Source organism: Rattus rattus, chromosome 6 (genome assembly GCF_011064425.1).
Source record: "Rattus rattus isolate New Zealand chromosome 6, Rrattus_CSIRO_v1, whole genome shotgun sequence".
In the NCBI taxonomy this organism is placed as follows: Eukaryota; Metazoa; Chordata; class Mammalia; order Rodentia; family Muridae; genus Rattus; species Rattus rattus.
Genome location: NC_046159.1, coordinates 98,252,907 through 98,397,085, shown reverse-complemented (window position 1 = coordinate 98,397,085; position 144,179 = coordinate 98,252,907). Strand labels below are relative to the sequence as shown.

At 40.4% G+C, this 144,179-nt stretch overlaps 4 protein-coding genes and 1 pseudogene across 4 annotated transcripts; 3 read left to right on the top strand and 2 right to left on the bottom strand.

Moving 5' to 3' along the window:
- Positions 1 to 8,425: 8,425 nt before the first annotated feature.
- Positions 8,426 to 9,379, bottom strand: LOC116902870 (olfactory receptor-like protein OLF3). Its single transcript, XM_032905200.1, has one exon. The coding sequence runs from the start codon at positions 9,377 to 9,379 to the stop codon at positions 8,426 to 8,428; it is 954 nt and encodes a 317-aa protein (XP_032761091.1).
- Positions 9,380 to 25,827: 16,448 nt separating this feature from the next.
- Positions 25,828 to 26,272, bottom strand: LOC116904394 (annotated as a pseudogene).
- Positions 26,273 to 49,403: 23,131 nt separating this feature from the next.
- On the top strand, positions 49,404 to 92,467 carry LOC116903904 (TRPM8 channel-associated factor 1). Its single transcript, XM_032906672.1, has 9 exons — positions 49,404 to 49,529; positions 74,731 to 75,364; positions 81,386 to 82,380; positions 82,633 to 82,730; positions 83,308 to 83,521; positions 83,831 to 84,070; positions 85,311 to 85,648; positions 87,137 to 87,433; positions 90,162 to 92,467. The coding sequence occupies exons 2-8, from the start codon at positions 74,745 to 74,747 to the stop codon at positions 87,392 to 87,394; spliced, it is 2,763 nt and encodes a 920-aa protein (XP_032762563.1). The 5' UTR covers positions 49,404 to 49,529; positions 74,731 to 74,744; the 3' UTR covers positions 87,395 to 87,433; positions 90,162 to 92,467.
- A 19,490-nt stretch (positions 92,468 to 111,957) lies between these two features.
- Positions 111,958 to 141,389, top strand: LOC116903903 (TRPM8 channel-associated factor 2). Its single transcript, XM_032906671.1, has 7 exons — positions 111,958 to 112,600; positions 135,750 to 136,744; positions 137,039 to 137,136; positions 138,085 to 138,298; positions 138,668 to 138,907; positions 139,742 to 140,079; positions 140,870 to 141,389. Exons 1-7 carry the CDS (start codon positions 111,978 to 111,980, stop codon positions 141,119 to 141,121), a joined length of 2,760 nt encoding a protein of 919 aa, XP_032762562.1. The 5' UTR covers positions 111,958 to 111,977; the 3' UTR covers positions 141,122 to 141,389.
- Positions 119,855 to 122,151, top strand: LOC116903901 (TRPM8 channel-associated factor 2-like). The gene is made up of 2 exons (XM_032906670.1): positions 119,855 to 119,992; positions 121,511 to 122,151. The coding sequence occupies exon 2, from the start codon at positions 121,525 to 121,527 to the stop codon at positions 122,149 to 122,151; it is 627 nt and encodes a 208-aa protein (XP_032762561.1). The 5' UTR covers positions 119,855 to 119,992; positions 121,511 to 121,524.
- Positions 141,390 to 144,179: the final 2,790 nt, after the last annotated feature.

Genomic DNA, 144,179 nt, shown 5'->3' with positions numbered 1-144,179 from the left:
ACGGTATGCTGAAAGCTTTACAAAGTTCTATCATTCTTCTTAAACGTTAGGAATAATTGTTATGTACTCTTAAAGAGTAAACTGAAAAACTATGGAAAGCCAATGAAATGGACTATTACTCAGCAATTAAATAAGAACCTCTGTGATTTGCAGTCTCAATATGCTATGTGCAAAATGCGATGTACTAGCTTAAAGCGGATTCTGAAATATGATTCCAGTCATGTTATATTTTGCAATAGACAATTGCATGAACCTGAACTGTGACTTCTGGTGAGTGTTGTTCAAAGAAGCAGGTAGCATTTAAAATATAATATGGTATGTTTGGAGGAATAAAACATCTCTATATCTTCATCGCAGTGAACATAATTGTATGCATTTTTCAAAACTTGTGAAAATGTGTAAAAACTTAAACATTACTATATATAAGGTAATACTAATAAAACCATGTCTAACAGGAGTTGTTTGTTATTACTTTCTATAATTAGAATAGTATTCTAAATAGTAAATTCATACTCAGTAAGGAATTAATAAATCTACTGAATGTAATTTAAAATATATGATAAAGTCATGATGTTTATCTATTTTTAAACAAGCTAAAATATTAATGCATTGATAATTTTTAAAAATTCTGAGTTACTAAAAGTTAATTCATTTGTGAACTGTTGAAAATCAAAGAACATCTGCTATCTGTAAATAGCACAGTGCTAGCTAGATGAACAGAGGATATTTTTAAAATGAGTATACCCAAACTATGATCTCATTACATGATCAAAGGTACACTAATTGCTGAAACAAACAATCCCAAAATAGTAATGACATTACTAGACTGTTTTTAATGTCATTGATGAAATTTTTCACGTGGATTATTTAAAGGAGGTATGACTTTTCTGAGTAGCTCTTATCCAGTCAGTGTCTTAGGACCTTGAACCCTCCATCAGCTCTCTAGATCTAAGTCCTGTGCATTTTCCCCACCTTTAAAAGAGAGAAGCACTCTCTCATTGACCATTTTGCTCTCTAGGCTTACTCAATCCAACACTCAGAAGATAAAATTCTATAGGGAGATAATAGTAACAACTACTCACATTTTAGGCCCAAGTTCAGTCGATTATAAGGGGACAGAAGTACTATAAAAGTTTATAAATGTGAGTGGCCAAAGAAGGGGATGCTTTAAGTGTGGGAGAAACACGAATAACACAATGGATATTTTTAAAAGTCATTGAGAATAATTATGAGGTTACTTTAATGCATATTTTATTATATAACAATATATTATTATTTAATATATAGCATATCAACATTGTATATTTAATGCATTAATATGTTAATATATTAACATATATCAATGTTATATTAATATTATATATTAATAAAATGTTATTATATTAGTAACATTCATTTTATTTTATTAATATATACTATTAATATAAGAAATATACTAATAAATACATATTATATATATTATCTGTATGTCTATTGTTGGTGTTTTTTTAATGGAGTGATAATCCTCTCTCTAAGGGTAATAGATAATTTAACAAAAGCCCTAGTACCAGGACTGGAAAACTCAGTTGTCGACCCGGGGTATCCAAGAGATTCCTAAAATAATATAGGCTATCACTATTATATTTGGTTATCTCTCTGAACTTGAAAGAATATTGATAAAGATACTATACATCTCAAACACAGGATATAAAAGAATAAAGCTAGAACTGACTTGGAAGCTCTTTCTGTGAAGACTAACTCTCACAATTATCTGAAGGTGTTATGCAAGCTGCTATGAATAAAACAGTCAGTAGTCCCATCTAGCTATAAATCTTATGAATTGTAACCGTATGGCCCCAGAAAGATAAATCAGATGGTGCAATAGTGATATTTTTTCTTAAGGACAAACTAAGAGCTATCTAATTTTGTAAACCCACCAGTAAGTTAGAATTTATGTTTAGTACTGTATACCCACCAACTACCATAGCTGGTAAGATCATCATAGGCCCTAGAAGAGTACTTACTACTGCCATTTTTCTAAATCAAAATAATTCTGTCCTAAATATTTATCTTTAAATACACATATATAATATATTAATAGATATATTAGTATTATTTATTTATTTAATAATACATATGGCAACATTGTATTAATACATTAATATTATATGTGTATATACACATGTGTACATATATGTATAAACATATTTATATATGTGCATATATATACATACACATATATATATATACAACTTGTAAAATGTAGAGAATAAGTGAGCTTCTTGTTCCCAAGCCCAACTGACACACTTACATGCAAACTAAGACTGAGAGAACCCCATTAAAGAGAGGGCAGAAAGATTGTAAATGCCAGAGGACCAGAGTACATGCTATGAGACAATATCTGCAGGACATGGCATGGATACTCTACCCATAAAATATTAACAATATGGCTGCCTTAACTGAAGCTCGAAGAATTTGTTCTATCTCAACAACCACAAGTTTCTTTCATTCTCTTTCTGAATAAGTGTGATACTGGCTACAGGAAGACAACAATTTCATTCCAGAAAGGAGCTTGCAATATTACATGATTTTCAAACTCAACAAATAAACAGAATTCAATGTAAATTGGTGACTGATTTTATTTTGTTTTTTCTTCTCATTGAAGAAATAGTAGTGCAAAATTAAGTTAAAATTCAAGTGGAAACTTCTTTTCTGCAGTAGGTGCTGCTCAGGATGAAAGGAAAAGCGAGAAATCACATACTTCCCTGGGGCACACAGTAAAAAATGCAGCCCTATGCACAACTAAATTTCATCCCAGTGGAATCCATTATGAACTCTGACCTTTAAAACTATGAGGCAATTACAATTATTTTATATTGCTTTAAGTCCCAAAGTACATTCTTATTGCAGCAATAAGAAACTAAAGTAAGTAGACATTCACAAAATATGAGAAATTTTGAAAACATATAATGGTAATTGTCAGGAGCCACCTAGGAGAGGTTTTTGATTTTAGCCATTCTGATTGGTGGAATCTCAGGTCGTTTTTACTTGCTTTTCCCTGATCACTAAGGGCTTTGAACATTTCCTTTAGTGTTTCTCGGCTATTCAAGATTCCTCAGTTGTGAATTCTCTGTTTATTTCTATACCCTATTTTTTTGATTGGATTGTTTGGTTTTTTTGGAGGTTAGCTTTTTGAGTTCTCTATATATTTTGGATATTAGTCCTCTATTGGATGTGGGGTTAAGTCCAAGTGGACCAAGAACCTCAACATAAAACCAGATAAACTGAATCTAATAGAAGAGAAAGTGGGAAAGAGCCTTAACTCATTGGCAAGGGGGAAATTTTCTTAAACAGAATCTCAGTGGCTCAGGCTCTAAGATCAAGAATTGATAAATGGGACCGCATGAAACTGAAAAGCTTCCGTAAGGCAAAGGTCATAGTCAATCAGATAAATCAGCAACCTACGGATTGGGGCAATTATAGTTTTTAACTTTAAATGAACCTGTGAAGTTAGTGGAGGGTAATGAGTGTTTAGTTAGATAACTAGTATTACTGGAAACATGTAAACATCTCTGTTGTTACTTTTTTATTCAATTTATGATTTGAATTTGTGTCTAAACTTGTGTGAACTCTGGAAAAGAATGCTTAGAATACTATGAGATCCATTCTCCTAAAAATGTACAAAAACTGAAAATGATGACATTAAGGAGACCAACATTGTCAGTTGGTCTAATGCTGCTTGTATTATAATCTGAATTTGGGCCCCTCAAAACTGTTTTGTCAAAGACAAGAAAGTATGAATGGAAGACACTGAGTGACCCTGTCCCTAGTTAACTGTGATTGGTGAATAATGATGCCAACAGCCAATAGTTGGACAGAAGAGAAATAGGTGTTATTGAGTTTTTAGGGGTGAGAGATGAGACCAGGAAGGGGGGAGGGAGAAGAAAAAGGAAGTCACCATGGAGGAAAAACCAGCAGGAGAGGGGGCTGCCAAGGCCTAGAGGCCAAGAGAACATGGCTCTGAGGACTTCCTGGTTGGAGTTGAAAACAGCCCAGATAGAATATAGTAAATAGTGATTGATAGCTTGTAGTTATCAATTAGAAGGTAGAGTCTAACAGCATGGAGAGTAGTAGTTGCCCAGCAATTGTGCTGCTTAAGGAATATTAAAATATAAAGGTGGTATGTGGGTGTTTCATTCAGGAACATAAATGGTCTAAGGCAGGTGGAAACTCACCTTTTATTAGTAATTATTATAGTCAGATGGAGAATTAGAAACAACAGCAGAAGGAGAATTAGAAATTAAGGGAGAAGAACAGAAGAGATGCAGTGTAGAAGCTAAACAGAAGCAATAGACACATAACTTGTTAAACATAGGTTTTTCTCTTTCTTTCTTTCTCTGAGAAATAAAGATTGGAATCACTTTTCAAAGTGTTTAGATTTTCCTGCAAGTGATTTTTTTTTAGCTGGCAAAGAGTTAAATAAACTCACGGCCTTAGGGTAGGGGGAGATGGAGAACCTGTAGAGAAAAGAACCTAAGACCTCTTTATTTAATTCTTCCCCTTCATCCAAATCCCCCGTCCCTGGCTGTTTAATAATTGAATATTAATCACATGAGATCTGTGGCTTCTGGTCTTAGAATAACTCAGACAGAGACAGGTAAAATATAGAAAGCAATCTTTATTCTTCCAGAACAAAGTACTGCCACACATCCCCACACACATACCACCAAAGCTCTATTCCCTCGGCTTCCTTCCAGGAAGAATCACCAGAGGCTTGTTCTGGTCTCCAGCAGATAATTATTGGAATATATTGATATGTATTAGACCAATTTACATGAGTAATCTCATAAAGACAATAGAAAACAGACTTCATTTGATATATCACATGATACATTTTATGGAGAAAGGAGATGGGTAAAATTTTGACTCATCATTCCCTGTACCACCTATGCAAGAGGAAGGTAAAAATAGTGCTGAGATAGTTCCTACATTTTTAGTGGACAGATTTTAAAAGGTTATGATTTCTCACCTCCTGTATTCCCTAACAAACTATTGAAACTATATCAGGAGTGCCCCTTATCCATCATTTTCACAATTTCTAGAGGGAAGGAGGTATAACTGCTATCTAGAGAAGTTAGAAATGTCCCTGAATAACCTTCAATGCACAGGTTAGCACCATTCACTAAGCATTATTTTGACCAGTATGCTGCTAGCTACTAGTTTGTGTTAGGAATCCATGAGTTACAGTGGTGTAATAGTGACACAAATATTTTTGAAATAACTAACCACTTTCCAATTGGATGTAAGACACATTTCATAAGATATAAGTCATGCCTGAAACTGTTAACTTGGTCAATAGCTCATGACTGAGTAGCTCATAGGCCCTGGATGATAGCTTACTATACTTACTCAGCAGAATGCATATAGTATTAAACTGTACACTAAGTATTTATCTTTGCAAGCATAAATTTGTCTAGCTCTTCATTGAAGAAACACCTTTCTGCAGTAGATGACTATCAACACAGAAACTCACAACTGGTACAAGTGCAGAGAATAGAAAATGGTGTATTGCTCTGGTCAAAAAAGGTCATCTATATTAATTCCCACGCCAAAGCTGAGGAGTCTTCTCATAAAAGGGACAAGAAAGATGGCAAGAGTCCAAAATAGTGGATGAATTTGGGGATACATTGACTCTGGTCATGACAGAGATGTTGTACACATGAACTTACAGGCACTCTGACTTCATGAGTAAAGCAGACCAGCAAAAGTCTCAACAAATATGAAAGGGGTACACAAAATCCCATTCCTATCTGAGAAAATATTGGCAACTGCTATAGTGTGCCCAGATAAAAAGCACTGTGTATCTCTTGTAGAAGGGTTGTTACCATCCAAGAAGTCCTACTGTGTAGGGAGTGGAGGAAGTCTTGGGTGGGCGAAATTCTGAGTGAATCCATATTATTGACAAGGACACAGTCATGTCAAGGAGATCAAGGTCTCGGACCCATGTAAATCAGCAATGACATTTCCCCACATGAGTCAGGATCAAAAGAAATGACAAAGCTGTCCTTGGCATTGGAATATGAGTGTTTATGGACAATTAATCAGTGTATATGTAAACTGACAACTACAGCTTCCTCTGATGTTTACCGTAGACACCTTCTCCTGAAAATAGCTTACCCCCACCCTGTGTCCTACCTAATAAACATGCTGTGCTTCCAGGTTTCAGGTGGTCACAGACCCCCAAGCAGCATTCCTGTACATGAATCTCTTCTATTTTCTTTTCCTTGAAGCCCCAGAGGGATGAAGGATGGGGAGTAAAAGACAAAGACAGGAGACAGAGAACAAAGGAGAAGGGGAAGGGAACAAGAGGGAAGGAAGAGGGATATTTTCCCTGAAAAAAAAAACAAAAACAAATGAATGTCTCTGGATAAAGAAGAGACAGATATGGCTCATAGAAGAATGACAGTTTATAAAGAGAAAAGGGGAAAACCCATGTTAGGATGAGTTGGTATCTTTTGATTGAACATGTCAATTAGAGTAACCAAAAGGAGGCTTTTGATTTCTGGACTTCAATACTTTGATAGCTGGATCTTAGTAGTCAGGGAAGAAGTGGCCAAATAAGGGAATAGACTTTGGTGGCTAGTGTTAGGACTGTGATCTACCAGTTTAGCAAGTAAGAGGAAATGGGGGAAGGGCAAGGCCTGCCAGAAGCATGTTTGCCGTGCTCAGGTCTACTACAGCCCTTCAGAGCCCACTAAAGCACCTCAGTATAATAGGCGACACAGAGTCTGAAGAGTGGGAAAGAGTTGTCTTCCCTCAGTCATTAAAACGTCCTGAGGGCACAGGAAATCCACCTGAAATGAGCAAGATAGTGCTACTGAAAAAGTAATTCCAGTGCTAAGAAAGGGGAATTAGGAGATATAATAATATAACTTAAAGGATTTTCAGAGACTTAGTAAGTTATTGCCCTACATTTGTCTTACTGAGATTTTTATTTGAACAATAATTTTTATGTAATTGCGATTTTTTTTAAAGAAAAACCCAGTGATAGTTTATGGTTAATAATCATTAGATAAAGTTTTATTTTGAAGTTCCTTTCAGTGCCTAACTTTTTGAAAAATTGTATGCAGTGACTTTATTAAAATACTGTTTCATCTTCTCGCTGTAGCAACAATACTTTTCCACCTTTTACTGAGAGTGTCTTTCAAACACACGTCAATTCAAGAAATATCTGAATTTGTACAAAGTTAAATCCATTGAGAAAGTATAGTCTTAAAAGCCATATAAAACAAAATGGAAAACTATATAAATCTAGCAGAATGTGTGACTATGCCAGTCTGTCACTATGTAACCATTGCCCTCACTATTTCTGCTTCCTAAGTAATAAAAGTTGAAAACATCTTTACATAAAGACTTCAGAAAAAGTGGGGGGCTGTTTAAGGGTAAACATGTCATGGAATGGAGAAACGTTACAAACATGTGTCCAAGGGAACAGTCACAGCTGGGAAGACACAGCCTCTTCCTGTGTCTTCCTCTGTGATAATGACATGTAGGTATTACAGAGGCAGCTTTCTCTTTGTGGATATTGTCATTGAGATCTTATACATCTTGTTAAAATTTTGGGACATATTTTCTTCTACAATTTAGAGAAAGGACTTGTAAATTTTTTAGCAATTAATCCAATTTGATATTTTACATAGACACCTTTTATATAAATGCTATGAAGTCTCTTTGAAATTGTTGAGGGCTGTCTATTAGTACCTCAAAGTTAAAGGTTTCTTTTACTGTATAGTAACCTAGTATACGAAAACCTTTGGTTGATCCCTATAGCGATGAAGTAAGAGTTTTATTTTACCTTTCTGCAGTTGTTTGTGTTAACAGAAAGTCATTGGTGCTACGTATAGATGGTTATACCCAGTAACGTCTTAAAGGCTTTAGCACCAGTTCCTTTCTAATGTTGACTCATTCAGCAGTAGCCTCTGATAACATAGACTATGTATTTTTTGAGTCTACAGATCTGAAAACGCATTTCCAGCCCCATGGAAACACCATAAACTTTTCTGAAAGGTACTGGAATAATACTAGTATAGGGTACTTTGTGGACAAGGTGAAAGTCAAGAGGAGGTTCATGCCATTAAACAATGCAAAAAAATTGAAAGGTTAGTAGGTTTTTTTTCTTAAATTGCCATGCTGTTTAAATCAAGATTGAGTAATGGTGTGCTGTCAGTGGCAGTACAGGTTAGCTCCGGTATACACTCTGCTGTGAAATGAAAATACACCCACACCTCACACCCCAAACCCTAGCAGAATCACTCAGCCTCCTGCATAATGTCACCAGTCACAACGTGTCAACCCCACCTTTGTCTCCATGGCAATGATTATCACATCTAAGTCGGGTGCAAAAGACAGAAGCAAAACCCTTTTCTTCAGTGATGTTCAAGATTACTCAGGTTTTTAGTTTTAATGTGAAGCCAGAGAATTTTCCGAGTAGTTTCTGCCAAGCACCCTTGACTTCCTTGTTCCTCAGACTGTAAATCATGGGGTTCAGCATGGGTGTCAAAATTGCATAGAATAGAGAAATCAACTTTTCCTGGAGGACAGAGGGGCTGGAATGGGGCTGTATGTAAGTGAAAATGGCCATGCCGTAGCACAGAGCAACCACAGTGAGGTGGGAGGCACAGGTGTGGAAGGCTTTCTTTCTTCCCTCTTTGGACTGGATTTTCAGGATGGTGGAGATGATCTGGATGTAGGATAGGAGAACCAGGCAGAAAGGGGTCATCAGGAGAATGATGCTTGATACCATGATAGCAACTTCATTGGCAGAGATATCCACACAGGCCAGCCTCACTACAGCAAGAAGTTCACAGGATATATGGTCGATGTACCTGTTTGTGCACATGGGCAGTTGGAAGGTGATAGCAGTCTGCATGACTGAGTTCATGGAGCCACTGACCCAAGATACAATAGCCATCCTACTGCATAGTCCTGTATGCATTATGGCAGAGTACCTCAGTGGATTGCACACTGCCACATAACGGTCATAGGCCATCATCGCTAATAGGACAAACTCAATTCCTCCTAAGCCCAGAGAGAAAAATAACTGGGCTGCACAGCTCAGGAATGGGATTGCTTTGTGTGGGGCAAGAAAATTAACCAGCAGCTGGGGGACTATGCTTGTGGCATAGGACACATCCACCAGGGACAGGTTGGTGAGAAAGAAATACATGGGAGTGTGGAGTCTGCTGTCCAGTCTGATCAGAAGAATGATGAGGAAGTTCCCCAATACTGTCACCAGGTACATCAGCAGGAACAGGATGAAGAGGGAGACTTGAGTGTTCCAGTCACTGGACAGGCCAAGGAGGACGAATTCATGCATCCATGTCTGGTTGTCTGTTCCCATCGACAAATGTTAATCTACACTAAAAGTGAAACAATTGATCATCAAGAAGAACAAAAATAATACTTTTAATTCATCTGTGTAACTTTCCCATCTGCCAATTAGGCATTTTGAATCATGATGGACCTAATCCTGGTGTGTTTTGTGCTTACTTTTCCTCAGAAGGACAGATGTGGATCTTCATGTGGATGTGATTTGGTATCAGGAGGATCAGCTGAAGCCTGCAGATTGTATACTACAACCATGCTAACAGCCTTACCACTTCACTAACTCATTTTCCATTCAAGGGCGAGCATAGAATGGTGCATGAGATTAGCAGATAAAATAATAAGCAAAAGAATGTAATTGGAATGGTAAGTAGGAGTCTTGAGCACATCCACTAGATTTGTCCTGTTGAAATGCATTAATCTATTATACAAGCAAAGATTTGGAAGAAGTAAGGTCTACAGAAAGCATTAGAGAACCAAGATGTGAAACAGTTTTATTGTGCAAGAGGATGACGTTGATTAAATGCTAAACACACACACACACACACACAAAGTATTAATAACATAAACCTATACAGAGACTCAAATGTGGTTAACCTAGAGTAGCAACTTTTAGCCATGAATTGAGGAACGACATAATTATGAGTGTTAGTAGCAACATGACCTCTATGTTGAAATAGCAAATATGATTTTTTTCTAAAACCCTTCCATTAATTCAGTCACAAATATCCCCGGCAGTAGTGTTCAATATATCCGAGAGCTCACATTTGGTTTCAACCTTAAGGACCTGGGAAACAGTGGGACAAATGGTCCTTTTGAAAGCCTTTGATCTCTTCAGCCTTAACTTAACTTGGGGAAGGTAGGGATTTTATTCCATCTTTTGAGTTTGTTGTTCTTAAGAACCTATCCTTTGGGGGGCTCAAGAGATGGAGCACCATTTGCTGCTCTTCCAAAGGATCAGGGTTTGGCTTCCAGTACCTACACAGTAGCTTGTAAACATCCATAATTCCTGTTCCAGGGGATGCAATGCCCTCTGACATCTGCAGGCACCAGACATGACAATTTTGTGGTGCCTATATATGCATGTTCATATACATAAACTAGCTAAATAAATCTTTTAAAAATATTAGAGGCTATACTTTGGATCTAATTTCTATGAAAACAAGAATAGAGATGTTTTGTTGATTTAAATAAAAGAAAAATATTTAAAGTCCAATCTTCATCACCCAGGACAGCATAAAGTATAAATTTTGGTGCACGTGTAGTTGGTCACTGTCTTGCTTTTGTTGGGCAAGAACCTTTTCAGCAAACCTTATATATTATAATTTGAATGCTGAAGAGAACAGGGTTTCATTTTACTTTTTAAGTCAGCTCATTCTTGCTGAATGCTTGCCTATTCACTGACATCCACTTCATCAGAACAGATATGGGAAGAACTGAGGACAGGAGAAGCTTGGTCAGAGTTAGATCTCTGAAATGGAAGGGTGACACTGTCACTGTTTTAACTCTCTTCCAGACAATGGAAAGAAGAGAGCAACCAGTTTCAGAAATGTCTGTGCTGTACATGGTTTACCCAACCACATGTTTTCAACTCCTCTCAAATGTCCTCCTCACAATGTGGCCCCTGTTTCAACAGTTCCTCCTTTACTGCTCAGTCCTGTTTCTCCCATGTGCACTTACAGTGTTGCTTTTCTAAAATCACGATAAACCTACAAAAGCATCACACTGTCATGTTAAAAAAAGACATTCAATTTAGAGTTTAAATTCTAAAAATCTACAAAACATAGTTCATTAGGAAAAATATTTCAGCAGATAAGTGATGATTATGTAGTCAGTCTGGCTTGAATGGCCATCTTCTCCATTAAGCTTACAGACTCACTTAGCACCACTCTGCCAGAAGCTGATATTTCAGGGTGAATACCACCCTCCCCATTTCAAACTGCCAGGCTAAGTGGAGGAAAGACACAGAAACAGAATGGAACACTGGCTAGTGATTGTTGCCCGCTGCACTGGCCTGCTGCCTGAGGACCGGGCAAGTGTTTGACTCATGTGCTCCTCTTGCTCACCTCCAGCTCCACTACTGTCAGGCCTCAATAGTAATGAGTCTCACATACTTTGCCCTCCTGTAACTTCTCTCTAAGACCTGAGGAAGCTACTTGGGCTGCTGGAGTGTATACACACATAGTCGAGGTGGCTGAAAGGGTCACTGGTGAAGTTAAGGTTGGGAGATGAACATGCATACCCAGAGTTCTTGGACATGAAGGTGACAGTTCTTAATTACAGTAACCCATTTTGAGCTCCTGCTCTCTGCCTCCTTTCGGAACTCTTTTTTTCTTTCTTTCTCCTTATCCTTCTCAGGTTTCTTTGTTCTGCAGTTGGCAATAACTTCACAGTTCTCTCTTATTATTAAAAATATGCATATGCAAATCTATGTTTGGGAAATGATGTTTATTGTGTATGTATTCTATAATTAGCTGCACCTCATGATTGGTTTTCACTTTCCAGATTCACTTCCTATTATTTGTTATATAAGCTGTGGAAAATTCTACTCATTAACTTACAAAAATTCAAAGCTTTTGATAACCTGAAATCATTAAGTCTAAAGACTTTTGTTCTATGTTTAGTCTTCCTTTATTCTTAAGCAAATCAGTTGTACCTAATGTTCCTCTAGTATTCAGCTTCTATTTTAATTTTCCTCTCTATTTTCTAAATTCTCTTACAAGGTTGCAATGTGCATTTCCCAAGATGGTATGCTCTGAGCTCGTAGTCTTCTATCTTCCGTTGTTTGGGGAACATTGATTTTACTATCCTTATTATCTAGTCTGTGCAGCCAAAGTTCAATTAATTCTACAGTAGTTCCCTAGACTTTTCCCTAAAGTAAATCAAACAGCTTAATGAATACTTCTTAAATCTCTTACCAATGACTGCATTCATCTCCCTACACACTAGATTCCTTCTAAACCTTTTTTTTATTTCTAATAATAATAAAAAAATAACTCCATTCCTTTGCTACATATTACACATTTCTTTAATCTCCCATATGTTATCATGGCTGTCTCATGAAGTGCATGACTCCTTGATCATCTCCTTTATGTAATCTTGACCTTGTCAAAATGATATGTATTATACTCCAAATGATTCATTCAAAAGATAAATTTATTGATATAGTTTTCATGTACTAGGAGAAGGTTTAACTGATTTTGGAATTAAGTTGATAATAGACTTCTATGCAATTCATAATATTTTCTTAAGCTATAACTTATAGTAACTTTTATCTGGCTGCACATTGTCTACAAAGAATTTTTTATTGAAATATGTTTCTAGCACCTGAATACCTTCTTGATATTTTGGATGATTATTCTTAATCTATGATGCTTCCAATTTGTTTCTAATTTTACTATAGTTTAAAAATAATTAGTATAAAAATATTTATCCGTGTGTGTGTGTGTGTGTGTGTGTGTGTGTGTGTTTGTAAAACCTGCATTTCAAAATGAAAATGGGGGAAACACATTGGCTAGATGTCTTAATACAGCTATGGTTAATAGCGCCTTCACATTACTTTGTGCTCACCTTCCATCAAAATATAGTTGAGTTTCTTCTTTATTTCACTATGAATAAATGAGGGTCCAAATACTGATTTCATGGTGTATCATTTTAGGCAGGAAGCCAGAGTTTGGTCTTTGCCGCCACAAGCAGTCTGTAGGTTCTATTCATCTCCCTAAATTTATGATTTGTCATAGGCATACAAAGGATAAAATAAAAGAAATATTTGCTCTATTTATGTGCATAAGAAAGACAAAAGGGCCTGTGAGTCAAGTATAATCCCATAGCTGATGTTAAGAACACGATGGTGTCAAACAGTGAACATTGTGTCCATGTCCATTTTACTGAGCTCTCCCTCCTACACAACTGGCCTTCATATTCTCTGTTTAGTATTTGATCAACTGCAGACATGTCACCTGGTCACTAGCATCCTTCATTCTCCTGTGATAAATAACAAAATCCCATTTTGCATTATTGAAATCATAGTTTCCACATATTCACACCACCTCAACTAATACCACTTTAAATGTCCTTTAAGGTATATCGATGTGTTTAAAACAGGTTCATCAATCAGAACATTGTGCTGAAACATGAGATATACCTGTGGCTCACTGCCTGAGACATGAGTATCATGAAGGAGGAACTTTCTTCTACTAGGTTTTATGAATTACAGTAAGGCAATATAGCTAGCGTGGTCATAATGAATAGAAAATAGTAAATATTACAGCAAGAAAAACTTTGCAACTGGGGCATAGCTTAGTAGTAAAAGCATATACTTGGGGTTGGGGATTTAGCTCAGTGGTAGAGCATTTGCTTAGCAAGCGCAAGGCCCTGGGTTCGGTCCCCAGCTCAAAAAAAAAAAAGAAAAGAAAAGAAAGAAAGAAAAAAAAAGCATATACTTACCATGTGTGGGGTCCTGGGTTTAATTCCTGGCATGAAAAAGAGAAGAAACAATGCAGGACAAAGAGAAGAGGGGAGGAAAAGGACTCTTGAAACATTTTATGAAATATTATCCCCTCTGACTTCCCTATTACACTCCTAGTCCCAGGGCTCAGGAAGCATCACAGATGATGGGAAAGAGGTTTTAATATACAGATGTTGGGAGGACTGGGACGAGACCACTGAACTCATAAATTTTCAGTAGCTATGGTTTTATAAGTCCTTTACCAGATTATACCATCCCAGCATCAGAGCTGATGGTCATTCGGGGAGGTAGAGTCAGTTTTCTTTATGAATGTGGCCATGGTAGGTAGACCATGCTCCAAGGAGTGGCCCCACAATTAAGACTACGTGGACAACACACATTTTATTTGTCAGGTAAATAAATAAGAAATAATTACCTTTGTTTGGCCCTGGTGAAAATTACCTTTATGTGCCTTTGAGAATTATCTAGTAATTACTCACTAAAGTAATTTATCAAGAATTAAATGTGTGTTCTGTGACAAAGAAACAAAGACCAAAACATAAAACAAAACAAAACAAGAAACAAAAAGCACCCAAGATCCTTTAGACAAACTTCTTCATGCCATAATGCATATAATTTCCAAACATTAGTTAGTAAGCCCTTTTGAATGAAATAAATCTACTCTAATTACATAGAAACTCTTATATTTAGATCATAATATTTTAATCTAGTTTTGAACTATAACAAATCAAATATTGTTCTTTCACTAATTCAATCTTATAATCTCACCCAGCATTTTACATGCAGTTTTTCTTACCCCCACCCCCATTTTCTGCCCCTTTATAACATCTTTACTTGGAAGTATCTGTGATCTGAAAAAAAAAGTAAGGAGTTAATTCTCACAGCCATACAAATTGATGTAAAAACCAGATAGGCATTTTTCTAGATGGTATAGGTAAAGTTTAACTTTAAGACTTTCCTGCTTTCCTTGCTCTGAGTTTGTCTTCTAACATGTCTCTAAGTCATGTAACATTATGCAATGCTCTTCATCTCTGTGCATTAAAAAGCCTTTTTATAGGACAGGGCTCCTCCAATTAATCACACTTTTCTTCCCTCTCTTTTATTCAGAGCATTAAAAAACCAGGAATTGATGTCCAGTTACACATATTTCTATGCTGAAAATGATGATTTGGTTACATTTCCTATTAACATTTGGTGTTTTAAGGTCATGAATTCAGGCATTACTTAGGCTATTGTTCAGAGGAGACTCCCATTCCCACCCATTCCCTACATTTCTACAGAAGGCTTTCTTATTCCAAATGAGAATAGAATTTCTGAAAATAAGGATAGCACACTTTCCTCATATCTGGCCTCCAGTATAAATGATACATTAAAGGAAATGTGATCAGCTGATCATCAGGTCAAACATGAGAGACATGACCCATAGAAATTCAACAAAACAGCAGAAGCTCTCACTCAACCTGTGTCATACAGTCATCACATGTGGGTGTGGGGATGCCTGTTGATGCTTCTGCTCATATTGCTTTCTAAGCACGCTTTAGTGGCATTTAGTATTCCTTAATGCTGACACTCCAGAAATGCTGGTGCACAGACAGAAGCACCCATGGCTTGGAACTTGAATATTGCTTGCCTTCTCAATAGCCACTATCATATTTTTTAACCAAACCAATGAATGCATTTTGAATTTTTTAATTTCTATCTACCTCTATAGACTAGGTGTTTCCATAAATTATGCCACCCTACCTCTCCCCTGCCCCCACATTTATTAAGAAATGTATTTGATTTAGAAAACATAAGAGCTATTCACAGTATTAAAGAATTTCTATGTGTTCCATCAATCTTAAATTTAAGAAAGTAATCCTTTTCATTATCTCTATTAATGTAAATAACAGGTTATCATTGAGAACTTTGCCTCATTTATAACTTTCTAAACTCTGTAGTACAAATAGAAGCCAGGAATGGTGAGACCTCAAAAAACCTTCTATTGTTAAATATTCTTTTATCTATCCTGTGTTTCTTGTTTTTCCATATGAAGCTGGGAACTGTCTTTTCAAGATATGTGAAAAATTGTGTTGAAACTTTTTATTTATTCTTCTGTTATGTATCACATCTCAACTACAGTTATCCCTAACTCCTCTGCTTCTAGTTCCTCCCCTATCATCCTTCTCTCCCAAATATATACTGCTGTCTTTCCCTTCATAGAAGGGCAAGCCTCCCCAAGATATAAATCAAACATGGCATGAAAAATTATGAGTAGGCACTTTATCTCACAATATCTTTTCACAAATAGAGCACTAAAAAGGATAACAGTTGGGAAACTCCAACACAGGGAGGGAAACTACACCCTAGAAAAGGCAAGAAAGCAATCTTCTTGCAACAAATCCTAAAGAAGAGAGCAACATAGAATTCCACCTCTAACAACAAAAATAACAGGAAACAACAATCACTATTCCTTAATATTTCTTAACATCAATGGACTCAATTCACCAATAAAAAAACATAGACTAACAGACTGGATATGTACAAAGGAACAGGCATTTTGGCACACATAAGAAAAGCACTTCAGAGACAAAAACAGACACTATCTCAGAGTAAATGGCTGGAAAAAAAATCCCCAGGAAATGGTCCCTAGAAACAACGGGGAGTAGCCATTATAATATCTAAGAAAATTGACTTTCAACCAAAAGTTATCAAAAAAGATAAGGATGGACACTTTATGTATCTGAAAGAAAAAAATCCACCAAGATGAACTCTCAATCCTGAATATCTATGTTCCAAATACAAGGGCACCTACATTCCTAAAAGGAACCATACTAAAGCACAAAGCACACATTGTACCTAACACAGTAATAGTGGGAGACTTCAACACCCCACTCTCATCAATGGACAGATCATGGAAACAGAAACTAAACAGTGACCCAGAGAAACTACCAGAAGTTATGAACCAAATGGATTTAACAGATATCTACAGAACATTTCATCATAAAACAAAGAATATAACTTCTTCTCATCACATCATGGGACCTTCTCCAAAATTGATCATATAATTGGTCACAAAACACGCCTCAACAGATACAAGAAGTTTGAAATAATCCTATGCATCCTATCAGATCACCATGGATGAAGGTTCGTCCTGAATAACAACAAAAACAACAGAAAGTCCATATACATATGGAAGCTCAAAACACTCTACTCAACAACTTGGTCGAGGAAGAAGTAAAGAAAGAAATTAAGGACTTTTTTGAATTTAATGAAAAGGAAGACAAAACATACCCAAACTTATGGGAAACAATGAAAGCAATACTAAGAGGAAACTCATAGCTCCAAAAAGAAACTGGCTAGAGAGCATAATAGCTTTGACAGCACACCTAAAAAACAAAAAAAAGAAGAAGAAGAAGAAGAAGAAGAAGAAGAAGAAGAAGAAGAAGAAGAAGAAGAAGAAGAAGAAGAAGAAGAAGGAGAAGAAGAAGAAGAAGAAGGAAGAAGAAGAAGAAGAAGAAGAAGAAGAAGAAGAAGAAGAGGAAACAAAGGAGAAGGAGAAGGAGAAGCAGAAGGAGAAGGAGAAGGAGAAGCAAAGGAGAAGAGGAAGGGGAGGGGAAGGGGAGGGGAAAGGAGGAGGAAGAAGGAGGAGGAGGAGAAGGAGAAGAGAAGAAGAAGAAGAAGAAGAAGAAGAAGAAGAAGAAGAAGAAGAGGAAGAGGAAGAGGAAGAGGAAGAGGAAGAGGAAGAGGAAGAGGAAGAGGAAGAAGAGGAGGAGGAGGAGGAGGAGGAGGAGGAGGAGGAAGAAAATATACACAAGAGGAGTGGAAGGCAAACTCAACCAAGTAGAAACAAAAAAAAAACCTATAAAAAGAATCAAGAAAAACCAGGATCTGATTCTTTGAGAAAATCAACAAGATAGATAAACCCTTACCAATACTAACCAGAGAGTACAGAGAGAATATCCAAATTACCAAAACCAGTAATGGAAAGGGAGACCTAACAAGAGAACCTGAGGAAATCCAAAAAAATCATGAGATCCTACTACAAAAGACTATATTCAACAAAACTGGAAAATCTGGAAGAAATGGACAGTTTTCTAGAAAGATACCAAGTACCAAAGTTAAATCAGGATCAAATAAACCATCAAAATAGTCCCACAACTCCTAAAGAAATAGAAGCAGTTATTAAATGTCTCCCAACCAGAAAAATTCCTGGCCTAGATGGCTTTAGTGGAGAATTCTATCAGACCTTCATAGAAGAATAGAAGACCTAATATCAATATTGTCCAAAATATTCCACAAAATAGAAACATAAGGAACAACAAAGAAAGAGAACTTCAGACCAATTTCCCTTATGACTATCAACTCAAAAATACTCACTAAAATTCTCACAAACTGAATCCAAGAACACATCAAAACCATCATCCAACATGATCAAATAGGCTTCATCACAGGGATGCAGGGATGGTTCAATATATGGAAATCCATCAACATAATACACTATATTAAAAAAACTCACATGATCATTTCATTAGGTGCTGTGAAAGCATTTGACAAAATTCAATACACCTTCATGCTAAAAGTCTTAGAAATAACAGGAATTCAAGACCCATACCTAAACATAGTAAAAGCACCATACACCAAACCAGTAGCTAACATCAAACTAAATGAAGAGAAATATGAAGTAATTACACTAAAATCAGGGACTAGACAGTGCTGCCACTCTTTACCTAGTTATTCAATATAGTACTCTAGTTTCTAGCCGGAGAAATCAGACAAAAATGAGGTCAAAGGGATACAAATTGGAAAGGAAGAAGTCAAAATATCACTATTGGCAGATGCACATGATGGTATAATTAAGTGACCCCCAAATTTCCACGAGAGAAATATTAACCCTGATAAACAACTTCAGCAAAGTTCTGGATATCAAATTAGCTCAAACAAATCAGTAGCCTTCCTCTACTCAGAGGATAAACAGGCTGAGAAAGAAATTAGGGAATCGACACCTATTGTGACACAATAGTCACAAATATTATAAAATATGTCTGTGTGACTCTAGCCAAGCAAGTGAAATATATGTGTGACAAGAGCTTCAAGCCTCTGAATAAAGAAATTGAAGAAGATATCAGAGGATGGAAAGACCCCCATGTGTTCAAGGTTCTTCCCCACTTTTTCTTCTATTACTTAAAGTCTATCTTGTTTTATTTGGAGGTCCTCGATCCACTTGGACTTAAGCTTTGTACAGGGTGATAAGATAAGATCGTTTTGCATTCTTCTACATGCTTAACCTTCAGTTGAACCAGCACCATTTGTTAAAAATGCTGTCTTTTTTCTTGGAGACTTGAAGTTCTTGTCATACAGATCTTTCACTTGCTTGGTTAGGGTCACACCAAGGTATCTTATATTATTTATGATTATTGTGAAGGAGGTCATTTCCCTAATTTTTTCTCAGCCTGTTTACCCTTTGAGAAGAGGAAAACTACTGGTATGTTTGAGTTAATTATATATCTAGCAACTTTGCTGAAGTTGTTTATCAGGCTTGATAGTTTTCTGTTGGAAATTTTTGGGTCACTTACACTTTTCATTATTATTATTATTATTAACTTGAGTATTTCTTATATACATTTAGTGTTATTCCTTTCGGTTTCGAGGGCAACATCCCCCTCCCCCTCCCTTCCTTATGGGTGTTCCTCCCAACCCCTCCCCCCATTGCTGCCCTCTCCCCAACAGTCTAGTTCACTGGGGGTTCAGTCTTAGCAGGACCCAGGGCTTCCCCTTCCACTGGTGCTCTTACTAGGATATTCATTGCTACCTATGAGGTCAGAGTCCAGGGTCAGTCCATGTATAGTCTTTGGGTAGTGGCTTAGTCCCTGGAAGCTCTGTTTGGTTGGCATTGCTGTACATATGGGGTCTCGAGCTCCTTCAAGCTCTTCCAGTTCTTTCTCTGATTCCTTCAACGGGGGTCCTGTTCTCAGTTCAGTGGTTTCCTGCTGGCATACACCTCTGTATTTGCTGTATTCTGGCTGTGTCTCTCATGAGCGATCGGCACTCACATTTTGATCATCGTCTTGAGTTTCATTTGTTCTAGGCATCTAGGGTAATTCAAGCATTTGGGCTAGCCACTTATCAATGAGTGCATACCATGTATGTCTTTCTGTGATTAGGTTAGCTCACTCAGGATGATATTTTCAGTTCAACCATTTGCCTACAAATTTCATAAACTCGTTGTTTTTGATAGCTGAGTAATATTCCATTGTGTAGATGTACCACATTTTCTGTATCCATTCCTCTGTTGAAGGGCATCTGGGTTCTTTCCAGCTTCTGGCTATTATAAATAAGGCTGCGATGAACATAGTGGAGCACGTGTCTTTTTTATATGTTGGGGCATTTTTGGGTATATGCCCAAGAGAGGTATAGCTGGATCCTCAGGCAGTTCAATGTCCAATTTTCTGAGGAACCTCCAGACTGATTTCCAGAATGGTTGTACCAGTCTGCAATCCCACCAACAATGGAGGAGTGTTCCTCTTTCTCCACATCCTCGCCAGCATCTGCTGTCACCTGAGTTTTTGATCTTAGCCATTCTCACTGGTGTGAGGTGAAATCTCAGGGTTGTTTTGATTTGCATTTCCCTTATGACTAACTATGTTGAACATTTCTTTAGGTGTTTTTCGGCCATTCGGCATTCCTCAGCTGTGAATTCTTTGTTTAGCTCTGAACTCCATTTTTAATAGGGTTATTTGTCTCCCCTGGTCTAACTTCTTGAGTTCTTTGTATATTTTGGATATAAGCCCTCTATCTGTTGTAGGATTGGTAAAGATCTTTTCCCAATCTGTTGGTTGCCGTTTGTCCTAACCACAGTGTCCTTTGCCTTACAGAAGCTTTGCAGTTTTATGAGATCCCATTTGTTGATTCTTGATCTTAGAGCATAAGCCATTGGTATTTTGTTCAGGAAATTTTTTCCAGTGCCCATGTGTTCCAAATGCTTCCCTAGTTTTTCTTCTATTAGTTTGAGTGTATCTGGTTTGATGTGGAGGTCCTTGATCCACTTGGACTTAAGCTTTGTACAGGGTGATAAGCAGGGATCGATCTGCATTCTTCTACATATTGACCTCCAGTTGAACCAGCACCATTTGCTGAAAAATGCTATCTTTTTCCATTGGATGGTTTTGGCTCCTTTGTCAAAAATCAAGTGCCCATAGGTGTGTGGGTTCATTTCTGGTCTTCAATTCTGTTCCATTGGTCTATCTGTCTGTCTCTGTACCAATACCATGCAGTTTTATCACTATTGCTCTGTAATACAGCTTGAGTTCTGGGATAGTGATTCCCCCTGAAGTCCTTTTATTGTTGAGGATAGTTTTAGCTATCCTGGGTTTTTTGTTATTCCAGATGAATTTGCAAATTGTTCTGTCTAACTCTTTGAAGAATTGGATTGGTATTTTGATGGGGATTGCATTGAATCTGTAGATCGCTTTTGGTAGAATGGCCATTTTTACTATATTAATCCTGCCAATCCATGAGCATGGGAGATCTTTCATCTTTGAGATCTTCTTCAATTTCTTTCTTCAGAGTCTTGAAGTTCTTATTGTACAGATCTTTCCTTGCTTGGTTAAAGTCACACGAGGTACTTTATATTATTTGGATCTATTATGAAGGGTGTCATTTCCCTAATTTCTTTCTCGGCCTGTTTCTCTTTTGTGTAGAGGAAGGCTACTGATTTATTTGAGTTAATTTTATACCCAGCCACTTTGCTGAAGTTGTTTATCATCTTTAGTAGTTCTCTGGTGGAACTTTTGGGATCACTTAAATATACTATCATATCATCTGCAAATAGTGATATTTTGACTTCTTCTTTTCCGATCTGTATCCCCTGGGTCACTTACACTTAAGTATACTCTCATGCCATCTGGCAGTAGTGATATTTTGGCTTCTTCCTTTCCAATTTATATCCCTTTGATCTCCTTTTGTTTTCTGATTTCTCTGGCTAGGTCTTCGAGTACTATATTAAATGAGTAGGGAGAGAGTGGGCAGCTTTTTCTAGTCCCTGATTTTACTGGGATTACTTCAAGTTTCTCTACATTTAGTGTGATGTTGGCTACTGGTTTGCTATATATTGCTTTTACTATGTTTAGGTATGGTCCTTGAATTCCTGATCTTTCCAAGACTTTTAATATGAAGGGGTGTTGAATTTTGTCAAATGCCTTCTCAGCATCTAATGAGATGTTCATGAGGTTTTTCCTTTGAGTTTGTTTATATAGTGTATTGTGTTGATGGATTTCAATATATTGAACTATCCCTGCATCCCTGTGATGAAGCCTACTTGATCATGATAGATGATCATTTTGATGTGTTTTTGGATTCAGTTTGTGAAAATTTTAGTGAGTACTTTTGCACTGAAATTTATAAGGGAAATTGGTCTGAAGTTCTCTTTCTTTGTTGTATCTTTGTGTGATGTAGGTATAAGGGTAATTGTGGCTTCATAGAAGGAATTGGGTAATGTTCCTTATGTTTCTATTTTGTGGAGTATTTTGGACAGTATTGGTATTAGGTCTTCTATTCTTCTATGAAGGTCTGATAGAATTCTCCACTAAAGCCATCTAGGCCTGGGCTTTTTCTGGCTGGGAGATTTTTAATAATTGCTTCTATTTCTTTAGGAGTTATGGGGCTATTTTGATGGTTTATAAGATCCTGATTTAACTTTGGTACTTGGTATCTTTCTAGAAAACTGTCCATTTCCTCCAGATTTTCCAGTTTTGTTGAATATAGTCTTTTGTAGTAGGATCTCATGATTATTTTGAATTTCCTCAGATTCTGTTGTTAGGTCTTCCTTTCCATTACTGGTTTTGTTAATTTGGCTACTCTCTCTCTGTGCCCTCTGGTTAGTCTTGGTAAGGGTTTATCTATTTTGTTGACTTTCTCAAAGAACCAGCTCCTGGTTTTGTTGATTCTTTGTATAGATTTTTTGTTTCTACTTGGTTGATTTCAGTCCTGAGTTTGATTATTTCTTGCTATCTACTGCTCTTGGGTATACCTGCTTCTTTTTTGTAGAGTTTTTAGGTGTGCTGTCAATATGCTAGTGTATGCTCTCTCCAGTTTAGGCACTCGGAGCTATGAGTCTTCCTCTTAGTACTTCTTTCATTGTGTCCTATACATTTGGGTAGGCTATGCCTCATTCTCATTAAATTCAAAAAAGTCCTTAATTTCTTTATTTCTTCCTTGACCAAGATATCATTGATTAGAACATTGTTAAACTTCCAGATTTATGTGTTCTTTCTGTTGTTTTGATCTGATAGGATGCAAGGGATTATTCCAATCTTCTTGTATTGGCTGAGGTCTCTTTTTTGACTGATTATATGATCAATTTTGGAGAAGGTATCATGAGGTACTGAGAAGATAGATTCTTTTGTTTTTGGATGAAATGTTCCATAGATATCTGTTAAATCCATTTGGTTCATATCTTCTGGTAGTTTCTCTGGGTCACTCTTTAGTTGCTGTTTCCATAATCTGTCCATTGATAAGAGTGGGGTGTTGATTATTGTGTGAGGTGCAATGTGTGCTTTGAACTTTAGTAAGGTTCCTTTTATTAATGTAGGTGCCCTTGCATTTGGAACATAGATATTCAGGATTGATAGTTCATCTTGGAGGATTTTTCCTTTCATAGACATAAAGTGTCCATCCTTATCTTTTTTGATAGTTTTGGTTAAAGGTTGTTTTTATTTAAAATTATAATGACTACTCCAACTTGCTTCTTGGAATCATTTGCTTGGAAAGTTGTTTTCCAGCCATTTACTCTGAGGTAGTGTCTGTCTTTGTCACCGAGATGTGTTTCTTGTGTGCAGCAAAATGCTGGGTCTTCTTTATATATCCAGTCTCTTAGTCTATTCCTTTTTATTGGGGAATTGAGTCCATTGATATTAAGAGATATTAAGGAATAGTGATTGTTGTTTCCTATTATTTTTGTTGTTAGAGGTGGAATTATGTTTGTGTGACTCTCTTTTGAGTTTGTTGCAAGAAGATTACTTTCCTGCCTTTTCTAGGGTGTAGTTTCCCTTCTTGTGTTGGAGTTTTCCATCTATTATACTTTATACGGCTGGATTTGTGGAAAGATATGTAAATTTGGTTTTTTCATGGCATATCTTGGTTTCTTCATCCATGTTAATAGAGAGTTTTGCTCGATATAGTTGCCTGAGCTTCCACTTGTGTTCTCTCAGAATCTTTATGACATCTGCCCAGAATTTTCTGGTTTTGTAGTCTCTTGTGATATCTGGTGTAATTCTGATAGGTTTGCCTTTATATGTTCCTGGTCTTTTTCTCTTGCTGCTTTCAAAATTAATTCTTTGTTTTGCGCATTTGGTGTTTTGACTACTGTGATAGGAGTAATTTCTTTTCCGATCCAATCTATTTGGAGTTCTGTAGGCTTCTTGTATGTTTATGGGCATCTCTTTCTTTAGGTTAGGGAAGTTTTATTCTATAATTTTGTTGAAGATATTTACTGACCCTTTAAGTTGGGAATCTTCGCTCTCTTCTATACTTATTATCCTTAGGTTTGATCTTCTCATTGTGTCCTGGACTTCCTGTATGCTTTGGGTTAGGGACTTTTTGTGTTTTACATTTTCTTTGATGGTTGTGTCAATGTTTTCTATGGTATCTACTGCCCCTAAGGTTCTCTCTTTTATCTCTTGTTTTCTGTTGGTGATACTTGTGCCTATGACTCCTGGTGTCTTTCCTAAATTTTCTATTACCAGGGTCTTCCCACTTTGTGATTTCTGTATTGTTTCTGTTTCCATTTTAGATCCTGGATGGTTTTGTTCAATTCCTTCAACTGTTTGGTTGTGTTATACTATAATTCTTTAAGAGATTTTTGTGTTTCTTCTTTAAGGGCTTCTACTTGTTTACATGTATTGTCCAGTATTTGGTTAAGGGAGTTATTTGTGTCCTTCTTAAGTACTCCATCATCATTATAAAATGTGATTTTATATCTACATCTTGCTTTTCTGGTGTGTTTGGATATCCAGTATTTTCTTCGGTGGGAGAACTGGGCTCTGATGACACCAAGTAATCTTGCTTTCTGTTATTTAGGTTCCTGTGCTTGCTTCCTGCCATCTGGTTTTCTCTGGTGTTAGCTGGTCTTGCTGTCTCTGACAGTGGCTTGAACCTCCAGTAAGTCTGTATTTCATCACTCCTGGAGACCAGCTTTCTACCCGTGGGATCTGGGTACAGAGAGCTGTGTCACAGGATCAGCTCTGGGTGCAGGCAGAAACTGGAAGGGCCCTCTTCCATACTGCTCCTGGGCTCATGTGTCCTGAGGACCCCAAGTGGGTCCCTCGGAGCAGAATTGGTGGTCTTGCCTCTGCTCTCAGGTGTGTCAGCTCTCCTGGCAACTGGCTTTTAATTCTGGCACAAGCAAGACTGGAAGGATCCACTCCTTGACTGTTCCTAGATTCCTGTGTCCAGAGGGCTCTGCGCAGGTTCCTCTTGGGTCAGAAATGTAAGCAAAAGTGTGGTCTCCCCTGAGATCTCATGATTGTCTGTACTCTGAGACTCCAGCCCTCTTCCCCATGGAATTTGGGAACAGAGTGCTGTGAGACTGGGTCAGCTCTGGGCACAGGCAGAAACTGGAAGGGCCCTGTCCTAGACTGCTTCTGGGTTCCTGTGTCCTGCTAGCTCCAGGCAGTTCCCTCAGAGCAGAAGTGATGGTCTTACCTCTGCTCTCAGATGTGTTAGCACTCTGTTTTCTTATTTTTTCCTATAGAATATATATATATATATATGTATATATATATATACATATATATATGTGTGTGTATATATATATGTATATATATGTAATTTTTTTAAAAATGGGATTCCCAAGTGTGTAAATGAATGGGTCTCTGTTTCTTATTATTGGCTCTTTTCCCTTTTTTGTTTTGTCCAATTCAGTTGTGTTAGTTTTGGTTTTATTTTATTTTATGTTTTTTCATTTATTAGAAGCCTTTTTGTTTTATAGGTTTTTTTAGAATATAAAAATTCATTATTGTGTTTTCATCATCAAAATTTGATCTTGGTCATTCTTTCTTGCCTTTCTACAGGGTCAAAAGAGACACATCATCTACTTTAACAACCTTAAATCGGACTTCAAGAATATCACCTACAGAATGACTTTTTGACCAAATCCCGCCACCAGAACTTTATTGTTTTTCTCAGTTACATTCAAGCCGGCATTATTGGGCATGAGCCTTATGATCTTTTAGCATTCTTGCTTAGTCACACCTTGACATATTTCTTGACAGCAGAATTTGGATGTTTGTCTTCAGCCCCTACTTTTCCCACTACAATTCTCTTTACATGAGAAGTAACTCCAAAAGAATTGGCCTTCAGGGATGTGCCCAAGTGGGCTTTTCTGTGTTGTTTATCATCCCACTTTTGGTCTCGTCTGTGACTGTGCAGCTTCTTGGCAGCACAGAGTCCAGAACGTGTGTCCATCTTGGTGTGCCATGAGTCCATGTACCTGTTTGTCTTCTGATGAATGGCAAGAAGAGGGTGGATCTGGATGAGAAAGGAAGTAGTGAGGAACACAAAAGACTAGAAAGAGGGTAAACTGTAATCAGGATATATTATGTGAGGGAAAAATTATTTTCTTTTTTAAATTTTTTAAAAATTTATCTTTTCTTATATAGTACATCCTGACCACAGCCTTGCTTCTCATCATTCCTCCCAGTTCTCCCATACACACCCTTTTCTCCCCCATATCTACAATCCCTTCATTTTCCTTTATAAAAGAGTAGGCCTCCCAGGGATATCAAGAAAACACAAAATAATAAGATACAATAAGACTAAGTACAAAGACCTCTTAACAAGACTGGACAAGGCAACTCAGTAGGAAGAAAAATATCCCAAGATCAGATAAGAAAGTCAGAGACACCATTACTTTCAGAGTTAGGAGTCTCACAAAAGCACCAAGCTAAGAAATCACAACATATATACAGAGAATCTAGCACAGATCCAGGCAGGCTCGGATTGCAGCTTGAATCTCTGTGAGTCTGTATGAGCTCTGCTTAGTTGATTCTGTGGGCAATGTTCTTTAGGTATCCTGGATCCTTCTGGCTGCAAAAAATCCTTCCCCTTCCTCTACCCTTGGATTCTCCAAACTCTGGCTAATGTTTGGCTGTGGGTCTCTGTTGCTAGAAGAAGCATCTCTGATGGTGATTGTTTCGGCACTGATCTATGAGCATAGCAGAATATCATTAGGAATCATTTCATTGACTCTGATTTATTTTGTTTGTTTTTTGTTTTGTCTTGTTTTGCCAGTTGCATTACAAAATATATCCCATTCAAGCTTCATATCCTACATTACTAGGAGAGTTTGCTATGTCACCCTCACATGTTCCATGAAGGTTCCAGAAATCACTAGGTATAGGTTTAGATTTTTCAAAACCTACTTTAATAAAGGGTTCTTTAATGTTTCAATCTTCCTGCTAGCCCACTGACCAAAGGTAAGAGAGAATGATAGTTAATAGGACAAGGGGGTTGTGAACATATTTAGAAATAGTTATTTGGAGCAGTTCCAATCTTTGTTTTCAGAATATTAGTGACCAGACCAAAACATTAAACACGAATCAGTAGTGGAAGTCCAGTGCAAGTGGCAAACACCAAACACAAATCAGTAGTAGTGGCTCAATGCAGAAGAAACCTCGAGGCTCTGTCAAATTGGCACAAGTCTGTGGAAGTGGCAAGAAGTAGTCAGAATACAATGAGAAGTTCTTTGGCCCATTTCCCTTTACAAAGTCATGTGAAGTGAAGATCAGTGAAGACCAGCAAAGTGTTGCAAGGCAAACCAGTACAAGAGTGTAGTCAGTGGTTCTACTTATACTCTTTCCAAATATCATATGTCCTCTCAAGTGTCTGTTACATCAAAACATCCCTTCATGTGTCAGCTTCAGCAAAAAAAAAAATCACATTTCACCACTTAGTCTCCAAAGAAACCAGAAACTTCCACTTCATTAGGTTTCCACATCAGCTTCCAAATGGCCCCAATTTCAGTGCTTTCTCCTTGTACTTTCTTCTTCCATCCCTCTCTCCTTCACTTAACCCCTTTTGTTCCCATCCCCACCAGCCCCCAGTCCATGCACATAACCTAATCTATTTTCCTTCTGCAGGGAGTTCCATGTTCTTCCATTCTTGAGATGTAAAAAATGCCCATTTTTAGAGGGATGGTTCTCAAACCTGCCTCTCTCTCTCTCTCTCTCTCTCTCTCTCTCTCTCTCTCTCTCTCTCTCACACACACACACACACACACACACACAGACACACACACACACACAGAGAGAGAGAGAGAGAGAGAGAGAGAGAATAAAAGGGAAACATAATACCCTTTTTCCACATAAGCTTACATGATAGTGTTTAAGAGTCCTTGACTCCTTGAGCTCCAGGGCTCTGAAATCACCTGAAACTTGCCTAGATTTTAAGAAAACCTTGGAGAGAAAGTTCAAAAGTGTCTTCATATTATATCACATGCAGATCTCAGGAAGTACAATAGTGACTGCATTAATAACGTGGGACTGCCAGAGTTCCCTAAGGAACTCATTAGTGTTCATTGCTGTCACCACTCCTAACCCTCAAGAGGAAGACTTCCATATTTCCTTGTCCCCTCTATCTCCCTCTGTTCTTAAATGCCATTGAAGACATTTTTTTTCTTCAAGGTTACAGAAGCTATATTCATGGAGTTTTGGGATGTTCTCTAATAGTCCAAGCCTGAATTTTAGTCCTCATGTGATAGTCTGTGAATAGTCATCCTGCTTGCTTGCTGAGGAAACAAAGCCAATTCTCATCATTATTCTAAGATGGCTTTATTTATCAGAGAGTAGGAGTATAAACTCCTATATATTCAGGCGCAGGGGAAACTGTGCCAGTGAACATCTAAGTGCACTTTCACAGTACTGTTTACATTCCAAAATCAATATTCAGTGCCCAGCAACAATTAATCTCCCCATCCGTGCTGTTAAACAACCGTCTATCATCTCAGGACTAACATGTTCCTTTTCTCTCTTGCTCATGCACCCATTGCTAAATTCTATCACCAGCAGTACAGTTTGTATACTCAGCCTTAAATTATTCCAGTAGCGAGATCAGCTTCTAGGAACCAAGGAAGAAACAAAGAAACTTGAGATAAAATCTGAATATCAAGTTTCTTGATTTTCATACCCTGTGTCCACAACTAGTTCTTTCCTCCCTCCCTCTCTCGTTCTCTTTCATTTTCCCTCTGTCTTCCGCCCTCACTATATCTACCCCTTTACTGTTTAATGCACATTATTAATTTAGTAGATTGGCTTGGTCCCACTCTTTTTTTTTTTCTTATTCTGATCATTTTCCTGCAAGCCTCTCATCAGCATATGTGCTTAGGACTCAGTTTTCTGTTTGTCCACATGGAAATCACTCTGAGCAGATCTGGCTATGCTTGTCTAACCTGCTTACCCCAGCACCATCACCACACCTCAGTTCAGATTTGTCTGCTATCTCAGTGTTGTTCCTGAAACAGCAATTTCATCCTTTTCCTGGTGATTTTCCCTCCAGCTCATCTGCCAGGGTGATATTTCAAATACTAAATTTAATCGAGCCATAGCTCTACCTCCAAACCTTCACCAGCTATCCAGTGCTCTTGAAGTGAAGTTAAATAACTGGTAACTTGGTAAAAATCTGACCCCTAGGGACTCATTTACTCCTTTCTCAATACTCACTCTACAAGTGCTTGGTCTACATATAACTTGGCTTTCGCTCTGTTTTTGATCATTGTTCTTGGACACAGGCTTTTCTTTTGCTGAGATTGCTAATATTCTAGATTCTTTGTTATCAGTTTTCTGGTTTCAACTCTGTCCCTTTCAAGATGTGTTTCATGTTTTATTTTGAGACAAACTTTTGTTATGTTGTCCAGGATGGCTTTTTATTGGTTACTTTTCTGTTGCTGTAATAAAATACCATGACTGAAGGCAACTTATAGAAGAAAGAGTGTGTTTTGAATTACAGTTACAGAATGATAGTTCATAATAGAGAGGAAGGAACGACCACAGGTACCTCCAACAGGAAGCTGGATGATGGCATTTCACTGGCACCCAGGAAGCAGAGAGAGAAAACTGGAAGTAAAGTGAAGCTATAAATTGTCAAATTTATAGATGGCATACTTCCTCTGGGAATGCTGTCCCTGCTAAAGGTTCCAAAACCACCCTAAATATTAAAACATATGAGTGTATGGGAGAGATTTCTCAGCTATACCACTCTTAGGCTTATACCCAAAAGATGCCCTACCATCCCACAGGGGCATGTGCTCCACTACGTTCACAGCAGCCTTATTTGTGTAAGACAGAAGCTGGAAACAATCCAGATGCCCCACAATGGAAGAGTAGATATAGAAAATGTGGTTCATTTACACAATGGAATACTACTCAGCTAATAAGAACAAGGACATTTTGAGTTTTGCATGCAAATGGACAGAACTGGAAAATATCATCCTGAGTGAGGTAACCCAGACACTAAAGGATATGCATGGTATGTATTCACTATTAAGTGGATATTAGCCAAAAAGAACAGAATACCCAGGATAAAATCCACAGAACTCAAGAAGCAAAAGGGCCCAGGTGAGGATGCTTCAATTTCACATGGAAGGGAGAAGAAAGCCATCACAGAGGACAGAGGGAGGGAGGAAAATGGGTAGGAGAGGGGAGAGGGAGGGGAAAGGGGGAACATAATTTGGTATTGGGGAGGGGGGCAGGAGTCAAACCCTGAGGACCAGCAGAATGAATGGAAATATGCAACACCAGGAGTGAAAGAATCTCAGGACTCACAAGGAGGGACCTTAGATGAAAATCCCAACAGTGGGTAGTAGGAACTTGTAGAATCCACCTCCAGCAGAAAGACAGAGCATCAAGTGGAGGGATGTGATTGTCATTCCAGAGTCTAAAACTCTGACCCAGAATTGTTGTGGTCTAAAAGGACTGCAGAGACAAAAACGGGGAAGAGACTGAGGGAAATGAGGTCCTGTGACAGGCCCAACTTGGGATCCAACTCAAGTGGAGGCTCCAAGGCTTGACACTATTACTGATGCTATGGTGTGCTTAGAGACAGAAGCCTAGCAGAGCTGTCCCTGGAGAGGCCCAATAAGCAACTGACTAAGACAGATGCAGATACTTATGGACTGAAGTCGGGGATGCCTGTGGTTGGATTAGGGAAAGGCTGAAAGGGGGAAGAGGGCTACCCCATAGGAAGACCAGCACTCTTAACTAATCCAGACCCCTGAGATCTCTCTGACACTGAGCCACCAACCAGGCAGCATACAAGAGCTGGTCTGAGGCCCCCAACACATATACAGTAGAGTACTACCTGGTCTGGCCTCCGTGAGAGAAGACACGCCTAACCCTCAAGAGACTTGAGGCCTCAGGGAGTGAGGAGGCCTGGTAGAGGGGACACATCCTCTTGGGGAGGAGGAATGGGGTGAGAAACTGTGGAAGGGCAGACCTGGATGGGGGTAATGACTGGACTGTTAAAAAAAAAGTAAAAAAATAAATAAATAAACAAACCACCAAAGGTCTCAATCCCACGATTCTTCTGCCCCAGACTCTCAAATTCTGGGGCTACAAGTCACATCATACTTGGTCCTTGGGTTCTTTTGAACAGGAAGATTCTTACATGAGAGGCACACTATGTAACACTTGCAACATCATTAACCCATCATTTCGTTCATCCAGCATCACTACCATGGAACCACACCCTTAGATTTTAGGAATTACTATGGAGTCTTCTAAACCATCCAGTGTGAGCAACATGCTGTAGATATTTGACTGGTATTGTAAATTCTAGTCAACCAAAACTTAGTTGGTTGGCATTGTCATCTTGTGAGATGTCTGCCTATCTTGCAAAACTTAGAATAGTATCACACTTGAGAAAAATTCAAATCAAATATCAAAGAGTCTTGAGATGACATGAACTTTAAATTGTGCACTCTGGAATTCTTTATCAAGACACTGACCATGTGCCTTTTTAGACTAACAATATTTCTAACATTATATATACTATCTAGTGTCTAAGGTAACAATATTGTTTCGCACATTTCAGAGAAAGGCTGTGAAATTTTAGGCATCAGAGACATCAGAAAGTTTTAGTATTTTTTGTTACATTTTCAGCTAATTAACAATTATTATACATATTTATAGAGTTCAATGGGCCATTTTATGAGTGTATGTGACAACTATTATATATTCAGAAAAATTCTTCTCAAACTGAATATATTATCTAAAAGACAGCCTTTGGCAATACTAGCCTCCTGTGCAAACACCCTTTGCTTTTATTCTTATCAGAGAAGTAAGATTCCCTTGACCCTTTACCATTTATCCTTTTCTGTACTTAAACAGACATGGTACATGTAAGTACTGGGAACCATAGAAAAACATTTCAATCAGCCTTGATAAAAAAATATCTCTTCATCATACAATTATTACGTGTGATTTCCACTTTTTAAAGAAGTCTTCAAAAGGGAAAATGCATTTTTTTCCATTGGAACACCAAAATTGTTTTCCATAATTGGTTTAAAAAGAAACATCCTCATCCTACATAACACTAACCAGGTCTGTGATTGCAGACAATAGGATGAATTAATTACTGTCAGTCTCAACGTGGAGACGACGTGCAGGAAGTTCTATCACAGGCATGATTAGCTCCATGTATACTCCGCTGTGACACAAAATTACACCCACACCCACACTCCCTAGCAGTCACTCAGCCTGCGCATAACATCACCAGCCATGATGTGTCAGTATCTAATCTAATCACCTGTATCACCATGGCAATGCAGAACATAGAAGCAAAGTCCTTTTATCCAGTAATGCTCATGATTTCAGTTTTGATGTGAATCCGTAGAAGTGTTCCAGTAGTTTCTGCCAAGCCCCTTCCACTTCATTATTCCTTAGACTGTAAATCAGAGGGTTCAGTGTCAGTGTCATAATTGCATAGACCGAGAAATCAACTTTCCTTGAAGGATAGAGGGACTGGAGTGATAGTAAGATGGCTATGCCATCGTACAGGGCAACCATAATGAGGTAGGAGGCACAAGTGTGGGAAGCCTTCCTCCTTCCCTCTTTGTACTGGATCTGTGGCTCAGTGCGCATCATCTCTCTTGGACTGGATACTGGAAATGGTCTGGATGTAGGACAGGACTAACAGCCAGGATTGTGCTAGAATCTGCATCATTTCAGAAAGGCTGAAGAACAACTTAGATAACATAAGACAATTTTGGGAAACTCTGCATCTTCACTGGCCAACTTTGATTTCTAAGACAGAAATTTATGCCTGGTAATGTTAGAGAAATGGTGAACAAGAGCTCAAGGTCCACTCATCTTGCATTTCGTTCTGAATGCCCCTCTCTAAAGATATGTGCAGTATAGCCTGGCTTCAAAAATGTATTTTGAAACTATAATCTTGACCCTATTTTGGACCTTTCAATCAGATCAGACAAGAGTAGAAAATGGGATTCCTTGATATGATAGAGAAATTAGTTATATGCTACTGTTTTGTATGTACATTTAATATATACATTAAACACCATATCTTCATTATTTTTTCCAAAAATAATGGCTGCTGGCTCCCTTTATTCTCATATCCATTTGACCCTGGTCTAACTCTACCACCTTCTCTCCAACTGCACACTTGTGCATTGAAAGAAACAGCGGAAGTGGAAAGAGACCATTTGCACTGGCACTGCAAGTCTTTCTTTGTCTTGGTTTTCTTTTTTCTGGGGTTAGGGTAGATCTAGAAATTGAACCTGGGAACTTGCACATGTTAGTAAGTGGTCCACCCCTGAGATAGATCCCCACCAGGACAGTTTCATGGGGCATTGTGTGGTATGATTGAAAAACAAATTCTCCAAGTCATTCCAAGATAAATCATCAGGCTGGGACACTGAGCACAGTGTCCCATATCTTCATTATTAAAATATTACTTTTATTGAATCATATTAAAAGAGGCCTTCCCTATAATTCAGTTTGTGTTCATTATGTAGAATTAAAACACAATGCTTTCTTTATATAACAGAGAAATGAAAAAAATGTTTATACTCCTAATATAAAACTTTTCACATAACTTAATATAGATATCAGAATATTTAATTTTGTTAGTTATAATTTTTTATTCACAACAAACTGTCCATGTAGTCTCAAAGTTATTTTACATTTATAGTGGGCTTATAGACAATGTTGGTTTGGAGAAGTGGAGTACTAAATACTCAAGCAGAGTACATGAAGGCAAATGTTTCTATTATGCTGGTCAAAGTAGCTGACAAGAAAAAAGCAGACATACCCAGTTTTGAAGTTGAAGACATTAACTCTAATCTTTTAGTAAGAATAAAAATTCTGAGGTAATGAAACAAACTTCACTGCCAAACAACCTGCTCCAATAGCCACTAGGAGAGTGAGCAAGTCAATAACATGGAAGTACATTTTAGCTGCACATGTAATAGAGCATTCACCCAGACAGGCTATATCCATGCTGGTCAGCCTTGACTATCAGCTGGGCTTTATCTGAATCGGCTAGAACACTGAGACATACCGGTGAGAGTGCCTATGGGGGCTTTTCCACAGAGGACTGGTTGAGAGGAAACAACCCATCCTGAGTGTGGGCACCATGATGCATTGAACTGGGGACTTGGACAGAATAAGGGCAGGCACTTCCTTGTCTCTGCTTCCTAGGAGAGGAATGATGCAAACTAATCTTCTCCACCATGTCCGCTCTGATTGCCATGCCTGACAATGATTACAGCCTCTAGCTTAATGAATAAAAAAAGAACAAATTTAAATCTGAAGGGAAAGAAATTTTACAAACATACTTTCATAACAGGAGACATTTGCAAACTGATATGATAAGAAGACTACTCTCATACTAAAAAAGAAAAACTAATGTTGCAAAAAGAAAAACTATAAGCCCAAATCCCTACTTAACACAATACAAAAGTCTTAACAAAACACCAATGAATTCAATCAGGGATTATGTGGAAAACATAATACAGCATGATGGAAAATTTAGACGAATGCTTGCAAACTGATCAGTGTGGTTCAGGTATCAACAGACTAAGGATAGACCATATGACTGGCCCAATAGAAGCAGAAAAAGCACTTTTTACATTCTACATCTAGCTATAATAAACACACCCTTAAATAATTTGAGATGGATTTCTTCAGCCTGGCAAACACCATTTATAAGAAAACCCAGAGTCTCCACATCAGGCCAGTAATAAATCAACTGCTGTGGTCTCCCCCTTCTCTCTGTTCCCATCTCCAGTGGACCATGCAGATCTGCTTCTCCAACCTTCATTCCCCTCACTCATCCCCTTATCCCAGCCCTCATCTATAACAGGCATTCCCTAGGAGCCCATTGTCCACTCCTAGCCAGGAAAGCAGGTCGGCTAACTGTGTATCTCCACTCCCCTATCTCCTTCAAATCCAATACCCAATTCTTGCTCTGAGCTTGGTAGCAGATCAGCTATTGTGGCCTCACCTTCCTCCCCAGAAGATCACACAGATCTTCTCCAATCTCCCTTTCCACCCATCCATTTTTCTCAGTCCCCAAGTCCAGGAGGCATTCCCTGGGAACTATCTGACCAAGCCTGTCAGAGAAGCAATAGGCCAGCCAACCATAAAATCTTTGCTTTCCTATTAAAAACAAAGACATCATGAATTTTGTAGGCAAGTAGAAGGAACTTAAGAATATCATCCCAAGTGATTTAACCCAGTCCCCAGATAACATGCATGATTGTACTCATTTGTTAGTGGATATCAGCTGTAAAATACAGGTACCATGTTACCATGTTACACTCCACATGCTCAAATGAGGAAGCCTGAATCTCACTTAGAAGGGGGAATAAAATAGTCATAAGAGGTATATGGAGGGAGAGAACTGGGAGGGAAGGGATATGGGGAGGGATCGGGTGTGGAGGAGGACATGAGAGATGGCTATGTGAAAATTAATAAAAACCTGCAACTGATGGGGATGAGGAGTTGGGGGACATCTCCAAGTTGAGACAGAGACACCCAAGAATTAATGGAGATGACCTTGGCTATGACTCACTACACTGGGGATATAGAATTTGAAGAGATTATCTCATTAAGCCAGGCAGGTACCCCAGGGGTGTGATAGAGATACCAACCCACTCAAAAAACTTTCAACCCAAAATTTGTCCTGTCTACAAGAAATGCAGGCACAGGGGTTAGAGATTAGAGCCAAGACTGAAGGAATGACCAACTACTAACTGGCCCAACTTGAGACCCATCCCATGGGCAATCACCAATCCCTAATACTATCAATGATACTTTTGTCATGATTGCAGACAGGAGCATGTTGTTATCTGAGTGGTGCTACTCACTAGCTGACTCAGACAGATAACAGACACCCAACAGCCAAACAGTGAATGTACTTTGGAGATGCACAGAACAGGAGAAAGGATTGCAGGCACCAAAGGGGATAGGAACTCCACAGGAAGACCAACAAAGTTAACTAACCTGGACTCTTGGGGCTCTCAGAGTATGAACAACCAACCAAAGAACATACAGGTCTAGATCTAGGCTTCCCCACACATTTGTAGCAGATGTTTAGCTTGGTCTTCATGTGGGTCCTGAACAAGTAGAAGAGGAGCTGTCCCAAAAAGCTGTCGCCTGTATGTGGGTTAAGTTCTGCCTTGTCTGAACTCAGTGGAGAGGAAGCACCTAGCTTCACAGAGACTTGAAGTGTCAAGGTAGGGGGCTACCCTTGGGGGTCCCCACATTCCCAGAGGAGAAGAGGGACATGGTGGAGAGAGGGCAACTAGGAGGAGGACAGTGAGCAGGATGTAAAGTGAATAAGTAATAAAAATGAATTTAGTTTTTTATAAAAGGATCTTGGCTTTCACTTCTTTCCTCTAAATACAATGACCCAATCTCATCCTCAGCTCTATAGCAGATTATCTGTTGTGGCCTCTTGAAGTGGAAGTTTCTGGATATGTCATGTGATACAGAGGCATGTGTTGTTTTGCTAAGACAAACTCACATTGTATTTTCCCAAGGCAAGACCTGTGGGAAGACATATGATGTTTGGAGAAAGTATAAATAGGACTCATTGGACAGTGACTGCATACCGCATATCTAGTTTTGAAATGCTTTGTTGGTCTAAGCATCTTCATCTTCGCTGATCTTCACTTCGATGAGAGAGGCAGGGCAGAGAAGGTCTCCTGTCATTCCTGCTGGTCCTGGATGCTCCTGCTGACTTGTGATGATTTGGTGGAGGCCTGGCTCTTTCTGCAAGCTCATGCCACCAATGCTGATTCATGTTTGGTATCCTAACACTACTGAACTCAACTGCTGTTATCCTAACAAACGGTGATTGGAACTACTTCTAAACAGGTCCATAACCCTTTTTCCTATTTACTATCCTTGATCCTCTACTGCTGGATGGTGGACTAGAAGGGGGATCAAATCATTTCAGAACCCTTATTAAAAGTGTGTTTTAAAAACAGAAGTCTATAGACTCTCCTCACTCTCTGCCGCCATTCCCAATGAACTAATCAGATACTTGTTGAACATTCTGCTTTCCTTCCTCCCCTGAACCCCCTCAACCACCCCTTATGCTAGTACATACATATTCCGAAGTATCAATTTCTAACACCTAGCATATTGTACCTGAGACCACAAATGACCACACCTAACAGGTTCCTCAAAGTGTTCCTGTGATAACACACAGCCACTGCACCCTCTTGAGATCCAGTAAGGGCAACAGAAACTAAGGAACACAACATTCACCCAATAAAGACAAGAGCAGATATCAGCATCTAGAATTACAATATTCCCCAAAGGCAGATGCCTAGACACTAGTGTAAAAACAGGGTCACTAGTAGCCAGGACAATATGTCCTGTAGAGGTGCACAGGCTCATCTAGTTTTTGTCACGTAAGTACTTTCATGTCAGAGTTTGGCAAAATGCCTTGCAGACACACAGGAGCAAATGTTCAGAATAAAATTTGCTGAGGTTGGCACCAAAGGTAGCAGACAACTCAGTTTCCAGATTTGGTAAACATTCAAGGTTGGAAAGTAACCAGGGTAGCAGGGGGATTCATTACATTATGAAGTTCAGACCCAGTTATTACAATGATGTCTCCACAGAATCAATGGTACCAAATCAATTCTGAACGTTTTTTCAGTATCCATCAGCTCAGAGGCTGATTTTCAGAGACTATATAGGCTTTGTAGTTCATCTTAGTAATGTAGTTTCTACTCAGTTTAGCTCATGTTTACTTCTGTGGCTAATCACCAGGGGTGGTAAGGGATAATGATGAGTGATGGAAACATGGAGAGTAAACCAGTGAGATTTTCCTTTAATTTTTTTATGTTGAAATATTATAATAAAAAGTTAAAAAGGAGAACTTTTGTTTTCTTTATTTTTTATTTGTTCATCTGAACTGTATTTACCACAAGCTATAACCACAAGGGAAAGACCTTCAAATGATGATTACAAAATCCTTGAACCTGGGCATTGGACTGAGCTATTTGCTGCTGCAGCTGCTGGTTTCCATCAACCTTGCCCTGGAGATGATGTCTCAACCCAGATAAGGTGGACAAGGCCTCCCAGGCTGTCAGCAGTGGCCTCTCTAGACAGCTTTCCAAGTCTGTCTTCTATCCCTAATATAAGCACTCAGCAACAACTTACCCAGATCCATTTAGATTTCTATTATGGCTGTCTGTATTCTTTGGGAAACTCAGTATCACTCACCTTGTTTTTCCTAAATTTCCTCACCTGATTCCCTTTGCTTCCATAGGGAAGTTTCAAAGTTTTGTAAAATATATAATTCCTTAAAACACCAAAACACATGCCCAGTTCCTTCCCAACCTAAAGGCTTGTGCTTGTCCCTCCCTCCCCACTCTCTCCCCTTCCTCTCTCTCTCTCTCTCTCTCTCTCTCTCTCTCTCTCTCTCTCTCTCTCTCTCTGTCTTTTTTTCCTTTTTAATCATAAACTCATAGATCTTGACAAGAGAGGATGGAAGAAGGATTTGTAGAAGACTGTCCAAGACCAGTGGGAGCTGGAATAGCCACTGGAGAAACTAGATATAACTCTATTGAAGCTGTTTTAGATACACAATACCTTGATTATTATAATTTATATATTCATAAAGTACAAAATTTCCTAATGTGTCATTCTTTTCCAAGTAAGTTTCCATTGTCGTAAGTCACCACAAGTCATAGGGATGTATTGTAGCCCTGTGGTGGACTATTTTATCAGGCTCAAGACCTAGGTTTCAATCTCTTGCAACCTATAAAGAGCAAAACCAAAATGAATGACAACAGCAACAAAACACACTCAAATGAAAATCACTGTCATCTTTAGTTATCTACTGGGAGCTAGTTCCCAGATTAGATCACTAGACATGAACAGGACAGCATAGCATAGATCGCATGAGGGCACCCACCCTCTGCCATGATCTTTATGTCACCTTTAGAGTCCTTACAAGATGCAATGCCCATGCTATGTAATGTCAGGGAGCAGTGGCAAGGAAGAAAGTCTGAAAATGTCTGTACAGATGTACTTTTTCCCAAATATTTTCAAGCCTCATGGGATGAGATTCATATACTTGTATACATAGAAGGATGGCTCAGAGCAAAGGATCAGAAGACAGCTCTTGAGCCACTGTGGAGAGCGGCTCAATTTTCTTTTGTGATGTTGAATAATTAGGCTAATAAGCAAGCATGCTACCTTGGCTTTACCTAACAAATCTAAAAAGAAAGATCCAAAATGATCAAAGTAATTCCCAGGAATTTAACTGCAAGCCAGAGCAAAGCTCGCAGAAATATAATAGACGTTATTATAAAAGGGACAGGATAATATGACCAATTTTATGTGGGGCGATAAAGGAGAAAATAATGAAGGTCTCAGAACTCACAGAATAGCAGTACAGGTTTTGTCATAACCTACAAGACAAGAATTGTTTTCCAAGGCAGTACATGGTTTAGCTTGTGTTCCAGAGAGCCACCACAAATTACTGTGCAGAAATAAAAAGTAACATTTAAAAAGAGCTGGTAATGGCCTGGACATAGAACGTTTTTGCTGCAGTGTTTATAAAATTTTGAACTTACATATATAGTTTCTTTGTTTTACAGCCCTAAGTAAACCATTTAATCACTGTAAACCTTTATTCGCATGAAATGCTGACAATGGTATCTTCCTTATCTGTCTGTGTGAAAAAAAAGTGGCAGCTGTGTGCATGCTCAATTCTTTACAGCCATTTTAAAAACTACTTCATCCTATGATGCCCATCACTTAACATATACTATTCACATTTTAAATGATTTATTTTCTTTTTTTTAAAGATAGCATGATATTTCTTATTTACATTTCAAATGTTATTCCCTTTACCGGTTTCCTGTCCATAAGCCCCCTAAACCCTCCCCCTCCCCTTCTTCTATAAGGGTGTTCCCCTTCTCATCCACCTCCCCTTACCGCCCCCCCAACCCGACAATCCTCTGCACTGGGGGTCCAACCATGGCTGGACCAAGGACTTTTCCTTCTATTGGTGCCTAACAAGGCCATCTTCTTCTGCTACATACGCAGCTGGAGACATGGGTCAGTCCATGTATACTCTCTGGGTGGTGGTTTAGTCCCTGGGAGCTCTGGTTAGTTGGCATTGTTATTCTTATGGGGTTGCAAGCCCATTCAGCTCTTTCAATCTTTTCTCTAGTCCTCCAATGGGGGTCCAATTTTCAGTTCAGTGGTTTGCTGCTAGCATTCGCCTCTGTATTTAACATGCTCTGGCTGTGTCTTTCAGGAGAGATCTATATCCAGTTCCTGTCGGCATGCACTTCTTAGCTTCATCAATCTTATCTAGTTTTAGTGGTTGTATATATATGGGCCACATGTGGGACAGGCTCTGGATGGCCATTCCTTCAGTTGCTGCTCTGAACTTTGCTTCCATATCCCTTCCTGTGGATATTTCTGTTACCCCTTTTAAGAAGAAGTGAAGCATCCACATTTTGGTCATCCTTCTTCTTCATGTGGTCTGTGGATTGCATCTTGAGTAATTCAAGTTTTTGGGCTAATATCAACTTATCAGTGAGTGCATACCATATGTGTTTTTCTGTGATTGGGTTACCTCATTCAAGATGATATTTTCCAGTTCCATCCATTTGCCTATGAATTTCATAAAGTCATTGTTTTTGATAGCTGAGTAATATTCCATTGTGTAGATGTAGCACATTTTCTGTATCCATTCCTCTGTTGAAGGGTATCTGGGTTCTTTCCAGCTTCTGGCTATTATAAATAAGGCTGCTATGAACATAGTGGAGCACGTGTCTTTTTTATATGTTGGGGCATCTTTTGGGTATATACCCAAGAGAGGTATAGCTGGGTCCTCAGGTAGTGCAGTGTCCAATTTTGGGAAGAACTGCCAGACTGATTTCCAGAGAGGTTGTACCAGTTTGCAATCCCACCAAAAATGGAGGAGTGTTTCTCTTTCTCCACATCCTCGCCAGCATCTGCTGTCCCCGGAGTTTTTGATCTTAGCCATTCTGACTGGTATGAGGTAGAATCTCAGGGTTGTTTTGATTTGCATTTCCCTGATGACTAAGGATGTTGAACATTTTTTAGGTGCTTCTCAGCCATTCGATATTCCTCAGCTGAGAATTCTTTGTTTAGCTCTGTACCCCATTTTTAATAGGGTTGTTTATCTCTCTGGAGTCTAACCTCTTGAGCTCTTTGTATATTTTGGATATTAGCCATCTATCAGATATAGAATTTGTAAAGATTTTCCCAATCTGTTGGTTGCCATTTTGTCCTAATGACCGTGTTCTTTGCCTTACAGAAGTTTTGCAGTTTTATGAGGTCCCATTTGTCAATTCCAGATCTTAGAGCATAAGCCATTGGTGTTTTGTTCAGGAAATTTTTCCTAGTGTCCATGTGATCGAGGCTCTTCCCCCGCATTTTTAGGTTAAGTGTATCTGGTTTGACGTGGAGGTCCTTGATCTACTTGGACTTAAACTTTGTACAGGATGATAAAAATGGATCGATTTGCATTCTTCTACCTGCTGACCTCCAGGTGAACCAGCACCATTTATTGGAAGTGCTATCTTTTTTCCAGTGGATGGTTTTAGCTCCTTTGTCAAAGATCAAGTGACCATAGGTGTGTGGGTTCATTTGTGGGCCTTTAATTCTAATCCACTCATCTATCTGCCTGTCTCTGTACCAATACTATACAGTTTTTATCACTATTGCTCTGTAATACTGCTTGATGTCAGGGATGGTAATTCTCCCAGAAGTTCTTTTATTGTTGAGGATAATTTTCGATATCCTGGGTTTTTTTTTGTTATTCCAACTGAATTTGCAAATTGCTCTTTCTATCTCTATGAAGAATTGAGTTGGAATTTTGATGTGGATTACATTGAATCTGAAGATAGCTTTTGGCAAAATGACCATTTTTACTATATTAATCGTGCCAGTCCAGGAACATGGGAATCTTTCCATCTTCTGAGATCTTCTTCAATTTCTTTCTTCAAAGACTTGAAGTTCTTGTCATAGAGAAATGATTTATTTTCTATCTACTTAGATTGAGGACTTAGTTATTAACATATTTCCAGTACCCAGAACAGTATCTGGCATACAATGTTCAGACATTGTATTTGTAAGGATGTGTGCACTATAAGGAAGTAAACAAAGGAGTCGTGATGGACCAGTTCTAAGTATTGATTGGTGTGCACACAAACTTACTCACATAATGACATAAAATGTTATAGTTATGTGTACAAAGGTGCATACTCAAAAGCAGGGAAGCTCCAATCAGCTTTGCAAAGTATGCTGACTCTGCTTCCTGTTTGTAACACATGAAGCTATGGTTCCTTTTGCAACTTCCTCTAAATTTCTATTTCAAAATTAAAAATCATGAATGTTTTTATATTACGTTTTATTTGTTGTGTGTGTGCACATACATGTGCCACAGTGTCCATTCAGAGGTCAGAGGTCAACCTGTGATTGGGTCTTCTCCTTCCACCATGTCCATCCCTGGGATTGAATCTGGTTGTCAGATTGGAGGCAAGAACATTTACCCCCGAGCCATCTTGCCAACTCTATAAATCTTGAAAAGTTCAAATTAACCAGTAAGGTTCAGCTTAGAACTGTTTTTTTAAGAAAAAAATAAAAATAAGTACTTAACAATGTTGAATAGCTTTCTTTTACAATGAAGGAGATTTATTTTATCTTTCTAATTAAATTCTTAGTGGAAAGAAATGTAAGAAGCTCTGATTTTTATTTGTCCTTTGGTATTTCCTGAACTATTCAGCCCATGTTCTTAATAGGAAGAGCACTGAGATACTCCTTGACATTTAAAGGTAGCTATTCTCCACAGCTCCAGTTCCTGAAGTCAACATCCTAATTGTCACTAAAGTCAGAGTAGCTGAGCAGCACACCAAACCTCATGCATTGTTAGGAAAACAGCCTAGAAATTTTCTGACGTAAATATCCTCTCTCAAAAGCATTGCTCATCTTCCTTCTGCTTTTCCCACAATCTTTTTGCCCAATATTTAAATCTCACTGGAAAATCATATTTGCTTATTTCTGGCTACTTTGCCAAAAGGAAATTTTCTCCTTTCCCCACCCATTTGAAGCCGAAGACAATGGTCCCTGTTATTTGATCTTAATATTCTTGCATCAACAGGGTTCATGACTAAAAGTTTACAATCAAAGAAAGCAGCTCGTCTTTTGACACTGTGTTTATTTATTTTAGTGGACAGTATCCTGCCTTTCCTTTTTTCTGTGTACTTCTTTATCTAATATCCACTTGTTGATCATTTTTGACAGCCTGACAGATGTAGAAACTTGTAAGAATGCATTAAAAAAGTACTTCCAAGCGGAAACTTTTTCAGATTCAGTGCCTCAGAGAGAACTTAATATTTTAAAACAGAATAATGTAAGTCAGTAGAATGCTAAGCACTTTTATTTTATTTTTTTTTAAAAAGGCAGAACAAACTGTGAATTCCCCTCACATTAAAAAGCTCCTTAAGAGAATAGCCTTGTTGGGGCACCAGTGGAAGGGGAAGCTCTTGGTCCTGCCAAGGTTGGACCCCCAGTGCAGGAGAATGTGGGGGGGGGCAGTAAAGGGGGATGGACGGGGGGAACACCTGTATGGGGGAGGGGAGGAGATGGGGGCTTATGGACGGGAAATGGGGAAAGGGAATAACATTTGAAATGTAAGTAAAGAAATATATCTAATAAAAAAAGAATAAAAGAAAAGAAAAGCTCCTGTAAACTTCCTGTAGTCAGACACACATCCACCCCCAATTGCAGTCCCTCCCACCTACCCCATCATGTCTCTGAAGATGCATCTCCTCATATAACTCTTGTTCTTATAATGAAGAGGAAGCCTCACTTCTAGTCTAATAAATAATGATCCTTCACTGAAGATATGTAGAATCTTCAAAAATGCCAAGGCTATCAAAGCCAAGGAAAGACTGAAGATATGAGACATTCAAATGTCACATGCCCCACAGTCATAAATGATATTTTTGGGACAACTGACTAACCTCAAACTGGATCTGAGAATTCGAAATGTAACAAATAGTAGGCATTTTGTTGGTCTGTATTACTTATGAAAAGGGATTGATACTCAGAGGGTGTTGGAACATCATTTAAACAAATTGATCTCAAATGCTCAGGTGTAAGCATTCTCTGCTCTTTAAACTGTGCTACAATGTGGGTGATTTTCAGAAGCCAATGGTGGCTTCTATCAGGAGCAATTTCACAGAATCCTTTGTCCTGCACCTCTCTAATAAAATGGAGTTGATTTTCTCTGCATTCAAAAGCATCTGTTACTAGATTGTATCTCATAATCAGTGTCTAAAGAAGCAGCTGCAGGCCATTAATTCTGTGTCTCCCTGGAACAGGTTGTCTTCAAAGTACATCACAGTGTAATGTCATGGGGAGCAAAGGTCACTGTTCTTGCCCTTGCGTGAGATTAGGCAGAAAGATTGGCCTTTATTATCTTATCTTTAGAGTTGAGTTATTCACAAAGACAATAACATGGACAAGATTTTGTTTTATTAAAATCCAATTTGGAATCTTAAATGTCCCAAAATTCTTAGAGATGTTGATCTTACAGTTGATTATAAATAACAGTTTTGTTTGAAATATATATCCAATTTCAAAATTAATACAAATTTAGAAGTGTTTGATAGCTATGGTTCTAAAGGAATAATCTAAAATGAGAGGATTGTCTTTCAGATTTTCAAAGTTATACAATATAAAGAGTCACATGTGTAGACATGTATATGGTGTGTGTGTGTGTGTGTGTGTGTGTGTGCGCGCGCGCGCACGCGTGCGTGCATGGACATATAGAAATCATTATGAAAAAAAACTGATTATAAGAAATCTATCTACTCTTATAGTTGTAAAGCCTAACCAATTCTGAGGAATTCAAGGTTTGTTGATAAGTTTGAGACCTAGAAGGCCAATGATTTGGTTCAGTTAGTACCCAAAGGTCCGAGAATCAGGGGAGCTGAAGGCCAACATGGTCTGATCCAGGAAAGCATTTTTTTCCATCCACATCCACAAGATTAAAACTAATGTCTCAGGTTGGGTATGGCAGTGTTCACCTTTGATCCCAGGATAGGGAGGCAGAGGCAAGTGATTTTCTGTGATTCTTGAGGCTAACCCAATCTACACAGCAAAACCTTGTCTCAAAAATGAAAGAAGATGGGGAAAGGCAATGTCCCACTTAGAAGGCAATTGGATAGGAAGAATCTATTAGTTGTGGGAAAGTCAACCTTTTTCTTATATTCAGACTATCATTAGGAAGAATAATCTTCCTTCATTACTCTCATAGAAACACACATAAATGTGCCCATCCAGATAAACAGGGAGTACATGTTCCAGCTAAACTGATCTATAGCATTAACCATCATAGCAATGATAGTGCAAAAAGAATCCAGTTATTGAGCTATTAAAAGCACAAAGCTCAATGACTTCCTCATCAAATGCCGCCAAGCATCATTGCTACAAATAGCTCTAAATGTAAAGTACTAGTGCCCTAGGACACATCTCATTACCACCTGCTCACTTGTCCTAGGGTGCAATGTTTGTCTGGTGACAGTCACTGGATCCTCAATGTGAGGTGGGATCCAAATGAACAATTGTACCTCCTACTCTCAGAATTGAGGACTGTGGTATGAGTGCCTGCTACCTACTACTTCTAATGTTGAAAGCCTAGGGAGTCCACCAGATGCCTAACACATGGCTTTTCTTTTGGAGACCTTCCAAGTGTTTTGCAATTCTGTGTCCCTTTCTCAACTCAAGTCGCCACATTGCTGGGACTGCCCTTTACCCACCAAGGGGGACATCATGCAGTGAACCACTAGAGATAGGATTACAAACCCAAATGCCTTCAAAGGTCAGACACTAATTTATATGGCTACCCCAGTGAGAGCTGCTGGGATCTGGTCTGTCTGTGGATCAGACTTGTGTGAGAGGAGCTGTGGAGATGGGTGTTTGCAGATTACTACCTGTTTCCAGCAGACCAGGGCTCCTTGGAGCTGAGCTGGTGCTCGCCTGCCAAGACAGTTGCATTGCTCTCTTGCCAAAGCCTCCTCTCAAAGAAGATGACCAAGAGAATGCATGTCTGTAGTCCTCTCCTCACACACATGAGGTAAGGGAACATTTTTAGTTTGGGTTGTTCCTCTGTGGACAAAGGAACTCCAAAATACAGGCGGTAAGAAAGAGTTTGTACAGATAGAAATAGAGGATAACAATGAAACTTAAGTGCTTGCATACGTGTGTATGTTGGTGTGTGTGTGTGTGTGTGTGTGTGTGTGTGTGTGTGTGTGTGTGTGTGTGTGTGTGTGTGTGTTGATGTGTGGATATAGGTGGAGGCCAAAGGGTAACTTGGGTGTACATTTTCAGGATCCATTCATCTTAACTTTGTTGTTGTAGTTGTTTTGTTTCATTTTGTTTTTAGACAGTGGCCCAAAGCTCACCACGTAGATTAGACTGGTTGTCCATTAAGCCACAGGGATTCATCTGTCCCTGCCTCTTTAGCTCTGGGATTACAAGCCTGTGCCACTACATCCAGCTTTTTACTTGGGCTCAAACTCAGCCCTTCATGCTTGTGTGGCAAACAGACTGAACTAGGTCCTCTTCTCCCTAGCCTATGATCACTGGGGAGCCACCCCTCCCTCTCTCCATTCCTTCCCCCACCCCATCTTCAGCATCTTGGGGGATGAACAGACACATTGTCAGTGCAAGGAGCTCTTCCCTGATCAGTATGGAGAAAACATAGGCTATACTTTCCTCCACTGCTGAGGTCCTTGTCACAGCCCATCCTCTCCTGGCTCTAGTGCTTCTGCTCTTCTTTGAGAGTTACATGCTCTTTTCTAAGAAGTGCTGGGCCCTGGAGAAAAGGAGGGAATGGGGGGCCTGGAATTCTAGAAGACTTTTCTTACACATTATCACAGCGTGTTCCAATTCTTAAAGCGGCAGAAGTTGAAGTGGTAATAAGTGCTTCTTAGAGATCAAGGCAAGTGTTCTGTTGATATGATCTGCCCACTACACACTCTGCCTATGGAACTGCACTCTCTCAGGGAGGAAGCTGAGCAATCCAGAGGAGAAAAGAGGACTGAATGGCAGAGAGACATGGCCTCAAAAGGAAAGTTGACGACGAGAGGCCAGCTAGAATTGGGGCGGAACAGGCTACAGTCAGTCAGGTTACAACTGAAGCACACTGTGACAATGTGTGAGAAAGGTCTCCTCAAATTCCCAGAGAGTTTCAGAAATATGCTAGGAGCCTGGTGCTGGCTCCCCTTTTTTTTTTCTCTCCAGGGCCCAGTACTACTTGGCAAAGAAGATGTAAGTAACGGTCAGAGGAGGAATGGGCACACAAGGGCTGGGTGTGTATGGAGCTGTGACAAAGTCCCCCAGAGAATGATTTGATGTTGAGCTAGGTACCAGCGAGCTGAAGGTCAGTGATGAAGGTCCCCACATTGCAAGGAGGATGTCCTAGTCACAACAGAGTAAAGCCCATCAATGTGGCAGTATGATGCAATCATCCATGTCTGCAATTACCTGTCCCCTTTCAGACATTTATATGATCTTTGTCACATGTACTGGTAAAGTCCTATTTTAACCCTGATAGAGAAAAAAATATCACAGAACAGGACAAAAGCCATCCCAATATACCTCTGGTGAAAGACAAATGACCCCATATATAGAAACCATATATCATTCTAGAGCTTGTTAGGATGCAATGTTTCAGGACCAAGAAGTGGTAGTCCAGATGGAATTAGGCTTGCTAGTTTATCTGACCTTGAGCTGAGAAGTCATTTGGATAGGACCAGTGGAATGGACACCAGGGTACCTAAGGAACTGAGAACATCAGAAAGCTGAGAAGAGGCCATACCAGAAGTATGGAGTGATGAGTCCATGCCTCTACAGACAGGACAGGTCCCTGAGCAGGGAAAGTCAGATAATTTAAGGCATTCCCTGGAAGCTAGAGAAGGGAGGGAAATGAATTCTCCCTTTGAATTTCCAGAAAGAATGGTAGCTTTGCCCAATGGGGCCTGTGCCGGGCTTCTGATGGACAGAATTATAAGATGCCAGAAGGGTGTTCCTGAACTCATCTCCTTGTCTGGCAAACTGTAGTAGCAGCCACTATTAACTGATAGAATTCCTAGTTCATGAAACAAAAGATGCAACATCTTCCAACTCCAGATGTTTGGGTCAGTAAGATGGCTCAGCAGGTAAAGGTTCTCTCTGTCCTGTCTGACAACCTGAGTTTGATCTTCAGGACCTGTACAAGGAAGGAACTGTATCCTACAGATGGACCTATGACCACCACATGCAGACGGAGGCTGTGACACAGTGCACTCCCTCGTTAAAAACTGGCACACATGCGAGTATGTACAGAAACGCGCGCGCGCACGCGCGCACACACACACATACATGATAATTAAATAAAAGATGGCTACATCGATGGATGAACAGGTGTAGTTGAGGGAAACTATGCAGCAAAACTTATTTTTAAAAAGCCAGGATTTTCCCTGGTTTACCTAACTAGTCACAGGACACTGGGTTCTATTTTATATTAATTCGGTGGTTGTGAGTGCTGATGTGTTCACTTTTAGTCTCCCTTTTACATAAGATATAACAAAATGTAATCACACTCTCTTTTACCAAAACTTGACTGTCGCATTAAATTTAATATAGGACCCATAGATTTATTTTTTCCTCTTAATGTAATTGTGCATAATTTCTGACAAAGCTCTATTGTTTTATCAATGTTCTATTTGTTCAAAGTGTTAAGCTTTCTTTCTTCATTCATTTATTGATTCGTTCGTTCGTTCGTTCGTTCGTTCGTTCGTTCGTTCGTTCGTTCGTTCGTTCGTTCGTTCGTTTGCTTGTTTTACAAATTGGCCAGTTGCACACCAAGGAGTTGGAACTTCATCTCCATCCCAGATACAGGGTTGCATCCTGGAACAGAAATTGACACAAAGGAGAGCCTCTGAGATCTGGCAGCAGGGAGCTGAGCACCGCCCACATCCCCGTGTGACCAATCAGTTCTCAGGACGGCCCGTTGCTTGCTCCCCTTCTGTGCCAGTGACTTTCCACGTCCCCCAACTACTGGTCCACCGCCCACTCCCTTGCAGGCCCGAAGCTTCTTCCCCTTGGGAAGCCTCCTCCGTAGCTGTTGTGCCTCCGAACCAGCACTTCCGACCGAGGTAGAGTGAATGGGGTTAGCGACTGGGTCTGCACCAGGAGAGGGCTTCGATGACAAAGGCCACTGCCAGAAGGGTGGGGGGCTTCGTGGGAAAGGGGACAGGAGGTAGCGAGTGTCTTGGGGGGCTGCGTGGGGGATGTGGGCACCCCGGGCGTGCTGAGGTGGCTGATGCATTCCACCTTGAGACCTTCCTCTCTGTCCCTTTCTGAGCTTTCCACTGCTTTAGATAACGCCTTTAGTCTTCCTGCATTGTTATCCGTTCGCCAGCCAGGAACCCCCTCCCCGCCATCCCCATTTCCCTGTTGAGTGGTTTGTGTTCAGCGGGGAGCCACTGGGATTTGATCAAAGGAAGCCACTGGGATTTGACCAAAGGAATCATAGAGGTTCAGGAGGGAGGCTCCACGCACAATTCTTTAAAGGCCACGGGCTATGCTTAGCCTCCTGTCCCCGCCCCCAGGTAAAAGTCCTCTCCCTGTCCTTTAAGCACTCAGGGGCCTGGAGTGAATTTGCTCTGAGAGGTGGGTGGGAAGATGTGGGCAGGGTGCTGCTGAAATGGGTGTGGGGCTGCTGGAGAGCGCAGGTCTGCAATGTCTTTGGCCTGCAGCAGTAGGGGCTTAGATTATCCAGTTGGCAGATAAACATCCCCCAGCTGGCCTCCTGGGTTGGCCCAACCTGAAGTGAAGGGAGCCCCAAAGGACAAAATGGGAGGGAGAAAAAATGATCTTGCCAATTAGACAATCGAGGAAACATGGAGGACGAACCCTTAAAGCCATTCTCCAATGGATTTGCAAACTGATTGCGTTTCGGCTCTTTACTTTGTTTTGCTTCACTTTAAAGATTTAAGAATAAAAAGAATGTATATCATTCCAAAGTGATCTAACCTACAAGATAATGAAATAAATGCCTGACCATTTTGTGGGTAAAAATAAGGCTTGAATACCATATTGGAGGGTCTCATTTCTGCCCTTCCCTGCCTGAGACATGGCATTTTCGCGATTTTTCTTTTAACTACGCTGTTTTGCATAGTTCTACGTTTGTGTGTAAACCATATATGTGTTACTTTATGATTCTGTCATGCTTTCATATCATGAATATTATCCCTTATTTCTTATTTTTCTGGGATTCACCCTCGCTTATACTTCTTTCATTTTTATTTCTTACGGTTTAATGCCCTATACTTATTCTACCTTTGGGCATTTTGATTTCTAGCTTGGGGGAATGCCTTCATTTTTTTTTTTTTATGTGACAAACTATCCCAACATGTAATAGTATAAAGTCAATAATAACAACAAAACCACTTCTATTATGTCTTTACCCACCTCCCAGTTTCTGTGGATCTAGACCCCACTCGTGGCTTAGCTGGAGTCTCTGGCTAGAGGCCCTTACGTGCTATATCGTAAAGGGGTATTGGCTCAGCCTGACTCAAGGCTCATTGGAGCCACCACAGGATTGTTGTAGACTTGGGACCTCCTTGATTTTGATTGGGCATGTCCTTCTTTGTAGTGAGCGCCTTGTTATAGAGGCTTGCTGGGACATAATATCTTGCTCCCTCTACCCCCCCCCCAGAGTGAGGGCTTGCCAAAAGAAAGGCAAGACCAAGTTATCCTTTTCTTCTCTAATCTCAAAAATGACATCTCTTTCTTTTTGTCACTTCTATTCTTGATTGCCCTCACTCCCTATACACACTCAAGAGGCGAATTTCACATGGGCGTGGACACCCATAGGCAAATATTTCAAAGACTGCCTACTATAGCAATCACATAATGTCTTCTAACACCCATGACTGTGTACAAGTGCTTCTTAAGAATGTGCATCCAAGAGCAGAATAACCAGGCCATAGGATTTGTATATATTCAACTCTATTAGGCCATTTCTAAGTTCTTCCTCAAGCACCAAACTAGTTGGCACTCCCTCCAGCAAAGGAGCAGAGATCTTGATACTCCACAGACCTGTCATAACAAATTACGTTTTTAGTCTGGCGAGCATGTAGTAGAAGCATTCCTATGGGATTTCACTTAGCATTTCCACACAGCTAACAAGGCAGGCTGCCTTTTGTATATGCCGATCAAGTACCTGGCTTTCTGTCTGTATTTCTGATACCTGGTTTGTACATATTCTCCTAGTAAGTTGTTTTTCTGTACCTGATTGGCTCATTGGAGTCTTTTCTTTATACGATCCATGTCTCAATCAATATCTAAGTTATTGTATGTGCTACAAATATCCACTTCCAGACTGCATCTGAGATTTTCTCTCTCTTTATCTCTCCATGCCTCTCAGTGAAAAATATATGTTTAAGTTATGAGAATTTCTTTTATCATTTGTTAAGAATTGTTTCTTCAAAGGAAAAGAGAGAATTGTATCTTCAGGGGGCTGGAGAGGATACAGGCCTTTGCTGTGTGAATGTGAGGATCAAAACTGGACTACCAAGCTCTCAGGTAAAAGTTGGGCTGGTAGGGCAGCCACGTGTAATACCAGCATAAAGAGAACAGTGATTCCCCCGCCCCCAAGGCAAGATTATTAGCTAGACTATCAGACTCTCAACTTTAAGGCCAGGAGAGACCCTCCCTCAGTAAATAAAATGAAAACAATGTCATCAATTGTTTCAATGGCTGTTGAAAGCATCCTGTAATTCATCAGGCTGAGATGACTCAGCTGTTCATGGTGTGTACTCCCTTCGCTAAAGATTGGCAATCAATTCTCAGCACTCACAGGTAGCATAAAATGCCCTGTAACCTGGCATCAACCTCTGGCCTCCTCCAGTGGGAGCAGACATACAAAACACATATACACATGAATGATACCCCCCACACACAGAGGCACACACACAGGACACAGTTGTATCCTCAGGGTTATAGAGTAACTTACTGTCTTGTTTTTCAGTGGTCTCTAGTGACACCAATGGTTTTGCATTAGGCATTCAGGCTTAGTCTACGTGAAACCTGTTTACTTAATTGTTTATTCCATGCAGATGATCACCTTTCCTCACACCACTGGTCTGCATGAATCAAGTTTTCCATGTGTGTATAGATTTATTTTAAGCTCCCTACTCTCATTAATCTACTTGTCTTTATATATTAATTTTTGTCAATCAAATTTGATACAATTAATTAGTCATTTTATTTACCAGTACCGGCTTTCAAATTTGACACATGGACAATAGTCATCGAAAAATCATGACAACTTTGTTTCTCTTTTTCTGAATATCTTTAATCTTTAATTTCTTTTTTAATCCCTTCCTGCTTTGGCAAGGCCCATCCTACGCTGAGTAGAAAGGTTTTATTATGTAGACTTTAAAAATAGCTTTTACCATAGTTATCAGGTAAATTCTTTATTTGGTGAGTATGTTTGTCATAAATGAATGTTTCATCAGTTGTTTCTGTGGCTATTGGAAGCATCATGTAACTCATGGGGCTGAGAGATGGCTCATCCATTGAGAGCATGTACACCCCCTTACCCAGGATTTGAGGTAGCTCACTGAAGAATGGAACTCCAGCTCCAGGGGAGCCAACACCCTTCACCTCTGTGGGATTCAGCACTCACATGCATACACCCACACACATAGATACACAATACAAAACAAAATAAGCCTTTTTAAAAACAGAAGGTACCATGTAGTTCTTTCTCTTTAAATATATTTTGGTGGCAAGGCATAGTGTTTAACTTCTAACAGTAAGCTAGCTGATGTCTCTAGAATACCAGGGTATCGCTAGTGTGTATGTCATGGCATGTATAAAGAGCATACAGAGACAAGCATTATTTACATTTATGTAAGCTAACATTGGTCTATACTTACCATTTTCTGTACTGTTCTGATCTGCCATCGGTATCATCTCAAAATAGCTAGAGTAATGTTTTTTTCTCTGGCTCTGTTACAGAAACTCTGCACAATGTTGCAGTTATCTATTTCTTGAATAGTAAAGCCATCTAGAATTGGAGTTCTGGGGATTTTTAGGCTTGATGGTTGAACTACTTTATTATAGTGAATGCTTTGCTTAAGCTCGCTGTATGTTTTTATTTGTAAATTAATTAGAATAAAACAATTCCATTATTTAAAAATACAATTATAGGACTATTTGGGATTTCTTATGGAGTCACTTTTGATATGTATTCAGTATTACTTTAAAAAGTAAAATTCAGTATTGCTAAAAACATTATTACTAAAATTCATTATCGGTTTAAATCTTTCTACATTCTGTTGTGATGACCTTTTCTTTAGTAAAGTATTCCACCTTCTTTTTCCTAGAATTTCGTGTACTTTATTGCCTCTTACACACACACACACACACACACACACACACACACGAACACACACACACGTGCGTGCGCACGCGCATGCACACATACACACTTTTTTCTTTTATTGGATTTTTTTATTTATATTTTTTCTTTTATTGAATATTTTTTATTTACATTTAGAATGTTATTCCCTTTCCTGGTTTCCCAGGCATAAGCCACCTATCCCATCCCCTTCCTCTTTTCTTTTTCTATAAGGGTGTTCCCCTCTCCATCCATCCCCTTTCCACTGCCCCCCTGACATTCCCCTACACTGGGGGTTCAACCTTGGCAGGACCAAGGGCTTCTCCTTCCATTCGTGCCCAAGAATCCCATCCTGTGCTACATATGCAGTTGGAGCCATGGGTCAGTCCATGTATAGTCTTTGGGTAGTGGTTTAGTCCCTGTGAGCTCTGGTTGGTTGGCATAGTTGTTCTTATGAGGTTGCAAGGCCCTTTAACTCCTTCAATCCTTTCTCTAACTTCTCCAACAGGGGTCCTGTTCTCAGTTCAATGGTTTGCTGCTGCCATTCTCCTCTGTTTTTGACATGCTCTGGCTGTGCCTCTCAGGAGACAGCTATGGCACCTGTCAGCATGCACTTCTTAGCTTCATCAATCTTAACTAGTTTTCGTGGCTATATGTATGTAGGCCACATGTGGGGCAGGCTCTGAATGGCCATTCCTTCAGTCTCTACTCCAAACATGGCCACCATATCCCCTCCTATGAATGCTTTTGTTCCCCATTTTAAGAAGGAGTAAAACATCCTCATTTTAGTCCTCCTTCTTGAGCTTCATGTGGTCTCTCCATTGTATTTTGGGTAATTCCATCTTTTGGGCTAATATCCACTTATGAGTGAGTGCATACCATGCGTGTTTTTCTGTGATTGGTTACCTCACTCGGGATGATATTTTCTAGTTCAATCCATTTGCCTATGAATTTCATGAAGTCATTGTTTTTGATGGCTGAATAGTACTCCATTGTGTAGAAGTATCACATTTTCTGTATCCATTTCTCTGTTGAAGGGCATCTAGGTTCTTTCCAGCTTCTGGCTATTAGAAATAAGGCTACTATGAACATAGTGGAGTATGTGTCCTTGATGTAGGTTGGAGCATCATTTGGGTATATGCCCAGGAGAGGTATAGCTGGGTCCTCAGGTAGTTCAATGTCCAATATTCTGAGGAACCTCCAGACTGATTTCCAGAGTAGTTTTACCAATTTGCAATCCCACCAAAAATGGAGGAGGGTTCCTATTTCTCTACATCCTGGACAGCATCTGTTGTCACCTGAGTTTTTGATCCTAGCCATTCTAACTGTTGTGAGGTGGAATCTCAGGGTTGTTTTGATTTGCATTTCCCTGATGACTAAGGATGTTGAGCATTTCTTTAGAGACTTCTCAGCCATTCGATATTCCTCAGCTAAGAATTCTTTGTTTAGCTCTGTACCCCATTTTTAATAGGGTTATTTGTCCCTCTAGAGTCTAACTTCTTGAGTTCTTTGTATATTTTAGATACTAGCCCTCTATCAGATATAGGATTGGTAAAGATCTTTTCCCAATCTGTTGGTTGCCATTTTGTCCTAATGACAGTGTCCTTTACCTTACAGAAGCTTTGTAGTGTTATGAGGTCCCATTTGTCAATTCTTAGATCTTAGAGCGTAAGCCATTAGTGTTTTGTTCAGGAAATTTTTTCCAGTGCCCATGTGTTCCAGATGCTTCCCTAGTTTTTCTTCTATTAGTTTGAGTGTATCTGGTTTGATGTGGAGGTCCTTGATCCACTTGAACTTAAGCTTTGTACAGGGCAATAAGAGTGGATCAATTTGCATTCTTCTACATGCTGCCCTCCAGTTGAACCAGCACTATTTGTTGAAAATGCTCCTTTTTCCATTGGATGGTTTTAGCTCCTTTGTCAAAGATCAAGTGACCATGGGTGTGTGGGTTCATTTCTGCGTCTTCAATTCTATTACACTGATCTATCTGCCTGTCTCTGTACCAATACCATGCAGTTTTTATTAATATTGCTCTGTAATACTGCTTGAGGTCAGGGATGGTGATTTCCCCAGAAGTTCTTTTATTGTTGAGTATAGTTTCGCTGTCCTGGGTTTTGTTTTTTTGTTTGTTTGTTTGTTTTTTGTTTTTTGGGGTTTTTTTTGTTATTCCAAATGAATTTGAAAATTGCTCTTTCCAACTCCATGAAGAGTTGAGTTGGAATTGAATCTGTAGATTGCTTTTGGCAAAATGGCCATTTTTACTATATAAATCCTGCCAGTCCATGAGAATGGGAGATCTTTCCATCTTCTGAGATCTTCTTCAATTTCTTTCTTCAGAGACTTGAAGTCTGTGTCATACAGATCTTTCACTTGCTTGGTTAAAGTCACACTGAGGTATTCTATGTTATTTGTGACCATTGTGAAGGGTGTCATTTCTCTAATTTGTTTCTCAGTCTGTTTATCCTTTTAGTAGAGGAAGATTACTGATTTGTTTGAGTTAATTTTATACCCGGACACTTTGCTGAAGTTGTTTATCAGCTGTAGGAGTTCTCTGGTAGAACTTTTGGGGTTACTTAAATATACTATCATATCATCTGCAAATAGTGATATTTTGACTTCTTCCTTTCCAATTTGTATCCCTTTCACATCCTTTCATTGTCTGATTGCTCTGGCTAGGACTGTGAGTACTATATTGAATAAGTAGGGAGAGAGTGGGCAGCCTTGTCTAGTCCCTGATTTTAGTGGGATTGCTTCAAGTTTCTCTCCATTTAGTTTAATGTGGGCTACTGGTTTGCTATATATTGCTTTTATTATGTTTAGGTATGGGGCTTGAATTCCTGATCTTTTTGTTGTTGTTGTTGTTGTTTTGTTTGTTTTTTTCTTCTTTTTTTTTTCAGAGCTGGGGACCGAACCCAGGGCCTTGTGCTTGCTAGGCAAGTGCTCCACCACTGAGCTAAATCCCCAACCCCTTGAATTCCTGATCTTACACACACACACACACACACACACTTTTTATCTCATTAGTTTTTACTTATGTCAAAGTCTTAACTTTGTGTACTTAGCTCATAATTCTGAACTTTTCTTTCTAAGTTTTTGAAGTTTTAAGTTTCTGTGGCCATGTTTTTAGCTATATCCCATAACCATTTATGTGAATATTTTTATTATGCAGCTTTTTTTTTTTACAAGCATTCTTTATTTCTTCCGATGGCTTAGTTAAGGACTAACGACTAACATCATTGTCTTAGTCAGGGTTCTCTAGAGTCACAGAACTTATGGGTAGTCTCTATACAGTAAGAGAATTGGCTACTTATTCTCTTTCCAACTTCATGTGTATGTTTATACATGCACACACACACACACACACACACACACATATATGTACACGCATATGTTGACGGACTTTTCCTTTTGTTTTTTCTGTCTACCTCAAAGGAAACAGTTATGAATCTATTTTTTAATAGACATAAGCCCTCATTACTAAACATATATCTAATTTATCTGAATAGATAATGACCATTTTTGCAAAATTACTGAAGCAGATCATAAGAACTGTGTGTAAGTCCCACCAATTGCAGACCTTAATCACCAGTAGATACTGAACCACGTCATGGTTAGCCCTCTAGGGTGAATAGAAGTATCTATTGCAGAATTAACATGCGTTAAATAAGGACGATTTACACTAAACATTTGTTTTTTCTCTCCTGCCCATTTAGGTTTCTTATTTTATAAAGTTTTCAGGTGTTTTGTTCATTTGGGGGTAAGACATGATTTTGTTATATTCTGAATATATATATATATATATATATATATATATATGCATTTTTCATTTTATTGAAATTTCTTCCTTTTGGCTTGCCTTTTCACTTTGATAAGCTTCTAATTAAAAAAACCTGTTTCACTTTACTTAATTTTAATTTTTTTTCAAAAAGTAGCATCTTTTGAGATGAAATTTTACTTTGTCAGCCAGGCTGGCCCCATAGTCACAGCAATGCTACATCATCAGTCCTCCAAGTGCTAGTCTTACTGTTGGGAGCCATGACACCTGGCAAATAACCTTTAACTTTTATAGTTAAAGGTAAACCCTTGAAGGTCATGCTCAAGTCCTGTTTAAGAAAACTCTGGGGCTGGAGAGATGGCTCAGCGGTTAAGAGCACTGACTGTTCTTCCAGAGATCCTGAGTTCAATTCCCAGCAACCACAATGTGGCTCACAACCATCTGTAAAGAGATTTGATGCCCTTTTCTGGTGTGTCTGAAGACAGCTACAGTGTACTTATATATAATAAATGAATAAATCTTTAGAAAAGAAAACTGTCTACTTGTTCCCCAAATCTGCCCTATGCTTAGTTGTACCACTGTACATGTGTTACCCCCAAATGAACAAAACACCTGAAGGCTTTATAACATAAGAAACCTAAATGGCCAGGAAAGAAAAAACTTTGTGACAAGCCATCATTAATGCGTGTTAAATCTTCAATGGATACTTCTATCCATCCTATAGGGCTAACTGTGACACTGCTACCTTTGCTCATCCATGAGAAGGAACTTTAGTCCCTTTTTCTTCCTGCAAGGAAAGTACTCACAGGTATTCTGCATTTATGGCATTGTCTAACCTACGTTGCCACCCAACGTCTCCACATCCTTGTCAGTTTGAGTTTCAGCATATGAGCTTTGGAGGGAAACATATGTGTCCCTGACAATGGGATTGGCTTCTCCTAAATGGAGCCCTGTTTTCTCTTTGTGCTCATGTTTAATTTTTGCTACAACTGGAATCAATATTTGATAATGTTTTCCCTCCATATTATTTGTGTGGATGTGAAGGGGTGTGTTTTGTGAGTACAGCATGCATGAGTTAGGGGAACAACGTATATATGCACAGAGACTAAAGAAAGAAAATATGTGTCTTACTGTATCACTCTCCATCTTATTCCCTGTAGAGACACTTAGAGACAGTATGAATGCAGGACTTGCTATTTCTGCTCCACTGCCTGGTCAAGAAAGTCAGGGGAATCCTCCTCGTCCACTTCACAGCACTGGGGTTATAGATGTGTGTTCTGCCAATCCCCCATCCTGGATATTTAAGTGAGTTCTAGGGATTGAATTCAGTTCATCATCAATGGAGAGCATGTACTCTTACTGACTCACCCATCTCCCTGTCCTTACATCATTTTAGAATGGTATAATTTTTACCAGTTTTCATGATAATTATATATATTACAGCTTGCCACGGTCTTTCTAACTGCAAATTATTACTTTTACTTATTTTAAAACAAAAATCTTTTTTTTATCTTTATTAACTTGAGTATTTCTTATTTACATTTCAAATGTTATTCCCTTTCCCGGTTTCCAGGCCAACATCCCCCTAACCCCTTCCCCTCCCCTTCTATATGGGTGTTCCCCTCCCCATCCTCCCCCAATTACCACCCTCCCCGAAACAATCACGTTCACTGGGGGTCCAAACGTGGCAGGACCAAGGGCTTCCGCTTCCACTGGTGCCCTTACTAGGATATTCATTGCTACCTATGCAGTTGGAGCCCAGGTTCAGTCCGTGTATAGTCTTTGGGTAGTGGCTTAGTCCCTGGAAGCTCTGGTTGGTTGGCATTGTTGTTCATATGGGGTCTCAAGCCCCTTCAAGCTCTTTCAGTCCTTTCTCTGGCATTCGCCTCTGTATTTGCTGTATTCTGGCTGTGTCTCTCAGGAGAGATCTACATTCAGTTCCTGTCGGCCTGCACTTCTTTGCTTCATCCATCTTGTCTAATTGGATGGCTGTATATGCATGGGCCACATGTGGGGCAGGCTCTGAATGGGTGTTCCTTCTGCCTCTGTTTTAATCTTTGCCTCCCTATTCCCTGCCAAGGGTATTCTTGTTCCCCTTTTAAAGAAGGAGTGAAGCATTCGAATTTTGGCCATCCCTTTTGAGTTAAAACAAAAATCTTAATCCAGCTCGTTTCCATGAATCCATTCAGATGTGTTAGTCATATATTTGATTTTGCTTTATACCCTACCACAAGATGTGATATTTGTTTATTTTTAAAAAGCCAATTCTTATGCATATCTGTACACTGATTACTCTTTCCAGTATACTGTTTCTTCCCACAGTGTGCTCTGTCTTTCTGGGATAATTCTCCTTAATCCTGAGGAGCTCCTTTGAGTAGCTCTTGTTCTGTATTCTGATGTTCCGAAATTTGCTCAGACTATGGTTATCTAAAATTGTCTGTATTTTGCCTTTAATTTTTCAGAGACATTTTTTGATATACATAGAATTGTAGGCTGGCAGGTCTTACAGTCTCTTTCTTTCAACTGCATTATCCTGTTCTGTTCTTGTTTCCATCTTTTCTTTTGAAAACCAGCTGTATTTTCGTTTCTTTGAGAAGAAAGTGTCTTTACCTCCGGCTGCTCTTCAGATCTCTGTAAATTTGGTTTTCAGCAGCTGACTGTGCAGAGTGTGATTTTCTCTTTATTTATTCTGCTCAGAGAGAACATAGAGCTCATTGTGTTTTTATGTTTTTCATCTGTCTTAGATAATTCTGAAATATTAATTATGAACTTGTTGCTTCTCTTTCTTTCCTTCCCAATAGAACACTAATTGTATGGCAGTCTTGCCAGTCCTCACATTGAACTCTAGATTTGTTTTTAATGTATGCATGCCTGTGTGTTTGCACATGTGGGTGTGGTGCATGCAGAAACCAGAGGAAGAGGTCAAATCCCCTGGAGCCATGTGGCAGTGTGTAGCCTTGCTGGGACTGAACTCTTGCCCTCTGTAATGGTAATATCAGCTCTTAATTCTTGAGCCATCTTCTACCTACTAGAACAACTCTAAAATCTATTTCTCTTATAGGTTGGGTGTTTGTTTGTTTGTTTTGTTTTTGGGGTGTTGTTGTTTTGGTCGCGGCAGCATTTCCTACTTCTTAGTTTCCTTCAACTTTTTACTGAGTTTAAGATGCTGGTGAAACAACCTCGACTCTAGCTGGTTTTTTTTTTCTTTTTGCCATCAAAAAGGATTTGGAGATAGAGGTACAAATATATTCAAGAACAGTGGTTCTCAACATGTGGGTCTCAACCCCTCTCGGGTTCAGATGACCGTTTCACAGGGGTCACCTAAGACCATCAGAAAACACAATTGAGAACAGTAGCACAATGACAGTTATAAAGTAGCAACAAAAATAATTTTATGGTTGGAAAGGGTCACTACAACATGTGGCCCTGTATTAAAGGGTCCCAACATTAGGAAGGCTGAGAACCACTGGTCTAGAGGAAAACTTTCAAACATTATTTTTGGCTCACCTCAGGTTCGACTTTGCTGTGAAAACATAATCTGGATGGGTAACATGTGGTCCTTACTGATAAATCATGACTTTGCTTATGTGTCAAGTGCAAGCAGAACATTTGTACAGGAGCCTTCTTGTTATAGCTTGATGTCCACTATTGTGTTTCAGCTACAGAAATGAATGACATTTGGGCAAGATTTATTGGAGTCTCTGCCTATACGTATCATAGGAAAGCTACATGTAGAGTTTTTATTCATTCTCTGAGGTTCTATTTCCAAGGCCTCCCTTTGAGCTTCATTTGGATACCTAATCTTAAACGAGGCTGACAGAAGCCTGGGTTATTTAGCACTATGGGTAGAAAAAATGTTTAAATGGGGAAAGTTCTAGGAAAGGTGGAGTCCTGTGTTTTCTGTCCCTGGTGGATTTATTTCTGGAAGCCTTTATCAAGGGCCTTGAGTTGTTTATTCTTTGGAAGAGGCTTTCTACATTTCCCATTTGTTTGTTTGTTTTCTGTCTTCAGTGGGTCTTACCCCAAAGATAGACTGGAACAACTGATCTCTCACCATTACCTGTTACATCTTGGTTTGTTTATCTCATATCCTTGTCTTGTTTTCCTTTCTTAAGATTCATTCTTTAGAATTTTCTTTAATCTGACCTGATAAATTCTCAGTATTTATTGGCCTAAAAAAATGTTTGAAAGATAGTTTGATGGATATTCCAGATTACCTAATGTGGCGATATGAATAGAAATAGCCCCCATATACTCATACGGAGTGTTGTTATTGGAGGTGTGGCCTTGGAAGAGGAAGTGTGTCACTGGTAGTGGGCTTGGAAGTTTCAGAAGCTCATGCCAAGACTCTCTTGCCGCTGCCTGCCAATCTAGATGTACAACTCTCAGTTACCTCTCTAGAAACATGTCGGCCTTCTTGCCACCATGCTTCCCACCATGACAATAATGGACTAAACCTCTGAACTGTAAGCCAGCTCCAATAATTTTCCTTTCTAAGAGTTGCAGTGGTCGTGGTGTCTCTTCATAGCACTAGAAGCCCTAACTATTACACCTGGTTTTTTGTTTTATTTTGTTGTTGAAATATCATCATATTGTCTTCTTGTTTCTGAGAAAGCTGTGTGATATGACGCCATTAGCTATGTCTCAATAATTCCAACTCTTTTCTCTCACTGGAATTACTCTCAGTCACCCACCATCACACCAGTTGGTTCTTAATGTCTTTCAGTTCACTATGATATACATTTGTAAAAAAAAGACATCTACCTTCTTTGAATGTGTTAGGCTTTCTAGATCTGAGAACTGGGTTTTTCAAGAACTCTAGAAAATTAATGGTAATCACTTCTGCCAAAAGCAACTTTGGTATAATTTTTTCTAATATTTATTTAGAGGTCAGACTAAGGACATTTTAAATTTTCTTCCTGTGCCTTCTGTATCTTTTGTTCCTTTTTGTTTTTTCCATATTCCTTTGCTTTACTCTACTCTAAATCCAGTTTAGTAATTTAACTTAATTTTCCTCTGTTCTGGATCCAGTGCAATAATTTACATTTAATATTGTTTAATGTTCCATTTAATCTATTCAACAATTTTTTATTTTGAATTTTATTTTAACTATTCAATTATTTCGTTTCTAATTTTGTTTGATATCTTATAAATATAGCTATTTAATATCCATTTTGTTTTGAAATTTTGTTTTCTGTCTGTTAAATGCAGGTGTTTTATGTTCTATACCTATTATTATTTCTCCGAGTTCTAACTGTTTCTGTTACCTTGTTTGTCATGATTCCTTTTCATGGTCTTTTGCTTCCTTGAATGTCTGTTGACTTTATACAACTATTATTGTGAATGCGCCTTTTGTGTGGAATTTTTTTATCTGTAGCAATTCTTTATTTTCATTGAGGTTAAACAATCTCTATTAGTTTCTACATACTTGAAATATTACCAAGCTGGATTATACAAAGTTATTTTATTTTCTTAGAGTTTTAGTAAAAGTAGCCATCATTCACATTCCAAATCTATATGAATAACTGATTTGAGGTTAGTATGGGTCTCATAGGCTTTTCCTGTGTTCCTCTGAAAAAACTGATAGGCAAGTTGCATTAGTTTCTTCTTTGTTGGGCAAATTATTTAATGTTAAACTTACCTCATAGATCCTCTAGTGAGGGAGCCTTTAATTACACCCTTTACAAATAGGAGCTTGCTCACATGGTCCTAGACTGGTGAAAGTCACCCTTCTTTCTCCAAGGTTTTTCAAAAACATCACGTGAAAGCTGACTCTTACACTTACTTCTCACAGTGTCCTCTACTTTCAGTTTATTTTGGCTTTGTATATTCCTTACTTTCATATCATAATGACAGATTTATATTTTGTATTTATAATCTTTTATTGTTGATTTAACATGGGGTATCGAATCAAATATAATCTTAGAACTAAAAATAAAAACAGCTTCCTTACCCTGTTATGAGCATAATACTTGTAAGGAAATTAAATGTCTGTGAAACATAAATGTTTCTGTAGCTTTAGAATTTTCGCAAACTTAACACGTCCTTGGTTCAGTGATTAAAATGTTTAAAAGTAACAAGTAAAACAATACAAACAAAAAAATTTAAAAAGAAGCCACAACACATTTTGGGCCATTCATGATCTTATCTAAAGGTGAACATTATTGTAAACTTTATTCCTAAAATTGACCTTCCTTTTTTTAAATATATTAGACATTTTAAAAATGTGTTAGAGGAATCAGAGAAAGGACTGGAAGAGCTTGAAGGGGCTCGAGACTCCATATGAACAACAATGCCAACCAACCAGAGCTTCCAGGGACTAAGCCACTACCCAAAGTCTATTCATGGACTGATCTAGGGCTCCAACCTGATAGGTATCAATGAATATCCTAGTAAGAGCAACAGTGGAAGGGGAAGCCCTTGGTCCTGACAAGACTGAACCCCCAATGAACGTGATTGTTGGGGGGAGGGCAGTAATGGGGGGAGGATGGGGAGGGGAACACTAATATAGAAGGAGAGGGGTAGGGTTAGGGGGATGTTGGCCGGGAAACCGGGAAAGGGAATAACAATTGAAATGTAAATAAGAAATACCCAAGTTAATAAAGATAAAAACAACAACAACAACAAAAAGAGTAAAAAAAAAAGATAAAAATAAAAATGTGTTAGACTTGTCACTGTGACAGATACTAGCTAGAGAGCAACAATTAAAAAGAGGAATGGCTTGTTTGGGCTAATGAATTTGGAGGTTTCAGTCCATGGTAGACTCACTCCTTTGCTGTGGGCTGATTCAAGGATGAAAGACCACAGTGATAAAGCAGACTGGGGCAAACTTGCTCATGACACATGACACCTTAGCCAGGAAATAAAGAAGAGTAGAAAGAAAGTTTGATCTAGGGCTGGAGAGATGTCTCAGCAGTTAAGAGCACCGACTCCTCTTCCAGAGGCCCTGAGTTCAATTCCCAGCAACCACATAGTGGCTTACAACCATCTGTAATGGAATCTGATGCCCTCTTCTGGTGCGTATGAAGATAGCGACATAGACAAGATAAATAAATAAAATCTTTAAAAAAAAAAAAGAAAGAAAGAATGTTTGATCTAAGCACCAGTCATCCATGAACTGGGAACCAAGCCTTCAATTAATAACTCTTTTGGGGTGGACACTTCATAAGTAAACCATTGTAATGTAAATATACTCCTATATTTATTGCTGGGAAGAGACATCGTGACCAAGACATCTCTTAGAAAAAAGTTGTTTCCAGTGACTCACTTCTTCCAACAAGGCCATATTTACACAGCCACACCTTCTAATCCTTCTCAAACAGATCCACTCCCTGGTTCCCAAGCATTCAAATATATGAGCCTATGGGGTCATTCTCATTTAAACAACACATTTCTACAGCATTTTATCTGTCCTTTTTACTTCTTTCATGTTACTGTATTTGGTGACATTCAGCCATATTGGACTCATTGTGACAGCACAATGTTCATTATAAATATACAATAATTTATATGAACACTATTGTTGATAGTATTGAGGTAATAGCTGGATGGCACGGTGCATGGGAAGGCAGGAAAAGAATTGAGTATCTTTCAGTTTTACAGTATTATAGATTCTGCTTAGTGTATGGTTTTTAGATAAATGTATATGCAGTTCTTTTGGATAGAGACCTAAGCATGATTAGCAAGTAATCGCATTTTTCCTTGTCAGATTAGAAGCATAAAATTTTCAATGAAAAAAAAACACATTGGGAGAATTCATCAGGGTAAGAATTGAGCTAATACTTTTACAGAGTATTTTGTAGTTTGGATTGTCAATAGATAATGTCTCACATATGGCTGGGCACATAGACTTAAAGTCTCAAGAGTTATTTCAGCACTTTCAGAATTTTGTGGCAGTGTCCCTTACTCAGGGCTACTTAAGCAAAACAAGGAAACTCAAGAGATAAGAAAGGGTATAAAACTTAAAAAAAAAATTGATTTAGTAATATGGACTCTGACAGGAAAAGAACCAACTCATGTGTTGAAGAAAGCATCAAGGGGCCAGAGAGATGGTTCATAGTTAAAAGTGCTTGCTGCTCTTCCAGAGGTCCTCTGTTCAGTTCTCAGCATCCACAATGCACAATGAACAGCTGACAACCACCTCTAACTCCTGCTCTGGGCCTCCCAATGCCCTTTTCTGGCTTCTGTGGGCACTCAAATATGCACATGCATGCACATGTGCACACGCACACCCACTCAGTATTAAAATAAAGCAAAAACATTTAGAAGGCATTTGTAGATATATGAAGAAATCAAAAAGTTTAATGGGGAAAATCAAATGAAAATGAAGAGGAGAAAGTGCATGGTGAAGAAAACTTGTAGTAACTTCTACATCTGGCAACTGTTGGTTTTGCTTAGAAACGATTCTATACACTTCCACACCTACAGCCATTTATCCTTTCTATCAATCTAGTGAACATCATGTGCATTAGCTACCTTTCTGTTGCTATTATAAAATACACCAACAAAAGTAACTTAAGGGAGGTTTTATTTTGTGTTTTGTACACAGTTTGAGGTTACTTATTACGGGAAAGTCACAGTGGAAGCTCCTGATGTTGCCTGAGTAGTCAGCAAGAGCAGAAAATGGTGAATATTTATGCTCATCTCTTCTACTTTTTATATAGTCCAAGATCCTGACCTAGGGAGTGGAGCCTCCCATAGTGGGAGAGCCTTCCCATCTCAGTTAACCTAATCAAGATAATCTACAGGCATGCCCAGAGGTCTATCTGTCAGGCGATTCTACTTTCCATCTAGTTGAGGGTTGATATCAAACTATCTCACTGCGGAACACCAGTATATGACCTAGATAAAGTGAGAAATTGAAAAAAAAAATAAAGCACAGTTGTTAACTTATACTTCCTCCAGACTGGGGAGTTGTTATAACATCCTAAGTAATGCGACGTAACACTTTTGAAGCCTTTAACCATTGAATATGCTTTCCTGTAAATATCCAGTCTGGTAACTGCCTCTTCTACTTGGTACCAAGGGAATAGAGACGGAGAAGGGTGGGAAACTGGAGAATATGAAGGAGCAGCACAGACCTCCCTCAGCTTTTGGTGCATGAGTGGCCTTCCCCCAGGGTTCTGCCCTTGCTAACGCATGCTACAGAGACAGACAAGGGTCAAGCAGGGCATAGCACAAAGTCAAGTCATGGCTATAAGGTTGGGTGTTGGATCCCACCCTCAATTTTAAAAGAGTTAGGACTAGAAACAAAATTCAAAAACCCATAATACAGGCTTCACAAATTCAGTACAGCAGTTTTATCAGGAATTTTAATGTAGTTTTTAATTGACTAGGTTTATTTGTTTTTATTTCGAGATAATATAATTGAAATGCTAATGAAGTACATAAAAATATTTAAAGCAGTAATTACACAGTTATACCAGACATGGTGATACATGACTGTAATCCCAGTACTTTGGAGGCGGAGATGTAAGGCTCAGTTGTGTATTGTTTAACATAAAGACTTACTGCAGCTGGACACGGAGGCATAGTCTACCATCAACACTAAGAGGGCAGAAGCAAGTCAAAGCTAGCCTAGGCTATATAGTGAGAGTTAATCTTTAAAATTGGTTATTGTTTATATTGTTTACTCCCGGCTGCACTCCCAAGATAAGCTCCTAGCCAGGGGTCTTAACGAAGTCAGAATCTGACTCTTAGAAGGTCCTGGGCAAACCAGAGTAACCAGTGGAGCTTCACCCTCATCCGGAAGTGGCTAATTGGTTCTGGGGACCAGTCCTCTCCCACCTCCTCTCTGCAGCCTACCTCCCACCACCCACCAAATCCTGTAGGCTGTCTTGCTCTACTTCCTTGCCACACCTCTGCAGAATGGGATGCCCTTCCATTAGGGTGGGGGTAGTGGCCCGGGTGTGGGAATTGCTGAATCCATGGTGAGTCTTCCAACGGTGGTTTCTAGAACCACAGTATGTTCGGACTCAGAATCCAGGTTAAGGGTTTCTGGGATCTGCCGCAGCCCGGGTGGAAGACTGAAGTTTATTAAATCCCTGAGAGCGGGGAATGCTAACCCAGCCTGGAGCTCTGGCCTCAGGACTTGTTGGGCCCAAGAAGCTACTTCTGTCAAAATAGAGTTCTTGTGCTTTTCTGCCTCTGCAGTTTCTACCTCTCCCGCTCCAGTTCAATGTGTTGACCATTTTTCCCTCTCAAACTTAATTAACAAAAGTCTGATAATTTCTGCCCATAGACCTTTTTCATTATGAAATATTTCAAAATGACATAAAGAAAAAGTAGTTTTGCAGATGCTAACATCTTGTCACCTTTGTACCCCCCCCCACATGACCCTTTTCTAAAACCTAACCTCATAGCTCCATCCTTGGAGGCAAATTGGCTTGTACCCTTCCCATATAATTTTTACCTTTAATATGGATTCTCCTCTGCCACTGCATTTTAGTTGCTAGACCTGGCAGCATTAGCAGTCGTGGTCACAGATAGGACCAGGCAATTCAGAAAGAGAGGTCAGCAGGTTGCCAGGGAGGAAAGACTTCCCGGAACAATGCACTTCAGCTGCCCATTGTTCTTTTGAAATGTTATTTTGAACTTACCAAAGTCACACACCTAACAAGGAGATCAGTGAGGTTATATACAATGCCTTCCCAGATTAAACAGTATGGATAATTAGAAAGGTCTCTTTCCTTTCTCATCTCACTCTCCAAAAAGAAATAATATAAAACAATTCCTGCAATTCAGATTTCCTTGAGCAATATACCAAGGTCCATCTATCCTAAACTTTACAGGGATATAGGTTCTGCATAAGCATTCAATGAGTCACAGGATGTACATGCCTTGTTTTTTCATCCTTTACCTTACTTGTAAATAGAAATAATAACCTAGAGAGAAGTTTTAATAAAAACGACTATCCAGGCTGGTAGGATGATACCTCCTCTAGGTGTCCCTAATCCACCTCAATGCCTTGTCGCTTGAGCCAGCTACACAAAGAAGCTCCTTCACTTGCCAAGCGCCGCCCCTCGGGCTCCTACTCTGGCCCGGAGGAAGTGGGGAGGAGACTGCCTGGGAACCCCTCCTCTCCTCCCGCTCGGATCTCCTCCCCGTTAAGCTCCAAGCTTTCGGTGGCTGCTCGGAGGCGCCTTGGTGCTCCGCAGAGAAGCCCCTGTTCAGCCCTCCTGGTGCGGTCCTGGAAGCGCCAAGACAGCTGCCTGGTGAGTGGCCCGCAGGGACAGCCCGTGGGCAAAGGAACCTCTGCCCCGGACTGGGTCCGGGGTTGGAGGCAGGCGGGGCGGGAAGCCAGTGATACTCGGGGGACGCTGGAGACCTGTGAGAGGGACCTGGACTCTGCGGGCCTGGGTGTGTCCAGATCTGAGCAGAGGCTTCTTAGGGTTTCCTGCCTGCTTTCTGACGGTGTATTTGCTCTTCTCCACGGCTGAGCATCCCACTCACACCCCCGACCTAGCGATCTTACTGTTGCTAGCCTCGGTTTGACAGTGACGTTCGTGTGCTACCGCTTTGTGTGGGCGAGTTCCAGACAGGCCCCACCAGCGGTGGCCACATCTAATCTAATGAGAGGCTTTAGAGGAGGGGGCTGGGCGTTCTTGTCACACAGGTTGCTGGTGATAGAGCACCATTCCATAGTAAGGCTTATTGAACCTGGCAAGCCGCTAGCCCACTCGGCATTGTTCACGGGGGGCCTGGAGTGTGGGTGTGTTTAGAGGGCAGTCCTGGTCCATAGGCCTGGAGAATCCGCAGCCGAGATTTTCCACTTGGCTGCCCTCCTCCTGTTAGCCAAACCTCCCTCCTCCTGCGCCCCCACTCCCTGACGTCACATGCTCTACAGGCTAGCCATTAGAGGAAAAGGAAGGAGGAGAGAGGGCCTTCACCAGCCTCCTGCGTTGTTGTGACTGCCCCCGGTGGTGTGGAAAGATCTTTATCACACATTGTGTTTGTTAGGACCCCTTTGGGGCAAGCAGCCCCACAGCTCTTGGAGGCAGCACCTGAGTTTCTAATGGCAATGGGCGGGTCTCCTCACTCCTTGGTCAGAATCCTCAAATTCCCTTGTTCTTAGTTACCCGGTGGGAAAAGTGAACATATGGGGGAACGAAGAAAAAAAGTAGAAAAATGAAGTAGCTAGAGGGAGCTAGCCCCATGGGAGCCAGCCCTGGACTGCAGGAAGGAGTGCGGTGAGACAGGAATATGCCACAGTAAAAGCCAAGTTTTTTGACCCTATTCCTGTAGGGGGTAGGGAGGGTTTAAAGATGGGGGCGTATCAATGTTGGCGATCTTATCAAGCATATAGAAGCTTAACTTTTTACCTGTGATATTATCATTTTATTATCTATTCTTCCACATACATTAAACATTCATTCATGTGTGTAATGGAAGGATTTCTTATGTTCAAATTAATAAGGATGTAGTGGAGAGTGTCCCAGGATGGAGTGCAAAAGAAATAACTGAGTCAATTTGCATTCTGGTTTAGTAGAATGTGGTGGACGTTGTCGGGGGGAAATCTTATGTATACAGAAAAAGAAGTTTCTTAGAGGAAAAGGACTTGGAAAGGAGAAGACAGGAGAATTGTGTTTCTAATGTTAAGGCAAGGTCAGGCTGGCTGTTACTGAGAAGTATCCCCTGGAGTGTCCATACCCTCGCACCATCTTTCAATCATACATCCCTGGACTACATCTAGGGAGTGAAATGCATTCTCTGATCTCATGTTTGTAAGTCTGTGTTTCAAGGTCTGGAATGCAAGCTGTGAGGGATCCCTTCTCCCGAGATGACCCCACCTGCCCTTCCATAAATCCTTCCCAGGAAAAACCAGGCTTAAGTCTCCAGGACTGCTTTGTGGTAGGATGAGAACGTCTGCTTTCTCCCTATTTTACAGGCTGTGCCTGGGATACCTTTTCCACTGAAAGAGAATGTGGCAAGTTCAAAGGGGACTACAGTTAGCACCAACGAAAGAGGATAGCATGGGGGAAGAATTTAAAGATGAAAATTCATGTGAAGACAAACTATTTACCTCTTCCTTTCCTAATGTGATGAGGCTGCTATCTTTAACTGTGGCTTCTACAGAGCTATGATGAATAAAACAAACAACAAAATTCCCTGGAACTTAGCAAGTACTAACATATTTGACATATACCCAAGATCTGTACTCTTGGTAGAGAGATGGCTTAGTGGTTAAGAGTATTTTGGGTTGATTCTTAGCACACACATAGTGACCCACAACTACCTGGGACTCCTTCTGGAGCATCTGACTCCTTCCAACCTGTTAGTTCCTGTAGGCACATGGTCAACATACATACCACTCAGACACATATGGTCCTAGTTACGGTTACTACTGCTCTGAGGAAGCATCATGACTGAAAGCAAGTTGAGGAGTAAAGGGTTTATTTGACTCATACTTTTACCCCATAGACCATCACTGAAGGAAGCCATGACAGGCACTCAAGCAGGACTGGAACCTAAAGAAGGCAGAAGCTGACACATTGGCTATGGAAAGGTGCTGTTTACAGGCTTGCTCCCAATGGCTTGTTCAACCAGTTTTCTTACAGAACTGAAGACCACCATGCCAGGGATGGCACCACCCACAACAGCTGGGCCTTCCTCTATCAATGATTAAGAAAATGCCTGACAGCTGCATCTTATTAAGGCACTGTCTCAGTTGAGGTTCTTTCCATTCAGATGAGACTAGCTTGTGTCAAGTCGACATATAACTGGAGAGCACACATATACATGCATGTCAAATAAGTATGTTTGAAAGGATTCTACTTTGATTCTGCATTCCCTGTATTGGGATTCTAAAGTCACCACTTATCCATCTATGTGATATTAAGCAAGTGACAAATTCTCTGACCTCTGGAGACATCTGGGGTTTTCTTCCCTAGAAAATATACAATGGGGACAGCGATGATATATACCCCATAAGTTTGTCAGAATTTGATAAATGACGTGTTACAATATGAGAAACTTGATAAAAGGTGTGTTGAATATGATCTTCATTACTACAGTTGCCTTAGCCACAGAAAGTATGTTCAAAGCTTACTTACACAGAGGCTTGAAATTCTCACTAAAAGTATCCAGATCACTCTAAGTAGATACCAAGTAGATTTATCTCATGCACACACAGACTAGCTAAGAGGACAACCAATGGGGTTAAGTATGAATATGAATAAACTTCTTGGACCGAATGATTAGCCACAATGTGAAAAACATTGGCCAATACACAAGAGTCCAATGGGCAACTCTTAAGGGAATGTGTATTTCTGTGAGGAGATATGCAACAGGATGCCATTTGGTGTACCTTGGCGTATCTAGGGAGATTTTGGAAAATAAGTGTGTGATTGAATTTCAGATCCTGAACCCTCAGACATAACAATGATCCTAGGAAACTCCCTTGTCTTAGATCTATGTCCCCTCTTGGGTTTCACTTACCAGTGTCCATTTGAAGTTTTGTAGGGCATTCAGCATCCATGGGCATGTATCTTTAATTCTGCCTCTCTTCTTACAAGGAAGTACAAGCGGGTCAATTAATTATCTTCATCTTCCCCCATCATCTCTGCTCTGTCTCCTCGTTCTCTTAGTTCATCCTTTGATCTTAATTATACTTCCCATTGCCTGACTCATGGGACTGATTATTTTTTCATAGAAAATGTCTCGAATTTTCTCCTGTGTTCATCTTAACCTAGAACAGTAGTTTCCATAGACAGAAAAGTAGCGGTGGGGATGTGAGAGGAAGACAGAAGATGAGCTGGAAATGGACGCAGAGCCTGGCTTGGGTAGTAGTTTCCGGGAGGGAGGATGGGAGGAGAAGGGAATCAGCTGAAAACTTGCAGGGTTTTCTCCAGGGGATACAGGTGAGGCGCGTGAATTTCTTTTCAAGGACAAGATATTACTGGAGCACATACAGAATAATAAAGCTAGGAACTGACTGGAGAGTTGGACCAGATTCCTTCAGTCTTGAATTACTAAAGAACCAAACTGGGTTAATCACGGTGTGCTGGCAGATTGTCAGTGAGGACATTGGCAGGGCTTGTGACCAGGTGGAAATGGGAAGAAGGGGAAGAGTGGACATTACCATGGCTGTGCACAATGTGCTATCCTGGTTATTTGTGGACACTGGGAAGGGCGAGGAAGAGACAAGTTTCTCACTCACCAGATATTGGGTGGTTGTATTCTTCAGATATTCTCTGAAGTATGTAAAAAGTTAGCTCTGGTATTTAACAGCTGAAAGCATCTAGCCCATGTAATTTTACTTAGAAAAGCTTCTTCCTCCCTTAAGGGAAGTTTTTTGGGTTTTTTTGTTTGTTTGTTTGTTTGTTTGTTTGTTTTTTCCTGAGGCAGCATCTCATGTAGCCAAGACTGGCCCTGAATTCTTGACAGACCATACCACTGTATCAGGTCCCAGAGGCAGCCACATTACATGACAAGACATAGGGCAGCTTAACATAATAGGCCTATATTTCCTCACAGTGCCTCCACCTGAGGCAATGTGCTGAGGTTTCAGAAGTGTGCCACCATGCACAGCTGTAATTATAAGGCTTCTGTAAGTTAGTGACATGCTACAGGTAGTTGCTGCTCTCTTTCAATGGGGACTTGAGTTTATTAGCTACATGGGAGAAAGTTCTTTCCATCCATGGCTGTGGTAGTCATAGCCCACAGGCTAAGAACTTTCAGGGGTCCAGAGAGATATATAAAAACAAATGCCATAGCCATTAAAATTGGTCTTAGCATTAGCATTAATATTAGCTGCAAAAGAGGAAAACTGTGGAGCCAGTCAATAAACACCCAGCCTGACGGTTTCAATAACCAGCAACAGGTTAGACTACTTTGTCTACTTTGTGAGTGTTCCATATTATCCACAAATATAAAGTAAATGACTTACTCTTAACCAAACAAGTATATGTGCAAATGTATGACATGCGCACATGACGAAACACTGCTGGAAGATTGTTGAGCAGCATGGAAGGGACGCTCCCAGTGAAGAAGCAAAGAACACTTAAGAGCTGACGTACACAGGTACAGGATCCTCAGGTGTCTCTTGGGTGCATGGAAGAATCTGCCATAAGTTCATAGCTTTCTACTTTCTGCTTCCTGTTGTCTGGGATATGGTGTGCAGCCACGGACAGCCTTCATGTTCCTCTTATTCAGCTTGTGACAGACGCCAGCTAGGGATCCCTGAATATTCAGCCTGAGAGTCTAACGCTCCAAACTGGGGTTAATATGACTAGAGAGGAAGCCAAGAGGGATGTGTAGTGTGGGACGAGAGCAGTCTATACCACTGTAGCAGTTCTCAAGGCATCCATACCAAATGATCACAAATACGGTGGCTCAAAATGATGCTATCTTTACCCCACCAAGTTCTAGAGCAATGTGGGTCACATCCCCTTTGGAGGTATAATGACCTTTTCTCAGGGGTCACATATCATGTATCCTCTATGACAGATATTTATATTATGATTCATAGCAATAGCAAAATTGCAGTTATGAAGTAGCAATGACATATTTTTATGGTTGGGGGTCAACACAACATGAACCGAATTGAAAGGCTGAAGCATCAGGAAGGTTGAGAACGACTGTTCTAGAGGGTTAGAATTTTAGGGTCCTTATTTGAGCAGTGCTTATTTCTTCTAGAATTTCGGACGTAGAGTTTTTCCGTGTCTCTATTATAACCTCTGGGGTTTGCCAGCAATCCCCGATGTTCCTTAGTCTGCAGACACTTCACCGCATTCTCTGGCTTCATCTTCTGATGGCATTCTAACCTATTTCAGTCTCTCGGTTTCCAAATCCAGCACAACATCCTGTTAACCTAGTAATATCTCCCTCCAGAAACCTTATTTCCAAATTATCGGGTTCATAGATAGCAGGTTAGGAATTCCAACTTTGCCTATGGGAGACATGGTACTATCACCATTTCTCCTTTCTGTGTTGCTTTCTTCTGTGGTGGTAATGATGGCAATGGACTAAATGGGGTGCATTTTATGTCTTATCATACAGTCATGTCATTACTATATCTGGTGGAATAAATACCTTGCTTGTTTTTTTTGTTTTGTTTTGTTTTGTTTTTTGGGTTTTTTGTTTTGTTTTTGTTTGTTTGTTTGTTTGTTTTTGTTTGTTTTTTTGTTTAACCATTCTTTGCTAAATGAGTCTTTTTTTTTTTCCTCTGCAGGAACCAACAGAACCATGGCAACTCCGTCTGCTGCCTTTGAGGCCCTTATGAATGGAGTAACAAGTTGGGATATCCCTGAAGATTCCGTTCCATGTGAACTGCTTCTTATTGGAGAGGCTTCTTTTCCTATAATGGTGAATGATGTAGGCCAGGTTCTCATTGCTGCCTCTTCCTATGGCAGAGGTCGCATGGTGGTGGTATCTCATGAGGACTTCTTGGTGGAAAGCCAGCTCTTTATCTTTCTTGTCAATGCTGTTGGATGGCTTCGTTCCTCTTATGAGTCAACCATTGGTGTGCACTCATCTTTAGCACCATTGGTGAATATCCTCGAGAGCTGTGGAATAGAGTCAAAGATTGAACCAGAAGTGAATGACTCTCTGGGGGTTTACTGCATCGATGCCTACAATGAAACCATGACGGATAAGCTACTCCAGTTTGTGAAACGTGGCGGGGGCTTGCTCATAGGAGGCCAAGCCTGGGATTGGGATAACCCGGGTGAAGATGATAGAGTACTGTTCTCCTTTCCTGGGAATCTGGTGACCAGTGTGGCTGGTGTGTACTTCACTGACAACAAAGCAGACACGAATTGCTATAAAGTCTCCAAGAAAATGCCTAAGATACCCATCTTAGTTCGGTAAGTGTCTTACCATAGTGGGAAGCTGGTCTTCTACTAAAAACCTGACATGATTCCATGCTATCAGAAAAGAATTTGAAACTCAGTCACATATTTGCCACAGTCAGTTAGGTGCTTTTCAATACTCTGAGGCTCAGAAGCGACACTGCCTCCCCGGACCAATCCATTTAGCTCTTTGAGGAGGAGAAGAATTTTGACTATGATCTTCTTCAGAACTTAGCTGAAAAGTACTGTTGACCCCAAGAATTGGCCTGCTTTATGTAGGAAGGTTCATAGGGAGTTTCTTTGCTGTGAAGAAGAAGAAACTATTAGGAAAAAATATATATATATACATACACACACACACGATATATATATATATATATATATATATATATATATATATATATGCCCTCTGGACCAAAGTCAGAAGAGCTGTGAGAAGCATTTTGAAATCTTTCCATGCAGTTAAGATGGAATCAGGAAGTTGTGCATTCGGAAGTTGAGATGGAAAAGAGACAGGACAATACTACGTACTAATGCTGGTCATTAGAAGACTAAAGTTTATCCCTGGAGTCAAATGATATTTCTTAGCTTTCTTGGAAGAATTAATACTGTTATTTCTGATTGATGGAAACAAAGGAGTCAGATTGGGTGAGGAAAATACAGTAAGGCCTTTAGAGGGATGATGAATAAGCTAAATTAATAAATATTCATGACAAATTAACCCATCAATCTGTGACCCTGTATTTTTGGTAAGAAGGAATCTTGTTTGATTTTAACTCAGAATTGGGGCTTCTACAAGGAGTTCAATCTTTTTTGTCTATTTATACATTAGTTATTCCAGAGTTTATTGATTATGTCCTGTGACATATATTATTTCTTAAGATAAATTTCAGATTTACACATTAAGATGAGTTACAAAAATCTGAACATCAGTGCACAGAAGTATCTCTAATGGCAGTAAAGACATTTAAAAACCGAGTAACTGTGTAGCAAGATGTTGTGCATTGTAGTGCAGAAGAATCTGGAAACTGGGATCTGAGGCCAGTAACTGTATGATGTGTCCTTAGAATGTCCTTCCAACTCTTTCCATCTAGAAGAGGAGTGTTGGAGTAGGACCTCTGGGTTCCTTTTTAGGGCACCATTCCCTTTCAGGCTATGGATCTCTTGGTTAGAAAGACCGTTGGGTGTTCCCAAAGTCATCAGGCATTTGCAGAAATGGATGTCAGAGAAATGCTCATGTTCTGAATACCCAAGTGCTCTAAATAAATACTTTTGCTTAAATACTACGCTGAAACTTGAATTAGCCAGCTTTCAAATTTATGTGTGTCTTTTCTAGCCTGATTATTCGTGAAATGATATTGGCAACAGAAAAATCTTTTGACTTTCAGATTACCAAAAAGATTTCAGAATTTTAAAAGTTGAAGATAAACATTAGCTAATCTCCACAAGTGGCTTGGAAAATATCAGGCAGGTGTAGATAAGTATTTGCCATAGGGATCTACAAATCCTTAGAGGTTGTTGCTAGTTATGTATTGAAAAAGTGTAGAATAGAGTAAATCAGGAAAACCAATAATTACTTAATGGGAAAAAATCAATAAAGTAATAAGCCATTGGATAAGCTGATCATAACAACAGGAGACAATTAAGAATTTCAATGGAAGGAGGGTCATTAAGGTGGATTTATAGACATTTAAGGGTAATAGATAACTACTTATACAATTTATGCCAATGAATTCGTTAACTTAAATGAATTGGACAGACTTCTCAATAGCCACAATATGAAACTAAACATAAGAAAAAAAGACAATATATACTAAAATAAATTGAATTGTAATTAAAGCACCCCAATATTATACAAAAGGTGATTTACTGGTTTGAATTCTAGTAGTCATTAACAGAAAAGCAAGTAAAATTGATAAAGAGTTTTTCAGGCATGCTTTTAATTCATCACTCAGGAAGCCGATGTAGGCAAATCTCTACATAGTGAGTTCAGACCAGCCCGACCTATATAATGAGTTATAGACCAATCAAAACTGTATTAGTCTTTGCAATAATAATAATTAATAATAATAATAATAATAATAATAACAAAAAGTTAGTCATTTTAGTTCATTGGCAGAGCTCAATATAAAGTCCAGTCTAGCCTTACACTAGTGTCCGCTCTACCTCAGCATTCTAAGTGGTCTGATAGGCATTTGCCACCTGTTTAGCTAAGAACTTTAGTAACTAGTACTTAACCTGTCTTAAGGCCTTAGCTCTATCAAGTGTAACTGGGTTGTTTAACACTTTTTCAGTAGTTATGTCAAAGATAGAAAGAAACTGTATTATACAACTTCCCTACTGTTTTGAATTTTAATATATATGTATATATATATGTATATAAATATATATATTTAAAAATCAGCAAGAGCACAACTGCTCCCCAGTCCCTGATAGACTTACTGATGAATTTTATCAAGCTTTGAAGAAGCAAATAATAAGAATCCCACACAGAGACTCTTCCAGAACATAGGAGGAAAGCACCCCCAACTCTATTGTTTCACGAGCATTTCTGTTGTACGAAAATTAGAGAAAGGGCTGGTGAGATGGTTTCAGTAGGGAAAATGCTTGTGATGTAAGCATGATTAAGACCTGAGTTGGATTCCCTTAAATCCATGGTGCGGGGAGAGGGAGTCAGCCAGGGTAGCATACCTGTAATCTGAAAATTGAGGAAGAAAAACAGGAGGATGTCCTGAGCTTACTGGCCAGGTGGTCCGGCTCAGTTGATAAGCCTGGATCCACGAAGAGACCCTGTCTCAGAAAGTAAGAAAGAAAGTGATTGATTGAGGAAGGTACCTAACATGATACCAATCTTTTGCATTTGCATATGCATGTGCACTCACTCACTCATACGCACACAAACAAAACAATAAAGTGAAAAAAAAGACTAAGGAAAGGAAACCCATAGAGCAATATTCATTAATATAGATGCAAAGTTCTTGATTAAATATTAATAAGTGAAATAGCTTAATATATTAAATATAGAGAGAGATCATAGCAAAATTCGGTTCTTCTGGGTATAAGTTACTGGGTTAGCAATCAGAAGCCTAGTTAATTTAGCATGATAATGTTAAGAATAAGAAGGTCATGCAATTCAATGAATACACACAAAATGCTTAACAAGATTACTCAATCATGATAACACATCAACAGACTCCATCTAAGAGGCATGCAGCTCAAAACCTCACTTTGTCCAGTTGATTTTATTTTGTTTCATTGGGCTTTTTTGAGAAAGGGTCTCATAAAACACAGGCTGGTCTTGAAGTGCTATGAAGCTAAATCTGGCCTTGGACTCCATAAATCCTGCTGCCTCCACCTCCCAAGTTGTAGGATTACAGGTGTGTGCCTTTGTATATATCCAGCTAGAGAAATATTATTAAGGATAAAAGGGTAACTGTGTCTACCTTAGAAACGAGAACAAAGCAAGGACTGTGGTCATCCTTTCTCTTCAGCATTATATCGAAAGCACTCCACAAGTTCTTTAAGACAAGAAAAATTGGAAAATGGACTATTCTATACATAGCTAAATGTACTAAAGTTTAATTTATAAATTAAGTATATTATTAGTATACAATAGATAGTAATAAAAATCTAACAATTATACAATATATTCTAATCAAAGAATTATGAAACTATCTTTTTACATTTATCATTATTATTATTATTGTTATTATTGTATACTTGAGAGAAGTATGGAGGATGGACGAGCATGTGCAAGCACGTGTGTGGAGGTCAGAAGAAAATAGAATCAGTGCTGTCCTTTGTCTTTCACATGGATTTTAGGGATTTTAATTCAAACTTATGTCTCTAGGATTGTACAGAAAATACCTTCATCCACTGAGCCATCTCACCTGCTCTCAGAGACCCTCTCTCTGCACTATATTCACCCATCTGGCGAATGGATACTCCAATGCCTGTGTACTGAAAAGAGGTGAAATGAACTGTGTGATTGAAACATTGTGAAACTGGCATAAGGGTAGACAGATCAGTCACTGAAACAGACCACATAGTCCAGAGAGATTTGCTCAGTGACGAAAAAGCAGTGTTTTCAACATACGGATCAGGAACAACGAGATACCCTTATGGGAAAGATGGACTTTGATCCTTAACCCATTTCACACAAAATACTCAAAAATAGATCCAGACCCAAGAACAAAAGAAAAATTGAAAAACTTTTTTTGTTACAGCGCGCGCGCGCACACACACACACACACACACACACACACACACACACACACACACACACACAAGAAACCACTTGCAACCCCACATTAGACAAAGATTGCTGTGGAAGACAATGTACAGGACCACAAAATGGAAAGATTGATAGGATTCAGCCATCTCCTTCCTAAGTATAACCCAAGGGAAATTAAATAATGTTCTCGCCAAAACTTCACATAACAAGCGAACCTCTCACCAGCACGTACGCTGAGATTTTCTTCTTTATCTTGGCTATTGTAAAAATGCTTCAAAGAACATGGGGGTCTGGAAGGCACTGATCTTATTTGCTTTGGGTATACACCCAATAGAGAATTGCCTGGGTCAATTCAAGGACTTCCCAAACCACTTTCTATATTGGTCCTACTAGTTTACATTCCTTCCAACAGTGTGCAAGAATTCCCTGTTCTTCAAGTCATCATCAGACTTGATATTTTTTGACATTTGATAATACTCATTCTAGTAGATGGGGATCCATACCTTATTGTGAATTTTAATTCTGTTTCCATTGTGAGTAATGGTGGCAAGCACCTTTTTATATGCCTGTTGAGCATCTGTATGCTGTGATATGTGGTGATTTTTGTCCACTGTAAGGTGCACCGGAATTCTGGACTGATCTTTACTGGTGCCTGTGACTTATTGTCACAAACAATTGATCACCCTGGCCCTGTTGTTCCTTCACCTTCTCTTACATGCATCCCGCACTCTTCTGTTCCTGGAGGTTTCTGATTCATCTGATCCCTTTATGTGGTGTCCAATATAAATACCCCCTCTCCCACTTTGCTGACTCGTGCCCTGTTGTACTGCAAGTTCATCTCTATTTTCTATCCCATCTCAGAAGACCATGAAAGAGAAGTAAAATCAGAGCCAGAAAAATGATTTTCTTGGGTGTTGCCCCAAGATAGTAGAAGGCCAATCTGCTGCAAGACTCCAGTTTCTCATCATTTAGTCAGAGCTCTGAACAGCACTGGGACTGAAAATCCATTCTCCACCCCTATGCTGGCTCCTGACACATGACTGCCATAGCTTGATCCCTAACAGAAGTGACAGATTCGATTCTGGAACTGCAAGTGTATGGAAATCATCCTAAGCATCCAGGACTCATTCTCCCTTTGGCATTTATAAGTAGCTTAAGGTCCTCAGCAGGAAAGGGCATGTATTATGATTAGGAAAAACACCAGTGCTGAGCAAAACCCCACAGCATTCCAGCACTCATGTTGGGCAAGCAACACACAGGTGAAGTTTTAGATGTAGGTAGTGGTCTAAGGAACCACAGGTCTCATGAGAGTCAAGGCTAATGACTAACCCCAACCCCATCTTCTAAGAAACTGACTCTTCGCTGACTGCATGAACTCTGTTTTCCACAGACTTTTCCTTTATAACATTAGTGGTGTGAAATGTATCAGTAAGACTCATTATAAGAATAAAAACATAATTCCTCACCTAATTCTTTGTATTCTGGAAAACATGGGTGGAATAAACATTCAGTCTAGAATGTGCTATCTTAAGTTTAGTATCCGATAAACACAGCAAGATTTTTTTCCATAGAGTTTCCTTTGAAGAAATGGTGATTTGAAAATGAACATAACAGAATTAATAGAGATCTTGTGTCTCCTTCCCCAAAAACTTTCCATCCACTCTGTTGTCCCAGATCTTCTACAATAACTGAAAACAAGATTAATTAAAGCAATAGTGAGTGCCCTTGTGCAGCAGGCAATCTTAAAGGAACTACAAGTAGAGTGGTCCTCCTAACCAGGAACATGAATGTGTCTTTTGCAGTTGTGAAGATGACCTCTCAGAAGACAGAGATGAGCTTCTACACGGCATCTCAAACCTGGATATCACCAACTCGGACTGCTTCCCATCCCAGCTACTAGTGCATGGGTCTTTGGCTTTTCCTTTGGGGCTAGATACCCACCATGGCTGTGTGATAGCTGCTGCCCGCTATGGGCGGGGTCGGGTGGTTGTAACTGGTCATAAGGTATTATTCACTGTGGGTAAACTCGGCCCCTTTCTGCTCAATGCTGTCCGCTGGCTAGATGGCGGCCGCAGAGGCAAGATTGTGGTACAGACCGAGCTGAGAACACTAAGTGGTCTGCTTGCAGTAGGGGGTATAGACACCAGCATTGAGCCCCAACTGACCAGTGATGCAAGTGTCTATTGCTTCGAACCCACAAGTGATGTGGGAGTTAAGGAACTACAGGAGTTTGTAGCTGAGGGTGGTGGGCTGTTTGTTGGAACCCAAGCCTGGTGGTGGGCTTTTAAGAACCCAGGAGTGTCCCCACTGGCTAGATTCCCAGGAAACCTGCTCCTCAATGCCTTTGGTATCAGCATCACAAGCCAAAGCCTCAATCCAGGACCTTTCCATATCCCTAGAGCAGGAACAAGGACCTATCACTTCCGATCTACCCTGGCAGAGTTCCAGGTGATAATGGGCAGGAAAAGAGGAAATGTGGAGAAAGGCTGGCTAGCCAAGCTGGGCCCAGACGGGGCAACTTTCCTGCAGATTCCTGCAGAGGAGATCCCTGCTTACATGTCCGTGCACAGACTCCTGCGGAAGCTGCTGAGTCGCTACCGGCTTCCAGTGGCAACCAGAGAGAACCCGGTCATCAATGACTGTTGTCGGGGGGCCATGCTTTCCCTGGCCACAGGTCTGGCCCATTCTGGAAGTGACCTCTCACTGCTAATCCCAGAAATTGAAGATGTGTACAGCAGCTGCTACCTACGCCCCTCAGAGTCTCCCATCACCGTGGATGTCAACTGCACCAATCCAGGTATGGCAGAAGGACGAGAGCTTGGTTTTACGGGCATCTGCAAAACAGGGACATGAGATTGCTGCAGTGTTGGCAGGTTTGGTCATCACTATCCTTCATTGCCTTCCTCTTCAAGATGATAGGGGTCAGGTACTGGGCAGTGTTTGAAAGGTCACAGCAACATGGTGGGGAAAGGAGCAGCTGAAGTCACGAGGGGTCCGTACAGCACTGTACGGAGCAGGGTTGAAGCCTGCCCTTCCTGTGCTTTGGCAGGCACCCGATACTGCTGGATGAGCACTGGACTCTACATACCTGGAAGGCAAGTCATAGATGTCTCCTTGCCTGAAGATGCTGCCTCTGCTGATCTGAAGGTAAGGCCACTCCCCATCTCACCAAATGATGCAAAATTCAAATGGTCTTGCTATCCCAACTGGCATTGTTATCTTGCTATCTTGTTATCTTGTTATCTTGCTATCCCAACTGGCATTGTTGGTGGTCTGTGAAAAACCCTACTGGCTGTTTGGGGCAGTTTTTGTAAACACCTTTCCCTTCTTAATGCTGAGAAAAATGTGTTTTGATATATAACAAAATATATCAAAATGATACATCTTAGAGCCCAGGAGTCTAAACCATCTTCCCTCAGAATAGCAATCTCTACTCTTAAAATTTGTTCTTTCAACTTACATCATACAATCGGGACTAGGAAATGCCTTGAATGGAAGGTTAACTGTTATTTTGTAGATATTCAGTCAGTGAATAGTAGTTTACTTTCCATCTCATAACTTAGTACATGTGAACTCAAGAAATGCTATGATTTTCATACTGTTATACATGACAGCATCAGCGGTACATGGGGTCATAACCTAATGACCCTTCTGAGTCTGCCTCCTATGTTTTCTTGTGCCACCCATGTACTCCATGTGACTGAGGGTGATTTCTCTGCTCCAGATACAAATTGGCTGTCACACTGATGACCTGACCAGGGCCAGCAAGCTCTTCCGAGGCCCCCTTGTGATTAACCGGTGTTGCTTGGATAAACCCATGAAATCAATCACCTGCCTCTGGGGTGGTCTCCTCTATATCATTGTGCCTCAGAATAGCAAACTGGGTACTGTGCCCCTCACAGTGAAGGGAGCCGTTCGTGCTCCATTCTACAAGCTAGGTAAGTAGACACTATAAGGTTCACACTGAGCGGTGGGAGAGGCTGAAAAGGAAGAGGTGTCTGGGTCTACTCAATACAAGAGATGTAGACAAGTGGAGGGAGATGACTGTTTTCTTTACGTTCTGCTTTGGTGCAAGGAAGAATAAATAAGTCACACATATAGGGTCTTCCAAAAGGGGTGGAGAAAAGGGATGTAGCTGTTTCTTAGCTTGCGGTTCTCATCTGGAGTCAAAGTTGTATGTATGTTTGAACTTAAAGGACTTGGGGAAAGGTATTTCAAGGCACTACTTCTATTGACTTTCTTTATAGGGGAGACATCCAAGGAAGAGTGGAAGAGGCATCTCCTGGAATATCCAGGTCCGTGGGGAGAACTGGCCACTGACAACCTCATCTTGACTGTGCCTGCTGCAAATCTTCGAACTCTGGAGAACCCTGAGCCACTGCTCCGCCTCTGGGATGAGGTGATGCAGGCTGTGGCTAAGTTGGGAGGCGAGCCCTTCCCTTTGCGGCTGCCACAGAGGATAGTGGCTGATGTTCAGATCTCAGTAGGTGGGTGCCCCAGAAGCTCTGTGTGTGTGTGTTCACCCACTAGAAGGCAAGGAGAGTAAAAATGTTTTGCTAACAAGACATGTAGCTATATTCCTTGCTGTTTAAACGGAAAAGGGAAGACTTACACATGAAATAAATAGTACCTTATGTCAGCATGTCAAGAAGTTTCGTCAAAAACATCGAGAGATGCGACCTGAGGTGCCTCTAGGGAATTTTAAAGCAGTGGGAAAATATAAGAGAGGGCCTTGACCTAGTTGAGAGTCCTGGAAAACTCTGAACAAAGAACTATTTGCAAAGGAACCAAGAAGCTTAAACAAAGGCTGCGGGTACAGCATGGAAACACCATCAAAATTTCTCGAATCCTTGATTTTACACTGCATGAGTGATCTTGTATCAATGTATTTAATTCCATATCTAAGAACAGGGTGGAGGCACCCTTACACAGCCTCACATCGCATCTATACCATCACTACCCTGCTCCCCAAAGCAGGACACTCACATAACAGTATGAATGGTCCTCAGCAACCTGTCCTCCCCAGGGCTCAAGTCGGGGCAAGGGGGAAAACGTCAGTACAGAATGAGCAGAGGGAAAAGCCTGCGAGTGTCTGGGTTTACATGGTATCTTGGAGCAGTATGGGTGTTAGAAGGGGCCTGGGCTACTGGGAAAAGAAACGGTTCAGAGACAAATTTAGTGATGAGGTGGGGGGGGGATTCTTTTGTTTGTTTTTAAAGTATTTTTTATCCTCTCTCACACATTACATCCTGGCCAGTTTCTCCCGCCCCTGTCTCTAGCCCGTACCTCCCATCTCTCTTCCCTACTTCCTCTATCCCCCAGTTCCACCCCACTCCATGTCCCCTCAAGCAAGAGCAGGCCTCCCAGGGATATCAACCAAACAAAACATAATAAGCTACATTCCAGGCACATGCCATCACATCAAGACTGGGCAAGGCAACCCAGGAGGGGCAAAAGGGTCCCACAAGTAGACAAAGCAGTCAGGAACAGCCCCCCTTCCCACTGTTAGGATTTCCACAAAAACACCGAGTTACTCAGCTATGACGTATAGGCAGGGGATCTGGGTTAGACTCCTGTAGGCTCTATAATCTGTGCAAATTCCATGAGTCCCAGTCCGTTGGTTTAATGAGCCTTGTTCTCATGATCTATACCTGACCCCTCTGATTCCTCTGATCCTTCCTCAGAATGGGAGGATTCTGACCTTCTCCCTCTCTTCTGTGTCCCCAGGCTGGATGCATGCAGGGTACCCCATCATGTGCCATCTGGAGTCAGTGCAGGAGCTCATCAGTGAGAAGCTCATCCGGACCAAGGGACTGTGGGGTCCTGTGCATGAGCTGGGCCGCAACCAGCAGAGGCAGGAGTGGGAGTTCCCCCCACATACTACGGAAGCCACATGCAACCTGTGGTGTGTTTATGTGCATGAAACAGTTCTGGGCATACCTCGAAGCCGTGCCAACATTGCGCTATGGCCCCCTGTTCGGGAGAAGAGAGTCCGAATGTATTTAAGCAAGGGACCCAATGTGAAAAACTGGAATGCCTGGACTGCGTTGGAAACGTACCTACAGGTACTGGGGAAGACTGGAGGGTGATACAAGTGGGACTACCAAGGCCCCATAATTAAATGGTAAGGTAGCGACCCCAGAGACCACCGCTGCATCGGCCTCCCACACTCAGCTACTTGAGAATAAGAGAATCTGGGGATAACAGCATGTAATGATGCCTCTTGGTACAGTATTTTGTATGACACTGCAAAGTGCACAGCCCTGAACTGACTTAATAATGTCATCTGTAAGGGGTTGGGGATTTAGCTCAGCAGTAGAGCGCTTGCCTAGCAAGTGCAAGGTCCTGGGTTCGGTCCCCAGCTCCGAAAAAAAAAATAATGTCATCTGTACCCCTGTTGAGAGGCACAAGAGCATAGCACTTAAAAAACATCTTAAACCTGGCTGAGGCACATAGATTACTACAAATACACTTTTTTCTCTGTGGCTTTAAAGCCAGGCAAACCAATGACTGAAGCCAACCTTTCCTATTTGCAGCTATCAGGCAACTCTCATCACAGATTCTATAACGGGCTATTTTTCCTTAGATTCAATTTTTCCTTAGATGTATATATTGTCTCCTTACTAGAGCTTGACTTTGCCACAGATTCCACCATATGTAGGCAACCCAGGATTCCTCTCTGCCTTGAGTTTGGAGGTTTACCTTGACTTTGAACTGTCATTCAGTGCCCTGGTTTTCAGTCCCAGTGCCTGAGATCAGTCCCTAGATCACTGTGGGGAGTGACATCATGTTAGATTCAAGCCAGGCATGATTTATTCTGATTCTTGCACCTGTTCAAATCCTTCTCTGTCCATGCTCACTGCTACTTTCTCCTTGCATGAATGACTTTGCTCATCCATGAAATGAAGACATGTTGGCTCTGGTAACTACCATGTGGCCCCTTGACTGCAAAGCCCTGTGATCCTGGCTAGCCTGGGCTCTTTCCAATAGTCTCATGAAAGTTACTGTCAAAGAAGCCATGCGACTCTTTCCAGTGGCAATCTAACGCTCATTTTTTGTTCTAATTAACTGGACTGTCTAGAGACACCCACTTGAGTCACTTCCTTTTCCAAAGGCCGTTTTTAGTGGCCTTGTGAATTAATGTGAGGATGACTGAGAATCGTGTGGCTTTCCAAGCTATTGGAATTTAACCTTGCTACTGGGAAAGATAATAAGGCTTGTTCCACCCCGACAATTTTTAAATCCCTGTGTGTCAATCACATTACTCCATTCATGATCTCATGAGCGGATAGACGGTGACAGTGGCAGGAAACACTAAGCCCTGGAGCTGTTTCCCTACCCATCACTCACTGGGGGTCTGCAAGCACCGTGCTAGCCTCAACATTTTTCTTAAGATTAGAAAATCAGAGTAGGGCATGAGGCCAGCAGACCAAATGCTTAGTGATGGATGCAAAGGTAAAGTTTAGCACATTGAGCTCGTTAAGATCACTTATGTGTTGGACCTTCTTTCTGTAGATTGGATGTCTCACTTACTTCCAACTTTCCCTTTCTAGCTTCAAGAGGCCTTTGGGTGGGAGCCATTTATTCGTCTCTTCACTGAGTACAGAAACCAGACAACGAACTCGCCCACAGACAACGTCAACAAAATGAATCTCTGGGTCAAGATGTTCTCCCAGCAAGTGCAGAAGAATCTGGCTCCGTTCTTTGAGGCCTGGGCCTGGCCTATCCAGAAAGAAGTGGCTACAAGCTTAGCCTATCTGCCTGAATGGAAAGAAAATATAATGAAATTGTATCTTCTCACACAGTTGTAAGGAGTGCCCATCGAGGTGGCGGGTAGAGAGGTTTGGGAGGTAGGCAGAGATGTTTTTTTTTTTCCTCTACCTCTGTCTTCTAAAGTTCTAGCTTTCACCTCTTAATTCCTTGCTCCTGTGTCTTATGACCAACTTCTGTCTCTAGGAAGTAGGTTAAGAACACAGCACAAAATGAAGCCAGAATTTCTTAAGAACAAGGCCTGTGCTTATGAGCCGGACCCTTCTGCTTCTCAGTTGTCAGGCACCCTGCTGACCCTGTATTGGCCTAGCGCTGGGAGCTTGGGAATTTGTTTCTTTCCGGCCATCTTGATGAGCCATGGAGCCTTGGCCTCTGTGGCTTTGGGACAGGTATAAAAGTCTCTGCCTCTTGCGGTGGACATGGAGAGGCTGACTGATGGTTTTAAAGAAGCTTACGGACTGTTTGGTGGATGCCAACTAAAGGGTGGTTCCATTTCATGCTGGCCCATTAGGTCCCACAGCTCAGAAGTTAACATCAGCCTTTCTCTTAGACTCCTTGTGCCCAAATTCCAGGTCTTTAATTGACCATTTGTATGTTACCAGCAAGATCCTTGACTTCTCCGTGACTTTATGGCCTCATAATATACATTGGGATCTATTTCATATGATTATTGGGAGTTATACAATGCCTCTAAAAGTGATTAGGGAGGTTAGTGGGTATTGAGAAAACATCATTTGCCAATTTTGTTATCTAATTAACCCAACAACATTCTGGAACTAAACTTTAATTTTAGGTGCTAGTAACAGATAAACTTTTAATTTTTTAAACTGATACATAAATATAAAGCCCACATATATTAACAATATATCATTTAATATGAATATACTTTTTAATACTTGAATTAGACAAAGCACACCAGTCTCCTCCAATATCTATCATTTCTTCAGGCCGAGAACATTCACAATCATTTGTAATTTTTTGCCATATACAGTACATAACTGTTATCAAGTGCCCGAGAGAGGACTCAGTGGGTAAAGACACTTGCTGCCAAGACCCAAAACCTGAGTTCAGTCCTCAGAGCTCGCACAGCGGGAGACCTATCTCTTGCATGGTGTCCTCTGACCCCCACCCACACAAACACATTAAATAAACTTAAATGACTCTTATCCGCCCTATCCTGTCCTATAGTATACATTTCAACCTCTAAAATAACTCTGCTGCATAACTTTATGAATCTAAAGGAAAGATTCCAAGCTGACATTGTAGTATTTTGCTGGATGCTTCAGACAGGGCCTCTCTATGATAGGTAGGGCAATGCTTTTTCATCCTTGGCATCCAAGTGCTGGTGTTACGGGTGTGCACAGCCACACCCTCATTCACAATGTAGTCCTTTTTCTTTTGTCTTTTACAGCTATTGACATTTGACCTCTTTATCCAGTTCTTTCAGCTTTAATTCCTGCTTTCATAGAATTCAGAGAAGAGATCTTGGCAAAATCTAGAGCAATCCTAAGATAGTGTTTAACCATCAATAGACATTGTTTAGAAAACAATAGACACCCAGCTTTTAAATGTTATTTATATTCCCATAGTGGCAATTTAAGACATAATTGCTGTTGGGGTTTACTGACTCTACATTTATGGAAAACTTGACTTTGAAACAAGAAATTCCACAGAGCTAATCCAACTTTTATTTAATTAGTATACATTCAAAGATCTCTTGGTTCCCCCCATTTAATTTAAAGTTTCTTTTATGATTTTAATTAATGTTATATCTAGGATTGATGTTGTGCACCACCAATTTTCTGATTTCTTTTTGTTTATTTATTTTAGTATAATCCGTTTTATTTGCATAGCTTGTAAGTGAGTGAATGCAGAGACTAGAAGACGTGTGTGTGTGTGTGTGTGTGTGTGTGTGTGTGTGTCTTTATTGTACAACTTCTCAATCCTAGATTTATTTCATATATATCTATCATATAGGGATTTTGAACATCTTTGAAATAATTATTATCAATTATCACATATTGAGTATGTGCCAAGCATTATATTGGTATATATATATATATATATATATATATATATATATATATGTTATGCTATTTAATTGTCCGAATAATCTTATGAAGTAGAAACTATTATCACCCTTATTTTAGGAATAAAAGAGCTGAATTTTATGGAAATTAAGTAAATTATGTAAGACTCTATTGCTAATAGTGGTAGGTCTATTATTTTGAAGCCATGCATTGTGATTACAGAATGAGTGTTCATAATTATGGTGCTTTGAATAATCAAATAAAGAAACAAATCAGCAACACCGAACATTTATACTCCTGCTTGCCAGACTCTGTGCCCTTCATACATAGTCTCTATCTAAACTTAGCAGGACAAAAAGATTCTGCTTCTCCTAAACATCGGTGAAGAGGAAGAACTTAAATCAGGCTCCAAATATGCTTCCCAGTAGAAAAGAGAGTGAACCATTAGCATCAGGCAACTCTTCTAGGCTCTGGTTCCTGAGATCATCATTCTTCCCTGAGTACCAGGAAGGGAATTTGGGGTTTATTAGATTTTGAATAATGTGGCTCATCAGTGAAGTCCCTGACTTCCCAAATTCCTAGAGGCTTCGTTTCCTCAGAGACTTATCCTCAATCTCTTAGAGTAAGCTTTCTCCATTCCCACTCCCACCCCTTTCATCTACTTTCAGCAATCAAGCCTGGGATCTTTTCAATAAAGTTCCCTATGCTCTTCCCCTGTCAAACTCCAGATTTGAGATGATGGACTAAACATGTAAGTTTGCCTTCCCTCCTTTCCCAGGCCTCACTGAAACTGAAGTCCAAGAATACAGTCCAGGAAAACTGAGACCTCTCAGCAAAGGAAACTAAAAGCATTTGGTTGGAGAAGATCTCAACAAATTTCTGGAAGAGAGAAAGTAAATGAAGAGAAATAATGAGTGAGAAACATGGCCGCCCATTTCAGACAGAATACACTGATCCAAACACTGGAACCCCAAAGAGACTTGAGCACTTCTAGCTACTAAATAATTGTACCAGTTGTAAATTAACCCCCGTTCTACTCAGCCCTAACTCTTGTACATAGAACACAGAAAACCTACCATTGATACTAGTGAAACTGTTATTGTTATTGTTGTTTGAATAAAGAAATCAAATAAACCACCTGAGGAGAGGTAAAGAATTAGTGCTCCAAATGATACTCTTTTCCTGGAAAAATGTGCCCCACTAGCCTGTCAGGTAATTTTCTTCTCAGAGTTGGGACTCTTACTCACATACCTAAAGCTTCTAGGCATAGCAGAGATTTGCTGGACAAACAGGAGTCATTTAACAGATGATAGTTAACAGAGGTTCTCAATGTGGATTTTCTGATACAAATATTCATACATAGAAGGGACCAAGGACGAAGCATATGGGAAATAAACACTTAGACATAAAAGGGTTGAAAAAATATAAACTAAAAGAAACACAATTTATACAGAAAAAAAACTGTAAGATTCTGACCCTCTCTCCAGAGAGACTTGAGATGCATTTGTTAAAAATATATACTAAGAGAAAATCCTGAACATTTTAAGAGCAAAACTAGACTGACATAAATATTCAGCAGATAGGCTGGAAAACAAAATAGAAAGAATCCTCCCAGAGGCGCAACAACAAACAATAGGAAAGAAGGAAAGGGGAACAGACAACCACTGTTTAACTGTTAGGAGTTTCCAGAAGACAGGACAGAGAGAATGTGGACAATAAAACAATAAGAAACAGTTGAGGAGCACCAGTTTGAGGGGACCAGTACTGACCACATCTAGGCACAGTCCTAAATAAAATTGGAACAATAGGGTTAGAAGGAACATGTTGGAAGTGCCCAGGGAAGGAAAACCAACTGAAGTAAATCTTAGAATAGTCTGGCAACTTCAGTAGCAGTCCTGAATGCTAGAAGTCAAGGAACCAATGGTTGACTTTTGAAAACTTTTGTTCCCAGAACTCCATATAGTACAGAATGTAAAGAGTAATGCAAAAAGAAAAACGTTTTTGGGCAAGTGAGTCTTTAGAAACTCTCCCTCCTTCCTTTGTACCCTTATTCAGAAGTTTTCCATTTAAAAGAAAATATATATATGTGTGTGTGTGTATACATGTGTGTGTGTGTGTGTGTGTGTGTGTGTAAGTCCAAAGAATAAGAGGAAAGAAGAGAGCACTACTCTGAGCTTTGTGAAGAATGTGCCAGAGTAGCCCTGAGAAAATGGGACATTTGGAGATAATGGAAGGCATAGAGCCTTTAATCACAAATATTAAACAAATGTCAAGAAATTGTGGCTGAACCATGAAGGAAAATAGAATGGGATAGGATGTCAAACTCTCATGAAGTATGAGAAAAGACTTGACTGGGCACTGGTGGTAGGTATGTTTCCTTTCCCTTATACGGGCATCATGGCATTGGGAGTGTAGAGAAAATAAATTTCTTCCACTTGGCTTGATAAAAGTATTTTAATATGCCAAGTAATATAGATGCCACTTATGGATGGTCAAAGTTTTGATTAGCTTATTAACAAAGCCTAAAAGATTTAATGTTACACCCAGAACAGAGCTGGAAAGGGATGTTGACCAGATGATGCAGAAAACGAAGGCTGAGTTAGTTGAGAGAAGAGAAGTAGAAGAAAAATGGGGCTACTTAAATATTCAAAGTGGGGATGAAAAGATGCTGCCTTCAGATAATGGAACACAGTTGCATGGTTAGTTTGCTGGTCCATGCTATAAATCAGACCCTCAAAAGAATGTCTACCAAGCATTTGGACAAGGGTAGGCAGGGGAAAGGTGAAGGTGGTGTATGTTATATCCTTATCTTTTGTAATGGTGAAAGATTAAAAATTGTCTAAAGTTAATAAGTCAAGAAATTATTGTTCAAACATGTTGTTTAAAAGTAGGAAGTTAGCCACCAGAAGATCCAAAAATAGATGTTATTAAAAGCATCTAGGAAATGAGACTAGAGAAAGAGGGTGGGTGGGAAACCATTTTTATTTCAAGTTCCTCTGTACTATTTAAATTTTTTTACCTTGTGCATGTATTATTTGGGAAAGTTTTTAATAAACTCAAATAAAACATCCTTCAAAGGCTTCACATTGAGTAAGATGTGGTTGAACCAAACCCATAGACCAGCTGACAAGACCAGCAAGTACTGGGTTTCATCTGATATACTAGGCTAAGTAATCACAAGCCCCCCATGACTCTACAGTTCTAGCCACTCTGTCTGCCAAGGTTCGAGCACATTTCACCTTCTCTTATTTCTATGGATATTCTACAAGGACAAAACAAAACAAAAACCAATCAACAAACAAACACACAAAACAAAAACCAACAACAAAATCAAAGCCTGCCCTTCTTGCCACGTCTTGTTATTGAGCTTCCTGTCTAGCAAGCTTGCAATAGTTTTGGAATGAAGGAATCTTCAAAAGGGCATTGGTATTCAATTGTTAACTTCTGTTCTTTCGCAAGACATTAGTGTATGAAACACTAATGAAGATCCAAATAAGACTTTAAGATGATCAGTTCTATTCATTTAGTAACTTTAACAAGTCTTGCTCTTACATGGGGCCAGGTGATATAAGAAGATTCCTATGCATTTCTCAGTGCCTTTGATATGTTTTTTTTTCTTTTGCCACTGTCTGTACATTATGATCTAGTTTTCAGCTATTTTCCCCCTGCCCTTAAGGAGAATATCTGATAGAAATATTCATGCTACCAGTTTTTAAGTTTCTACTCTCTTAGTAGCTATTTCTTCTTTGTGCTCATTTCCATAACTAACCAGAGACAAATACTTACAATAACATTATTTCTTATCTGAGTTCCCCTCTCCCTACTTGGCATAAGCCTGCTAGATATCCAGGACTGAGACAAGAAGAGGCATTTAGAGCTGGAGAGATGGCTCAGCCACTAAAGGCTAGGCTCACAACCAAGAATATAAGAAGAGGCATTTAATGAGGGGATAATGGAGAAACCACTGAGGGATTGCAGGTGGCATTGTCGACGCCCTTCACCAGAGACCACAGTAACACATGGAGAGTGGCACAAGCTGGATTTATTATTTATGTAGTGTGGGAAAATATACACAGTGGGAACTATGGGCATTTCCATCAAAGAATACCAGAAGGAAGCTACTATGTGACGTGGAGCTTCGATTTGGATACTTTAAGAGAGGGTGGGAAGAGACAAGACTTTCCTGTGGATTGGATACTGCCCAGGAATACTGGCAGTTCTTCAGACAGAATTCTAATAAAACCCTCAGGAAAGAGGCAAACTAACTAACAAGGATGTAAAGGTGTTTCTGGTTTTGAACAAGTTTCAGCAATTCATGTTAGATAAGACAGAAGGCTGTCAATATTTTTTGAGTTACTCAGACAACCTATATTTCTTTCATTTTACTGTGGCCTCACAATGGCCTAGTCTGATAGTGTGTTAGGTATCTGATTATCTACAGTAGGAAAATATGGTCTGGCTAAGTATGCAACAAAAGTTCCTGAGCACTCGAGATGTTCACAGAGGAGAAGCCTTTGCTCCTCAGACAGTGGTTCCAATGTACATTCCTCTTGACTAAGTACAAAGAACAAATTTTAAATAAAATTAGTATAAGGTACTCAAGAGGTACCCTGGGCAATGACTGTCTGATTGGTAGAAGAGTTTGGTAAACTAAGATGAAACTAGAATGATGTCAGGTCTTTCTCTTGTCGGATGGTTGGAAGCATCATCACTTCCTAAGGACAGATTTTATGACCCTTTCCTGGAAGAACAGGAAGTGAATTGGGGTAATAGTCTGCACTTCCTTGGGAGAGATAACTATGTTATTAAGGTCCATGAACCCTCCTCCAGCCAGTGACCCATTTCACAAATATTCATAAACTTTACTTGCAAACTGCTATAATTGGACCATGTGGAAAGAACTGAAAATCAAAATAAGCCTGAATATTTATTTTCACTTGGATATATATGTTTATATACACATATACATGAATATGCACATATAAATCATATACACATACACATATACATATATATGAATAGAAAAAATTTCTTCAGTACCCAAATTACCTCATTAAATTTTCAGCCTGTGTGTGACAGGAAACTATGCTGGTAATAGTTTTTGGCTTCATTTGACTTTCACTTTCACTGAAAAATTAAATAAAACCACATGAAAAATTACCTCCCTGTGTTAAATCAAAACAACCTCATGGAGTTCTAGAGGGATATCTTAGAAGTGAAAAGTACTTGCTAACCAAAGTTTGATTCCTAACACCCACTTGGCAGTGCACAACTATATCTTTAGTTCAAAGGTGCCCTCTTCAAGCCTCTTCAGAGAACCATGCCCACATTTGGTATGCAGAATTATATTTAGGCAAACCACCCATACACACTGAAACAGAATGTTCAAATTATCCATAAATATATCTCATAAACATCCATAGAAACATCACAAATTTGGGACTTTTGTGTTATAGCTACTCCAACATTTGGGTGCCCTATTTTAGTCTAGCAAGTAAATTTATTCATAAATATTTATGTGCATTTACCTAATTGTCCTATGGTCTAGAAATATAAATAAAACAAATCCCTCGTTATTTTAGTTCTTTTCAGTTGCTTTCATAAAACACTCTACTCAAAATAGCTTGGCTAGGTAAGGATTTATTTGACTTACAATTCTAAGTTATACTCCATCACTGAGAAAGTCAGTATAGAAACTCAAGCAAAAACTTCAAGCAGAATCCATGGAAGAATTTTGGTTGCTGGCTCCCTCAGTGGCACATGCTTAGCTAGCCTACTTATACAGACCAGGATCGCCTACCTACCCAGGGAATGAATGGTACTACCCACAGTGGGCAGGGTCTTTGTATCAAATAAAGGCCACTCTGACTCAGGCAATCCTTCAGGTGAGACTCCCTTCTCAGGTGACTCTAGGCTGTGTACAGTTTAGGTAAAATTAACTAGAACACTGGCCCTCATACGGCTATGTTCCAATTTTAACGTTTAAAAGAAGAAGCATATTGGATGTGATGTATGAAGTATTATGAAAGAAAATGGTGTGAATAAATTTGGGAAAGTAGATTTCTGAGTGCAGTCCCCTGAATGGGCACACTTACTGTTTTATGTCATGGTCTAGGGAAGCCTCTGAAAGTGGTATTTAAGCAGATTCTCAAAAAGAATGATGCGGCCAACCCTGCAAGGAACTCTAAAGAAAGGGAAGTAAACTGCTACGAAACACATTAAAGAAACAAGGAGACATAGATTTTGGAATGTCGTTCCTAAGTAGCTCCCTTCCCAAAAGTAAATCATTTTTTCCTGTTATTTATTTTTATCTATGTGCACGTGTATTTATCTATGAATGTGTGTACATGTCATATGTATACAGGTGCCCAAGGAGGCCAAAAAGAGACATCAGGTCCATGAGCTACTTGTAAATCACTCAACATAAGTTCTGCTTCCCTCTTGAGAGCAGCAAGCATTCTTAACCCTTGAGCCATCCCTCCAGCCCCAACCAGATGAAAGTCTTGCTCCCAGTTTCTTGTATAACCATTATCAAGACTCACTGACTGTCATGGCTTGGAATATAAATGCCCTCCTACCCTTCCAAACATAAAACTACTCCTGTGCACTGGCTTAGACTCCAAAGGTGGCTGAAACTTTAAGAGGCATGACCTAATAGAAATGTAGTCATTAGGAATATAGACTTGAAAGAGGTATTGAAAGTTTGGCTCCTACCTCTCTCTGTTTCCCCAATGCCATGAATAGAATAAGTACAATATAGTACACTTCCCTTGCCATGATGCTCTCATCCAAAAGCAACAGGAGAAGGACCATGGGTAGAAGTGTCTTAAACTTTAAGTCCAAAACTATCTTCCCTTCTTTCAAGTTTACCATCTCAGGTATCTTGCCATGAGAATGCATAACTGACCAAAGCATAGATCTAGTGGAAATTTACAACTTTTGAGTTGCTGCTGTGAAACTTCAAATAAAATCCTATTATGCAATAAGCTTTTGGTCTCTCCATTCTGAAATTACTGTCTCATAGGAAGCATAATGGGTCCATTTTCATGGTTTCTATGTCTTCTCTCAAGGATAATGAATGGAAACACAACTCTATACTTTAATATACTATATCTGGGTGACTATCAATGGTCTGATGCATTCAGGGTAAGTGGAATTTTGAACAAAGTTCATATGAAGAAGATTGATTTTAAAATATTGAGTCAGTTTGCTAAACAATGAAATTTTAGTCTTACTTATTGGGGCTCATATGGACAAAAGATATGTGTATTAAGCAACTCAAGTACTGCTATTCTAGGCGTCTCACTTCATAGCCACCTTTCAACCTACTGACCAAAATAATGTCTAATTGGCTTCGGCTGAAATTAAAGATACCCCTAATCAGAAATGTCAATATAATGGGAGACCTTGAGAAGGATTGGCCTTACTATCATAAAAAGTTTGGGGAGATAAATCAATAACTGTTTATGTTTTCAAAATAAAGCAATGAAGGTGATGGTTTTGTATGCACAGAGAGGTTAGCTCACTCATTCTCTTCATTAGGATGTTTTGCAGATAACCTTTATTTTTCGATGGATGGCTAGAACCAAGAAATTTGAACGTGGTTAGGTAAGCCGTCTATCCCTAAGAGACTTTCCCAATCCTTCTTGTGGGGACATTGACCATCAGTGAGTCACAAATTCCACACCGTAACCACTTTTGCATCTTAGTATCTTCAGCATGCATAAGATTGTGCATGAAACTGTGTAGGAAGTTATAGAAATCACATTGGTCATGTGATTAAGATTATTGGTTTATCGTACATTTGCCTAGTGGATCTGATATTTCAGATTCTGAGAAACATCCATAGTTAGTTCAAGACTAACTAACTTAACTGTGCTAAATTCCAGACAGTTCAAGTCTTTAATACAATAATATGTGACCTAGAGGTGGTTGAGTTTACAGACACAAGACAACCCTTGCTTCTTACTAGAGGGGGGATATAAGCATCACTACGTCTACAGCAGTTATGTACTCTAAAGTACTTCTGTCCTAGGATACTAGTGGCCGCCACCACAGATGTTCCACACACCTCTAATACAGTCAGAGAAGAAAATGGAGATTCCAGTTAATTTCACAAATCTACAGAAGGAGACTATAGAAGCTTTTCTAAATATAACTTAGAACTGACTACCTGTCAAAAGAAGCAAAGAAGTCCAGGTTCATTGTTTTCAATGAAGCAGGTCAATGCTTGCCCTTGACGACAGACCAGGAAATAATCTGAATAAAAGTTATCACAAATGTGCCAGAGAGTGAAATATGAAATAGTGAGTCCTCCCCAAATATGCTCAACTTGATAAATTTCCCCTTGCTCCTATTAGAAGATAACTTCAAAATACACTTGACAGTTAGACTATGTGGTGCTATAATTATAACAGTGCTTTTGATCTCCTGTCTCCATCAAGAGGAAGAAGCAAAGATATGATCCAGCATATTAGACATTTATTAAGGGGATGTGACTGTTAGATGATGTGAAGAAGGAAGCAGAGGAGGCTGGGTGTAGGATGGAGGCTGTAATGTGAAAGAAAGGAGAAAGCAAAGTGTGACCTTGCATACAGGTCTTGGAAATTTTCTTCAAGGTCACTGTGGAGTTCTTGAGCCAAAATTACCATCATCAGCATCTCCTGTCCTCTAGGAGTGCTGAGGCCTGCCCTACAATCTCTGTGACATTCAGTCACTGCCTGAGAGAAGCCCTTGGGCAGAATTGCCCTGGCGCCAAGGGTCCTAGGACACACCAGCTGTGACCAATTGGCACTTGCATGTCCTGCATTTGGAAACCTGAGAACAGCACTTTCATGGCTGGCAAATTATTTATTCTGTAGACACCTGTTTTGGAACATCTCTGTGGCTTAGTGAAGCTCTCCAGTGACTCATACCATTAAATGCACATAGGTGGTTTCAACCATCTCTTTTCCTAAATTAGATCAGAGCTAATCTTTCCCCCATTCTTAAGAACATTATGGGAAAGACTATAAAAGACCACATTAATTTAAACTCATGGCTAAAAATAATTGAAGAAGACCAGGGACCATTAATGGTAGTCCACAATTAGAAAGCATGCGTATGAAGCTATGCCTGCCTTTAGCTTCCTAATAAACTGGAATCACTACAGACATTCTAGTTGACAAAACTGGACTAATATACCATGAATAACAATAATCATTTAAATTTTCTCTTGTATGGTATACAATTAAGTCTTATTTATTATATATATCTTTATAACATTTCTTTACTATGATAAAATAACCATGACCAAAGGCAACTGGAAGAGGTAAGGGTTTCTTTCATCATACAGCTTACAGTTTATCACTGAGGAAAGCCAAGGCAGAAACTCAGGGCATGTACCTGGAGACAGAAACTGAAGCAGGGTTATGGAGAAATACTGCTTACTGGATGATTCTCTGTGGCTTGTTCAGAATACTTTCTTATACACCCCAGGAACATATGTCCGGAAGTAGCAACAACCATCATGGGCTACCCATGCAACAACCCATCATGCACATCCATTATTAACCAAGAAAATGTATTACAGAGTTCCTTACAAGCACACAAGATAGAATCTTTTCAAATGAGGTTACTCTTCCCAGGAACCTCATTTGTCTTTGGTCACGCTGATGCAAACTCTAACCAGTACAATTGACCCCTTGTCATCTTGACACAACAGTACATTACTACTAAACCATAACCACTCCTTTCTTGTTCATTCCCCAAGATCTCACATTAATATCAATATCACAGTATAAAGCATGAACAACGTAAGAAACTCCGACAGTCTTCAAAATGGCAAACACTCTCAAAGTTCAGTCTTTTAAAGTATCCATCATCTCTTTCAAAACTCAAAGCTTCTCTCAAATATCCAAGTCTCTCTGAAAGTCTTTTAGCTGCGTACTCCTATAAAGTCTAAGCACAAGCTAAATGCTTTCTTATTTCAAGAGGGAATAACCAGGGCATGTTTATATTCAAATCAAAACAAAGCTTAACTCCAACAGGGCAAAAAGATAACCTTCTGGGTTCCAAGGGGCTTTTTCTCTAGCTCTGTCCTCCAAAGCATACAATGCTTGTCTCCTAGGCTCAGTCCAGCTCCACCCCACAACTGCTACTGTTCTCTACTGCGGAATGTAGAATACAGTCGTAACTTAACAGAGCAGAGAAAGACCCTCAAATCCCAGCATAAAAGTCTCCATGGAACTTCCTGCATTTAAGGCCTATTGACAAGTTCACATGATGGCGGACATATTCTCAAATGAAGTTTTTCATATCCATCTATCTTTGCTTTTGGATCTATCACTGTTTCATACTCTAGCATTCTCCACTAGACTCTCATGGGCATTGTGTGGTTTTTTGTTGCTGTTGTTGTTGCTGCTGTTGTTGTTTTGTCTCCAAGTTCTTCTCTGATCCCTTGAACATCAATAACTACTTCTCCCCTTTCCTCTCTTGTATTTAATTTGCAGCCAAATTTTGGCCCTTAGAAGAAATTTTAGCTCTAATACTATAGGCTTCATTACTTAAATATTTTCCTATAAATTTATCAACCCTAATATCACATCTGTCTGACTGAGTGTTCTCAGAGTGGACATTCAAAGAAAGAGCAGTTCAACTTTCACCAAATAGTTTCTGTTTAAGCCTAGCTAGCGGGGAGTTCTGGGATCTGTATTTTTGCATGAGCAATGCCCCTTAAGCTCACTTCCATGCTATTCATTATCTCATTTCCTAATTGTTAATGACCTATGTGATGTTTCTACTATTTTAGTTCCATTCCTCAGGAAGGATGTCATTTTGAATGGCAGATATACTGACAATGACAGGCTTGTTTCTGCCCTTTGACCCCCAGAAAGCCATTTTATTTTTTCTTTCGGAGCTGGAGAGGTGGCTCAGAAGTTAAAGTCTAAGACTTATGACCTGTGTGTCATGAATAATAATTGCCATCATGGGAATATATATTTAAGAATATAAATACTTGAGCTACTTGAGAAAGATTAGAAGGCCTGGTCTTCTTGGAGTACGTGTGCCTTTGTTGGAGGAAATTTTAAAAGCCAAAGCCAAGCTCAGTGGTTCCCTCTTCCTGTGTCTGTGGATCTGGATGTGGAACTCTTAGCTACTTCTTCAACATTATGCCTACCTCTGTGCCACCATGCAATCTTCCATGACAACCACACTAAACCTCTGAAGTTGTAAGCAAGCCCCTGCAAGCTTGAATTTTAAAAATCTACTTTTAATAATGGTTCTTCAATGCTTTAATCTCCCTTCTAACCCACCACTCACCAGAGGTCTCGGAAAAAAGAGGTTATTAGGATGCAGTGAAAGTGGACCTGTTTAGAAATTGTTTTTTGCATTGACAGGAAATCAGCAGTTCAGTTTGCAGAAATCAGTAACAGCATCTCAATTCACTCACAAACACTTCATGAATATACTAGCGATTAGTTCGGGAGAGCAAACACAAATCAGCGGCAGTGACACAACCTAGCAGAAACAGCCAGGCCTTAGCTGAATCAGCATGAGCAACCAGGACCAACAGGGTCATCAGGAGCAGGTCTCTGCCATGCCTCTCTCAACAAAGTGAAGATCAGTGAAGACAAAGATGTGAGACCAAGAAGCATTGCGAAGCTTGCTATGCCAGCTCCACCACTGTCTTATTGATTAGGTCTAATAGACTCTTGGGTCTTATTTATACTCCCTCCAAACATCGCAGGCCTCTCACCATTCTTGCCTCACTTACCATGTGAGTCTGTCTTAGCAAAACTCCATGTGAGTCTGTATGACCTGACATCGATCTGCCAATTAGCCTGAGTCTGTGGAATCAGCAAGAAGTGGCCACTAGAAATTTTTGGTCCATTTTGTCTGTGGAGGCATGACAAACGGAGCTCACCAACACAGTGTAAGGCAAACCAACATATGCATGTTGTTAGCAAAGAATCCTTCATCAAACGTCCTTTCATGTGCTTGCTTAAAACATCCTTTCACCTGTGTCTGCTTCAGCAAAACATCAGGTGACATAACTGACTTTTCAAAGAAACCCGAAATTTATACTTCAAGCCCCAATTAAATACTTTCTTTTAAAGGAGTTGCTGTGGTCATGATGTCTCTTCACAGCAGCAGACCAGCCACTAAAATGACAAGAAAGTAACATACTTAGTTTATAGAATGCACAGGTACATTTTCTGTCAAAGAGAAATTTTTCTTCTGAAAAAAATGAACTTTTTTGTATCTCCCTTGATCAGTGCTTCTCTGGACTTTCCTAAGCATCTGTTTTCTCCAGTTCCTCCTTCCTTAATAAGAACAAAATGAGGTGGGCATGGTGATACACACCTATAATCCCAGTACTTACGGGAACTGTTGTGGGAGGATTCCTAAATATCCTTTTATACATTTATATGAGTGAATTTCTAAAACTGTGATTGTTTTTTTTTTTTTTTTTTTTTTTTTTTTTTTTTTTTTTTTTTTAATAAATTTTATGAGACATAATTGAGATCTTTTTTTATTATTATTATTAACTTGAGTATTTCTTATATACATTTCGAGTGTTATTTCCTTTCCCGGTTTCCGGGCAAACATCCCCCTCCCCCTTCCCCTTCTTTATGGGTGTTCCCCTCATAATTGAGATCTTAATGGACAAATTGCTTTCCAAAACATCTTATTTCCAAGTTACTAGTGTATTTTAGAACCACAGGAGAAATAAAAATTTAAATATTGGTACTTTAAAGCCACATTTTTTTTACAACGTTCGCTTTTACTGGTTCTGTTGAAGTTCAGTTATCAGAAACAAACAAAAAAATGTTAATCATCTATTCATTAGAGTACCGTGGTCTTTCCAGGATTTTTGAAGTGCTCTTTCTGGTCACCTTTGGAAACTGCTAGGGAAATGTATCCAGGGAGTAGGGCCTTACTTTCCTCTGAGGTACCTTGAGTTCCGCTCTTTAGTATCGGAGACAAGCACTGACTTCAGTTTCTCTGAGGCTCCAGACGTTAACAAACCTACTTTTCCCTTTTGATGTTCCATGACAATACAACTCACGCCACAGTATTCACACATCTCCAACAAGTGGCCCCAAAACAGCGTCTGCAGAAATCTTCACATCCATAAAACTGTGATTGTTAGGCCATGCAGAAATGTGTACACTTGCACATGCACAGGTACACAATACTTTAATTAACACTCTCAGCTTTTGTTATTCTTATCACTAATATTGTTTGTTTATTTAAATTTTATTGCTTCTTTCTAACAGTAAATGATAGGAGGACATGATGTGGTTGCAAAAGTGAACCTAGCAAACATATAGTTTACCTTAAAATCAAATCAATAACTGGGCTCAATTTTATGCATGTATATGTATATGTGTCTACATGTGTGGGGACTAGATGTGTCATATGTACGTGCATATGGAGGCCAAAGGACAACAAGTAACATCCTCGGAGATGTTGTCCACCTCCTTTTGAAACAGGCTTTCTCATTGGCCCAATTAGACTTGGCTGCCTGGCCAGAAAGCCCCAGAGATCCTCCTCTTGCTGTCTCCCAGTGCTATAATTACCAGTGTGAAGCACTACATGTAACATTTTAATGCAAATTCTGGGATAGAATCTCTAAATGTTTGAGACACAAGCACTTTACCAACTGATCCCCACCTGCTTTGTTCTGGGTCTGTGCATACCCAAGCAACAATACAAAGTAATTATTTGATTTTCCTAAGAAATACATCTTGTTATATGTTAGAGCATCTTTTGGGTGCATGCTCAGGAGTGACATAGCTAGGTCCTAAGGTAGTACTATGCCAAATTTTCTGAGGAAACTCTAGACTGATTTCCAGAATGATCATACCAATTTGCAATCCCACTAACAATAGAGGAGTGTTCTTATTTCTCCACATCCTCACTAGCATCTGCTGTCACCTGAGTTTTAGATCTTAGCCATTCTGACTGGTGTGAGGTGGAATCTCAGGGTTGTTTTGATTTGCATTTCCCTGATGCCTAAGGATGTTGAACATTTCTTTAGGTGCTTCATGACCATTTGATAGTCCTCATTTGAGAATTCTTTGTTTAGCTCTGTACCCAAATTTTTAATAGGATTATTTGATTCTCTGAAGTCTAACTTCTTAAGTTCTATCAGATATAGATTGGTAAAGATCTTTTCCCAATCTGTTGGTTACCATTTTGTCCTATTGACAGTGTCCTTTGCCTTACAGAAGCTTTGCAGTTTTATGAGGTCACATTTGTTGATTCTCGATCTTAGAGCACAAGCCATTGGTGTTCTGTTCAGGAAATTTTCCCCCGTTCCTATGTGTTTGAGGCTCTTCCCCACTTTCTCTTCTATTAGTTTGAGTGTATCTGGTTTTATGTGGAGGTCCTTGATCCACTTGGACTTGAGCTTTGGACAGGAGGTAAGAATGGGTTGATTAGCATTCTTTTCCATGCTGACCTTCAGTTGAAACAGCACCATTTGTTGTAAATGCTATCTTTTTTCCACTGGGTGGTTTTAGCTCCTTTGTCAAAGATCAAGTGCCCATAGGTGTGTGGGTTCATTTCTGGGTCTTCAATTCTATTCCATTGATCTATCTGCCTATCTCTGTACCAATACCATGCAGTTTTCAACATGATTGCTCTGTAATACAGCTTGAGGTCAGGGATGGTGATTCCCCCAAAAGTTCTTTTATTGTTGAGAATAGTTTTTGCTATCCTGGGTTTTTTGTTATTCCAAATGAATTTGCAAATTGCTCTTTCTATCTCTATGAAGAATTGAATTGGTGTTTTCATGGGGATTGCATTGAATCTGTAGATTGCTTTCAGCACGATGGCCATTTTTACTATATTAATCCTGCCAATCCATAAGCATGGGAGATATCCCATGGACTAAACAACCAACCCAAGAGTACACATGGAGAGACCCATGCTCCAGCTGTATATGTAGCAGAAGATGGCATTTTCTGGTATGAATATGAAGAGAAGCCCTTGGTCCTGTGAAGGCTCATTTCCCCAGTGTAGGAGAATGCCAGGGTGTTGAGGTAAGAGTGGGTGGGTAGGAGTGGGAGCATTTTCATAGAAGCAGGGGGAGGGGGAAGGGTAATGGGAGTGAGGGAAAGAGGATAACATTTGAAATGTAAATACATAAAATATACAATAAAAAATAAAATAAAAATGCATCTCTTCAAAAAATAAAGAAATATATCTTTAACATTCTGTCACTTGCTTAAAGGAAGGGAAAGTCATGTGTATTTCTTAGCCAGGACAGTCATAACCTGTCACAGAAAAGATGAATTGAACAAAGGCACTTCCAGCAGCTCTGGAGCCTGACAGTCTGAGTTCAGGAGGCATTCAGAGTCTGCTTTCCTCTGAGGCTTTTCCCCTTGGTTTACAGGTAGATGACAATCTTTTCACTGTGTCATTGTAAAATATTTCTTCTGCTTTCCTATCTTCTTTTCTTCCCAAAAGAGTACTGGTTATTTGGCTGGAGTCCCACTTTCATGGTCTCTTTAAGGATTTCCCCTGCAAATACAGTTATTTTATGAGATACTGGACATTGCAATTGCATAGGACAATTCGAGAGTGGAGGCATAAAATATTAACATTTACTATATAAGATCTCAAAGTAGGAGGCTGCCCTAGACAGAATTTAACTGAAAATGTATTAGATAAAATTCCAAACACAAACACAGTCAACAATTGCTAGCTGTGAGTTGAAGTAGAAAAGGGAAGGCACGCACCTATGGGTGACCAGGGAAGGACATGAAGCACCAGAAGCAGAAGCTGTTTTGTAATGGTCCTTGACATAGCAGAAGGTAGAGTGAAGGAAAAAACATCCTGTGTATACCTGTGTATATGTAAAAGCATGAAAGAGTTTGGCCAAGTAAACCGTCAGGGAACACAAAATAAAAATGTAAAATGATGGGCAATTATTCATCAAGGTCCTTGGGAAGATTCTATTCATTTATAAAGAGAATGGACAAGAGATCTGGCTTGACAAGGCAGAGGAATTGATGCAAAAATCCAATGTGAAGTTTATGAGAATAACCATTTCTTTTAAATAATGTAAATAAAAAGGCAAGCACATAGCAATTTGAAACCTTAACACATAATGTTATAAAACTTGGTGATTAAATGTATGGCTAGTGATAGCCCCAAAGAATCTAAATTCCCTTTGTAAATATTTGTATTTCTTTTGTTGTCCCCTTCCTTCTGGTCAAGAAACTAACCAAACAACATGTCATAGAAGTAAAAACAACTTGATGTTGGCTACTGGCTTGTCGTATAACACCTTTATTTTGTATAAATGTGTACCTTGTAACCCTGCTCTCTCCAAGGCTTGTTTCATGAAGGGGTGTTGGATTTTGTCAAATGCTATTTTGGGCATCTAGTGAGATGATCGTATTGTTTTTTATTCTATCAGTTTGTTTATAAAATGGGTCGTGTTGATAGATTTTTGTATATTGAACCAGCCCTGCATTCCTGGGATGAACCCTACCTGATCACAGAGGATGATGTCTTTGATGTGGTTTTGGATTAGTTTTGTGAGTATTTTATTGAGTGTTTTTACATCAATGTTCAGGAGGGAAATTGGTCTGAAATTCTCTTTATTTGTTGCTTTGTGTGGGTTAGTTGTCAGGGTGACTGTGGCCTCATAGAATGAGTTTGGCAGTATTTTTCTGCTTCTACTTTGTAAAATAGCTTGAATGGAGAGACATGCTAAGCATTCCCACTAAAATCAGTGACAAGACAAGGCTGTCCACTCTCCCCCTATCTCTTCAATGTAGTTCTTGAAGTTCCACCTAGAGCAATATAAGACAACTAAAGGAAATCAAGGGATACAAATTGGAAAGGAAGAAACCAAAGTATCACTATTTGCAGAGGGAATGACAGTATGCATAAGTGGCCCCAAACAGTCTACCAGAGAACTCCTACAGCTGATAAATACCTTCAACAAAGTTGGCAGATACAACATTAGGTGAAAGAAATCAGTAGCCCTCCTCTCCACAAGTAATAAAGGGGTTGAAAGGAAAGTTAGGAAGACAGTACCTTTCGCAATAGCTACAAATAATATAAAATACCTTGGTGTAACTCTAACCAAGCAAGTGAAAGACCTGTGTGACAACTGAAGATCTCAGAAGATAGAATGATCTCCCACGTTCATGTATCAGTAGGAATAACATGTGAAAATGGCCATCTTACCAAAAGCAATCTAGATTCAATGCAATCCCATCAAAATTCCAACACAATTCTTTATGTATCTTGAAGGAACAATTCTCAACTTCGTATGAAGAAACAAAAAAACTCAGGAGAGCTAAAACAATCCTGAACAATAAAAGAACTTCTGGAAATATCACTATTCCTGATTTGAAGTTGTACTGCAATGCAATAGTAATAAAAACTGCATGGTATTGGTATAGAAACAATGGAATTGAATCAAAGACCCAGATATAAACCCATATACCTACAGACACTTAATTTTTCAACAAAGAAGCCAAAACCATGCAATGGAAAAGGGAATCTTCAACAAATGGTGCTGGTCTAACTGGATGTCTGCATGTAGAAGAATGCAAATAGATCCATATCTATCACCTGTACAAAAAAAGATACTCAAGTCCAAATGAGTCAAAGGCCTCAATGTAAAACAAGATACACTAAATCCAATAGAACAGAAAGTAGGAAATAGCCTTGAACTTGTCAGTAGAGAAGACAAATTCCTGAACAGAACACCAAGGGCTCAGACCCTCAGGTCAAGAATTAATAAATTAGACCTCATGAAACTGAAAAGTTCCGTAAGTCAAAGGACACCATCATTAGGACAAAACAAAATCCTACAGATTGAGAAAAGATCTTCACTAACCATATATCTGACAGAGGGCTAATATACAAAACACATAAAGAACTTGGGAAGTTAGACACAAACAATTCAAATAACTCAATGTAAAAATGGGGTACTGAGCTAAATAGAAATTTTTCAACAGAGGATTTTCAAATGGCTGAGAAGCAACTAAAGAAATGTTCAAAATCCTTAATCATCAGGGAAACACCAATAAAAATTACTCTGAGATTCTACCTTATACCAGTCAGAATGACTAAGATCAAAATCTCTAGACAGCACATGCTGGTGAACTTGCGGAACAACCTCAGTGCTCCTTCATTTTTGGAGCGAAAACTCGTACAAGCACTCTGGAAATCTATTTGGCAGTTTCTCAGAAGATTGGGAGTAGTTCTACCTTAAGATCCAACTATACCACTATTGTGCATATATCCAAAAGATGTTCCACCATCCCACAAGGACACTTACTCAACTATATTCATAGCAGCTTTATTCATACTAGCCAGTAACTAGAAACAACATAGATGTCTCTTAACTGAAGAATGAATAAAGAAAATGTGGTTCATTTACAGTCATTAAAAACAATGGCATTATGAATTTTGCAGACGAATGGATAGAACTAGAAGATATTATCCTGAGTGAGGTAACCTAGACTCAAAAGAATGTTCATGGTATGTACTCACTTATAAGTGTATGTTAGGCATAAATTACAGAATAACCGTGCTGTAATCAACAGCCCTAAGAAGCCAAATAACAAGGAGGGCCCAAGGGAGGATGGTTGAACCTTCCTTAGAAGGGGAAACAAAGTAAATATTGGAGGCCAATGAAAGGGGAGTTCTGGGTGGAAGAGGGGATGGGAAGGGGAGCAGAACAAGGGAGGGAGAGATCATATGTAGGGATAGCACCTGAGAAAGGAGATTGGATGTGGGGCGGCACAATTTCTAAGATGACCCAGAGGCCTTGGATGCAGGGAGGCCTCAGAGGGTCCATGGGGGCTGAGATTTCTAGTAGTGGAGGATACGGATCCTGAAGTGGCCATTCCCTGTAGTGAGGGAGGACTCCCAGTGAAGGGATAAGGACAGCAACCCATGCACAAAACCTTCAACCCAAAATGTATCCTGCCTAGGAGATGTGCATGGTCAAAATGGAGCAGATACTGAAGGGGTGGCCAACCAATGGTTGGTCCTAGTTGAGACCCATTCCACGGGCAAGAACCGATCTCTGGCACTGTTAATGATTGTGATGGTTTGTATATGCGAAGCCCAGGGAGTGGCACTATTTGGATGTAGGGCCTTATTGGAGTAGGTGTGACCTTGTTACAGTAGGTGTGTCACAGTGGGAGTGGACTTTAAAACCTTAGTCCTAGCTGCCTGGAAGATGAAGATGGTATTCTGGCATTCTTCTAGCAGCCTTCAGATGAAAATGTACAACTCTCAGCTTCTCCTGCACCATGCCTGCCTGGAGGCTGCCATGTTTCCACCTTAATGATAATAGACTGAACCTCTAAATCTTTAAGCCATCCCCAATTAAATGATGTCCTTATAAGAGTTACCTTGGTTATGGTGTCTGTTCACAACAGTAAAACCCCAAGACAGAAGTTGATCCTAGGGACTGGGATATTGCTGTGGTAGGCCTGACAGTGCTTTTATTTGGAAGAATGTGAATTTTGGGACTTTGGATTTGGAGTGCTGGATACTGCCATGTTCCTGTTTAAGCCAGTCCCAATTAAATGTTGTTCTTATCTGAGTTGCCTGGGTTATGGTGTCTGTTCACAGCAGGCAAACCCTAACTAAGACAATGATATTCTGTTATGCTTCCAGACAGGAACCTAGGATAACTGTCCTCTCAGAAGCCTCACCCATCGGGCCAATAAAAAGAGATGCAGAGACTCACACATTAGATGGAGCTCAGGGAGTCTTGCAGAAGAGTTGGGGGAAGGATTGAGGCACCCAAGAGGACAGGGACTCCACAGAAAGACCTACAGAGTCAACTTACCCAGACTCTTTGGGACACCTAGAGACTGAACCACCAACAAAAGAGCAAGCAGGGACTGGACTCAGGCACCCTGAACATATGTAGGGGAATGTAGAGGAGGAGAAGATGGAATCGGGGGAGGTTTCATGAGGTTGAGTTTCTGCATCTCTTTCTGTTGCATGAGCAGAGGAAAAGCTAATATTGGCGTGTAAAATGAATAATTAAATTAATTTGAAAGAAGTAAAAACCATATACTACTATGCAAAGCTGTGTTCAAGCAGATACACTAATCTACTCTTCTGCTTTCATTATTCTGACCCCCTTTGGGCAGAAACTCAGGCAGTATCCACTTTAGTTTAACTTCCCCAGCTCAGTCTTGTCTATGTAAGTGATGTTACAGTCGTGTTTTCAGCCCAGTGAAAATATCCCTGGATCAGATTTCTATGCAAACCCTCAAGTTAAAAAGTCTTGTCTTTCCTCTCCCCAGATCCAAATAGCTGTACTGCCAGTGATGGCCACAGGGGAGCAGGCTCTGCCGCCCGAGCTAGGACATGTGAACTGCGCAGTTAGGCACTGGTGTAGCCAAGCCAGTTGAAGTCACATTCCTGGTTTGGCAGAGCAGCCCTTAGGTGATTTTCGCCCTGAATCTTATTAACTGGAGATTTGGAGTTTGATGTTTTTTTTTTCCTTCTTGGTTCGTCAACAGTTTTGCAGAGATTCCCCTCTCCAGGTAGGATCTGGTCCAGAATTAGGCTTGTCTGTGCCAGCCTATTCAACGTAAGGCTAGCAATAGGAGGATCAAGGGTCACACCGAGTGCGACGGGACGTCCCAGATACTGAAATAGTCCAGCTTCATAGAAGGCTTTGCATCTGGAAACAGCCCCCCAACTAACCAGTTACCTGGGAAGCTCTTCCAACAAGAGACCTCTGATCATAGCCAGCCATGTTCCCTGAATAGCCAAGTTCTGGGAAAGAATCCGCTCCTGAGAAGCTCCGCCATCAAGACTCAACTCCGCCCTCAAGAAAGCCTATAGCCCCGCCCCCTCAGCTCCGCCCCTGGGGTCCCCGCCCCTAGAGTACTCTTACTCAAACAGGGTTCCACTCCTCTGCAGCTGCCATCTGCCTGCAGCAACCAGGAAAGTGTTCACTTTGTCCTGGTGTACAGCAAGGTGTCCGAGCACTTGGGCAACACAGGGAGGAAACCCTTAAAGTTCCAGAAGGCTACTGGACGACTTTCTGGGCAGTCAGTGAATCTTCTCACAGGTCTGTTTTTTCTTTTAGTTTCATTTGTCTGGTAATGTTTTCTAGTTAATTCAGAACTCATTTCTCTCCGCTCTTTGAAATTGTGTCACAGATTTGAAAAAGATGAGTGTTTCCGCGTGCAAGTGCTTTTAGTTACAGAGTGCTGGGACTGTTTTTGTTTGTTTGCTCTTCCTGCCAAACTTGGGGAAGTTTGAGGACTTTTTTCCCAAACGAACTTAATGAGACATTGTACTTGGGATTCCTGATCTGCCTGTTGCCTCTTCCACCCCTAAGCAGAATTTCCCACAGTTCACTTTCCTGGGAGCAGTGCAATGAAGTTCGATGGGAGGTGGAGCTCCCAAGGCACACACAGACATGCCAACTCCAGAGGAGTGGCTGAAATGTGAACATTCTACAGAGTTCTTAGTCAAGGATGTTGAAGGGGGAAATGCATTCTTCCCACCCAGGCCGGGTCAGCTTAGCCAGGTGATGACCATGAACTAAAGGACTGGCCAAGTATCCATGGCTCCCTCCAGTACATGAAACTAACTGGATGTCAGCTTAAAGCCACTGGAGGAGTGCACTGTCAATCATGTGAGGGACTGTGGAGGAGATCCTCCATAGTGAGCACTCAGAGGTGGGAATAGCTAAGTTGGGTGGATCTCCAGCTACAGTCCATGGCACTCAAGGAAAGGAGACAGGGGAGAAGAGATAGAGGCCCTCACATTGCTCACTATGCCTGTACCACTTAGAGTCTAGCCTGTAAAACAATGGCCCTCTGGCCTGAGTGACTGGTTCAGAAAGAGAAAAGTCTGAAAGGAGAACTGGAGTGAGCTCAGCTCTCAGCATACCAGGCTTCAGAAGAATTTGAAAAGACCTTGCCCAAGACAGTTGAAAGGGGTTGATGGGGAGTTTCCACTATGGCAGATTTGATCATTTGGAAGCCATTGCCAATGAGGTAAACAAAGCTGTCAGAATGGATGCACTTTCTGAAAGGTCATGCAACCCCAACTAATGCACTTTCTAGCAGGTCATGACCCTTTTCTCAGAAAGAATAAAACAAACACCAAGTCAACCCCTGAATTTGACTCATCAGATCCTACTGGAAGCTGCACCTCCTTCAAAGGCCCTGTTCCTCTCTGCCTTTTGCTCTACTGTCGCCCTGGTGTTCCTCTTATCAAAATGTTCCTCCCACACCATTTCAGGTTTCAGCTTTAAGTCTCACACGTTCATACCAACCAGGTCTTTCCTGTCATGCAGTCTAAAGCAGCCTTCCCGTCAACTGGTCCACAGTTCATCAACAGATATCAATGGGAAATGACTGTGTTTGTATTAATTCATAAGACTATTTAATTATTGTCTTTACTCTTCTTATATATTGAGTCATGAAAGTGGAATCCTTGTCTGATTTGCACTTCAATTTATCCTCAAAGGGAGAAACAAATACATTTTGTGGACTGAATGCATTTAGTTAACTGCGTTTCTCACTGCTTCCTCATTCTGCTTTGACCAACCTGAGTCTCTGCTTCCTTTGCAGCTATTGGCAGAACCATGGCAACAACTCCTGATGCTGCTTTTGAGGCCCTCATGAATGGAGTGACCAGCTGGGATCTCCCTAAAGAATTCACTCCCAGTGAACTCCTTCTTATTGGAGAGGCAGCCTTCCCAGTGATGGTGAACGACAAGGGCCAGGTGCTCATTGCTGCCTCTTTCTATGGCCAAGGCTGCCTGGTGGTCCTGTCCCATGAGAGCTACCTGCTGCATGCTGGCTTGGCTCCATTTCTTCTCAATGCAGTGAGCTGGCTCTGCCCCTCCCCAGGGGCTCCCATTGCAGTGCATTCTTCCTTGGCATCATTAGTTAAAATCCTCGGGGACTCTGGGGTAAACGCAGTGGTTCAGCCTGAGCCTGGCGAGGCTCTGGGAGTTTTTTGCATTGATGCCTACAATGACCCCTTGACCGAGAAGCTTGTTCAGTTTGTGAAGCATGGTGGGGGCTTGCTCATTGGAGGCCAGGCCTGCAATTGGGCCAGTCAACAGGGGAGTGACAAAGTGCTGTTCAGTTTCCCTGGGAACCAGGTGACAAGTGTGGCTGGAGTGTACTTCACTGATGTCTATGGGGATATAAACCGGTTCAAGGTCTCTAAGAAGGTACCCAAGATCCCACTCCATATCAGGTGAGTGTTACATTCCAACCATTTATAGATACTAACTCTTTTTTATACAGTGCTGATATCCCTTCTTCCCTTAGTATTGTTTTTACTGTCTTCTAACCACTGAAAATCAAAAACTTAGTCACTAAAATGGTCACTCAAGTGCATCAAAGCAAAAGAAAAGCTGGTTCTCCCCTAGAAAAGCAATCATCTACTTAAGATAAAAGCTAGATCTATTTGCCAGTATGTTTCCACATACCTGAAACTTAAGAGTGCTTATCCGTGTCCTAAATAAGTCAGAAAACTGGTGTATCTATGTGAACATCTACAATCGGAACCAGCCCTACGCTGGACATTGGGAATGTAGCAGAAACGAAAACCACGTATCTACCATGAAACCTACATATGAGTAGAAAAATCAGCTGGTGAGCAAATCCATGTAACAGAACTCAGTCAGATGTTGATAAGAGCCACACGAAGAGAAAAAGCAGATGTGAGGCATCAGAGTGAGGGGGAGAGTAAAGGCTGTTTAAGTGTTCAAGTGCCTTCATGGCAGGCACAGAAATTACACTGTAGCAAATGCAGCAGAGAGGATGGCAGGATATTGACAATGGCTATGAGTGCAAATGCACAGCTTAGAAAGTATCCTTTGAAAGGACACCAGAATGGTCTGTGCTAACAACTCAGGGGAGCAAAACAATCGCCTTAAACAGAAGCCAGCTTGGCGGATCCTAGGAACACAGAGAAAGCCAGAGTGGCTGGAGATGGATGAAGGAAGCCTGCCCTGCCAGGAGGTAAGCACGAAGACCCAGTGTGCTTTATCCATAAGTAAAGAATTCCCCACAGTGGATTAACACTGTCTGACTTTCCCTTTCTTATGAAGCAGGACACCCAGGTAGCCAGTCCGGGATCTTGGCGGTGTCTCCATGATGTTCCTATTTCCCCTGTGGATTGTTAATTTTCCCCATGGTTACAAGATGGCCTACATTACTCCAGGCTCTATAATTACACCCAGGCAATGATTGCTGGGGCAGACACACTAGCTGGGTGTATCTTTTTAAAAAATGAAAATAATCTATTTTCTTGTAGTACCAATCATCAAATGGATATCCATTGATATTTTAGTGATCAAAACATGATCAAGAAGCAAAATTTAAGCACCAAAGGGTCTGAGGATATTTATTATCATCTCTGAAGAAATTAAAACCTTGCTGCAAAGAAGAAAAGGGAAGCAGTTAGTAGCTCCCTGCAATCCTCAGCCCCAGAGATGGTGCCTGAGATTTTTTTCCTTACAGAGAGGGTTTCAGACAGGGTAACCAGGCACACAGATGAGAATCTGATTCACTCTGAGCTGGCTTTAATTCTACAGCCAACTGACAAGCTCAGACCTGTGGTCCAGCACCCTGATTTTGGAAATAGTGTTTTACTAGAGCACAGCCATGATCTCACACAGTCAAATTGCTTGTGGCTGTCTTCAAGTCTTAGCAATCCTTTCAGCAGAATCCATGAATCCCAAAACTATCGATCGATCTGGCCCTTTAAGAAATGTCTCCAGACATTAAGACTCAGAAGCATAATTGTCTCAGTTGTCTCAAAGAGCCCTTCTTTCAACAAATGAAATTTGTTTCTCTTCATCTCCACCTACCTGTTCCACCTCAGCTACTACATCCGAACTTTCCTGGCTTTGTGGTGTCATTCTGTTTCCCATGGAACTTCAAGAATACACAGATGTAGAAAGAACAACACAACATTCTCTGGTCAGTTGTGACTCAACAAAAAGAACAGTCAACTCCTCATCAGTCTTCACCTAGGGAAGGAAGTCATTGGAAGAAAATGGAAGCAGGCCCACCTCGAAGAGAGAGAGCAGACTCTCCCAAGCCCTGGGCCTCATTTATGGGAAGGTTCAGGAGAACCTGCCATGCGGTCTGACAGTCAGCTTCTACACTGCAGTAGGCCCATAATCAGCTATGTGCTGAGAAGTGATAAGCCACATTGCCTCTTTTTGCCTCCTTCCAGGTCCAGGCTCTCAAATTCTGTGGACAGCAGGTTTCTTGCAGCCTGTTTTATTACCATGGTTTCAGGGAGTCAGTGGTTTTCCTTTCAACTACCACCTCACCTCTGATTATTTTGAAACAAACAGTGCACACTGGAACATTCCATCTGCATTGCTATATATTTCTAAAGACACAAACTCTTGAAAACATATCCACAGGGATGTCACCAAGGCCTCTGTACAGTCATTGACAGGCTTCTGTACAGTTTGCTGTGAGAGGTTTCTGTCTCAGAGCTGGTGTCAATGGTTTTTAGATGGATTCTGTTCCTTTTGTGGTTCATGTTTATTGATACTAAGTTGATAAGCATCTATAGACCTGCCTAGTGATCAAAGCTAAGGAATATATTCCTGACTTAGGATCAATATGTACGCCAAAGAGTTCATACACATAACTTCTTATTTGAATTCAGGACAGCAGGGCTTTTATTGAATCTCCACATTCTCCTCTTGAGATCTGTTTACTTTTCCCCTCCCATTTTATAAGACACCATCACAATGATGTCTTGTTCATTATACCCAACAGTTGCATAATCCAAATGGTAATGCTATCAACAGCATGAGGCGAGATCGATGAGTAACAGAGACATTGCAAGCAGTTATTTGTTAGTCTTCCCAGGTTTTCTTTGTAGGTTGGCTTTCCTAAGAAAAGAGATGGAGAGATAGTGATTTCCCCTTTGCAGGTAGGGCTTCTCAGGAAGCTGAGTCAGACAGGAATTGGTGAGAAGTTCCTCTAAAAACTGCTGTCAATGGGGAAAAGGGAACAATGGAGCAGGAAAAGTTACTCAAATAGCAACAAACATTTCTTAGTAATTAACTGTGACAGCAATTATTTCTTGTGCCTCTCATCCTCATGGCATATTTTCCTAGAGATATACTAGAGTTAGATTAGTGCCTTCTGATGGCCTTTAGAATGGTTCCCCTTTTCGTCCTCATACTACTGTATAATTGGAAATCTCTGGTCACTTGTTTATTTCCTTTGCTATTTAACATTTTAGAACTGTGTCAAATACACACACGCAAGCACACACACACACACACACAAACATACACACACACACACACACACACACAGAGAGAGAGAGAGAGAGAGAGAGAGAGAGAGAGAGTCAATAAAATTCAAAACATTCTGTCTGCTCCCCCATGCAATCTCCTTCTTCCCTACCTGTTTAAATTCCTTAATACTGCATTATTTCTTTATACATGTAAGCAGACATATATATGTGTCAGGATCCTTCTCTTTTGTTGTAAAATATAAAAAAACAAAAACTGTCTTTTATCCCTCACTAGATCTAACACTGCAGTACCCAGAGATATCGGATTGATATTTTAATCTCAAGGCAAAGCCGCTCACCCGCTTTCCTCCATCCCATATCACACTGCTGAAGGCCTCTCTCTGAGCCTGGCAGCAACCTCTCTACCTATCTAGTTCCCAAGGCAAGTTTCCATATCAGAAACACACATCCCAACTCCATGGTGGCCCAGACCAGCCACCCCACACTCCCTTTCATTTAAATCTACACATGAAAGACCACACAACACAATAACCTTTGATCCAACTGATAAGATATAATTGCCCACCTAAAACATACAAAGCCCGGTACATATTCACATCCACTCTCTGGGAGCTCCCAAGGGGTGCAAGACAGGTGAGACTGTTGGTTTTCCTATGGGGTTGTCATCCCCTTCAGTTCCTTCAAGCCTTCCCCTAAGTCTTATATCTGCATCCATCTCAGTCAGCTGCTGGTAGAGTCTCTCAGAGGACAGCCATGCTAGGCTCCTGTCTGCAAGCACAACATAGCATCAGTAATGGTGTCAGAGACTGCTGCCTGCCCAGGAGATGGATCCTAAGTTGGGACTGTAACTGGTCCACCATTCCTTCAGTCTCCGCCCCACCTTTTCCCTGCGTTTCTTTTAGACAGGAGCAATTTGGGGTCAAAAAACTGTAGGTGGGTTGATGTCCTCACCCCTCCACTGGGGTCCCGTCTGGCTACTGGAGATGGTCTATCACGTTCTGTATCCCCAGTGTTGGGCGTTTCACCTGTAGTCATCGACATTGGGTCCTGGGAGCCTCCCCCATTCCAGGTCCCTGGGACTTTCTAGAGGTTCCCTCCACCACGCACCTTCCACCCCCTCACCACCACAGCTGAAGATTTCCATTCATTCTCCTGGCCTTCTGGGTTTCTCTCCTGTCTTCCCCCAAACACACAGCATACCTGATCCTGCCCCTCCTTTACCCTCCCCCTCTCCTCTCCCACCCAGGTCCCTGTCTCCCTCTGCCTCCCATGATTATTTGGCTCTCCCTTCTAAGTAGAATTTAAGCATCATCATTGGGGCCTTCCTTCTTGCTAACTTCTTATGGTTTGTGGGATGTATCATGAGTAGTCTGTACAATTGGCTAATATCCACTTATCAATGAGTACATATCCTGCATGCCCCAGCAACTACATGGTGGCTCATAACCATCTATAATGGGATCTGATGCCCTCTTCTGGCTCACAGGTGTACATGCAGATAAGCGGTCATACATAAACAAATTCAGTAATTTATGATTTCTGGATTTTTAGCATTTTTAAGAAATTGACTCAGTTTCTTGGGGGTCTAACTTCTCCATTCCATTAAGCCTTTCCAATACTGTCTAATTACTGACTTATTGTGTAAGGTTGCCATGATGTATTTAATCCATCTCCTATAGAAATTGGTTTTTTTTAATTTCTGAAATACAAAACCTTTTAAAAGTTTATTTTTATGTTGACAACATCTCACTAAAGAGTAATAAATCCTCCTATCATATTTAAGTAAAGATTTTAAAATTTTCTTTTTGCACTTATTTAGAGAGTATTGTGTGATGTTCATGCAGGTGTGAGAGAGAGTCAGATGTGCCTGGATGTGGGTGAGGGTGGGTACACATGCCATGGTTAGAGAATTTCTAGGAGTCACTTGTTTCCTAAAAGGATGTTTCCTACTACCTGAATCCCAGTTATTGAACTCAGATCAGTGGGCCCAGGAAAAAGCACATTTATCCTTTGAGCTATGTCACCTGCCCCAGGTAAAAATTTCTAAAAGATTTATGGCTATATAAATCAGTAGAAGCAAAACTTTTTTTTTATTTGTAATGTGTTCATTTCTGAATAAGCCTATGGTATTTCTATGGTCTCACATCTGAAGACCCACTCCAGAAGAGGCACAGTAGTAGTGCTCTCTCAGACTGTTGCGTTTTACAGCTTTGATTATATGCTTAATAATGTTTAAGACATGAAATTTGAGACAGAATATTCACTTGGCTGACTAATCGGGAATTCTTGGAAGATTGATTTGTAGAATGTGAATACATTACAACCATTAGATTAGCGAGATCTGTGAAAACATCAAGTATAAGAAACACCAGTGTTTTGTTTGTTGGTAAGCAAAAGCAAATATGAACGATGATATTTGATTAATTGTGAGATGGTAAAAAAAAAGCCTTAGGTTAATAAGACATATATTATTGAATTCCAAAATAGTATGGGTAAGAAACAGGAGATCGGTACAAACCGTGTCATTTTTCTTCACTCGGTGGGCTGTAATGAGTGGCTCATTAACTGAATATATCCTCTCCATCTCTCTCATCGTCTTCCCAGGTGTTGGGAAGAGCTCAGGCGTGACCAGGAGCAGCTTCTGGATGGGATCTCTAGGTTGGACATCAGGACTAAGGGTGGTCGCTCACAACTGTTGGTACATGGGTCCCTGGCCTTCCCCGTGGGCCTTGATAACTCCTTCTTTAGCTGCTACCTAGCAGCTGCCCGCTAATATATGACTAACACATCTGAATGGATTCATGGAAACGAGCTGGATTAAGATTTTTGTTTTAACTCAAAAGGGATGGCCAAAATTCGAATGCTTCACTCCTTCTTTAAAAGGGGAACAAGAATATCCTTGGCAGGGAATAGGGTGGCAGAGTTTAGAACAGAGACTGAAGGAACTCCCATTCAGAGCCTGCCCCACATGTGGCCCATATATACAGCCACCAAAGTAGATAAGATGGATGAAGCTAAGAACTACAGGCTGAGAGGAACCGGATGTAGATTTCTCCTGAGAGACACAGCCAGAATACAGCAAATACATAGGTGAATACCAGTAACAAACTGAGAAAAGGACCCCTGTTGAAGGAATCAGAGAAAGGACTGGAAGAGCTTGAAGGGGCTTGAGACCCCATATGGACAACAACGCCAACCAACCAGAGCTTCCAGGGACTAAGTCACTACCCAAAGACTCTACATGGACTGACCCTGGGCTCCAAATTCATAGGTAGCAATGAATAGCCTAGGAGGGGCACCAGTGGAAGGGGAAGCCCTTGGTCCTGCCAAGGCCTGACCCCCAGTGAACAGGATTGTTGCAGGGAGAGCGGTAATGGGGGGTGAATGGGGAGGGGAACACCTATATAGAAGGGGAGGGGGAGGGGCTAGGGGGATGTTGGCTTGGAAACCCGCAAAGGGAATAACATTTGAAATGTAAATAAGAAATACCTAATTTATTAAAAGGGGGGGGAGTAAACACATTAAAAAAAAAAAAAAGTCTTGTCCTTCCTCTCCCCAGATTGATCCCAACAGCTGAACTGCCAGTGATGGCCACTTAGGGGGCAGGGTATTTTGAACTGCAGCCAGAGCTAGGACATGTTAACTGTGAGTTAGGCACTGGTGTGGCCAAGCCACTTGGTCTGGAAGCGCAGCCCTTAGGTGATATTCGCCCTGAATCTTGCTAACTGGAGATTTGGAGTTTGATGTTTTTTTCCTTCTTGGTTCGTCAACAGTTTTGCAGAGATTCCCCTCTCCAGGTAGGATCTGGTCCAGAATTAGGCTTGTCTGTGCCAGCCTATTCAACATAAGACTAGCAATAGGAGGATCAAGGGTCACACCGAGTGCGGCCGCACTTCCCAGATAGTGAAATAGTCCAGCTTCACAGAAGGTTTTGCATCCGGAACAGCTCCACAACTAACCAGTTCCCTGGGAAGCTCATCCAACAGGACAGGCCCCCTAATAACCAGCCACTTTCTCTGGATAGCCCTGGTCTAGAAAAGATCCGCCCCTGAGAAGCTCCGCCTTCGAGACTCAACTCCGTCCTCAAGAGAGCCTTTCATTTGGCTTTCATAATAGCCCCGCCCTCCTCAGCTCCGCTCCTGGAGGCCCCGCCCCAGGAAGACCCTTATTCAAACAGAGCTCCGCTTCTGTGCAGCTACAGTCAGCCAGCAGCAACCAGGATAGTCCGGTCCCGGTTTCTCCCAGTGTAGGGCTGGGTGTCCGAGCACTTGGGCGACGCGGGGAGGAAACCCTTAAAGTTCCAGAAGGCTACTGGACGCCATTCCGGACAGTCAGTGAATCTTCTCGCAGGTCTGTTTTTTCTTTTAGTTTCATTTGTCTGGTACAGCGTTTTAGTTAATTCAGAACTCATTTATCTCCGCTCTTTGAAATTGTGTCACAGATTTGAAAAAGATGAGTGTTCACGCGTGCAAGCGCTTTTAGTTACAGAGTGCTGGGACTGTTTTTGTTTGTTTGCTCTTCCTGCCAAACTTGGGGAAAAGTTTAAGGACTTTCTTCCCAAACGAACTTAATGAGACATTGTACTTGGGATTCCTGATCTGCCTGTTGCCTCTTCCACCCCTAAGCAGAATTTCCCCACAGTTCACTTCCTGGGAGCAGTGCAATGAAGTGCGAAGGGAGGTGGGGCTCCTGAGGGACACACAGACATTCCAAAGCCCATTAGGCATTTAACCCCACAGAGGTGTGGCTGAAATGTGACCAGGAAGTTGAAGGTGGGACTGCATTCTTCCCACCCAGGCCGGGTCAGCTCAGCCAGGTGATGGCCATGAACTAAAGGACTGGCCAAGTATCCATGGCTCCCTCCAGTACATGAAACTAACTGGATGTCAGTTTACAACCATTGGTGGGGTTCCCTGTCAATCACGTGAGGGACTGTGGAGGAGGTCCTCCATAGTGAGCTACTCAGAGATGGGAATATCGAAGTTGGGTGGATCTCCAGCCACACTCCATGGCACTCAAGGAAAGGAGACAGGGGAGAAGAGATAGAGGCCCTCACATTGCTCACTATGCCTGTACCACTTAGAGTCTAGCCTGTAAAACAATGGCCCTCTGGCCTGAGTGACTGGTTCAGAAAGAGAAAAGTCTGAAAGGAGAACTGGAGTGAGCTCAGCTCTCAGCATACCAGGCTTCAGAAGAATTTGAAAAGACCTTGCCCAGACAGTTGAAAGGGGTTGGATGGGGAGTTTCCACTATGGCGGATTTGAACATTTGGAAGCCATTGCCAATGAGGTAAACAAAGCTGTCAGAATGGATGCACTTTCTGAAAGGTCATGCAACCCCACTAATGCACTTTCTAGCAGGTCATATGACCTTTTTGTCAGAAAGAATTAAACAAACACCAAGTCAACCCCTGCATTTGATTCATCAGATCCTACTGGAAGCTGCACCTCCTTCAAAGGACCTGTTCCTCTCTGCCTTTTGCTCTGCTGTCGCCCTGGTGTTCCTCTTATCAAAATGTTCCTCCCACACCATTTCAGGTTTCAGCTTTAAGTCTCTCACATTCATACCAACCAGGTCTTTCCTGTCATGCAGTCTAAGCAGTCTTCCCGTCAACTGGTCCACAATTCATCAACAGATAGTAATGGGAAATGGCTGTCTTTGTATTAATTTATAAGACTGCTTAATTATTGTCTTTACTCTTCTTATATATTGAGTCATGAAAGTGGAATCCTTGTCTGATTTGCACTTCACTTTATCCTCAAAGGGAGAAACGAATACATTTTGCGGACTGAATGCATTTAGTTAACTGCGTTTCTCACTGCTTCCTCATTCTGCTTTGACCAACCTGAGTCTCTGCTTCCTTTGTAGCTATTGGCAGAACCATGGCAACAACTCCTGATGCTGCTTTTGAGGCCCTCATGAATGGAGTGACCAGCTGGGATCTCCCTAAAGAATTCACTCCCAGTGAACTCCTTCTTATTGGAGAGGCAGCCTTCCCAGTGATGGTGAACGACAAGGGCCAGGTGCTCATTGCTGCCTCTTTCTATGGCCAAGGCCGCCTGGTGATCCTGTCCCATGAGAGCTACCTGCTGCATGCTGGCTTGGCTCCATTTCTTCTCAATGCAGTGAGCTGGCTCTGCCCCTCCCCGGGGGCTCCCATTGCAGTGCATTCTTCCTTGGCATCATTAGTTAAAATCCTCGGGGACTCTGGGGTAAACGCACTGGTTCAGCCTGAGCCTGGAGAGGCTCTGGGAGTTTTTTGCATTGATGCCTACAATGACCCCTTGACCGAGAAGCTGGTTCAGTTTGTGAAGCATGGTGGGGGCTTGCTCATTGGAGGCCATGCCTGCAATTGGGCCAGTCAACAGGGGAGTGACAATGTGCTGTTCAGTTTCCCTGGGAACCAGGTGACAAGTGTGGCTGGAGTGTACTTCACCGATGTCTATGAGGATATAAACCGGTTCAAGGTCTCTAAGAAGGTACCCAAGATCCCACTCCATATCAGGTGAGTGTTACATTCCAACCATTTATAGATACTAACTCTTTTTTATACAGTGCTGATATCCCTTCTTCCCTTAGTATCTGTTTCAATGCAAATGATTGTTTTTACTGTCTTCTAACCACTGAAAATCAAAAACTTAGTCACTAAAATGGTCACTAAAGTGCATCAAAGCAAAAGAAAAGTTGTTTCTCCTTTGGAAAAGCAATCATCTACTTAAGAGAAAAGCTAGATCTATTTGCCAATATGTTTCCACATACCTGAAACTTGGAGTGCTTATCCGTGTCCTAAATAAGTCAGAAAACACTGGTGTATCTATGTGAACATCTACAATTGGAACCAGCCCTACGCTGGACATTGGGAATGTAGCAGAAATGAAAACCACGTATCTACCATGAAACCTATATATGAGTGGAAAAATCAGCTGGTGAGCAAATCCATGTAACAGAACTCAGTCAGATGTTGATAAGAGCCACACGAAGAGAGAAAGCAGATGTGAGGCATCAGAGTGAGGGGGAGAGTAAAGGTTGTTTAAGTGTTCAAGTGCCTTCATGGCAGGCACAGAAATCATATTGTAGCAGATGCAACAGAGAAGATGGCAGAATATTGACAATGGCAGTGAGTAGAAATGCACAGATTAGAACGTAACCTTTGAAAGGACACCAGAATGGTCTGTGCTAACAACTCAGGGGAGCAAAACAATCGCCTTAAACAGAAGCCAGCTTGGCGGATCCTAGGAACACAGAAAAGCCAGAGTGGCTGGAGATGGATGAAGGAAGCCTGCCCTGCCAGGAGGTAAGCACGAAGACCCAGTGTGCTTTTTCCATAAGTAAAGAATTCCCCACAGTGGATTAACACTGTCTGCCTTTCCATTTCGTATGAAGCAGGACACCCAGGTAGCCAGTCCAGGATCTTGGCGGTGTCTCCATGATGTTCCTATTTCCCCTGTGGATTGTTAATTTCCCCATGGTTACAAGATGGCCTGCATTACTCCAGGCTCTATAATTACACCCAGGCAATGATTGCTGGGGCAGACACACTAGCTGGGTCTATCTTTTTAAAAAATGAAAATAATCTATTTTCTTGTAGTACCAATCATCAAATGGATCTCCGTTGATATTTTACTCTTTTAGATATTTTTTTTGAGAATGAGAGACATTAGATTTATTATAACACTTATTAGATTTATTATAACATTTATTAGAACACATATTCCCATTTCTTTGCCTTTTCACATTAGATTTTTATTCTTGACCTTATAGTGTCCTTGTCATTCCTCCTCCCTTCTAAGTTCTATAACCTACTACATGTACTCTTGGTCTCCTTTAAGACAGATAGGAAATACTAACATATCTGAGAAACTAATCTGTTTATTTTTATGCTTAAAACCATAAAAATGTATACCCAATTCCAAACTTTTGATTTATTTCACCCCCAAAGATTCCAGCAGAATCTTGAGTTTAAAAAAGTTAATGTGATTCACATATCTAACAGATTTCTATTGGCTTTACCATATGTCAGGTAACAAGCTAGTCACCAAGGATCTTAAATCAAAGGATATTTACCTGTATTAGTCCATTGATATTTTAGTAATCAAAACTTGATCAAGCAGTCAAAATTTAAGGACCAAAGGGCCTGAGGATATTTATTATCATCTCTGAAGAAATTAAAATCTTGCTGCAAAGAAGAAAAGGGAAGCAGTTAGTAGCTCCCTGCAATCCTCAGCCCCAGGGATGGTGCCTGAGATTTTTTTCCTTACAGAGAGGGTTTCAGACAGGGTAACCAGGCACACAGATGAGAACCTGATTCACTCTGAGGTGGCTTTAATTCCACAGCCAACTGACAAGCTCAGGCCTGTGGTCCATCCCCATGATTTTGGAAATAGTGTTTTACTAGAGCACAGCCATGATCTCACACAGTCAAATTGCTTGTGGCTGTCTTCAAGTCTTAGCAATCCTTTCAGCAGAATCCATGAATCCCAAAACTATCGATCGATCTGGCCCTTTAAGAAATGTCTCCAGACATTAAGACTCAGAAGCATAATTGTCTCCGTTGTCTCAAAGAGCCCTTCTTTCAACAAAAGAAACCTGTTTGTCTTCATCTCCACCTACCTGTTCCACCTCGGCTACTACATCCGAACTTTCCTGGCTTTGTGGTATCATTCTGTTTCCCATGGAACTTCAAGAATACACGGATGTAGAAAGAACAACCAATATTCTCTGGTCACTTGTGACCCAACAAAAAGAACAGTTAACTCCTGATCAGTCTTCACCTATGGAAGGAAGTCATTGGAAGAAAATGGAAGCAGGCCCACCTCGAAGAGAGAGAGCAGACTCTCCCAAGCCCTGGGCCTCATTTATGGGAAGGTTCAGGAGAACCTGCCATGCGGTCTGACAGTCAGATTCTACACTGCAGTAGACCCATAATCAGCTATGTGCTGAGAAGTGATAAGCCACATTGCCTGTTTTTGCCTCCTCCCAGGTCCAGGCTCTCAAATTCTGTGGACAGCCTGTTTTATGGCCATGGTTTCAGGCAGTCAGTGGTTTTCCTTTCAACTACCACCTCACCTCTGATTATTTTGAAACAAACAGTGCACAATGGAACATTCCATCTGCATTGCTATATATTTCTAAAGACACAAACTCTTGAAAACATAACTACAGGGATGTCACCAAGGCCTTTCTATACTCATTTACAGGCTTCCGTACAGTTTGCTGTGAGGGGTTCCGTGTCAGAGCTGGTGTCAATGATTTTTAGATGGATTCTGTTCCTTTTGTGGTTCATGTTTACTAAGTTGATAAGCATCTATAGACCTGCCTAGTAATCAAAACTAAGGAATATATTCCTGACTTAGGATCAATATGTACGCCAAAGAATTCATACACATAACTTCCTATTTGAGTTCAGGACAGCAGGGATTTTATTGAATCTCCACATTCTCCTATTGAGATCTGTTTATTTTTCCCCTCCCATTTTGAAAGACACCATCACAATGATGTCTTGTTCATTATACCCAACAGTTGCATAATCCATTTTGCTATCCACAACAAAATGATGCGAGATCGATGAGTAACAGAGACATTGCAAGCAGTTATTTGTTAGCCTTCCCAGGTTTTCTTTGTAGGTTGGCTTTCCTAAGAAAAGAGATGGAGAGACAGTGATTTCCCCTTTGTAGGTAGGGCTTCTCAGGAAGCTGAGTCAGACAGGAATTGGTGAGAAGTTCCTCTAAAAACTGCTGTCAGTGGGGAAAAAGGAACAATGGAGCAGGAGAAGGTACTCAAATAGCAACAAACATTTCTTAGTAATTAACTATGGCAGCAATTATTTCTTGTGCCTCTCATCTTCATAACATATTTTACTAGAGATTTATTAGAGTTAGATTACTGCCTTCTGCCCTTTAGAATGGCTCCCGTTTTTGCCCTCCTACTACTGTGTAATTGGAAATTTCTGGTCACTTGTTTATTTGCCTTTGCTATTTAACTTTTTAGAACTGTGCCAAGCACACACATATACACTCTCTCTCTCTCTCTCTCTCTCTCTCTCTCTCTCTCTCTCCCTCTCTCTCTTTCACACACACACACACACATACACAGAGAGAGAGAGAGAATAAAATTTAAAACATTGTCTGCTCCCTCATGCAATCTCCTTTTTCCCTCCCTGTTTAAATTCATTAATACTGCATTATTTATTATACATATGTGTCAGTATCCTTCTCTGTTGTTGTAAAAATATTTTTAAAAATGTCTTTTATCCCCCACTAGATCTGGCACTGTGGTGCTTCGAGATATCTGATTGATATCTTAATCTCAGGGCAAAGCCGCTCACCCGCTTTGCTCGATCCCATATTACTCTGCCGAAGGCCTCTCTCTGAACCTGGCAGCAATCTCTCTACCTATCTAGTTCCCAAGGCAGGTTTCCATGCCAGAAACACACATCCCAACTCCATGGTGGCCCAGACCAGCCACCCCACACTCCCTTACACTTAAACCTACAGATGAAAGACAACACAACACAATAACCTTTGATCCAATTGATAAGATATAATTTCCCACCTAAACATACAACCCGGTATGCATCCATACCTTAAGAACATTCATAACAACCTGTAAATGTACAGCATGTTATCTTAACATCAACCTCCATGTTGTCCTGTGTCTACTCTGCCTTTTCCTACTCCCTCCTCCTTGTCACTAGGCAGCCTTCCTTGGGGCAATGGAATTAGTATCAAAATACAGATAACACCAAGGCAAACCACAATATTTCTCCCTCTTTGTTCAGTTAGAAGGCCTTTTCACTTATATATAAATTGAGTACAATTATTACCATTCTTCAATTTATAAAATATAGGATACCCTCAACACCCAATCCATCAATTTTGTCCATTAACTAAAGCACCTTTTCATCTATCCTAAAAGACTAAATTCTATACCTGACTTATATCCTGGTTTGAGATTGTATGCCATCTGAAAAACCACCCTTTCAAATTTATTTTCTTTCTCAATGCTAAACAGCTTGGGTTGTCTATGAGACTACCAGTCTTCAACTATGTCAGAAATCTGAGAATGACCAAATATCTATACACGTAGGAAGCCTAACACAGCTTCCAGAACTGAAATATCGTAGGAAGCCTAACACAGCTTCCAGAACTGAAAATCTCCACTAGCACAGTCCTCTGTTAGCAACATGTGAGTGTAAGTCTTTAGCCTTCTAGCCCAAAATCAACTGACAGACTCTTGAAATGCAGATTTTTGAAGGACTGATCACCCTGTCTTGGCAGAGCTTATCAGTCACCTAATCTGCATAATTTGTCCTTCTCTGTACAGTATTAATCTGCAGATGAAACAGGCAGTTTTGTCCAGTGGCTGCCTAGCCACAAAGTATTGCCTCATCTGGAGGTAGAGATGTTCAATCTTCATTAAATCTACCAAAGGGGAACTGTTAGGAGCAGATATGTCTCAACAAAAGATAATTAACTTTAAATCTCACATTTTGTGGATTTCTGTTGATTTTGAAAACTGTCTATCTATATAAGATTATCTGGACTGTTGTCTGTTAACGATCTATTATCTTGAAAATATTCTAACAAACTTGGAGCCATGAATTTGCCATTTGGCCCTTAAATCACATGTGTAATCAACTCAGAATTTTGTAATGTCATCAATAGAAGGACTGTCTCTAAACCTTGTACTTTTAATTTTTTTTTGACAAATAAATTCTATATCAAAGCAAAGATATGATTTTAGTTTAGTTACCAAATAAGATTATGGTAACTCAATCTAGCTAATTCCTGCCTGTTAAATTAACAACCATTTCTAGATTTCTCATAAAACAACCTTATAATAATCACTTTCAGCCCCCCAAAAGTCCAGGGAATTAGGGCGAAAATCTTCTATAACTTCTTCAAGCTGTACATGGGCATTGAGATATCCTTGGGGGTATAGGGGGTAGGAAGAATGAAGCAAATGTTGTAGCCAGATATCCAGAGTAATAATATAACCATAAAACTCAAAGTCACACCCATTATGAAGATTAAACAATTTTTTTAAAAAAGGAAGTAAGCTAAACAATAGTGTTAAACAATGATCCTGATAGGCTTTTATACTCTGTGATTCAGGAAGTAAATCCAAAATTCTTGTGGAGCCTACATTAAGAGAATCTGAGCTTCCTGTTGTGGTAAATATCAAAAATAACCACAAACCCTCTCCAGCCGGCATCAATGAGCCATATGGCCTTTAGCAGGGGTAATTCATAAAACTAAACACCTTCTATCAACTCTAATATCAATAAGTAACTTATGAAATCAGGACTTTAGTCCAAAATATATCCATCTGTTAAGCTCTCTACCTGGAGCCACAGAATTTTATTTAACCTTAATAACTTTTAAATATCACAATACTTGGAGTCAGTGACTAATTTTTTCCCTAAGTTTGAACCATGGATGAAAATTCCCATGTATTTCGGGTAATCTCTGTACTCTTCATTTTTAGAAACATACTTAGTCACCTTTTCATAATATCTGTCATTAAGAAGTAGCTTGTCTAATTATGGATTTCAACCCAAAATTCCCATGGAGCCCCATTAGAAGGAATATAGAGTATCCTGAAAACTTTCTAAACAACTTTTCTTTAAAAAGCAACTTCAATCTCTAACTCTCTGAGCTGGATTACTTATCACACAGAGGGACCTACAGCCTGCCAAACCCAGGCTGCTTCTGTGTTCTTTTGTTTAAAGTTCTGGGGCTTGAGACATCACATGGCTCAACATGGTGCTGCCCCAGAACCTCCTCTTACTTAGAAAATAAAACTTTCAACTCTTAGGATTACTAGTGGACCCTTGCCTATGACATTAGATAGATGCCATCTGTTGTTGTGAAAATTATAAAAAAATAAGTGGCTTTATCCTACACTAGGTCCGGCTTAGGGAAAAAAATTACAGTGCCCCAAGATATCTGATAGATACCTTAATCTCAAGTCAGCAAAGCCTCTCCTTTTGCTTTGCTCCATCTCATATCACACTGCTGATGGCCTCTCTCTGAGCCTGGCAACAATCTCTCTACCCATCCAGTTCCCAAGGCAGGCTGCCACCATGGCAGAAATATACATTCTAATTCTGTGGTGGCTCAGTGTCCCAGCCATCACATACTCTCTTAAACTTAAATCACAACATGAAAGAACATACAACATAATAACCTCTGACCCAGTTGATAAGATTGTTCAGCGGCTACTCTGCTTTCTCCTGCTCCCTTCTCCTCTTCACTAGGCAGCTGTCCTTGGGGCAGTGAAATTAGCATCAAAATAGAGATAACTCCAGGGCAAACCACAACATTACTCTTTCTTTAAGAAGTAGTGGCACACTCCATTTTCTCCACTTCCTTTTGTCATGCAATAGCATTCTATATCTTCAAACTGGGTATAGCTACAGAACAGAACGCCAAGATGTCCTGAATGTTCGTTCTCTTGTGCTTCCTTGTGTGGATGTCATATACTCTATTCTTAAGTTTCCTAACGTCAGACATTTGATTTTCTAGTATGAATTTTTATTTTTCTGGTATTTTTACTGATACAGATGGTCTGTAGTGAATACTCCCAGAGATCTATCTCTATAATCTTACTGCGTCCGAGGAATGGAGATGGCTCTTTGACAGGGATGTGAATGTGTAATTTGGTTAACATTGCTGTTACCCCTATTATACGTTGGGTTCCTAAGAAACCAACTCACAGACAGAGAATTAAGTTTTGGAACTTCATTAAGAAGCATCCTCAAATGCAGAAAGAGAAAAAGAACGGAGTAAGGACAGAAGGTAAAGTATGAGGCAAGTATTTAGTACATATTTCTTAGCAATATTGTCTCTATTAAGTGAAACACAGTAAGACACACATTGTCTGCAATAGAAGACTCCTTAATAATATTTGGTATGTACTGCAGTTATAGAGTGAATAATTATGTGACCATTAAACAATCCTATGCTCAGAGCTCTTTTTTTCTCCATCTTCATTAAATTGGGTATTTCTTATTTACATTTCCATTGTTATTCCCTTTCCCGGTTTCCAGGCTAACATCCCCCTAACCCTTTCCCCTCCCCTTCATATGGGTGTTCCCCTCCCCATCCTCCCCCCATTACCACCCTCCCCCCAACAATCACATTCACTGGGGGTTCAGTCTTGGCAGGACCAAGGGCTTCCCCTTCCACTGGTGCTCTTACTAGGCTATTCATTGCTACCTATGAGGTTGGAGCCCAGGGTCAGTCCATGTATAGTCTTTGGGTAGTGGCTTAGTCCCTGGAAGCTCTGGTTGGTTGGCATTGTTGTTCATATAGGGTCTCAAGCCCCTTCGAGCTCTTTCAGTCCTTTCTCTGAATCCTTCAACGGGGGTCCGTTCTCAGTTCAGTGGTTTGCTGCTAGCATTTGCCTATGTATTTGCCGTATTCTGGCTGTGTCTCTCAGAAGAGATTTACATCCAGTTCCTGTCAGCCTGCACTTCTTTGCTTCATCCATCTTATCTTAGCTGTATATGTATGGGCCACATATGGGACAGCCTCTGCTCAGAGCTCCGAAAAGGAAAGCAGAATGCTCAGGATACAGTCAACAATATTAAGACACACTATTCTGATAAAATTATGTATAACTCATGAAACCCGTACCTATGCAGGTAGAAATATGAGAATAGAGTATGAAATTAGAAGAACAAAATGATATGACAATGGGTACTTTATAACTGGAGTGAGCTGATAGTGATTATTTTCAACTATAAGCATTTAAGCCTTCACAAATTATTACAATATTAAAAAATACATTTTAAATAACCTTATCTTGTTAAACCCTTAGCGGCAGGAAGATGCTTCTTGATCATAGTAAGATACTATTTTTCTCCTAATGTCTTGTTGTTATTTTAGTATGAAATGGCTCTCACAGATATGTGCATTGACAGTCTGGGGTTTTACCTCACCAGTGAGCAAATCGATTGATGGATTCATAATTTGATGGCATTTTGGGGAGGCTGTAGAAGCTAGGACATGGACCGCAGCCAGTGTCAGTAGTAGAACTCTGGAGACATTCCACAGAAGGGTGTGTCTTGTTCCCTGCCCTTTTCTTTCTTGCTTTGCATACTTTCTGCTTCCAGGCATCCATTGAGTTGAGCGACTTGCCTCACAGCATGCTCCCAGCTGGGATGTTCTGCCTCAGCACAGCCCGAAAAAACGGATCCAGCTGACCTGGGCTGACATGAAGAGCTGGGGTGAACTTTCCTCTTTTAAATTATTTTCTTCAGGCATTTTTGTCACAATGACCAAGAGATGGCTAACATGATTTATGTTGATTTTTATTTTTTAACTTGTTCTATCTTAATATGCGTATATGTATGTGCATATATATGGAGGATAATATGAAGCCATGATGTATATGCTTGTATTATATACAAACGGGATGCTAGAGTAAAACAAATTGGTATATCCGTCCATTACCTCACATATTTATCATTGCTCGTAGTGAAGTCATTTACATTGGCCTCTTAGCAATTTTGAAGTACACAGAAGTATGTATAATCATTACCATGGCATGTGATACACCACTAACACGGACTCTTCCTGTCCCGCCTGAACTTTTACTCTTCAGCTAATGAGGATTTGACTAAATAGTTAAAATCTGTTTAAGATAATTCAAAGCGACATTTGAAAGCACTAATATGCAAAAAATGCCAAATAATCCAAGAAAGTTATAATTTCTGTTCATATAAAAATCCACGTATTTTACATATACTCATATTTACATATACCCATAAAATGTTTAAATTCGAATTAAAAACATTCAAATACACATTAATTTTTAATTAATTTAATTCCAATATATTAACAAATACTTTTAGAAATAAAAAATGGCATTAGGTATTGTTTTATAATTTTAGAGAAAAAAATGAAAGTGAAACATGCTTTTAATAAATTTAATTAATCACTGGCAGTCAGTAAATCTCTGTCAGCTTTCTTGTACAAGCAAAAATAAATTCTCCTTAACAAACAACTCTATGTATATGTTACTTTCTAATTCATTTCTTAAAGGTCAGTGACTATTATACCATTTTTGTTTTTGACTCTGAGCTTCCATAATTTTATGCTGTGAAGGGAAGGCTACATTTGCTGATATGTTACTATCTAGCTATTTATCTGTTGACAGTATTTCTGCTATAGCCAAGAAAGACTTAACTAAAGTCATGGGACTTCAGGCTGAGTCCTCATGTTTCACTTTGCTTTGCTTTGAGTTCATGAGCAGTTACTTGACCCCATCAGGCATCATTTGTGCTGACTGATGCCCAAAGCAATGACAGGAACAACAAAAAAATGAATGAGTTTATTTTCTAGTATACAATATCTCTTACTTAGTTCATATATAGTTTGTTGATGCCTGTTAAATCCTACATATTATTCTCAACCATAGTATTTAAATTTTGACAGATGATTGTTGTAAAAATAGTTTTTCACATTGCTAGCTTTTATTAGTTGCAAAGTCAGTATGACATTAAGGTACTGGAATTTTCATAGTTTTTATTAATGTGACTCACAAAGTTTTATCTACATGCATCTTTCCTTACTGTGCATTCAATTGTCGGAGTCCTTACATACTCCTACTTTACGTTCTGTTTTTAGACAATTTGATGTTTAAAAACAATCTCCTTAATGAAAATTTTTAGTCACAATATAATTTCCTAACTTTCCATAAGTACTTAATTATTTCCTTTTTTGAATATGCAGAATTTTATAGTTTTGTACGTTGAGGGAGAGAAAAAAAAAGACACTCTAATCCTTTCATGATCAATTCGTGTCTTTAAAATAATTTGGCACTCTCTAGCAACGCAAAGACCACAAAATGTGGCATTAAATGTCTTGCTTTATCAAGAAATTAAGATATCCAGGTATTTGGGAATCTGGTTATTTAAAAAAAAATAAAGCTAAGCAATGACCATCGAAGACTTGACTTTCTAGTTGCTTTTTCTATAAGACTCTCATCTCTTATGCTGCAAATTCTCCTTATACAGAGTCAACACCACCATCCTGATCGCAGGAACCTTCTCCCAGCCCCATTAAAACAGGACTATCTTAGAGTTTCACTTTACCATACTTTCCCAGTTCCAGGGCTCAGCACCATCTCCATGTTAGTACCGGGTCACTTGCTAATGTCTGTAGCCTACTAGATTGTACACCCTAGATATTCTTCATGCCTTTTCATTTTTACCTGCCAGAACAAACGAAACCAACCAAGACTCCAAGGTGGTAACAAAATGAGACAGTACACTGGATAGATAACATACAGACACTGTCCACGGTGTACAGTCTGGTAAGCTCCTGTCATATCTGTTTGCCTACCAGGGACACTAATTCCTACTCTCTCGATTTAAAGTACCCACTGTGTGAAAAAGCTGAGGCCAACAAATATCTATAAAGGATATAAATTAATGAAAGCCATGCAAGTGGTATGTAGGCAAAATGACCACAGGAGCAAGGTTACCAGTTCTTATAGTTCAGTGTCAGGACAACTCAGAATAAGGCTTGATCCTCTAGAAGGGGAGAAAAGCAAACTGACCCCTGACCTCGCAAGACACTCGCTACACTTGTTTGAAAACGACCTGATGAAACTTGAGACATGACACATAATGCTCATGCTTTCTGTGTTACTGATTAAATGAGTTAACTAATTTTACCTTCAGAAATATGTGACTTTTATTTAAAAGTATGTTGGATTTAAAGTTGAAATGGCAAAATTATATAAAAATGATTTAAATGGGCTATAACTCTAATAGGATGATCCCAGAAGACATTTTGACAGTTATGGGGGTACATCCTGTTTCAATGTCTAGGATTTTGTTGTTGTTGTTGTTGTTGTTGTTATTTGTTTGTTTGTTTGTTTGTTTGGGTTTGGGGGGTCTTTGCTTTTTAATAATTATTTTATCAGTTTACATTCCAAATGTTGCCCCTTCCCAGTCCCCCTCACAGAGTTCTTCCCCGACCCCTTTGGCTCTGAGATTGTGCCCTCCCCCAAGTATCCCCCCATCCCAGGGCATTGCATCTCTACCAGATTAGGCACATCCTCTCTCTCTAGGCAGCCCTCTGCTACATATGTGCCAAGGTCCTCGGACCAGCCCATGTATACTCTTTGGTTAGTGGCTCAGTCTCTGGAAGCTCCCAGGGGTGCAAGACAGGTGAGACTGTTCGTCTTCCTATGGGGTTGCCATCCCCTTCAATTCCTTCAAGCCTTCCCCTAAGTCTTATATCTGCATCCATCTCAGTCAGCTGCTGGTAGAGTCTCTCAGAGGACAGCCATGCTAGGCTCCTGTCTGCAAGCACAACATAGCATCAGTAATGGTGTCAGAGACTGCTGCCTGCCCAGGAGATGGATCCCAAGTTGGGACTGTAACTGATCCACCATTCCTTCCAGTCTCTGCTCCATTTTTTCCTGCGTTTCTTTTTAGACAGGAGCAATTTGGGTCAAAAAAACTGTGGGTGGGTTGATGTCCTCACCCCTCCACTGGGGTCCCGTCTGACTACTGGAGATGGTCTATCCGTTCTGTATCCCCAGTGTTGGGCATTTCACCTGTAGTCTCGACATTGGGTCCTGGGGCCTCCCCATTCCAGGTCCCTGGGACTTTCTTAAGGTTCTCTCCACTACACACCTTCCACCCCCTCACCACCACAGCTGAATATTTCCATTCATTCTCCTGGCCCTCTGGGTTTCTCTCCTGTCTTCTCCCAAACACACAGCATACCTGATCCTGCCCCTCCTTTACCCTCCCCCTCTCCTCTCCCACCCAGGTCCCTGTCTCCCTCTGCCTCCCATGATTATTTGGCTCTCCCTTCTAAGTAGAATTTAAGCATCATCATTGGGGCCTTCCTTCTTGCTAACTTCTTAGGGTTTGTGGGATGTATCACGAGTAGTCTGTACAATTGGCTAATATCCACTTATCAATGAGTACATATCATGCATGTCCCAGCAACTACATGGTGGCTCATAACCATCTATAATGGGATCTGATGCCCTCTTCTGGCTCACAGGTGTACATGCAGATAAGCGGTCATACATAAACAAATTCAGTATTTTTTGATGTCTGAATTTTTAGCATTTTTAAGAAATTGACTTAGTTTCTTGGGGGTCTAACTTCTCCATTCCATTAAGCCTTTCCAATACAATCTAATTACTGACTTATTATGTAAGGTTACCATGATTTATTTAATCCATCTCCTATAGAAATTGTTTTTTTAATTCCTGAAATACAAAACCTTCTAAAAATTTATTTTTATGTTGACCACATCTCAGTAAAGAGTAGTAAATCCGCCTATCATATTTAAGTAATGATTTTTTAAATTTCTTTTTACACTTATTTACAGAGTATTGTGTGATGTTCATGCATGTGTGTGAGAGAGTCAGATGTGCATGGATGTGGGTGTGGGTGGGTACACATGCCATGGTTAGAGAATTTCTAGGAGTCACCTGTTTCCTTCCACTACATAGATTCCAGGTATTGAACTCAGATCACCGGGCCCAGTAAAAAGCACATTTATCCTTTGAGCTATCTCACCTGCCCTAGGTAAAAATTTCTAAAAGATATATGGCTATATAAAAAACTTTTTTTTTTACTTGTAACTTGTTCGTTTCTGAACAAGCCCGTGGGGAGCCTGTTGTAGTATTTCTATGGTCCCACATCTGAAGACCCACTCCAGAAGATGCCCAGTAGGCGTGCTCTCTCAGACTGTTGGGTTTTACAGTTTTGTTTATATGCCTTAATAATGTTTAAGACATGAAATGTGAGACAGAATATTCACTTGGCTGACTAATCAGGAATTCAAGGAAAGATATATTTGGAGAGTGTGAATTTTAGTTCATGTGAATGCAATCAGCTCTCTCTTCAAATTTATGAAAACCTCAAGTATAAGAAGCACCACTGTTTTGCTAACCTAGAGCTTAAATGTGAGATGGTTGATAAGACATACATTGTTAAATTCCAAAATAGTATGGGTAATAAACAGGAGATCGGTACAAACCGTGTCATTTTTCTTCACTCGGTGGGCTGTAATGAGTGGCTCATTAACTGAATACATCCTCTCCATCTCTCTCATCGTCTTCCCAGGTGTTGGGAGGAGCTCAGGCGTGACCAGGAGCAGCTTCTGGATGGGATCTCTATGTTGGACATCAGGACTGGGGGTGTCCCCTCACAACTGTTGGTACATGGGTCCCTGGCCTTCCCTGTGGGCCTTGATAACTCCTTCCTTAGCTGCTTCCTAGCAGCTGCCCATTATGGTCGTGGCTGTGTGGTGCTTGCTGCACACGAGGCCATGCTCTGTGCTCCTAAGATGGAACCCTTTTTGCTCAATGCTATACGTTGGTTGTCCAGAGACCAGGAAAAGAATATTGGGGTGAACAAAAGTCTCAAGAATCTGAATTCCCTATTGTTGAAGCATGGAGTGAAGTGCAGCCTGGAGTCCCATTTGACCAGTGACATGGGTGTCTACTGCTGTGTAGCTTATAGTGACCAGGATGCCAAGAAAATACAGGAGTTTGTAGCAGAGGGTGGGGGGTTGCTCATTGGTGGTCAGTCCTGGTGGTGGGCTTCCCAGAACCAAGGCAGCTCTGCATTGCGTAGTTTTCCTGGGAATGTCATCCTCAATCCCTTTGGCCTCAGCATTTTGCCTCAGACCATCAGCCCAGGCTGTTTCCCTGTCCTTCCTATAGACATAAGGAACTACCATTTTCGAAGGGCTCTTTCTGAGTTCCAGGCTATGGTGAACCACAAGGGTGGGAACTTGGAAAAGAAGTATTTTGGAAAATTGGGAGTAGATGGAGCAGGCTTTCTTCAGATTCCTGCAAAGGGAGTTCCTGCTTATATATCTGTGCACCGGATCCTGAGGAAGATGCTACGTCAGGCAGGCCTCCCTGCTGTGAGCAAGAATAACCCAGTGTCCAGTCACTCCTGTGAGGCTGCACTGCTCTGTCTAGCCACAGAGCTGGCACATTCTGGGACTGATTGCTCCCAGATAGCTCATAACCATGGCACTCAGACCTGCTCCTCTGATCTCTGCTCCTCAGAACACCCTATTACTGTGGAGATCAATGGAACCAACACAGGTATGAAGTGGGCAGAGAATGCCCAGAGTATTCTTGGCCTGGGAGAAGGTGGGTTTAGCTAACTTCCTTTAAGGTTCTGTTCCTCAGGAAGATTAGCTCCATGCTTTATTAGATCTTTCCAAGACAATGGGAACCAAGGTTGGTACTTAGTGAAGCCAAGGACGAATGGGTCCAGGAAGTGTGGATGAATGACTTGGAGTTCATGGAAAGAAATCTGAGTGTGTAGAAGGCTCCAAGTAGAATTAGGTCATGTACAAACAAAGAACTCAACCTCCTTTGTGACTTGTCTGTCAGGTGACAGTGATGTCTGGATGAGTACTGGGCTCTACCTCCTAGAAGGACAAAGCACAGAGATCTCTCTCTCTGAACCTGCTGCCTCGGCTGGCCTGAAGGTAAGGCAAGATATCCAGAACCAGCACCTTCCCAAGCACAGCCAAGACTCTTCCCCAACACACAGATGTTCCTATCTCTCCTACTGAGTTTGTTCAGCAGGAGCTCAGGGGAAGGTTATTCTGCCCCTCTTGTAGATGGAACAGCAGAAAGTTCAAGCTACTAGTGACCCAATCTCGTTCCGTGTGTGACAATCTTAACTACATAGATGGATAAGGAAGAGCAGTGACCTTATATTACAGCATTCACCCATTTTCCTGGTAGCAGAGACTTGAAGTTTATGTCTTCGCCTTCTCAGTTCTGAGCATCATTTTCTACTACAATTAGAATTTCTTTTTTGAGACACAGTTTCTCTGTGTAGCCCTAGGTGTTGTGCTGGGATTAAAGGCGTGTGCCACCATCACTAGCTTATTAGGGGCATTCTCTGATTTATTACTTCAATCAAAGGCAAAAAGGAAATCCATGCCTCTAGAGAAAGTAAGTAGGGTTGAGCTGGGCAGAGAGGAGAGAATGAGTTCTCTGCTTCCTAGCCTAACGCTGGAATATCTGGATGGACCTATATCTGTTCACAGAGGGTAGAGTGGGATGCCAAGCCCCACTTAAATCATCAGAGCCACCCACTATTTAAGTCTCATGTAAGAGTGCAAGATTCTGCCTGATAATGAGACTGGGCAAGTCCCTCATCAGTTATACATGGTGACCAGCCCACTTACACATATCAAATGGAAATCCATTGTTGGACTGTTTATATCCCCCCCCCCAAGTTTCTAACATACTGTGAATTTCAGAAGACTTCGGAGTGCTCCAGTTTAGTACATTGTATGCATCCTTCACAGAAAAGAGAAGTTGGGCTTTCATAAATAATCACCAACCTCTGCAAGCCCCTAACAAAATCCTGCGTGCTTCCTGAATGATTTACTTCCCTTCATGGGGTGCAATTGTCTATCCAGGTGCAGATCGGATGTCACACTGACAATCTCAGTCATGCCAGACAGCTGTTCCGAGCCCCTGTGGTAACGTATCAGTGCTGTATGGACAGAACCCAACGGTCAGTCTCCTGCCTCTGGGGTGGTCTCCTGTACATCATTGTGCCCAAAGGCTGTCAACTTGGCCCTGTATCTGTCACCATCACAAAGGCAGTGCCTGCCCCATACTACAAGCTAGGTGAGTACACTGGGCATTGAGGAAAGATTGAGCTGTGGGTGTCTGGGTGGCTGTGGGGTTGTTAGTAGCAAGGATCAGTAGAGAGAACAAAGACACAACTAATCAACATGAGTCTGCTGGCAGGTGTAGATCACCCTGTGTCAGTGGAGATTTTGGGTACAACAGAGGGGTCTAACGACTTGTCCTTCACCCCTTTACTGAAGCCTATGGACCTGCATGTTTCTCTCTCTCTCTCTCTCTCTCTCTCTCTCTCTCTCTCTCTCTCTCTCTCTCTCACACACACACACACACACACACACACACACACACACACACACACGACGTGTTCAAACAGAAATGGGTGGCAGGTTCCATGCTGTTTATTTCTAGGTAAGACATCACTGGAGGAGTGGAAGAGCTGCATGCAGAAGAACCTGGGACCCTGGGGAGAGTTGGCCACAGACAGTGTCATCCTGACAGTGCCAACCAAAAGCCTAAAGAATCTGGAGGATCCAGCACCTCTGCTCCAACTCTGGGATGAGATTATGAAGGCTGTGGCCAAGCTGGCAGCCCAGCCCTTCCCTTTTGAAAGGCCTGAGAGAATTGTCACTGATGTTCAGATATCAAGTGGTGAGTGTTCCAGAGGAGTGCTCCTAGTAAGCGAAGCTCACTTTGTTATTACTTTATCATTCTTATACTTTCTCAGAGTTTTAAATCATAATTATGTTGTTAATGTACTAGCAGGAAGCATAAAATCATGGACCATGATGCAAGTGAAAGACATTTACAAATAAAAGACAAATCACTTACATCTTCCATGATACAGTTACCTCAGACAGTAATCATGCCCAGAAATTCAGTGCGGGGAGGTCACCAGTGTCTGTGAAGATCTCTTCAAAAAGAATATTCAAAGGACTACTCTCATCAGATACACATCAGAATTGTAAAATGAAAGGGGAGGGTGACTAAAGATGTCTGTGGTCCCAAGTCCTTTGCCACGAAGATACATACTTGTAGAGAAACCATTCAGTGTCCTGATTCTCATATAAGGAAAATAAATTCTTATAGGCAAAACTATCTCTATGTATGTTAGGCAAATCTGGTTAGCAAGGCCAATTTGGGGAAAAATGAGATTACACTACCTTCTTCAGTCCAGACATAAGGCATTGAACAGGCAAAGAAAGCTCTTGGAAACAATGCATCAAATTCCAGGAGAAAGAGTTATATATTGCATTTTCTCACCCTTTAGGGTCAGAGTGTGGACAAGGCCCAAATTCAGCTGGGAGAATCTGGGAAGGAGTCAGTTACTAGAGGAAATTCATGTGCTTTCCAACCATCTCAGATATTCTTTAATCACTGGATATACCTATCCAGCATTGTAGGAGATTAGCAATGGAGGAGGCAGAAGGAGAAAGTTGAAGCAGGCCCTGCTCTCATGATCCATCTGTTTCTTTGCACCCCCAGGCTGGATGCATTCAGGATACCCCATCATGTGCCATGTGGAATCTGTGCAAGAACTAGTCAGTTTGGCAGACATAAGAAGTAAGGGCCTATGGGGACCCATCCATGAGCTGGGCCACAATCAGCAACGCAGTGGTTGGGAGTTCCGCCCACATACCACCGAGGCCACATGCAATCTCTGGTCAGTCTATGTCCATGAGACAGTCCTGGGGATTCCCAGGGCTCAGGCCCACCCTCAACTGAAACCTGAAGAAAGAGAGAAGAGAATCAAAGAACACCTTCAGAAGGGAGCACCCCTGAGTGACTGGGAGGTTTGGACAGCACTGGAGACATATCTGCAGGTAACAAGCTCAAATTCAGGAAGATGGTGATGGCAGACTCCCCAGTCATTTGGTAGCCTGCCTCCCTAGAGTTCTCCAACAAACCTGAGACCACCACTACCATCACTGCTGGGTGTGGATCACTGGTGGTACTTCTCAGATTATATACTTGTATGATCAGAGTGACACCTATTCCACTCCCCGACCCATGATTTTTGGAACATACATGAAAATGGAAGGTATTCTGAGAAGTTGTCTACTGTAGCCCTATAATAGGGCTTATATAGTTCACTTATCACAGGGGCCTACCAAGTCATAAAGAATTTAATCACCATGCCCAAAAGAAAAACCCTCTGAAATGATGGATCTAGAACTGAGAATAGGGGTTATCAGCAAGCACTGGCTACACTCTAATTTTTCCCTTCACTGATTTTAAAGAGTGAATGAGATAGGTTTTCAATCAATGAGTACCTCCTTTCAGTCAGGTTGCAGTAAGTGCTTATGATCTGGATAACACATTTATTTTTAAAAAAGTTAATAACAGTAACTGTAATTTATTAACTCTTTTTTATACATTAGAGTTCCTGAGAACACCTTTATTAGATTGAGGGATAAAATTTGATGGCCAGGTGCTATTGTGATCCAGTGAGGTAGCATTTGTATGGAGACAGGAAATTGGGTAGGGCAAACAATGGGTTTCAAGCTGATGATAGGAAGTAGTCACAGATAGATACACCTATGACGATGAACACAGGCAGCAGTCACTTTGGCAAATTCAATACCACGCTTTTCCCTTTCTTTCTCTTTTCAGCTCCAGGAGGTCTTTGGGTGGGAGCCGTTCATCAACCTCTTTGCTGAATACCAAACCATTGTTCACATCCCCAAAGACAATGAGAGCAAGATGAACTTATGGCTGAAGTTGTTCTCTGAGAAAGTGCAGAAGAACCTGGTTCCTTTCTTTGAAGCCTGGGGCTGGCCTATCCAGAAGGCAGTGGCTAAAGCCCTGGCCTGCTTTCCTTCCTGGCAGGATCACCCCCTGAGGATGTACATGGGGATGGAGTAGTAGGGGCTGTGGAGCCAGTTGGGGTGGGAGAGGGCATTGGGGTAGGGGGAAATGGGTGGGATCAGGAAGGACCACCGTACTAGCTTCACTGTGGTCTAGCTTGAGACACTCACTGCTTAACTATTTTTCTCTACTGTTTGACTTTCAAATATATTTTGGGCTGTTTTAAATATCATTCCATGCTTCCTTGCAAAAACTACTTGTGATAGTGAACCTAGTGAATGTCCCTTTCCACATCCCATTAGCACATCCCAAACTCAGGGACCTTTTCCTCAGATATTACCTGTATCCTTTGGTGGCTGCTTTGCACATGAAAGCACTAAGAAAATATTTGCTATATGAAAGAACACTGTAGTCTTGTGACATAGAAGGATCAGTCAGTGCATTGTCCTAAGACTTGTGTACAGCATTTTCTCTGGGTTACATGGATAATATCAGTTAATATCTCCTTATCGTACAGGAGAAAAGTGGCATGGATATTAAATAACTTATATAGTCATGACTAAGAAGAGAAAGTGTCAGATTTCACAGATGTCCATAATGGTGATAAACTGTGGATCTTATCCGCGACGGATTGAGAATGTTAACGAAACTTTGCCCAAAAGATACATGAAAGTTTATTGACCTTTACTTGCTTTCCTGTGTTCATTATTGAATTGTGACAAAATACCAAATTGAATCGCTAAATGTTTTGGTAATTAATCTTCTCTTTACCTTGCCAGACATTCATTTGTCTTGGAAGGAACCTGGCCTTGGGAAAATATTTAAACCAAGGAAATTCATTTCCCAAACTGGTGATCGTCTTCATTATGATGGGAGGGAGAGTTGAGTAGGGAAATAATGCTGGAATTGGTGGGTTATCTAAGAGATCAAACCAAATCCTAACCTTGTACACACCACCTCTCTGGAGGATCTGGAGCCCTGTGGGGTTTTCTTCTCATTCCTGAAAAGAGATCCTTGCTCTGCCTCTCGTTTTTATGCTCTTGGTTATCTGTGACTGCAATACCCACAGATTATGCTTGTGTACATAAAAACAGATTTTTTTTCTGCTCAAAATTTTATAGTTCTGTGTTTAGAAATCTTATTTAGGAGAAAAATATTGAAGAGTATTAAGCTCAGTCAAAGGCCCAGCATAAGTAGGGTAGGGATCAGGAAGTCCCATCCCTAGTTGGAGATCTGTTGGGATGACTGCTGGGAGGAGAGTCAGCTTTCGTCAGATATGTGGTCCCTGAGAGGCTACCCATGCTGTACACCTGCACTTAGTGCTACATATAGGCAGCACTAAGGGATTCAGTGAGCTGTAAAAGAAAGCACATGAGTTTAGGTGGAAATAGATATGTAGGACTAGGAGATGAATGAGAAGGACATGGAGAATGGTTTTGATACAAGCACCTTATATCCATGTATGGAATTTTCAACGAATAAAAATGAACAGGAAGCTATATATAAATCCAGTTTTTCTTGTGATTTCACTTAAACTAAACCCTTTGGCTTGGTCACTCCCTGTACAGGACACTGGTTTGCTTTGGTTGGGGCTTTTTCTTGAGCTCCCTTCTTATTTTAGGTCAAAGCCTTATCAGTTCTTCCTTGTCAATATAAAGAGTTAAGTTGGGGGCTGGAGAGATGGCTCAGCCGTTAAAGGCTAGGCTCACAACCAAAAATATAAGAGTTAAGTTGGTTTGGAAAGGTTTGATTCACTTGTAGCAAAAGAAAGCACAGGATCTTGGCACATCTGAGCCATACCCTCTAATCTCATCCACTTCTGGTAATGGAAGGTGATTTATGACAAGGTGTTTAAGTGTATCTCATAGACTTTTAGTGAATAGACTGGGAAACAGTCATTACCTTTGGTATCAGGGAGAAAAGCTTGGTCAGATTGAACAAACCTTAGTCATTATAGTTAGACCAGGAGACACTTGAGATGGTTATTCTTTTTTTTTTGGCTTAGAAATTTATTTTTATTTTTATTTTATTGTTTTGCCAGCATATGTGTCTGTGTGAGGGTGTCAAATCACTTGGAGCTGGACTACAGACAGTTGTGAGCTGCCATGTGATTGCTGGGATTTCAGCACAGCTCCTCTGGAAAAGCAACTAATGCTGACACCTGCTGAGCCATCGCTCTAGCCCCGAGAAGTATTTTTTAAAAAGATAGTTGAAATAATCTCTTAGGACAAGGAGGTTTGAAAGAGTGGAGAGATGGGGGCAGAAGGGCTGGAATGGAGCAGCACTGGTTTAAGTTCTTTGCTATTTATTTAATAATTTATTTCTGCTGTATACTGCCCTGATTGCTTTTATTTCAATTGTGTTTTTGCATACACTATATTTTATTTGAATTTTTTCATATTTGTTCCCCCTACCCCAAATTCTCCCAGGTCCTCCCCACCTCTCTACCACCCAGCTGTGTGTTCTTTCTTTATAAGTAATAAATAAGTTGATGCAGCTTTCAATGCTTTGATCCCTGTATCTATTTCCAGACTTGCGTCTCACACATCTCTCCCTTCCTTCTAGTCATGATGCCCATGTTACTTATGCCAGTATTTCCCTTGTGTTCATCTCTAGACGGTTCTCTGCTTCTGTATCTTTCTTGCCTCTGTCTACCTGGCTTTCTTGTACTTCATCAAAGAGTAGAGACATCAAAAAAATAGCTTCCTCTTTGGCAGAAAGAAAATGAACAAACCAACAAAGCGCATATTCTACCTAGTATTATATTTTCAAAAGTGAAGAGTCATAATACATGACTTACATTTATCATAAGAAAGTAATATTTTCCTCATTGTATGTCATTAACTACTCCATGATCTTTATCCAGACAGCAAACATAAATTACCTTCCATTACTAGAAGTAGTCGAGGTTAAAAGGTATGGATGGCTCAGATGTGCCAAGCTGGGATCTTGTGCTCTCTTCTGCTATGAGTGAATCAAACCCTTCCAAATCCTCTGGCAATACAAATAATTTCAAGTTACATCTTATCTGTTATATAAATACCAGTAAAAAATAACCCATATGGTTTAATATCACATTTAATAAAATCTTGCCCTGTAAGAAATGATGTGTCAT

What these genes read in the sequence shown, in the direction of transcription:
- LOC116903903 (XM_032906671.1), top strand. Translation starts at nt 111,978, where the DNA reads ATGGCAACAACTCCTGATGCTGCTTTTGAGGCCCTCATGAATGGAGTG. An exon ending in GATCAATGGAACCAACACAG is followed by an intron (nt 136,745 to 137,038) that starts GTATGAAGTGGG and finishes CTTGTCTGTCAG; the next exon opens with GTGACAGTGATGTCTGGATG. An exon ending in TGATGTTCAGATATCAAGTG is followed by an intron (nt 138,908 to 139,741) that starts GTGAGTGTTCCA and finishes TTGCACCCCCAG; the next exon opens with GCTGGATGCATTCAGGATAC.
- LOC116902870 (XM_032905200.1), bottom strand. Translation starts at nt 9,379, where the DNA reads ATGGGAACAGACAACCAGACATGGATGCATGAATTCGTCCTCCTTGGC.
- LOC116903901 (XM_032906670.1), top strand. Translation starts at nt 121,525, where the DNA reads ATGGCAACAACTCCTGATGCTGCTTTTGAGGCCCTCATGAATGGAGTG.
- LOC116903904 (XM_032906672.1), top strand. Translation starts at nt 74,745, where the DNA reads ATGGCAACTCCGTCTGCTGCCTTTGAGGCCCTTATGAATGGAGTAACA. An exon ending in AAGATACCCATCTTAGTTCG is followed by an intron (nt 75,365 to 81,385) that starts GTAAGTGTCTTA and finishes TGTCTTTTGCAG; the next exon opens with TTGTGAAGATGACCTCTCAG. An exon ending in CTGCCTCTGCTGATCTGAAG is followed by an intron (nt 82,731 to 83,307) that starts GTAAGGCCACTC and finishes TCTCTGCTCCAG; the next exon opens with ATACAAATTGGCTGTCACAC.